The sequence below is a fragment of the Nelumbo lutea genome, chromosome 4 (assembly GCF_056320005.1).
Source record: "Nelumbo lutea isolate HS-2025 chromosome 4, American lotus-T2T, whole genome shotgun sequence".
Lineage (NCBI taxonomy): Eukaryota > Viridiplantae > Streptophyta > Magnoliopsida > Proteales > Nelumbonaceae > Nelumbo > Nelumbo lutea.
Genome location: NC_142687.1, coordinates 12,253,288 through 12,384,088, shown reverse-complemented (window position 1 = coordinate 12,384,088; position 130,801 = coordinate 12,253,288). Strand labels below are relative to the sequence as shown.

The 130,801-nt window shown below is 37.9% G+C and overlaps 8 protein-coding genes and 1 long non-coding RNA gene across 23 annotated transcripts; 5 read left to right on the top strand and 4 right to left on the bottom strand.

Moving 5' to 3' along the window:
* The first annotated feature begins 20,476 nt into the window (after window positions 1–20,476).
* Window positions 20,477–23,987, top strand: LOC148853962 (uncharacterized). 2 transcript variants are annotated; one of them, XR_016094896.1, is made up of 3 exons: window positions 20,568–20,897; window positions 22,709–22,915; window positions 23,555–23,987. It is a non-coding gene; the product is annotated as an uncharacterized LOC148853962 (long non-coding RNA). The 2 variants fall into 2 exon arrangements; XR_016094897.1 differs by lacking the exon at window positions 23,555–23,987 and having other exon boundaries at window positions 20,477–20,897; window positions 22,709–23,153.
* A 6,883-nt stretch (window positions 23,988–30,870) lies between these two features.
* LOC148853961 (putative alpha,alpha-trehalose-phosphate synthase [UDP-forming] 9) lies at window positions 30,871–37,198 on the bottom strand. 3 transcript variants are annotated; one of them, XM_088941943.1, is made up of 5 exons: window positions 36,876–37,198; window positions 36,694–36,757; window positions 32,237–34,345; window positions 31,874–32,147; window positions 30,871–31,766 (listed from the first exon to the last, which is right to left on the bottom strand). In XM_088941943.1, the coding sequence occupies exons 3-5, from the start codon at window positions 34,219–34,221 to the stop codon at window positions 31,443–31,445; spliced, it is 2,583 nt and encodes an 860-aa protein (XP_088798069.1). In that variant the 5' UTR covers window positions 34,222–34,345; window positions 36,694–36,757; window positions 36,876–37,198; the 3' UTR covers window positions 30,871–31,442. The 3 variants fall into 3 exon arrangements, with proteins under 3 accessions (XP_088798069.1, XP_088798070.1, XP_088798071.1); XM_088941944.1 differs by lacking the exon at window positions 36,694–36,757 and having other exon boundaries at window positions 36,876–37,138; XM_088941945.1 differs by lacking the exons at window positions 36,694–36,757; window positions 36,876–37,198 and adding an exon at window positions 36,440–36,546.
* A 17,125-nt stretch (window positions 37,199–54,323) lies between these two features.
* Window positions 54,324–63,294, bottom strand: LOC148853960 (potassium transporter 8-like). Of its 5 annotated transcripts, XM_088983457.1 has the most exons (9): window positions 63,016–63,154; window positions 62,763–62,920; window positions 62,191–62,665; window positions 62,047–62,100; window positions 57,745–58,005; window positions 57,609–57,661; window positions 56,075–56,198; window positions 55,737–55,991; window positions 54,324–55,448 (listed from the first exon to the last, which is right to left on the bottom strand). In XM_088983457.1, the coding sequence occupies exons 2-9, from the start codon at window positions 62,799–62,801 to the stop codon at window positions 54,394–54,396; spliced, it is 2,316 nt and encodes a 771-aa protein (XP_088839583.1). In that variant the 5' UTR covers window positions 62,802–62,920; window positions 63,016–63,154; the 3' UTR covers window positions 54,324–54,393. The 5 variants fall into 5 exon arrangements, with proteins under 5 accessions (XP_088839583.1, XP_088839582.1, XP_088839584.1 ...); XM_088983456.1 differs by having other exon boundaries at window positions 62,763–63,294; XM_088983458.1 differs by having other exon boundaries at window positions 62,191–62,662; window positions 62,763–63,289.
* A 7,965-nt stretch (window positions 63,295–71,259) lies between these two features.
* Window positions 71,260–84,512, bottom strand: LOC148853959 (putative potassium transporter 12). 7 transcript variants are annotated; one of them, XM_088982006.1, is made up of 10 exons: window positions 83,656–84,327; window positions 80,181–80,409; window positions 79,786–80,034; window positions 76,873–76,923; window positions 74,580–74,650; window positions 74,390–74,501; window positions 73,502–73,563; window positions 73,191–73,305; window positions 72,795–73,049; window positions 71,260–72,654 (listed from the first exon to the last, which is right to left on the bottom strand). In XM_088982006.1, the coding sequence occupies exons 1-10, from the start codon at window positions 83,881–83,883 to the stop codon at window positions 71,609–71,611; spliced, it is 2,418 nt and encodes an 805-aa protein (XP_088838132.1). In that variant the 5' UTR covers window positions 83,884–84,327; the 3' UTR covers window positions 71,260–71,608. The 7 variants fall into 7 exon arrangements, with proteins under 7 accessions (XP_088838132.1, XP_088838133.1, XP_088838134.1 ...); XM_088982007.1 differs by having other exon boundaries at window positions 73,502–73,554; XM_088982008.1 differs by having other exon boundaries at window positions 74,390–74,480.
* A 7,573-nt stretch (window positions 84,513–92,085) lies between these two features.
* On the top strand, window positions 92,086–99,121 carry RSZ21 (RS-containing zinc finger protein 21). The gene is made up of 6 exons (XM_088982738.1): window positions 92,086–92,297; window positions 92,476–92,584; window positions 94,990–95,078; window positions 96,467–96,695; window positions 98,109–98,231; window positions 98,753–99,121. The coding sequence occupies exons 2-6, from the start codon at window positions 92,496–92,498 to the stop codon at window positions 98,775–98,777; spliced, it is 555 nt and encodes a 184-aa protein (XP_088838864.1). The 5' UTR covers window positions 92,086–92,297; window positions 92,476–92,495; the 3' UTR covers window positions 98,778–99,121.
* Window positions 99,122–102,265: 3,144 nt separating this feature from the next.
* LOC148853957 (uncharacterized) lies at window positions 102,266–103,621 on the top strand. The gene has a single exon (XM_088940921.1). It carries the CDS (start codon window positions 102,429–102,431, stop codon window positions 103,446–103,448), a length of 1,020 nt encoding a protein of 339 aa, XP_088797047.1. The 5' UTR covers window positions 102,266–102,428; the 3' UTR covers window positions 103,449–103,621.
* A 2,942-nt stretch (window positions 103,622–106,563) lies between these two features.
* On the top strand, window positions 106,564–109,187 carry LOC148853956 (uncharacterized). Of its 2 annotated transcripts, none has more exons than XM_088983600.1 (4): window positions 106,564–107,108; window positions 107,382–107,462; window positions 107,985–108,124; window positions 108,790–109,187. In XM_088983600.1, the coding sequence occupies exons 1-4, from the start codon at window positions 106,626–106,628 to the stop codon at window positions 109,031–109,033; spliced, it is 948 nt and encodes a 315-aa protein (XP_088839726.1). In that variant the 5' UTR covers window positions 106,564–106,625; the 3' UTR covers window positions 109,034–109,187. The 2 variants fall into 2 exon arrangements, with proteins under 2 accessions (XP_088839726.1, XP_088839727.1); XM_088983601.1 differs by lacking the exon at window positions 108,790–109,187 and adding an exon at window positions 108,474–108,730 and having other exon boundaries at window positions 106,611–107,108.
* A 288-nt stretch (window positions 109,188–109,475) lies between these two features.
* Window positions 109,476–115,289, bottom strand: LOC148853955 (spermidine synthase 1-like). The gene is made up of 9 exons (XM_088983599.1): window positions 114,826–115,289; window positions 112,494–112,570; window positions 112,260–112,382; window positions 111,245–111,349; window positions 110,795–110,867; window positions 110,634–110,705; window positions 110,343–110,538; window positions 110,082–110,211; window positions 109,476–109,815 (listed from the first exon to the last, which is right to left on the bottom strand). Exons 1-9 carry the CDS (start codon window positions 115,130–115,132, stop codon window positions 109,750–109,752), a joined length of 1,149 nt encoding a protein of 382 aa, XP_088839725.1. The 5' UTR covers window positions 115,133–115,289; the 3' UTR covers window positions 109,476–109,749.
* A 3,513-nt stretch (window positions 115,290–118,802) lies between these two features.
* Window positions 118,803–130,456, top strand: LOC148853954 (cyclic nucleotide-gated ion channel 18-like). Its single transcript, XM_088985801.1, has 6 exons — window positions 118,803–119,387; window positions 123,222–123,434; window positions 124,074–124,384; window positions 126,334–126,445; window positions 128,685–128,921; window positions 129,381–130,456. The coding sequence occupies exons 1-6, from the start codon at window positions 118,947–118,949 to the stop codon at window positions 130,134–130,136; spliced, it is 2,070 nt and encodes a 689-aa protein (XP_088841927.1). The 5' UTR covers window positions 118,803–118,946; the 3' UTR covers window positions 130,137–130,456.
* Window positions 130,457–130,801: the final 345 nt, after the last annotated feature.

Below are 130,801 nucleotides of genomic sequence, written 5' to 3'. Positions count from 1 at the left end.
GTGGACGTCATAGTGGTAGGTATGTATTTCATCTATGTAAAATTGGAGGGGAGGGACTACACACCTTGTGCTGCTGGACGCTGGTCTTCCGATAGACAACACAACCTATCTGTGGATATTACATGATTATGCGATACAGATACAGCAAGGTTGAGATCACTTAAGTTACCATGCAAATACGACAAGAATTGCTATCCATCTCAAATTTTGAAAATGTTTAGTAATGTGGAAAGCCCTGTATCTTTGCGTCATCTTGGTGGCCCAACGGCTTTTGATGAAGGAAGATTTGGCCCGACCTCTTCATTATGTGACACGTGGCAGAAACGACAGCTCGACAGAAGGGGCCAAGCCTAGGCGGGGACAAGGGGGACACACCGCCGAACTGACCCACCTTGTAACAGCTCGGGATAGACTTCGCCGAACTGACCCACCTTGTAACAGCTCGGGATACACTTCGCCGAACTGACCCACCTTGTAACAGCTCGGATAGACATCGCCGAACTGACCCACCATGTAACAGCTCAGGATAAATATCACCGAATTGACCCACCTTGTAACAGCTCGGGATAGACTTCGCCGAACTGACCCACCTTGTAACAGCTCGGGATAGACTTCGCCGAACTGACCCACCTTGTAACAGCTCGGGATACACTTCGCCGAACTGACCCACCTCGTAATAGTTCGGGATACCTCTGAGCTCAAGACCGCCTCGCTAAGCACTTCGCATCATCTTCCAGGCACCAAAGCCAAACAAGTCATACCATGCCTGACACCAAGGAAGTCCGTGCCCGAGGGCGCCACGCCTGACTGACTTGGGATCTGACGTTTGGCAGCAACACTCTAAACGGCCACCTGCCACCGCCACTGACGCCGCCATCTCTAGTTAGACGGTTAGGCAGTGACGGTTCTGTCTCAGCAGAAGGGACGACGACCGAGTTGACAAGCGCAAGGGTAATCATACCCGATCTGACAAGGGCCTCGGGACGAGTACACGAAGTGACTATAAGAGCCCCCTGCCCCCCGACAACGGAGGTATGCAAACTTTGCGCTATCTGGTATTACCTTGCTTTTGAAAGATTCTAACTTGAGCTTTGGAGCCTCTACACCAGGTTCCCCCCGGAGCTTTCCCATCTCCTCCGTTTCAGGTTCCCTGCTACCTCGTTCAGAAGCAAGGTAGCGGACAGCTAAGACCGGCCGGATCGCGCTCCATATATTATGTTAGTAAAATTTTGCAGGGAGCAGAGGCAAGGTACCCGGAGATAGAAAAACTAGCATACGCCCTAGTAATAGCAACTCGGAAACTCCGCCCGTACTTCCAGGCTCACACTGTCATCATCCTAACTGACAAACCTCTTAGACAAGTTTTACTCAAACCCGAAGTCTTCGGTCGACTGACGAAATGGGCCATCAAACTCAGCGAGTACGACCTCCAGTACAAACCGAGAACCGCTATCAAGGCCCAAGCTTTGGCAGATTTTATCACCGAGTGCACTTTCAGCCACGAATCCCCACAGGTCGAGCCCGAGGTCCCCTTTTGCGGCGAACCCGGAGCTCCTGAGCTCATAGAGTTCGAACCCCGTGAAGTAGCACACAGTGTGGCATCTCTCCTGATCAAGCGAAGAGCGAATTGGGATGAGGAGCCCTAGATCCTTCACGTGGATGGTTCCTCGAACCGGCGGGGCAGCGGAGCTGGAATAGTCTTGTGCGGCCCGAGCGGCACAAAAGTAGAGTACGCACTACGCTTTGAGTTCGCGGCATCCAACAACGAGGCAGAGTACGAAGCACTGATCGCCGGGCTGGACCTAGCGCGAAAGGTTAAGGCAAAACACTTGGTCATCTGCAGCGATTCTCAGCTCGTGGTAAACCAAGTTACCGACGAATACGAAGCACGCGATCTCTCCATGATCGCATTTTTGGCCAAAGTAAAAGAAGCCCTGCTCAACTTCCGGTCACACATCATCAGGCAAATCCCGAGGTCCGAAAACACTGAGGCCGACGCCTTGTCCCGGTTAGCCAGCACGAGTCACAACAATATGAGAACTGTGTACATAGAGGACTTACCTAGGCCTAGTATTCTCGGGGGGACAGAGGAGGTCGCTCCCATCTTAGAAGCAGAGCCGAGCTGGATCGATCCACTCGCGAGCTTCCTGATAGACGGAACCCTCCCTGCAGAACGCAATGCGGCCAAGAGGGTGCAGCGCCAGGCGGCCAAATATGTCATAATAGACGAACGGTTATATCGACGGTCGTACACGCTCCCCTATTTGCGGTGCCTGTGACCTACCGAAGCCGAGTTTGTACTCCGCAACACTCATGAAGGCCTGTGCGGCGGACACTTGGGGGGCAGAGCACTCGCCCAAAAGGCACTTCGACAAGGATACTACTAGCCAACGATGAAGGCAGAAGCTGTTGAGCTCGTCAGAAAATGCGACAAGTGTCAAAAGCACACTAACATCCACCACCAACCTGCCTCCGACCTCAAATACCTCGCCAGCCCGTGGCCCTTTGCACAATGGGGCATCGACCTCCTAGGGCCATTCCCACCAGCAACAGGCGGAAGAAAATTCTTAGTTGTTGCAGTAGATTACTTTACGAAGTGGATAGAAGTCGAACCTCTGGCAACTATTACGGCCCGAAACATACAGAACTTCTTTTGGAAGAACATAGTATGTCGGTTTGGATTACCTCGGGTACTAATCTCCGACAACGACAAACAGTTCGAGGATATCAAGTTCCAAGAGTGGTGCCAGGACATGGGGATTCGGCAAAATTTCACGTCAGTCGCGCACCCATAGGCAAACGGCCAGACGGAAGTGATGAACAAAGCCATCCTGCGCGGACTGAAGGCACATCTGGATCGTGCTAAGGGATTGTGGGCTGAAGAGCTACCAAGTGTCTTATGGGCTCATCGAACGACCGAAAAAGCAGCCACGGGAGAAACCCCCTTCAACCTCACCTACGGCACTGAAGCGGTGATCCCGGCGGAAATCGAAATACCAACGTTGCGATTAGAAACATACGACGATCGGACAAACGGAGACGAGTTACGCACCAACCTCGACCTATTGGACGAGGTAAGGGACCTCGCACACATCCTAACAGCGGCATACCAGCAGCAGGTAGCTCGCTACTACAATAGCAGAGTAAAGCAACGAAGCTTCCGAGTCGGCGACCTGGTCCTCCGTAAGATTATGGTGCCCGAACCCGGCGTCGGCAAGCTTGGACCTAATTGGGAAGGGCCCTATAAAGTAAAAACAGCGCTCGGGGGCGCATACGAACTCGAAACCTTGGAAGGCAAACGAGTACCCCGAACGTGGAACATCACGAACTTGAGGTGATACTACCTATAAACCACCTAGCGAAGTGGACAAAATCAGGCCATGTGCCACAAGGCAAGCCGAGGAACTTCAGCACATTATCACCTCGGCAAAAATCAGTTCGCGGCATAAAAGGCCACAGAAATTTAAAAACCCGGCAAAGAAACTGCTCGGGGAAGATGAGCAAGGGGAAAAAGACACTCCATTGCAAGAAACAATACACTGGAAAAAAAAAAAATTTACATGCCCGGAGCCACTTCTTCGCCATCGGAAGGCACTTCAACAACACCCGAAGGCCCTGCCTCTCCTTCAGAGTCCGGCTCGCCATCGGCAGCATTGGCCATCTCCTGAGTTATACGCGAAGTGGTTATGGCACTTACATCGAGGTCGGGGTATGTATTCTGGATCATCCACCGGTTCAACTTGAACTCCCTCCTGTAAGAGTCCACCATCAGATCGTCAAAACGCGGGGAGGCACTGTAGTCTTCAACTGCCTTCTTCTTGGCGTCTTCAATGCCTTGGGAAAAAATCTGTGTTCTCTCCCTAATGTCCTCCTGAAGATACTCGACTTGATGCTGCAAATCCAACTTCAAGTCCGCCATATGCTTGACAACTACCCCCATGGCCTCGGCGTCACGCTGAGACCTCGCCTGTCTGACCATCGCGACGCGAGCAGCCTTTTCAGCAGCATAAGCAGCCGCCTCAGCAGCCCGGGTATTTGCCTCTGCAGCACGGAAGGCTTCTTCAGTAGCATGAGCGGCAGCCTCAGCAGCTCGCGCCTGTCGCGAGCTCCTCTCCACTTGGGCCGCCGAGGCATGAATCGAAGAATTCACCTACCAAAAGAAACAAGTGAGAAAAATGACAACAGAAGCAACAGAATAAAAAAGGAAGACAGAATCTAACTTACCACCATGGCATGTGTTACGGCGCGACAAGCGACCTGATTGAAGGGAAGATCGGTCCACGCCGCGACCTCCTCGGGGAAAGTAGCGTCCCTACTCTTCTGAAGAGCGTAGTTCGACGTCAACACGCTCCTAAACCCCCCTTGAGCTCCCGAGCCTGAGGGCCCAGCCCGCGTATGAGCAGACCCGGAGTGATCAGGAGCACTTGAGTACGCAGGAGCGCCCGTATGAGTGGTTTCAGCGAAAGGCGCCCCGGCAGTCTCGTGCACCGGTGGAGTCACTTCGGCTCCCTGGGCAGATCCTCTGGCGTATGGTCTGGGGCTTGGGGCTCCTCATCCAGGGGCAGCTCGTTACGAGTTCGCTTGGCGACCCGCTTCCTCCTCTTCATACCTTGGAACAAACGCCCCCCACGAGTTCTCTCCGCATCCATCACACCTACAGAAACGAGTTCGACATCAAAAAAAAAAACCGCATAACCAGAAACCTACCCGAACTCAGGCCGGCTGCAAAAAGCTTAGCCTCCGTTAAGTAGTGGTGGCACTTTAAGCTTTGCCGTGCCCACTGCCGGAGACCCTTCACCGTCTCTTTATCAAGAGTTACGCCCAAATCGGGAGCGGCCTCACCCCACCCGGTCTGAAAGGGCCATCCTTGTGCACTTCGCACACCGAAGTAGTCCCGCTTCCAAGCCGGGACCTTATTAGGAAGATCGTGCAGAAGCTTGAAACCCTGGCGAGGAGTAAGGTAATACGCCCGTCTCCCCCCAGGAAGAGAACCCGCCTGTCTCTTGAGCATCAAGATAGAGGAGAATATCTCTAAGTCTAAGGGAAAGTTTTACTCGCAAAAAAGGGAAATTGTCCCCACCAGGTTCCGGATAGAGTTCGGATGAAGCTGGCCAATGGTGACACCGAAGTGGTTGATGACTTCGACGAGAAGGGGATGGAAAGAAAGTCGCAACCCTGCAGCAAGCTGCTCTCGAAAAATCACGATCTCGTCGGGACCGTGTTCCCAAGGAAAGCTACCCGAAGGAATAAAATATGTGTACCCCCTAGGAAGATTATAAGACAGAAGTATGGATTGAAGCCCCTCAGGCGTCATGGTCGAAGGGCCAAACCGGTCTAGCATCCGACCTCGGCGGGAGGTAGACGTCAAACTGCCCGAAGCGACTCGACCTACTGGTTCGTAGTCCTCAAACTCTACCTCAGGATCACTGAGGCAGTCTGGGGACACGGCTCGGTTGGTGGAACCTACATTGGCCCTACTCGAAGAGTCGTCTGAGCTATCAAAGCTAGACATTGGGGAAAAGACGAATTCAAGAAAGTACTCACCGGAAAGTTTGAAGAAAAACTAAAGAACTGTGAACTGTATAAACAGCCTTGACGCGAGTTGGAAAAGACTTGGACGCGAGCTGAAAGGTTGGACGCGAGCTCAGTAGACAAACCGCAGAAGTGACAAACAACCGGGGTCCCCCACTATTTATAGCTACAATAACCAAGAATCGACCATGCAGACCGAAGACGATCCGACAACCCACGTTCTTACCGGCCGTACAACCCTTAAGGTCGAGACGTGATTGGCGCACGTCTTTCCGAAAAAAGTGAAACATCAGCGCGTCTTTTTGAAACCGACGTCGCTTCGACACGCGTCTTTTCGAAACTGACGCGCTGCACGTGTCCCTGACAGCCGACCGCGCACGTACAGCAGTGGTGTGCCTTTTTGAAATGACCCGCTGTCACGTCCCAACGGCGCGAGTTGGTTTGAAATTTAAAATGCGCGGTCACAACCACCAGCATTCTTGAGTAAGCACGTTCCCAGCCTCCTCGGAAACCGAAAGAACCCTAGCAAAAGCGTCTCGTACAGTGAAGGTTTGAAGGACAGGACAAGTCCACCAGCTACCTCGCGAAAACTCCCCGCACCATGGCAAGACCCTCGGCGCAAAGAGTTGGGGGCAATTGATGAAGGAAGATTTGGCCCGACCTCTTCATTATGTGACACGTGGCAGAAACGACAGCTCGGCAGAAGGGGCCAAGCCTAGGCGGGGACAAGGGGACACACCGCTGAACTGACCCACCTTGTAACAGCTCGGGATAGACTTCGCCAAACTGACCCACCTTGTAACAGCTCGGGATACACTTCGCCGAACTGACCCACTTTGTAACAGCTCGGGATAGACATCGCCAAACTGACCCACCTTGTAACAGCTTGGGATAAACATCGCCGAACTGACCCACCTTGTAACAGCTCGGGATAAACATCGCCGAACTGACCCACCTTGTAACAGCTCGGGATAGACTTCGCCGAATTGACCCACCTTGTAACAGCTCAGGATAGACTTCGCCGAACTGACCCACCTTGTAACAGCTCGGGATAGACTTCGCCGAACTGTCCCACCTTGTAACAGCTCGGGATACACTTCGCCGAACTGACCCACCTCATAACAGTTCGGGATACCTCCGAGCTCAAGACCGCCTCACTCAGCACTTCGCATCATCTTCCAGGCACCAAAGCCAAACAAGTCGTACCATGCCTGACACTAGGGAAGTCTGTGCCCGAGGGCGCCACGCCTGACTGACTTGGGATCTGACGTTTGACAGTAGCACTCTAAACGGCCACCTGCCACCGCCACTGACGCCGCCATCTCCAGTTAGACGGTTAGGCAGTGACGGTTCTGTCTCAGCAGAAGGGACGACGACCGAGTTGACAAGCACAAGGGTAATCATACCCGATCTGACAAGGGCCTCGGGACGAGTACACGAAGTGACTATAAGAGCCCCCTGCCCCCCGACAACGGAGGTATGCAAACTTTGCGCTATCTGGTATTACCTTGCTTTTGAAAGATTCTAACTTGAGCTTCGGAGCCTCTACACCGGGTTCCCCCCGGAGCTTTCCCATCTCCTCCATTTCAGGTTCCCTGCTACCCCGTTCGGAAACAAGGCAGCGGACAGCTAAGACCGGCCGGATCGCGCTCCATCAGCTTTTGATCCCCTCCCTCTCTCTTTCTCATCAAGTTCTTTTCAAAAATCTAATATAGTATGAGATTGGTATTGAATGTAATTACGTTTTCTTTCGATAATCCACAATGCTGCATATATGCATTGGGAGATATATGAGCATTAATTATGTGATTCATGTTTATATATACTTTCCTTACTTTTGAATATATGGTTATGATTAAATAGAAGCATGATTGGAGTCATGTTGATTTGGTAGACACCATATGATATGTCATGCTTACATAGCTGAACCATGTTTTATAGTTGATGCCCCACTCACACTTTTTTCACATCCCTAGAATTTGGATTTGCTTCTCACAAAGCGCATCTTATCCAAACCTCACAGCATGTTGTAGTGCATCAAAAACATCTCCCAATGAATGACAATTTACAATATATGCAGTTGCAAGTGATGTAGGGTTGGTCTGAAGAGTGAAGCAAATTTGGATTCCCCACAAGACATTACCCCATGTATTGGGAACATCTCCCCATGGATGAAAAGTGAGAAATTCCTAATATAGTGTCTTGTGAGTAGGGATGTGGGAAAAGTTTATGGGTAAGAGATCTGAATTCATGAAAAAAGTTGTATTGAATAAAGGCCATTTATGGTTCTAAACCCATTAATTATTTGGTTCCAATATTAAAAATGGCATACAAATGAATGATCTTGTTCACAAACACAACCATGAACAAAACACCCCCTGAATGAGTGCCCACATTTTATCATAAATCCATGCTAGAAAGACATGATACTAAAAAGGCTTTGACCAATCAAACTCCCATGAATTTTAATAAAGTTCACCTGATTGGTTTCAACCTTTATGATACCAATTTTTGGGTATCATAGTCTATCGAATTGAAAAGAAAGTAAAAAATAGCTTGATAAAATGAATTGCATAGTATGCATTTTTTTTGGGAACGTGTCTCAATATTTTAAACCTTGGTTGCATATGGATTTATTATGCATTTGGGTTTAGGTGGATGCGTTGGGTTGGGTAAACACACCCAGTCCCAAAGAGGGGCGATCATGGGCTTGGCCTAAGTTTTGCACCTATAATAAGGGCTTTAGCCTGGCTTGATTCTGGGCTTATGTCTTTTTTTTTTTCTTTTTTTTGAAGGCAAAACATCATATTTCATTCAACTATAAAACTTGTATGAATATAAAGTAGTAGTAACAGTACCAAGCAAGAAAGTCCAGAAACATTGTATGAAAACAGAGAAGTGGTAACAACACCAAGCAAGAATACAAGCATTTAAAAAGAACAAAATATTCATAGTGGACAAAGGAGAAAATGAAGAAACTTCTACAATAGAAAAATGTGAGGCAGAATCACTAACAAAAGAGATAAGTGAGTGCATCTCCAACTATTGAAAGAGAGAGATAAATACAGTAGCGATTCGTCATAATTTTAACCATTTGGAACCATAACCGCCTGCACTTTCACGAAGTAGAACTAACTAGAACTTTAAAAGTCTATAACCACAACCACCAGAACTGTTATCGCCAAAACTAGAACCAATTGGAAGTTTAACAACTCAGAAAAAGTAACTGTTGGAATTGTTATCACTGAAAATAGAACCAACTGGAGCTTTAATCATCCAAAATTGAGACTACCGAAACTACTATCACCAGAAGTGGAATCAATTGGAACTTTAATCACCCCAGAATTGAAACTATCAGAACTGTTGTCGCTAGAACTAGAACCAATGGAAACGTTAACCACCTAGAATTGTAATCAACGTATTTGTTATCATCGAAACTAGATCCAGCTAGAATTATAAGTGCTAGTGAAGGAAAATAAGGAAATAGTCACCAGCGGTGAATCAAAGTAGTGATTAAGGCCACCACCTAACACTCTGCCTCCTATCTAAAATCCTTGCAAAAAGAACAAAAGAAAAAAAAAACAAGGGACAAAGAGAAAAGGAGAAGAAACGAAAGAGAGTGGAGGATTGGACCGAATTAATCAAGAAGAAGAGAGAGGAGTGAGGGAAAGGGACAAGAGAAAAAAGAAATGGAGAGAGTGGGAAGAAAAAGAATGATTGAAATGGAAAGAAGAGAATAATCCAAGAAGAACCCCGAGATAGAGATTCTCTCAAAGAAGAGAGAGAGGGAACCTCTAGAAACGCAAAGATGGAGACTCCCTCAGAGAAGCCTCTCCCCTTGTGTGGCAGAGAGAGAGAGACTCTTTGAGTGCCTGCCAATGCAATCTTACACAGGGCTTTATGAGAGACAAAGACTCTTCGAATGCTTGTCAATGCAATCTGGAATTGGGCCTATGTCATTTATGTATAAAATATTATATCATATGGCATATAATATGCACACAAAATTTATTTTACGTATTATATAATACAAAATGTTGTATAAAATATATAGAATAAGTGTCAGATTAAAATATTTATATAAAAATATATAATGTAACATAAAATAAAATAACTTAATGTAATATGTATATATTATGTATAAAATACATATAATTAAATATATGTGGGCCAGATTAAGCCGATGCCCGGTCCTAAACTTTATTGGTCCGATGCGGTCCAGACCCAGGGCAGGCTGAAAGTTATCACCTGCTCCCCTAATCCCAAACCAATGAATTACCAACCTTACCATCACATTAAAAATACTCGTGTGGATCCCAGAATTACAAAACGGTTGATCATGCAATTCACGATATTACTGATGCTCGTTGGAGTCATGAATCATGATGAGAGCGATCCTGGTGGCGCATGGTTACTGAGCTTAGCTTAACTTTGATGTTTGGATAAGTGAAAGTCAGGCTCTGTTTGATAAGAGTGCAAATAGAAATGTGTTCAGTGCAAATAGAAGGCTTAGATGGATCCATTCTTGATGGGTTATGACACTTTGACTTTGTGCCCATAACTACAGAAGCAGAATGGGCGATTCCGTCTAGCCCAGCTGAAAAAGAGGAATGTCTCACTCGATTCAGAGGAATTTCCTTTTGGTACTTTAGCCTATTATCTTTTGACCATCTAAATGAGTGCCATCGTACTACCAAAGAAAATTTGTGTAGTAACAATAATTTTTTTCTTGCTTTTGTTGGATAAGTTGGGGGCATAGGAGAGAGTCTACAGTGAAGAGATAGACTTGGATCTTATTTTATCAGTTTCTTGTAGATTTTACCTCCGATATGCTAATGCAAGAGACCATCTCTGTAGTTAAGTAGTTTTTTTTTTTAGGGAACGAGGAGAATTGGTTTAGTGGCATAGTGGGTGTCTCCCAAAAAACAAAAGAAGAGAACCATCTCTCCTTTTGGTATGTTGAACTTATTCCTTAAGCACAACTTAGAGTTTTTGCTTTGTGGCTTATAAAAAAAATAACCATAACCTTAGCTTTGGAATGAAAGAATCACATTTGGAATAAGTACTCATTTGTTCAAATAAATCCAATGGTTATGTAAATCTGGTCTCCGGCTAGCCTAGGTTCCTTGGTTTGTCGCCTACTCTATTTGTATTTATAGCGTCAGGTTTCAGGTTTAGTCTCACAAGTACAGATTATATTTGTTAAAGGAAAAAATTACTAAGGATCTGTTTGGTTCGCAGGAATAGGTAGAATTAGAATTAAAATTGGAATGGCTCAATACTATTTCAACCGTATAGTTGAACGGATGCCATTCCCATTCCCATTCCCATTCTAGGTGGAATGGGATTCCTGCATATGCAGGAGTGGCGATGTTATTCTCATTCCAGCATCTTTATTTATTTATTTTTCGACAAAATATCCCTACCAGTTCATGTCCTACTCGACCAAAAGTCCCCAGACCTTCCACTGAAGGTTGTTGGCATTCCATGCTGTCGATGACCACTATCTCCGGCGAGGTAAGACTGATTGTCAGCCGGTCATTCTTTCCCTATCTCTCTCTCTTTTCTTTTTCTTCTTCTTCTCCTTCCTCCCCCTCTTCTTTTATCTTCCTCTTCCTCCTCCCTTATGTCACCATCACTGCTAATACCGCTAGTAGTTGGTATTATTCTCTCTCTCTTCTTCTTCCAAATCTCTACCTTCATCATTAGGGGTGTCAATGGTATTTAAAAATCTGATTTCGAATTTAATGTTTGACATAATTGAATTGAATTTGGATATGACCTTATTCGATTCGTTAAATATCTGAATTTGACCGATTATTTAATTCTTATATATAATATATAAAATATTTAATGTTATATATATAATAATTAAATTATCTAAATAATTTATATACTTTATATAAATAAAATATTAATTTTACATATTTGTTAATTATCTAAAATAATCAATTGGTCAAATTCAAAACAAATCGAATATTTAATCAAATTCAAATTCAAATATTAATTTTCTATATCCATTGGATATCGAATTGAATTCGGATGTTAGATTTTCTAATTGAATTCGAGTTTGAAGATTGCATGCTTTGATTCGAATTTGATTCATTTACACCCCTATTTGTCATTGTGATAGGGGCAAAACTAAAAATTTCATATGATTTTAATTTTAACTTCTAATTGAACCAAATAGCAATAAATTCTGATACTTCCAATTCTAACTCATGGAAATTCCAATTCCATTTCTATTTTTAATCCTAACCACAAACCAAATATACCTCAAATGTCTCCGAGTCCACGTGCGAGCCTGATGTTGTTACGAGTCTTTGACACAATAGAACTTTCCTCATCACAGCTAATTTAGGCCATGTTTGGTTTACTGGGCCTCATTTTCTTAATTCTTGCTCATTCTAGGCAAGAATGGGCAAGAATGAATAACATTAGAGTGTTTGGTTACAAAATTCTTGCCAAGGATTGTTAGACAGTTTTGTATGCCCTTAGCTCCAATTAGTTTTGATGTACTTTTGATATTTAATGTAAATAAATAAAGTACATGCTTGATCCATGTTGTGTGGTATGTTTCTGTGTAATACCCTAAAACTGGACACTTAATGAGACTTGTGTTAGTTTTAAATGTCCACAGCCGTTGGATAAGTCTGGGGAGATTTATTCTACCAATGCTGACACTGGTGTGTTGCCAATTGTCGGGGTGGCTTGTCGCAGCCGCCAGGGTGAGACCCAAGGCACACGCAGTGTAAGATTACTTGAATCCTTGAACCGGGCCGAATTTTCAGTATTACCCTGGACATTGGAGATTGATGGGCAAAATTGGAATGTTAAACCTAACCCCTAGACCCGATTATGGTACTGCATTGGGTGTCGGATTGGACTGTCTTTGATATGCCAATCAGTGAGATCCTTAGCGGGGGTTAAAACCTGGGTATGTTGGGACAGCCTGAGAATTCATCCGAGTGGGTGATCATGGTGATGAGATCAGCCCCTTTGTCGAACAAAGGTAATGATTGGGGATGCACTCTCTCTGATGGAAACCAAACTATCGGTAGTTGATTTCAATCATTAGAATTTTGTTTTGCAAAATTTATACATTTGATATATATTTACGTACGGTTTCAAAATATTTGCAAATGGTTTTAATTCCCGGGATCCATGTGAGTAGAGAGTGCAACACTGTTCCTTGCAGCCGAGGGAGAGGTCCTCTCTTGTCAGGCAGTGCTTGATCATTATGAGCTGAGATGTTAAGTGATAGGCCATTTAGGATAATACCTAATGGGATAATCTTGCATCTGCCCACAGTCCCTGGGTTTTTATAAGATGGCTTGGCACAGGGACCACTTAGTGTAAGTGTTGGGCCCATAGAGTTCATGTGATGGGCTCAAGGGGTTCATTGGGCTTTCCAGTGAATTCAGCTAAGCCTTGTAACAAAGGCTGAGCCAAACCCATGTGGCTGATGTGGAGATCAATGCTTGGGTCCCACGCCATACAAAGAAGCCCAACTGGGCAACAGTTTGGAAACTTATTGAGCACTATTTATTTATTGGGCCTAAAAACCCATTTCGAACTAGGCTGATATGATCACCCACTTAAGGGGGCGAATCTACAAACAGGATTAAAATTAACCTCATGATGAGATCAGGAATGGGCTGATCTAATCTGCAAATAGGATTAAGATTATCCCCTATCCAAATACAGATTTGGATTGGGATAACTCCTAATAGGATTAGGAGATTTCTTAATCACTAAGAAAGGAGAAAACCCTGATAAAGAATTACAAGAATTCAACCTAGGGTTTTGCAGTAACACTCTCTATAATTTGAGATAGGATCTCATCTTCCCTAAGCTAAAAACTGCAGTCACGCCACTTTCAGACTTAGGGATCTCCTCCAGCTGCCGCCACCTTGCTGCATAGTTCGAACCCCATTGAAGGGAAAATCAAGAAATTTGTTCTTGATATCAATCTTTGTTGAAAGACTGATTTGGTTCGGTGCTCTAAGCCTCCAACGAGTTCTTGTGAATAGTTCGGTATGTGAGACGTACACTGTTGGTTCTGCCCCACCATCATTGTGTTATCTTCAGTTGGAGCAGATCTTGGATCTTTCTTTGGGCGTGAACACCGACGTTGGGAGATTTTGATTCTCCGCATCAGGTATAACCCTTCCCCTGATCTTTGGTTCAGATCTGGTCTGGTTTGGTTCGAGTAGATCCTTGAATATTTGATTCTAAAATAAGGAAATGCGATTCCCACTTGGAAGAAAGGTAGGAAATTTTTGAAAGTACTTTAATAAAAACACTTTTACGAAAGTACTTTTATAAATGCACTTTATGGAAGTACTTTTATAAAAGCACTTTTGCGAAAGTACTTTTATAAAATCACTTTTATGGAACACTTTTATAAAATCACTTTTATGAAAACACCTATAAAAATACTTTTACGAAAGCATTTTTATAAAAGCACTTTTATGAAAGCATTTTTATAAAAGCACTTTTATGAAAGTACTTTTACGGAAGCACTTCTATAAAAGAACTTTTACGAAAGTACTTTTATGGAAGTACTTTTATAGAAGTGCTTTTACGAAAACACTTTTACAAAAGTAATTTTATGAAAGTACAAAAACACTTTTATGAAAGTACTTCTAGAAAACATCTATGTCAATTGGTAAACATTAACTATTGGAGACCTAAGCTAGCATTTGTGAATATTGGCAAATATTTTTTTTTTTTAAGAATGAAAATTAGCAACATAAGACACTTGTCAATTTGAAAATAATTCATTTTTAGGAAAAATGTATTTAGTTCATAGTAATATTTCTGATCACTCTGCCTATTTTAACCCATTCTTTTTCATCTTAGAATTTTATCTTAGTAAGAATGAGAAAGAACTAGAATTTAACCAAACATTGTCTGTCTTAATTTCCCACCTTATGGATAAAATATGTAATGTGATGTGATGTAATGCGAGGAGGCACTAGGATCTCTTGGTTCAAAATGAATAAAAATCGCGTGATTTTGTCTTTATTCCTTTACAGCTGTTATAGCTAATTTCCTATTACAAGGGATTGGCAATCTCTGTCCCAACTCATATAATCCAACCGCGGTGATCATTCAAGTCCACTCACCCATGATCCATCAACTCCAGTAACTTACGGGGCTTGTACATGTGTTTACAGTCCATTTGGGTGGTGAATGAGTTGGATTGGGTATTGAGTAGCCATTATATGTATGCGTGGGAGTGGTTGGTGGATGCACTATTAGGCCTTTTGATTCAGGCCCAATTCGATCCATGCCACTCTTCACCATTATTTTAGAATGGCTTAAGTCTTGAGGTGAGGCGAAGAGTACAAAATTTGCCTTTGGGCTTAAGCTTTATTAGCAGAGACCCGTGCGATTTATGGGAAAATCTAAAAAACTTAATAATTTTATTTTTTATTTAATGTTAATTTATAAAAAATAATTATTGTTAATTAAATATGAATAAATATTTTTTAATAAATTTAGTTTTATTAATAATTTATAGTAATTTTAATAAATTTTATTCTTTTTATTATTTTTAAATAAATTTTTGATCAACTTTAAATAATTTATAAAAAATAATTTTTCTTTTTATTAACAATTACATAGGAATGACAATATGTTGGATTAAAGGTAGGGTACCCCATTCCCTTTCCCTGCCCCATAGTGAAGACACTCTACTTCATCCCCGCCCCGTCCCCACTGTCACGTGGGTTCTACTCCATCCCCGCCCTGTCCCCAGTGTCACGCGGGTTCATGACAAGGTAACCACTCCTTAATGTCAGACGAGTTTAGGGGCAAGGCACCCCACTCCTCGTCAATGATGGAGAATCCTCGAATTTTCCTGCCCCGTCCTTAGTATTGGGCAGGTTCAAGTAGAGGTGTAAATTGGGTCGTGCTGGATCAGCATGACATGACCTGCATGTGGCCCACACAAAGTGCGAGTCGTGTCGTACTGGCCCACGAGGCATCCCGGGCCGTGCCTTACTCCTCTAGGATAATTTGGGGGGTCGATTAGGCATGAGCTTGTGCCGTGCTGTCGATTGGGCTGGTCCATGGGTCGGGCTTTGGTTCAAGCCATGCCGCACACCAAGCTAAGCTCAAGGCGAGGCACCCACTCCTTGTCCAAGGTTTTTAAAAATAGATCGAATAGGGAACCGTTTTATGGTCGAACGGTCTGACTGTTCGGTCCAAACGGATGACCCACTCTAACAAAAAAATAACAAATTAGAAAAAGAAAAAAAGGCAAAAAATTGTTGTCTGGGTTGATGGTTCGACCGCCCAGGTCAACAGTTCGCTAATCAAATAAATGGTTTTGGGACAAAAAGCGGTTTTGAGGTGAAACGATATCTTGCTCCCAATTTTTCTGGTCTAACCATCTAGTTTGATTCGGTTTTGAAAACACTGTCCCTATCAACCCAATATTTAGTTTGATGATAGAAATGATCAAAAGGATATATTGAGTATCAACCACATGGTAAATTTCTAAAAGTACACTAAATTGTCTTTAATATTCAAAAATATAATTTTATGAAAATTTTGGAAAATTTATTGTACTTGTGTAATTTTGAAATTTTATTCAAATTTATTTAAATTTTTATTAAATAATTTGTTTTCTTTTTAAATGGTTTATTTACAGAGTTATACTAATTTATCTTATAATTCCTAATATAAACTAACCAATAATTTCCTTTTTCCAATATTATACTAATTTATCTTAATAATTTGTGTAATTATTTGTTCAAATTATAGTTTTCCATTTCCCAGTCATTTATCTTTAATAAATTTCAATAATTTGCAATGAAAATTACATAGTTTTTCAATGGTTTTCCAAAATCTATCTGATGGTGTGCAATCCAATCACTCCTAGCTGGCACTTACGCGGCTCCTAGAAGGTACCTGAGACTAAGAAGAAGAAGAATCCCCGGGGGCTTGCCCGACAGGAACACTTCGATGTTTAAGTTAGTATTCTGTAGGAGAAACAAGGAAAAGATGAAGGCTAAGAGTGCAGATAGTGCGAGTGATAGAAGATCATACCTCTCTTCCTTGAAAATAAGCTCCTTATAACAGAAATCCATTGCATCCGCCCCACTGGGCTCTGACAGGGCAGGTATAACCGCCACTGTCAGCATGCCGCAACCGTTACTGGCAGGGGCTGAGGTGGCACATGCGGGGCCGTCGTCACAGGGTACGTGCCTGTCAGGTGTGAGGCACCCTCTAAAGGTGGCAGGCACGACGCTGTTTGACGAGGGATATGGCTGTTGTCCCCAGATTTGTCAGGTATGGTGGTCAGGTAGGAGGTCTTCTTGTGATATGCCAAGCTACCGTTCCGCGAGTTACCCTGTGCCGGGCTATCTCGTAAGCGGCGAGCTGCCTGTGGCAAGCTAAGCCGAGCTGTCTGCCCTGAGGTGTCTTCACCTCGGGGTATCTATATGCGGATCGGTGTGTTCTTGTTTGGTAGAAGCTTCTTGAGGAGTGCCCATGTAGCTCATTCCCGAGCTACTTGGTGGCAAGCCCGGAATACTTCAGGATTACCTTTAACAGAATTGGTCCTTGGGATGACTTGTTTGCTTGGGAGCTTGGGCAAGCTAGTTCCCCTAGCTCGTGAGCTAAAGTTGCCTCGGAGTATCCCTTCAAAGGTAGCTCGGGGAACCTAGAGCTCGCGTCTTGGCGATCTCCTCTTTTTGTGAGCTACGATGTAACGAGCTGCTTTATGGGCCCGTCACTTGGTCGCACTAGGCTACAATGTTGAGTTGTTGCTCGTGCTGAGTCAGTGCTCACGTGTCACCGTTTCATAGGTCGGGTCAAATCGTCCTCCATCACTATCAAATGTAATAAATTTTCCTAAAATTTCCAAAATATTCTAGTAATCTTCAATAATTATTTAATGCATTTTAAATAAACTTTAAATTTCCAAAATATTTTAATAATTTTCAATAATTATTTAATGCATTTTAAATAAACTTTTAAATACTTTAAATCTTTTAATTTCAAAAATGTTATTTTACTAAAATGTAGTTTTATGAAAATTTTTGAAAATTTTATTACGTTTGTGTAACTATGGGGATTTATTGAAAATCTTTTAAATTGTTATTAGATATTTTTTTATTTGGTAGTTTACTAGCAAAATTACACTAATTTATCTTTTATTTTTCAATATAAATAAATATTATTAATTTCATCTTCTAACATTATAATATTGTGTTCCCCCATTTGTATTTGGTTATTAATTATAATAATAGCAATAACTAAAATTTTATACTTTTTGATATTTGTCAAATATAATTCTCAATTTTATAGAAATTAGTTAAAGTGTATTCAATTTTTGTAAAATATTGTTAATGAGTTAATTAATAAAAATATTTATTAATTTTTGGTAATTTATTATCCGTACTAATAAGAATATTTAATTTTTGATAATTTACTAACCGTATTTATTAACTTTTGGTAATAACACTATTTAATACATTGAATATGGGTGGGATTAACTATTAACCGTATTTAACTATTTATTAATTAATATGAATATTTTAAATGAGGGAGAGTGGATGTAGATTGGGGGGGAAAATCCCCATCTTTGCTAATCTAAAATATTTTATATCATTGATTTAATTTTTATAGTTTATTTTTTAATAATATCATTTTAATTTATGATATTTAAAGTTAAATTTTAAGTTTAAATCTTTTGAACAAACAAAGTAAACTGCAAATAGACCCAAATCGATACAACCCGAGTTGGTGGGCTTTCACTAATGGTTAATTGGTTTAGAGTGGCAAATTGCGGACTTGACCAGATCGATTTAGTTGGCAAAACAACCTACAATTGAACCGAACCAATCATTGAACACTCCTAATTTCACCTAAATTTATTGTCTAATCTCAAATAAATAATAGTTTAATCTCCCATAATTATTAAAAATTTATAGAAAACGTACACAATCATTGAAAATAAGTTTATAATGAAAATATAATAGATATATAATAAAAATACAATAATTGTAAAAATATAATAAATACTGAAAATATACTAGGTTAGTCAATAAATAGTGTAATCTTAAATAATAGTTTAATCTCTAATAAGTATTAATATATAAATTATACAAAATATATAATTATTAAAAAATAAATTTATAAAAAATGCAATAAATATGATAAATTAAACTTCGAAATTTAAATAATAGTTTTTTAATCTCCAATAATTATTGGTAATTTTCTATTAAATAAAAAAATAAAAATACATTTATAAATAATTATTGAAAGCATATTTATAAAAAAACAATAAATAATTACTGAAAATAAAATAATTAGTAAGTATAGTATATATAAATATATAATGAATATACATTATAATTTTAAAATTAGTACTAATAAATATAATTTTTTGATAGTTATTTTCTATAATTATTAATTGATATAAGTGAAATTAGTTATTTACAATATTATTTAGGTATTGAAATAATATTGTTATTTAAATTATTAAAATAGTTATTATTTATTGAATTTAATATCCATAAAGTTATAATTGTACTATTTTTACATAATTTGTTATTAATTTTGTAAAATATTAAATTATTATTAATATGAATATTATGAATTCTACTGTAATTATTTTTCTACTTTTAAGAATTTTTTCTCAAATTTATACATAATTTCGTTATTTTAACTTTTTAAAATTTTGTCATGTTAAGTATTTGGATAATATGTAAAATATTTAAAAATTTTAGTTATTTGAATTTTGTTTATTTTAATTTTATTATGTAATATTAAATATTTTGTTATATTATTTAGCTATTTTTAATGTTTTTATTTAAGATTTTTAGTTGTTGAAATATTTAAATAATGTTTTATATTGTAAAATTATTTGAAAAACACTTAAATTGAATAATTTGTAAAATTATAATTTATATTGTTACTACATAATTTCATTATGAACTTTGTAAAAGTATTGAATTATTAATAATATGAATATTATTAAATATATTAATTTTTTGTGTTTTGAATTAACATTTTAAATTTAGTATATAATTTCGTTATAACATTTAAATAGTTCTGAAATTTTTTTAGTTGTAAATTTCTTTAAATAGATATAGATAAAAAAGTGGGGGAGAGGATAAATAGGAATTAGAGATAGTTTAGGAGAGAATCTCTCCACTAAATTAGAGATAATTTAGAAAATAAAAATATGAATTAAAGACAATTTAGGAGGAAGTGGGGGAAATTGGTGGCACTTGGCTAAACGTTAGAAAAGCAAATCCCTTTTTCTTTATGGTTGTTAGAAATAGTTAAGCATATGTGATTTACTTATTGGTTTGATGGGTAATTATGTAGAATTAAAAAAAAAATAAAAAAAAAACTGAAAATTAGGAAGGGGGGTTTGAAGGAAGGAAAGGTATGGTGACTTAGACAAACCAATTCTAATATATATAGATAGATAAATAGATAACTTTAGTTTTTTATATAAAATAAAATGTGAAATGTTTATAATTGTTTATTGATTAATTATCTTATTTAACGCTTAAATGTAAAAGCTCATTGTTTATAAATTTTTTAGATATATATGCTTTTTATCATTTTAATTTGACATATTATATGCTTTTTTTATTAATTTATCAATTTTAATTATTTTTTTTCTTAAATTTTAAGCCTTACAACGCCACGACCTTCACCTTTTTGGGCCATTATGCCTCAATTAACCTTTTAAAACAAAACCCTGCTATTGCCTACCAGTCCGAGTCTCCTATTAATGATATTCTACTACCCTTTCTATTAACTCGGTGATAGGATGATTACCTGTGGTTAGTAGGAAGGGCAGCTGTCACCATATCATTGGGCTACCTGTGCATCAGAATCACTTTAATTACGTTTCCGACTCGGCCCATTAACAAATAACAACAGAAGATGAATGGCCCAGAGCATCGACGTTATCACTTATCACAGTTGGCAAAACATTTTTCTTCCCGAATATATCTCCTCTGTCCTCATCACGTAACACCACTTGAAAAGAGTTGCACATAATCAGGATTCCCTAAGCCTATGTTTGGTTTGAAGGAAAAAGAAGAAAAAAACACAAAATCCTTTCCCTTCTTTTCCTTACATTTTCCTTTAAACCAAACATAGCGAACATAGCTTAATGATACGTTTGGTTGCTAAGAAATGCATGAAAAGGGAAGCATCTTTGAAGAATATTGAAGCCCCAGGAAAGGAAGAGAAAATACTGGATCGTGAGTTCTCAAAAATCAATAGGTGGGTGGTGAGAGTCCGCTGAGAAAGGCAAAATGCGATTCTTCGTCTCCTTCCTTCCAGCCGGCCAACGATAACATCTTCGGCATTTTCGTCATAAGGTAAGTTTCGATCTAGCATTCTCTCGTCATTTCAGTTCATTTCTATATCATTTTTGACTTGTTCCATTGGATGGGCTCCTCTCCAAATCTCATTGCCATTTCCGTCTATACTTGGTCGTCTAGATCTGGCTTTTGGCATTTGAGTTTGCCAGTTCCTTGCTCATCGCCAGTTCGTTCGCCGGAGCTCAGATATGGCATTTGTTTGTTCCAGATCTGCACATCAACATGAATATGAACTCGGATCTGGCATTTGTTCTATTGATCTCAGATCTACTGTTGTTTTTTGATATTTTTATTTTTTTCTTCAGGTCATTTGTTTTTGTTCTATTGATCTCAGATCTACTATTTTTTTGTTGATATATATATATATATATATATATATATATATATTTTGCTTCAGGTCGTCTCAAACCATTTTTTTTTTGTTCTATTCATGTCGGATCTATTGTTTTTTTATTATATATATATATATATATATATATATATATATATATTGCTTCAGGTTATCTGAAACAACAAAATATTGTATTTTGGCTTGAGGTAACACATTCTCTCTTTCATTTTTCTCTATATTGTTGATCGATGGATGGCTATGTAACACATTCTCTATTTTGGCTTTTCCATGTTCAGTGCTTTACCGCCCCTACTGAAATTATAGACTCAGTACCCTTCTTCTCCATTGCCTCATTTGAACCCTTGAATTTCAACCCCCTTTTCTTATAAACTCTTATATATTTGTTTGTTAGACCAGCCCCGATCAGGCCTTCTTTCAATCTAAATTGACAAATTTCCTTCTCCTACCCAAGTTGCAAAGGGTTTGTTTCTATTTATTTTTTCTCTGTTCTATCTATTTTTGTAATTTTCTTTGTTTCATGCTCCGTGTTTCACATATATTCCACAAATTGTTTTCTGCATTGCATGCAACAAGCAAGGTAGAAAAAAGAGTCTACAGACTGTATAAGTATGCTGAACCTGCTGAACCTGTAAGAACAAGAAAAATGAAATTTGCACTTTTTGTCTCATATGCACACATTGATGTTGTTCTGTTTAATGTTGAAATTGATCAACCAAAGTAGATTTATCATTCCTTTCCATAGTGTGATAATTTAAATGGAACTATTGTTTATAGATCACATTCACTATCAAAAACAAATATACAAACAAACTAAATATAAAAGAAAGCAAGTTAATTTATAAGAAGTAAAGAATGTTTACAGAAATTGCCAACCTAGATTTATGGAAAACTAATATAAGACCATAGGCTTTCATCCTTTCACAATAGTCAAAATAGGTTCTGGTTCAAGCCGAACCAAATCCACCCACCTGAAGTTCTGAGCAGGTTGGTCCTGGTCAATCCATGACCAGAAAAATGTTCTTCTTTTAATCCATTTCAGCCATCAACAAGTAGCACCTAAATATTTGAGTACCACATAAAGTGGTGTGTGGGAGAGGGAGAGAGAGAGAGAGAGAGAGAGAGAGTAGGCCAGATGGGCCATACTACCCATTGAATCTTCAGATTATATTTTTTACTGCTATTATCTCAAATACATTGTGTGATAGTTGATTATTGTTAATTTCCCCCGTTGTTTGATTAAACAGTTCTCTCATTTCAAACATAAATACAAAGCAAGGCTAGATAATTTATTCTATATAAACACAGATGGACAATGAGATGTTGATTGCGATTGCTAGAGCTGCAACTAGTGGAATTGCAGTTGCATTGACCCTTGTACAAGAATGGTTAGACTATGTTGATAGGGAACCTTCTGTCAATCGAGACTTACAAAGACAAGATCTATTGGCTTTTGCAGTTGAGAAGGGAATCGGGTTGCTGAAGAAGGAAAAGATTTATGATGATGTGCTGAGCTTAGGGGATCATAACCCCTCTTTCCTCATAAGGGCCATCAATTATTTGACTGAGTCTGAAAATCGGGCAATAGCATTTTATGCCTTGGCTTCGGAATTGAAGAAGGCATGGTTAGATTTGAAGTTGGGCCCACTTAACTGAAGTTACTTTGGTAACACCCCTTTTTTGGAGACACTAATGAATATGGTTCACTAACACCCCACTTTTTTGTTATGCTTTATGTGTTGTTTCTTGGCTACATATTTATGTTTTGGAAAACTTGAACGTTACTTTGACAAATGACTCAAGCATGTCTTGACTGGCTTTGTCGATAGAAAAAATCATTTTTTGTGGAAGACTTGAACATTACCCAAGTGGATGATTAAATGAAGATACTGATGGTTTATGAATGATGGTTGAATATTTAGTTTGAACATGTGTTAACCAATTTGTTAAATACATTCCAACTTAAGATGAATGTATATTCTGACTCTTTGATTGACAGGTTTTAACTCAATATATGGGATTCAGAGGTTCCTATGTAGATAATTGATTTCGTTGGATTGATGACATTAAACAAGTTTATTACTTGAGTTTATGAACTTAAATAGGTTGCTCGACTATTTGATTGAATGATTACCCAAATAGGTTTTCGTCATTGAAATTAGTATGGATGGATCTCTTGAAATCTGTATAGATGGAACTTAAATATATTTGATTTCATATTGGATTAAGTGGTTGATTTATTTGCAAGCTCAATTATAGGTTAATAATACAGGGTTTGATGGAATATGTGTTTACGTGATTATAGGTATAAAATGGCAAAATATTATGTTGTGTTCAAAGGGCGCTAATCAGGAATTTATTTCACATGGGCAGAGTGCAATGCCCAAGTACATCAATTGCAGCGATACCAATGTAATATGCATCCACCACCCAAGCAACCTACAATTGATAACACCTCTAAGACTTACGTAGAGGATACTGGCATGGAGGTGGAGGCGTTGAAAGAACCCCATTCACAATCAATAATTGTTTTTGTTTTGATAATCAGTTTGGTGGTTATGACAGTTTTATATTTGCTTAAATGATGCCATAGGTATTTGCTTGCTTTGAAATGATCTTGGGAGTTACTTTTTATAGTACGAATATGCTGTATTAAAAATACGCATGTTTTTAATATATCCATGTCAACTTGCCATGTGGCAAGACACAAACAATATTAGGCCATGTCATCCTGTAAATAGGATAGGGCTGTGTTGTGAAATTGGATATCATTTTTACTTAAATCAATCATCCTGCAAAATTTTCACATCAACCAAACACTGGAAAGGAAATTCTATAGGATAATAGGTCTCGACAAACAAACACAGACACCCTAATTGAGAAAATTTTCCTTTCTCATCACATCCCTTCTTGGCAACCAAATGGGCCATAGGATATTGATGGTTCGTTCCATTTCCATAACCATATCCCCATTCCCCGGTAACGTAAGTAACCAAATCCACGAAATCCCCTCCCTTTGTTTGTCCTTATATATTATTAGAGCTTGCAGCTTATTGTGGAGGAAGGACAAGAATAAAAATAAAACAAGTGGGGGGGTAGGTGATGTTGTGGTGGATATCCTGTCATGGCTTCCGGTGAGATCTCTTTTGAGATTCAAATCTGTATGCAAATTATGGCACTCCTTAATTCGCCATCCCTATTTCATTGATATGTTGGCCGTCAAATCGTTCTTATGTCTTTCATATTCGAATATTCGAATTACTGCATGGTAGATTTCTCTCTCTTCTCGGCAGACCACGAACACGAAGGAGGACCAGGACCGGCTGTTCGCAGGTTACGTCATCCTATCGACGGGTATCATTACGTCTGGCAATATTCTCACGGTTTGATCCTTGTATGTAGCGACTATTTTAATTGCGCTCACCTGTGCAATCCAAACACCCATGAAATCGCAGACCTTCCTCACCCAAGTCAACTAAGAAGAGGAGATGTTGATGATGGTGATCTAGGGCGAGAAAGAGAATCATACAGCTTGCTGTTTGGATTTGGATACAATCCCGCTACTAGGGAGTATAAGGTGGTGTGCATTTATTCTCCCAGACTTCCCATGCTTGACGATTTGCCTGAAGAAGATTTGCAGATGGAAGAAGATTTGCAAATGGACGAAGATTTGCAGATGGAATGCGAGGTGCTTACTCTACGACTGATGCCAGAATGCAATTCGAGTTCCAGTTCCAATGCCATGAATTCTTCTTCTTCTTCTTCTTCATGGAGAAGGATCAAAGAACTGTCGCCCTATCCGATCATGGGATTTCCGGTTGAAATCAATGGAGCCATACATTGGCTTAATAGACGTTCTTCAGGGGATCCGATGGTGGACGTCATAGTGGCTTTCGACATTTGTGATGAGAGGTTTAGAGTGATCCCTTTTCCCCGTGGCAAAATCTGCATTTCAAGTACCCTTGATAGGTGCGACCTTTATCTATCAACACCTTGTGCTGCTGGATATTTCTGGTTTATGGACAGACAACGACACAGCCAAGCTATGGATATTACAGGATTATGCCAATGAGGTATGGATCACGGAGACTATTTTCTATGATCACAACCAAAAAATTCAGCAAGGTTGAGATCACTGGGTTAGGGTTACCATACAAATACAAGAAGATTTTGAATTCATCTCTATTTTTTAAATTGTTTAATAATGTGGGAAGCCTTGTATCTTTGCGTCGTCTTGAAATTCAGGGCTAGCTGGTGTACATATTGAACAACCGGCCCCGCCCAACTACAACTAAGGTATAAACCATCATTTTTATTTAATAGTTTTATTGTTCCTGAGCTTTCTTTCTTATTCTCATCTCACGGTATACTCCCCAGTTTTGATACATCTCTGAATCTATCTATCGGTTATTAACTTATTATCCACTCAACATGGTGGGCATCTCTTTACCCTAAAAAGAAAAAGAACATGAACATCTGGGGGCTTAAAAGGATCGAATTGAATCAATATCAAAATTTTAATCCGATTAGAAAATTTATATCCAAATTTCTATTTGATATCTGGTTGATGCAAAAAAATTAATATTTAAGTTCAAATTCGATTAAATATTCCAATATTCAATTCAATTTAAATTCAATGTGTTAACTATTTTGAATTAGTATATGTATAAAATAAATATTTTATTTATTTAAGCATCTCTCTCACACACACTCTCTTTTTCTGAATTTTTTATTTTTTATTCTATGTCATTTTTGAAACGACCAATGAGAAGCATTTTCCCAATCATCTAAATAATTTCTTCTAAAGTTTATCCTAAACCACCTCTCCCACTTTTTCCAGAATTATCTCTAATTTCTATTTATCTTATAAATTATCTCTAATTCCTATTTATCTCCACAATTATCTCTAATTCCTATTTATCCTCTCCCATACTTTTTATCTATATATATCTAAAGAAATTTTGGATTAAAAAATTTAAGAATTATTTAAATATTCTAACAAAATTATATAATAACTTAAAATATTTATTAAAAACATAAAAATTATTTTCTATTTTTACAAAATATATCGTGAAATTATGTACTAACAATTTAAATTATGTTTTTCTGGATTATCAATTTAAATGCTTTTCAAACATTTAATAATATGTAATAGCTTTAAATAAATAAAATTCAAATAACAAAAAAATTAAATATTTTATAGATTATTTAAATATTTATCATAACTATATTTTAAATAGTTAAAATAACGAAATTATCTAATAAATAATTATATATTTTTACAAAATATATCATGAAATTATGTACTAACTTTTTAAGCTATGTTTCTTTGGATTACCAATTTAAATGTTTTTCGAACATTTAATAATATGTAATAGCTTTAAATAAATAAAATTCAAATAACAAAAAATTTTAAATATTTTGTAGATTATTTAAATATTTAAATAATTATATATTTATCATAACTAGATTTTAAATCGTTAAAATAACAAAATTATGTAATAAATTAAAAAAAAATCTTTCAAGTAGAAAAATAATTAGAACATAATATTGAAATTAACAATAAATTAATATATTACAAAATTAATAATGAAATTATGTAATAATAGTATAAATTATGATTTTGTGGATAATTAAATTCCATGAATAACTAATATTTTACATATTATTCAAGTATTTAAATAACTGAGTATTTTAAATAAAAAAATAATTAACATAACTAGATTTTAAATAGTTAGAATAAAGAAATTATGTAATAAACTTAAAAATTTTCTGAGAAGTAGAAAAAATAATTATAACATAATATTGAATTTAATAATAATTTATTATTTTTACATAATATTGTAATTAAATAATTTCACTTATATCAAGTAATAAATCAAGAAAATAACTTTCAAAAAAACTAATATTTATTAATAATAATTTTAAACTCTTAATTTATATTGATTATATAATTATATATATCAAAAATAATATTTATTGTATTTCAATAATTATTTATTGTTTTTGTGATAAATGTATTTTCAATGGTTATGTATAAATTTATTTTGTTTTTTTATTTAATAGGAAACTTTTAATTATTATTGGAGATTAAACTACTATTAGTGAAATTTTTAAATTTAATTTGTTGTACTTATCGTATTTATTGTATTTTTGTTATAATTTATTGATTAATATTTATTAGAGATTAAACTATTGTTTGAGATTACACTATTTATTGACTAAGTTAATATATTTTTAGTAGTTATTGTCTTTTTGTAATTATTATATTTTTTTCATTGTCAATATATTTTCAATAATTGTGTATTTTTGCTATAAAATAATTATTGGAGATTTAAAATATTGTTACTTATCAGAGATGAGACTATTCATTTAGCTGAAATTATGAGTGTTCATGAGTTTATTTAGTTTGGTCATAGGCTATTTGGCCAACCAAATTGACTTGATTAGGTTAGGGAGTTGGTCAACTGAAATCGAATGACCTTTTTTGTGAAAATCGATCCACTCAATTATATCGGTTTGGGTCAATTTTTTGGTTTGGTTAGTCGGTTTAAAAGATTTAAACTTAAAAATTAAATTAAATTTTAAAAATTATAGTGCAATTATTAAAAAATAAATTTAATAATTAGATTTATGATATAAAACATTTTAGACTAAGAAATATGGGAATTTTTCCACTTTTTTATTTTAAAATTTATATTTAAAATATAAAACATTAATATATATCCATGGTTAGGTCATTCAATTTTGGTTGGTTTACAAATGAACAAAGTAAAATTGATCCAAGTTGGTCAAATTGGGAAAATTTTGAACCAAAACCAACCTAAAATACTAGAAAAAATGACCAACTCGGGTTGGTCGATTTCGTCAGTTTGATGAATAAACCGAACTGAAATTAATTATTATTATTTTTGTATTATAAAAAAATTATTAAAAGTAGTATATAAAATATGAATAATTATTAATTATTTAAAAAGTTAAAATATAAAACAATTGTATACTTTTATGTGATTCTATTAGGGTCATTTAATAGAACACATCTTATAGTTTTACATATTTACTTAAACATACCTTATAGTTTTCATTTTATTAAAACATCCCAAATAGCTTACAACTTATTTACTTAATCAACCTTTTGTTAAGGAGTGTTTGTTTTGCCATTAGGCTTATGATTTTTTATTCCAAAAATACCCTTAACACTTTTTTTTGTACAAAAAACAAAATTAAGCAAATATAGCCAATAGAGTGGTTGCTCGTGTCTTATAAAGGGCAAAAATGGTATTTTTATTTTTATTTTCTTTTGATTAAATTAATTTAAATGAACATTATGGTCAACATTGTCATCTAATGGAAGATTTATTGAATCCATCACAAATTATAAGTGGTGTTTTAGTAAAATTTTAACTATATGGTAGATTTTAATAAATCCATGAAACTATAAGGGGTATTTTAGTAAATAACTATTTCTATTATTTAGCTTTGCTTAATAAATCCTGTGCATCACATGGGTCCCTGCTAGTATAAATATATAAGGTGTCGTTTAATAAGTCTTTTTTGAAAGATCTTCTAGAATATCTGACAATTAAAAGATGTAGTGAGCTTTTATATAATGATCTTGGCAGCCCAAAATTGTTTGTTGGAGGCGTGTCTTTCCATGTGAAGCTCGAATTTTAACTTCCTGAAATTAGCTCGAATCAAACTTCTCGCATCTTTTTGGCGCACGATCTTTCAATGGAAAGATCTTCCCCCAACCAAACGGTGAAAGACTGAAATGCCAACTGACGGGCATCTAAAAAATGACAGCCCATGGGGAAAGACATGCCAAATGGGGCCTAAATTATTTATATAATATATATATATATATAAGATACATAAAATGTTTAAACATTTTTATATTATATATAAGAATTATATAATCAATCGAATTTGAATATTTATAAAATCAAATCAGGTATTCTTTTTGCTTTATAAATCAAATCAGATATTTGAATTATCCAAATTCAATTTAATTACGTGAAATATTGAATTTGAAATCAAATTTCCAAATACTGTTGACACACCTGTGGACATCTAGTAGCCGTTGAGTGATGAATTATGGGCCCCCATTTATCTAAGGGCTCAGTGTTCCAACAGCTTTTTTGATTTTTCCTTCTCATCATGTGCTTTCAAAATTCTGATGGTGTTGAAATGTAACTATAATGTTTTTGCTTTTGGTAATTGAAATGGAGATATCTATTCTCCACTATCAGAAAATAATATAATGGAAAGCCACTATCCCTTAATGGGCTTCCTAGTGTTTTGAAAGAATCAGCAGCACAGTAATAATAGATTTTTTTTTTCGGTTTATTGGGCTATACAAAGGAAGAACGGGATAGCCTATGCGCTATGCCAGTGTAGGGATCTACCACCAATAAAATGTCTCCAGCACTGTCTCAACAGGCCACTGCAATCGTATATTGGGAATATCTTGTGGTGGGGAGATGTTCCCAATGTATGGCTTTAGTGGCTTGTTGGGACGTTGTTGGGGCTATGTATTTATAGCTGATCTGAATTCCCTGTGCCCCTCTCCCTACCCATACACCCCCAACCCTGGTGGCAGTGGAATTTGATCCCAAATATCTACGACAATAAGTCAGAGACTCTACCAACTAAGCCACCATGAGTTCACATTCATTGCGACCGTGTTGAAGTACTTGCAGCCATTCAATAAAACATGAATATGCACTATGCCAATTGATTTTTTATTTCAAAGCTGATAGGGACACTTAATCATAGCTTTTTGACATTAATGAAAACTCCTGTATCATGAGACAAAACAAACTCCTAGAGTTCCTTTCCTATTTTTTTTCTGAAGGGATCTAACATCTCCCTATGAATGCATGGCTAGATGCCATTTGCACATAGTTTTTTTACTGCAAGAGATCCGGGCTCTTTTTTCCTTAGAAGGTTAATGAGGCAATTTCATTGATCATGTGCTCCGATTAAAATCTTGAACCATCCAATCATGAAGAAAAGAATGGCGTGTAGACCAGGTCTGCGTACATGAAACGGATGAAACTCCTTTTCTAGACAGGGAGTTCAGCTCCTTTGCTCCTCGTATCCCAAGTCGTAAGGCCAAAATCTTCATATAGACTAACCGTCTCTCATAGTCTCTACTGTCTTAGTGCATATTAAGAAGTAAACTGTATAAAGTTAGATACAGAAGGCAGCCAGATAGGCTGATGATTAAACCTAAAGAAGTCCTCATCAACATGTTTAGAAAATTGAGCAAACCTATGCGCAGAAATATTTACTTGTCTATTTACAAAAACAAAAAGAAGCCATTGAAACTTCTTCAAAGCCTGAATTTCAAAGAAGAAAGAGGTGATTGGCACGCCAGGAAATTGAAGGAGTTGTAGAGTTCATACTAGTAACAACCGAAAGGGAATGGTTGTTGGGACCAGATCGCAGATCCCGATTGAGGCTTTTCTTTTGGAGAGGTCAAATTCAGGGAATGTGAGTGTTTAATATAAAGCTCATTATAAGGATGGAAGCTAAGTAATCATTTTTCCTTGCAAGGATTACATGCTATGTGCTGCATACTAGCACTCAAGAGAGAGAGAGAGAGAGATCAGTAAAGCATTTTGTGAGGATCTAAAACGTTTAACATAGACAGTTTGAATTTCTGTGAATACAGTTAACAATACAAATCAATGGTGCCTCGTGATTGGCAAGAACAGTTACTATTAACATCTAAAACTCCAGATCAAATGGCACCGGATTACAAGATACTTTCAGTGCCACCCAAAATACCTGCTGCTGCCCATCACTTCCCAGTTATTAAATTCTAAAAATTTAACTTTCCCATCATGCTGATACATCCACCATTCATCTATTTGCAAAGCCATAAAAAGATCCAAGTTTAGCAAAACCACCCTCAGGAGCGAAAGATACCTCTAGCCTCCTCACAATGCTGAAACTGCACTCGCGGGATCTCAAATATATATATCACACTACCTCACCAGCTGAATCTTTTATACTGATTCTTTTCTTGGCAGAGAATCTCTCCAGCATCATACTGGCAAACAACGTACTCTGTACAATTTGTAACCAATCAAAAATATGTACATAATTGGTGACCCTGCCAACCCACATTCAAATCATTCCGATTCTGCTCATCTTGATGCACAAAATAATGGGACTCCCTGTTCAACTCAAACTAAACCGTCGAAGGAAACATGAATTTGGTCAATATTTCTTGGCTTTAGATTTGAAGCAGTACCTAGTCCTTGAAGCAACCTCACAACATCCACTGTGTCATCCAGGTAGTACTTAGCTTTGCTAGGCTTTTGCCCCACGGTGCATGCAAAGATTTCTGGAACTGCAGGCAGCAATGGACTAGAAACTGTACTTGATATGCTCTCAAACATGTCCTCATCAGATCTATCATCACCAATGCACATGACAAAGTCTGGTAGCTCACCACTACTGACCATTGTAGATAGGATCTTCTCTGCAACCAACCCTTTACTTGCTCCCTGCAGGTTATGAAGCAAGTTGTCAGGACCTTAGCTACAAAAGACCTACAAGCCAATAGAAGAAGAATAGCAGTTAAATGAGGTGAGGTACATTAGTACATCCATACCTGTGGCTTAACTTCAACAATCTGATACCCTCTCTTAACAGCAACTGGCTCATTTGCAAGTACATTTTCTAGGTGATCCAACAGTTCCAATGCCTGGCAGGATCCAAAGTCAGGGTCTGCATCTTGATGGTGCCAAACCAGTGCACTTTCCTTTGATTCTATATAGGAGCCATCAGTTGTTTCTGTATAAAGTCTCATGACAGGTTCTACAATTTGTTTCCAATCAAAAGAAGAAGCTAATGGACTGGATTCCCAATCAGAGGATGTTTTCCACCTGCAATTAAATGGGTGCAACTATGAGTTTGTATAGATACAGAAAACATTTAAATGCTAAGCTCAAAATTCTGAGGCATAGGTTAATACCTAATGAAATACCCATGTTCAGCAGCTATTCCCAGCATTTCACAAGAGGCAAACCACTCACTCAAAGAACTCCGCCCTCTACCACTAACAATAAACACAGTGTTCTTAGGATCATTGCACAGGTTATTGAGAATTAAGATGACATCAGGGCTTGGAGCTTTGTTAATAGATGCATGAGGCACAATAGTACCATCATAGTCCAGAAATATTGCCCTTCTATTGGTTCTCTTGTATGCAGAGGCAATATGGTCAACAGACAACTTCCTGAAACTTGGAGAAAGAGCAACAACTCTGAAACCCAAGCCAAAACCAATTCCCCAGCACCGTTTATTGTAGTGATCCCTGCATGCTCTCTCCAAATCCTGCATAAAGCTGCGGACCCAATAAGCAATGTCATGAGTGCTAACATAACGATAGTGTTTCTCATGTCGTAATTTCTTCTCAGCATCAGGCATGGTGATGGCCATGTTCAATGCATCAGCTACAGCATCAATATCCCATGGGTTGACCCTGATTGCCCCACTTAGAGATGGTGAGCAACCAATAAACTCAGAGACAACAAGCATACTTATATGAGGCGTTTCCACTGCCACACCCAAAGCTTCGTTCATATGCTGAGTTCCCTGCCTACAAACTACGTAATTGTATGGAACTAGGTTCATTCCATCCCTCACAGAATTTACAATGCAACATTCCGCCACAGCATAAAAGGCAATCTTTTCATAATTTAGAACAGGATGGTCAATTAAGATAACTGGATCATAGCCTGGTGAACCAAAAGTTTCATTGATCCTTCTGGCTATCAAGTATGTTTCTCTTTCTGCTTCCTGGACATCTTTCCCTGTACTCCTTGCAGGATTCACAATTTGAACCAAGATTAGCCTGCCTTGTAATTCCTGGTGCTGTTGAAGAAGCTGCTCCACAGCCAACAATTTCAGGCTGATACCTTTAAATATGTCCATGTCATCTACCCCAAGAATTAATTTTTTCCCTTGAAACTTTTCTTGGATTTCTTTGACTTTGATGGAAGTAGAGTGATGATTTAGCACAGATTCCAGTCTACCCATATGAATACCAACGGGCAGAATTTTAATGTATACCGTGCGACCAAAGTAGTCTAATCCAATGTACCCACGTTTAGATGCATAGTCTATGCCCAACATCCTACTGCAACAAGAAAGAAAGTGCCGAGCATAATCAAAAGTGTGGAAACCGATCAGATCTGAATTTAGCAATCCTCTCAATATTTCATCTCTAACAGGCAGAGTCCGATAGATTTCTGATGAAGGAAATGGACTGTGAAGAAAGAAACCAAGCTTGACTCGGTTTAACCGCTTCCTTAAGAAAGTAGGAAGAACCATAAGGTGATAATCATGAATCCATACATAATCATCTGGATTTATAACTTCCATGACCCTATCTGCAAATATCTTATTTGCAGAAACATATGCCTGCCAAAGTGATCGGTTGAAGCGATCACCATGATCCGGACAAATAGGCAGCATATAATGAAAAAGAGGCCACAGTTGTTGCTTACAGAATCCATGGTAAAACTTCTTCTGAAGGTTAGTTGGAAGAAATGTGGGAACACAACTGAAATCCTCCAGCAACTTGTGGGCAACCTCTTCCTGTTCACTAGCATCTATGTTAACTTTCAGAGAGCCAATATAAATAACCTCAGCTTGAGATGAGAAACCATCCTTTAGTTGCAACAGAATAGAATCCTCATCAAAACTGAAGCACCACTTGCCCGTTTTGGTATCCCTCTGAGAATGTAGTGGGAGCAGGTTTGCAACAATAATTTTTCGTCCATGGCATACAGATGGGGTAACATATGAATCTTCATCTTTATTAACATTATCATCCAAATCAGAGATAATTTCAGGAGCAGTCAACACCCGTGGAAGTGATCTTGGAGTCTGAGGGAGATCCAGAAAGTCCCCAGAAACTAAGTCCAAAAAATTGGCACATGATCTTGATACCATGATTGTAACAGGGAGAGTTATGTTGATAAACAATGGTACAAGCACAGTTAAATTAATGACAAAAAATCCAATTTCTTCAGGAAATATCTTGATAAATATCCCAGAGTATATATGTCATAAGTACCTGCAACACATTGAAGGGAAAAAATGAACATATTGCTAAATGTACATCCACCTCATACCCCAGAATTTATCACCTGACATATTTCACAATCATCTAAAATAGAACTAGTTATAAATAAAATGTAGCTAGCTGCTCTTTGCATCTGTTATATGCAAGGGCAAAGAGCAGCTAGCATCCGTGCAATCTGATGCATTAGGCTAATACACGCATTTAACCCCTTGTTTGCTAGAATCTTAAATCCTTTATTTTTTTTTTTCAAAAATAGATTCTTAAACCTTGGTCACCTCCACTGTATCGACATCAGAAATCTAGTTAAGTTGCTACTGTTTAAACTGCTGCATCATTTTACACACCTCTTGTTCATTACGTATACCACTGCATAGAGGGCAAGGCCTTCTTACAACTAAAATATAGGGTTCAAAGTCAAGGAGGAATGGAATAAGGGAAATATCGAGATGAAACACAAAACATTTCTATGAAGTAAGATAATTGAATTTGAAGGCGATAGCCTAAAAGCATGTTATTAGCATTAGACCTATGATTCTGGATACCCGTACAAGGGTACCATAATATGTTGGATACTTCACTTTTTAGCACAAGTTTTGTATCCAACAGCTTGTCCATCCATGTATGTTAGCATTCTCTACTTATCTCTTCTAATAGTGAGAAAGTTTTAGCAAACAATCACATGTTCAACAAGAAAGTTTTCAATCTAGCAGGGAATATGATGCATCCATCTTTAACTGTAAGATATCATTTACAGCATGTGACATATAAAATGATTGTCGATTGCATATAATTGTATCTTCTAATAGTGAGAAAGTTTTTATAGACTACGGTACCCAGAAACTTATATGAGAGTAATAATATCACGTTGGATACTTCAGTTTTAAGTGTGCTCTATCTGGGTAACACAGTTTACAGATATATGATTTCACAAAGCAATAATATGTAAAGAAAACCATTGTCAGTATATAACTATACATATTTAGTGCCACAGTGAAATAGGCAAGTAGAAAATCCTAAAAACAAACCAAAAGTTTCCTTTGCTACAGAAATAGCCTACCAATAAATGATTGGATCCACTTGCCAACTCTTGGTCTACAATCTAAAACTTACTTTTGATGTTAAAGAAAAACAAATATTAGCTTTGCACAAAAAGAAAAAGATCCACCGATTCACTAACCAAAACCAATTTCTTTTAGTGTTCATACATTTCATCATCGTCCTCCTCCTCATCATCTAGCCTTGTCCCAACTAGATGGCATCAACTACATGAATGCTGCTCTGTCATTCTGTTCAGTGCCATATCTATTGTAAAGTGCTCATAGACCTAACTTTGCAAAACCATTTACTTCATAGAAAGGCAGACACGATTTCAACCCAATACAACTAATGTTACATGTAACGTTAAAAGAATCAGAATAAAATGGATAAAAGAAACATACACAGTACATACATTGATATGCATGTACATTCTCTCAACCAACATCTTACAAATGGTATTGTACTATTGTATGCCTTATCAAAAAGATCTAAAAAAAAAACTAAACAGATGGTGCCAGATTTTTATTTTCTCCTTGATTGTTTTCCTATAATGCAATATCCATTCAAATATTATCACGCATGAAAATATTTTTGAATTAATTCGGGATTATAATACAATTAAAACCCCAAGCAAATAGACGGTATCTATTTTGACGAAGAAGAAAAGATCACAACCAACTTTAACAGGAGGGAAAATCCTCGATTATTACGACCTAACTTTTGGGCAAATGCCTTAATTATCTCCGTATCCGTGTTTCCTATTTATGAACAATGTCACTAGACTCGAATTTCTGCTTTCGCAAGTCATTAATGTTAGTTCAATTAAATATTATGATCCTTCTAGTAATTCCTGAGAGAATAAGAATAATAATCCCCGTCGTTGTCTTTGAATTAACTCTCAATATGCTTCAGAGAGATTAGTTACTCCAAAAATTACTTAACCTCTGATATTTGTTGTGCTTCTGAGATCTGAAGAAAAGAGAAGGAATTTTTTTCTCCACTTTCTGTCAAATTTTCAAGGATGGGGAGCAGGCAAAGAATACTTACACGTCAATAAATTTGAGAACAAAGTACACCCAAATCTTGCAGCAAATTCTCCACGCCAAGAGAAAGAAGAAAAATCGAAAATTTATGTCTAAACTTAAGTCCATAAACTGAGAAAAGCAAAGAACTATAAAAATGCTAACACAATTAAGTTTTGAAAGAAACTGAACTCGAAATTTAAACGGAAGCTCCAAGTAACAGCCAAACTTCTAGATCACAAAATCTCAACCGGAAAAGAAAGGAAGTCCGGCTCTCACCTGAAACAAACATTCAACAAGGAAACCAACCACGGGTCTCGTGATCAAGACACGACGAAGGTTTCTGCGAAACCGTCAAAACTCAACCAAATAAGACGACGAAAATGAAGAACATAGTCAAACCATATAATTTACCATGAAAAGTGATAGAAAGCACTCCAAACAAGACTGAGAGAACCAACCGGGAAAAAGAAGAACGCGGCGACCCGGCAGCGATCGACAACAGGTCACAGAAATGAAGAAGATAAACAAAACAAGACTGAGAGAACCAACCGGGAAAAAGAAGAACGCGGCGACCCGGCAGCGATCGACAACAGGTCACAGAAATGAAGAAGATAAACAAGAGAAACTCAACTGTTAGGTTAGGGACAAAATTCCAGATATCAAGAGCGATAGGTTTATCAGGAATTTGATGAGAATGTCAAGAGTTTCCGTCGTTCATAAACCACCGAGAAAGCACGGTCATTTTAATGCTTCAAATAGCGAAGTAGACATCCTTTCTTCTGCTGGTTTAATCAGACAACTCGAAGTTAAGAAACGAACCCAAGTTAGGTTAGATTTAACCACTGTTTGATTACAACGTTTACGTCTTTCTAACAGGTGGCAGCGTGCGATTCTGATTGGTTAATCCTTTTGAGTTTTAAGGGTATCACACATTTCGGTATTATAAAGATTGATTATCAATTGGATTGGATGATACCGATTGATTGGTTAAGATTATTAGGTATTGCACCTTTTTTTAATATTTTTAATTATTATATTATTTATCCACATATTGAAATTACGAGGAGTCTTCCAAAGGGGGAGGTGGGAATTCAAATCAGCCACCCGTAAACCACATCCCGCGGTGAATTGAAAATATTTACTGATGATAACATCATTATTTTTTATATTATTATTAAGCGATGTTTTTAATATAGAGGACGTTGTGAGGGATAATTTTGTAGGAGATTGATTTGATGTCGGGTGGTGGGTGATGGTATCCATTGTGGAGCTCTTTAACTGGATCCACTGGATCTTCAACTTGAGCTTGATACATTTCATTAGGTAAATGTAATAATTATTTAATATGTTCTTTTTTGTCGGTTGTGAAGATAAAATTAAAGGAAAGAAAAATGAATTATATATGGATAGGATCATGAGATAGTTTGGTTCACCAAAACCCCTAATTGTTTATGTACCAAATCCAAAAGGTTGGATGTCATTATATATATATATTATTTTAGAAATAAAATTTTGAAAATTTTGAAAGAATTTGCCAACGAAAACCTACCATTTAAAACCAATTGGGAGAGGCTAGCCTCTCCAAAGTGCAAAGGGTGAGATGGCCTCAGTCAGTGAAAATCAGTGCTCATACGTTCGAACAACCTCTCCCCATAAAATAAAATATTTAAGTACATACATATGTAAATGGTATTTCAATGGTAACATGATCTGTTCCTCACAAATTAGTTTTCATTAGGAGTATCTCCGATGAATAATAATAATTAATAAGTATGGAAGATGTTCTCAATGCATAATAGGATGTGCCTATGAGCAGATTTGATCTCACTCCAACGGATCTTGCACCGACTAAAACTAAACTCCTAAAGGGTAGAGGCAAGAATTCACTTTTGCTAATACAGTGTCTTAGCGCAGGGGTAAAACAAAAAGATCAAAGCCGTTGATTTATTATTGTGCTCCCTCCAAGATGTCAGTTTATGTATTGTTTCAGTGCAGCGCGATGTAGCTAATGTGATTTGGAGGGGGAAACACGAAACGATGGTATAATGGCCAATCTGAGTGGATTAACAGCCTTGTGTTGAGAATATCTCTGTAATTATATGATTTATTTATTTCCAATCCAAGATTGTAAATGCTACTCGAAGGGTGCAAGCACTGACCTGCCCTGATAGAAGCCGAACTCTTCATTCATAACAGCTTGGTTACACCTTACACTTTGGGCTGATGAACCTTGTTTTATTCATTCTACGAAAAATCCCCCTCAAAAACAGAAGATCCTGTTTTTTTTTTTTTCCAAATTAATACAATTGTGGGGACGGAGAGGGGAGATTGACAACTGGGCGTGCGCGACCCAAACTGCACGTCACCACGCGTTCCTTTCCTTAATCCCTCATGACAAATCACAGATGGATAGGCATGTATGCAGCGATACACGCCTATCATGTCATCCATAAGTCATCACCATCACTCTTTTAAGCTAATTTTACGATATTGCCCCTTATATTTCAAAATACGAATACGAAAACGGAGTTTATTTGTCGTATGTTGCAAACGAGATACGGCCTCACCAACTTCCACAACCAACCAATCGGCTTCGGTGCTCGTAAGACCGAATTCATACCCGGATCTGTTTGAACAGATCCTAATTATATTCCTTCGCACACTCCCTTACAAGTTACAACCTTGGATTGAGAATATCAAGCATACAAGTAAAGAAATATTCCGTGGCTTTAAAAGCTATGCGAACGGTATGAACATGATGTTGTACGCATTCAAGCTGATCTCAATGATGATCCCATTGCCTTCTTTGGATGAATCAAGGGTGGGCCCCTATCAAATATATTTATTGGTTTAGGTTTGCCCATGGCATGGGCCATGAGGTGGGTGGGTAGAAATAGAACGTATCAACGTTGACTAATAAGACCAGACTAGTTTTGATGTTTCGTTTTCAACTGCTGCTGCCTGTTTGTTTCCTTTTCGTCAAGACTCAAGCGGATGTTATTGATCCAGGATCCTCTATACCACCACGTCAGCCTGTACAGGCTAGTGGTTTCATGTCTACGTCCTTACCCCTTAACGAAGTTGACGCAGCTCTGACCCGCCAGAGTATTAATCTATATCTATACGGTTCTTCTTCTTCACACTTGTCTCCTCTGCGGTTGCAATTGAGAATGCCGATGGCACGTCCGTAATTTGGTAGCTGCAACTGTCCATTACGGATTTGCTAATAAAAAACCGTCTGTGCAATTGCAACTGTGCAACGATTTCTTCTTTCTCTTAACTGCAATTTTTAGAGAAAATGTTCGATTAGTACTCTATTTTGGTTTGAGTGATAATTTCGCCCCCCCCCCCAACTTTAAAATGGCATACAAATAATAATTTAATATCTATAATTATTCAGCCATTAAATGATATATGAAAAAACACAAATATCATTTAAATACCATATAATTTTCTTTATCAACCATCCACTAAAATCAAAACCAACCATTCGTTTCTTTTAAAAGCATATGGACCACACCTCACTCCTCAGACTATTTACCACAGACAGCTGATTCCCAGACTCATCTTTTGAAACAATGTTGGCATTCCAGGCATTGAGCTTGGCCATTATATAAGAAAGTTTTTGGAAGTGCTTCTGAAGTTCATGGATAACTTCTAGAGCCTGTAAAAGATAGCCATCAGCATTAAAGATGATGAAGTAGAAAAAGGACAAGTAGTACTTAGATATATAATGATGTCAGAATCTTATGTATGTGGAAATGCAACTGAATAAACCAAAAAAGAGAATTCATGGACATATTTCACATTGACAAGTTAAACTTACAGCTTTTTACAATGAATCATAAGTTGTGCAAATTGGAATAATGCCATGAATCCCCTCAACAGGCAAGAATGATCCGTCGATAACCAACCGTGAACAAGAATGATCTGTTAAGAGAGGGAGGGGGGATCTGTCAGGAACCCATCAAACGATGAACCATTATAAACGTGTCTATTTTTTGGCAAGAACGTCAATGATTCTATCCTCTCGTATCTCCCTTCCCCATCTGCCATGGACACTGAATCCACTACCGCAGTCTCTGTCATGGCTACCATTGTCCCTTCGGGCCACACCTCTTCCGGCGCTATTACAACCAACTGATGAGTAACTTGGTTGTAGTGTGAATTTTTCCTGATTAATTTACTATATTCACACTGCATTTGGGTATTTGTGACGGAGAGCCTGAATTCTGTTCCATATTCTGGAAAAGAAGATGAAGAATAACGTGTTTTATTTTTTTAAGGGTAATTTTAACACTTTTAAAAGTCTAAAATTATATATAAAATTATGTAATATATATAACTAACTACTCCTTAATGATAGGTATTAGATTATTACACTTGGAATGCTAAAATTGTTGCGTTCTAAAATTTGAGGACTAAATTGTCAGGCAGGAGATCTTCTTGCGAAACGTCAAACTATTCTTCTGTATCGAGCTATCCTACAAGTGGCGAGCTGCCCGGGGGAGCTACGCCGAGCTCCTTGGGCTATGCCGAGCTGCTTGTCGCGAGCTCTACCGAGTTGCCTGCCTCCTTGGCGAGCTCTTTGGTGAGCTTTCGAGCTCCTTGGTGAGCTATCGAGCTCGTGGGGTATGCATGCCGAGTTCATCGGTGGGCGTCTTATGGGCAGCTAGGTCGGCCAGGTCAGATCATGTGCCAGGCTGATCCAAGTCGCGTAGGCCACGTGCAGGCCACGCACCAGGCAGCATGTAGGCCGTGTGCAGGTCGCACCAGGCCGGTCAGGCCGGTGCCCGGCTGGGACACCAACTTGGTAAGTTGTTGCCTAGTTGTCATGAGGTGCCACGTGTCGTAATTTCACTGGAGGGCCAAATCTGCCCTAATCATTTGCCCCCCACTCCCGAGTTGAGAGTAACTCAATGAAAGGAGTAGATTTCTTTTGGCCCGTAAGTCGACGAGCTAGTAAATGATGATCCAATTCCTTAGGCTTTGGGAGCTACCTGTATGTGGCAAGCTGCCAGTAAGGTGAGGAGGTCTCCGCTAGTTCAATAGTGTAGCCCTTAGGCTCTGGGGGCAACTTATAGTTACACTTTTGCTGATTTTGCTCATGCTGAGGAAGCGACTGGGTATTTAGCAATAGTGTGGCCCGTAGGCTTTGGGAGTGACTCGTAGTCTACTCTTTTTTTACTTTGCCCGTGCCAGAGAGGTGACCGGGTTTTAAGTAGTAATGTGGCTCGTAGGCTTTTGGGAGTGACTCATAGTCTACTCTTTTTTACTTTGTCCGTGACGGAGAGGCGACCGGGTCTTAAGCAGTAATGTGGCCCGTAGGCTTTGCCTGTGAGGTGCCAAGCTTACCATGTGCTGAGCTACCTGTGAGGTGTTGGGCTGACCAGGTGCCGAGCTACCTATGAGGTTCCGAATTGACCAGGTGTCGAGCTGCATGCGAGGTGCCGAACTGACCAGGTGTCGAGCTACCAGTAAGGTGCCGAGCTACCTACAAGGTGCCGAGCTGATCAGGTCCCGAACTACTAGTGAGGTGCCAAACTGACCAGGTGCTGAGCTACCAGCAAGGTGCCAAGCTGACCAGGTCCCGAGCTACCAGTGAGGTGCCGAACTGACCAGGTGCCGAGCCGACCATGTGGGTGCCTTAGAGCTATGATTGCGCTGCATCAGCTTCGTAATGCCGGTCACTCACTCCTACAAGAAGCTACTAGGAGCTCGATCTTCGGGGGCAGCACTACTAAATTTAGGCCGCCAGCTCACATGGGAGCCTTGGAAGGCTTGACCAGTAAGGGCGCATATGTAGTCTGTTGGCCGCCAACTCCCGCGGAAGCCACGAAGAACTCATCTTTGTAGGCGAGACCTTGCGAAGAGGACTAATGAGGCTTTATCTGAATTGAAAGTAAACTTACTTGGTCTGTTAGCTCTCTACATAGTCTTTGAGTTCATAAAAAATGTAAACTATAAAGCGATAGCTTCAATTTCTAGAAAGTGAGGACTTTGCTTTGGTAAGATGAGAACTTAGCTTTTGTAGGATGAGAACTAAACTTTTTGTAGCGTGTTCCCATAGACGGCACCAATTGATGTAACCGTTTCCGGGCACGCACTGATTTTTGTGGTATATCAATTTTTTTGGCTAAGTACCTCGTCATTTGACTTGGTGGTGAAGTGCCTTGGTGATGAGCTTCTTGGTGGCAAACTCCCTGGTGGAGAACTGCCTGGTGGCGAGCTCCCTGGTGGAGAGCTGCTTGGTGGCAAACTCCCTGGTGGAGAACTGCTTGGCGGCGAACTCCCTGGTGGAGAGCTGCTTGGTGGCGAACTCCCTGGTGGAGAGCTGCCTTGGTGGACTCGTCGTTTGACCTGCTCCCAGGTGGCCTGCAACTCAGAGGATGGTGGAGCTCCCTGGTGTAGTGCAACCCGACTGCTCTCTGCATGAGGTGATCTCCTCTCCTTTGTAGGTGACGGGAGCTGAGGGACCTGCAAGAACTGAATCAGAGGACCCAGGGGTGTTTACCCGACGGGGACTCTCTGATGCCTAAGTTATCATTATGATTACAGAGAGCTTGGAGAGAAATGAGAGAGCTAGAGAGCAGGGGTTACCATCCTTTTTCATCATCTCTCCCCTTTGGAGGTGAGGTCTTTATATACTGGAGTCCTCACGGATTAGGTGGGTGGAAAGCCTTCAAACGGTAAGACTCGTCACATCCCGTCAGAACCGGGGCACGGTGGTGAACTCCTCAAGGTTGTCAAGCTGGCGCTTGTGTGAGGCGGCCAGGTCGGCGCCTGGGCCAGGTTGTCAAGTCGGCGCCTATGTCAGTTGGCGGGTCGGTGTCTGGGCCAGGTTTTTAGGCAGGAGATCTTCCTACGATACGCCAAACTACTCTTCTGTACCGAGCTACCCTACGAGTGGCGAGCTCTTTGGTGAGCTTTTGAGCTCCTTGGTGAGCTACCGAGTTCGTGGGCTACGCATGCCGAGTTTATTAATGGGCATTTTATGGGCGGATAGGTCGGCCAGGTCGGATCATGTGCCAGGCTAATCCAGGTCACGCAGGCCGTGCCAGGCTTAGTAGGTCGCACGCAGGCCACGCCAGGCAACGCACAGGCCTCGTGCAGGCTGCGCGCCAGGCAGCATGTAGGCCACCTATAGGCCACGTGCAGGTCACGCTAGGCCCGCCAAGCCGATGCTCGGGTGGGACACCAAATTGATAAGTTGTTGCCTGGGTATTGCCTAGTTGTCACGAGGTGCCACATATCAGAATTTCACTGAAGGGCCAAATATGCAATCATCACTAACTATTCATTAACGATAGGTATTAGATTATTACACTTGGAATGCTAAAATTGTTGCATTCTAAAATTTGAGGACTAAATTGTCACTCAAGCCAAAATATAGTTATTGATCAGGGATTTTTCCTTTCTTTATTCATTTATAACCTCTGTGCCGTATATGTCAGTACAGACGGGCATCCAGTGCTTACACAAATAGTGTTGGGACGGTTTTTTTCCTTGGCGGAGACCCCAATTCAATTTGATTGATATAAATCCACATTCTGATTCGTCGCTTGAAGCCACGTGGTACACGAGTCAGAAGAGGACGAAAGACACGTTTCGCTTTTTGATGCGGGAAAGGGAAGTGGATCAGTGCCCAGTGGTGGATTCGATGTAGAAAAGAGTATGAGAGAGAGAGAGAGAGAAATGTAGGCGTGTGGATCCCGTTTGATCTGGTCGCCGCGTTTCGCTGCAGTTTTCATGATGGCGTGTGAAGAGATAAAATTAGAAAAAATAAAATAAAACGGTTGAGATCGGTCGATCGAGAGAGACGTCAGACGTCCACGTCCTATGATCCTATCCAAAAACGTTACTGTGGGACCCGCACCCACAGAATGTTCTAACTTCTAAATGTATCCCATTCTCACGCTGCAAGAGCGAGAATTTATGTTTTTATTGTTATTAAAAAAATTGTGGTGTCAAATGTCAACAATATCTTGAATGTCATGTTTTGCAGTTAATTAATCAAAAAGGTTTAATTAATAATAGTAACTGATCAGTTGAATGCGTCGTACATGGCGCATATATGTGATCCGATGTCCAGCTAATCTGCCTAATCAGCTATCCCTGACCTGTAACTCGCATGGTATCGCCGCGTGGACCGAGTCCGAGTTCCAGCTATCATTCAGGTCATAATGCAGATCTCTTCCAATTTTTCCACTCTCCAAATGAATGAATGGGGTTCGACTATCATATAGAAAAGATATGATATCGGGAAAATGTCTGATCAATCAACTTAAATCATAAACGCTTAATCAGGTGTTATTTATCAAAATTTATGGATGGATTTTAATTGGTCAAAACTTTTTTCATATCATATCTTTTTCTCATAATTATCATATGATCTCACACCGCACATCTCATACATAGCGGATCCCACTTTTATAGTGGGTCTCAGTTTTATGGTAAGATATGCATGTTAGACTAAATTGGTAGAAGGTTGGAACATGTCTTGTGGGCAGAGCACAAATCAACCGTTAGAGGTAAGCAAGAAAAATGGAAAAACTGACCAAAACCAAATAAAAACTTTTGTTAACCAAACAGGTCGGTTCAATTTCGGTTTGGTATTTAAAAAAAATTGAAGATACCAGTTTGGTTTTAGTTAACAAATTTATAAAACTAGCGGCTAACCAAATTGACCGATATTCATATATTTTTATATATTTTATGTATATTATATATACTTCTAATATATAATATATTATTTATTATTTAAAATATAATATTTTATAAATATTTATATTTTTATAATATATTGTAAATATAAAAAAACAACAGTTAACTGATTGATTTTGATTCAGTTTTAGTTACTAGTTTTCTAGAAATCAATAATACCAGTTCAATTTCAAAAGTAGGCCCATGATTCAATTAACCAAACCGTAAACACCCTTAAGGCCCTAAGGACCATATTTCAAGTTCCCCTTTCCTTATCAGATGATTGAGGATTAGGGTGTTCATTGGATTCTGTTTGGTTCAGTTAGAAAATGAAACATAGCCTATATTTTTCACTTAGACCATTTTAATAAATTGAACCAAACAAAACTAAGCATTAGAATCGAGCTAAATCGAATTCAATCACTATATAATACTGATTGTGAGCATCCGAATTTCTTGATTCGGTTGATAAGTTTTGTTAAATTGAACAAAACATCGAAAAAGTGAAATTAAAAAAAAAAAAAAAACAAACAAACAAACAAACCGAACAAAGCAAAGCGAATTAACTTATTTGATTAGGCTTGGTTTGATTATCAACTCTATAACCAAATATGAACACCCCTATGAAGGTGTAGGACTGTGAATGGATTTCAAAAGTTCAGACTCCAAATTTGATTATCCCATATTTGAATGTTACAATTTACATTCAATTAATAATCAGATCAGATGTGAATTTAATCCCATTAGATCCGATTAAAATTTGAACCCAATAAAAATTTAATAATTGATAAACTTAACATTCTATACATTTATTATACATGTATCAGTTAAAAATAAGTAATTTTTTTATATATTTTTAATTTCTTTATCGTTTTAAACACAATAAATGGGATGCAAATTGAATCCGAATCTGATCTAAATCCAACTTTGGATCCAAAGATTTGGTAATCAGATTAAATGTGGATGTAGTTGAATAATCACATCTGGTTACAGCTCTAATCTCATGCATCATCGTCATCACTTAGGGGATGTTTAGAACCGTGGTCATTTTTCAAAAAAATGGTGCCACGTCGGATCCACATAGGCGTTTCAACAAATGCCCATGTATCTCGTTGTTTGGTTCAGCTGATTATTAAAAAATCGGGCATGCCTCGAAAATTGGGACCCCACTGATGCATGAAACGCTAATGAGCCGTTTCCTCCAACGGTTGACTGATGTGTATCCTATATAGTGCTTACATATCAGCACATACATGAAAAATGGTGATGAAAATCACCTTACTGAACAACATAGTATTACTCACTGCCTACGTGATAGAAGCATTTTTTTTGTGGAAAATTGGTCTTGAAAATTGACACAGCGTGGGAAGCAATAAACCGGGCTGGCCATGCAAAACCGGGCGAACACAAGCTTCTAGTGAAGCAAGAAAGAAAATCTCTAGAGGAGAGAGAAAAGGTGGCGAAAATTGAAGAGTAAATTTGAAGTGTGTATTAACTGAAAACAATAACAGTATTTATAATACATCTCAAAATCATAGAATAATTAGGAAAGAACAACTAAGATAGATATCAAAACATCTAATCTGGATAGGATCGAATTCTTCTTGATCTTGATCTTGATAGGATCGGATTCTTTGCCATGATCTTCACTGTCCAATCTCTATGCATGAATCTTGGAAGTCTTGGATTATCCTGATCTCTGAAATTCTTGATTTTCTTGAATTCTTGATGGATCTTGAATCCTTTTTTGACTTATCTCTTTCTTGGATCTTGACTTATCCTTATCCTAGAAGCTGCCGCCCCTAAGGTGATGTGGGCTTTGGGATGGGCCTCCATCATTCTCCCCCACTTGGAAAGAACTCGACCTTGAGTAGTGACTAGGATATGCAAGGGTCATCTCTGGTAGGAAGCGATGAAGGTCTGCAACATTAAAGGTCTTAGAGATACCCATATGGTCTGGTAGGTCCACGACATAGGCATTGTCGTTGATTTTCTTCACAATCTTGTATGGACCGTACTTCCGAGGCTGCAACTCGTTGTATTTTCCCACAGGAATCCTCTCATTCCTTAAGAATACCATAACTTTGTCACCGACGTCAAATACTTGGGGCCGGTGATGCTTGTCTACTGCCAACTTGTACTTGGCGTTAGTTTGCTCTAGTTTCTGCTTCACGGCTTCTTGGACGGATTGAATCTGGTCCGCCATCTGTTCTGTGGAGGCACTGACACCGGGTACTCTGGGTAATTTTACTAGGTCCAATGCATGATTTGGAACCTTCATGTAGACAATGGAGAATGGAGATCTGCCTGTAGAACTCAGCCTGTGTGATGGCGAAATCCCATTGTTTTGGTCTCTCCCGACATATATTGCGAATTAAGTTACCAAGGGTCTGGTTCACCACCTTGGTTTGTTCGTCTGCCTGCGGGTGGACTGTGCTGCTGAAATTTAGTGAAGAATCAAATAACCTTCATAGGGTCATCCAAAAGTGGCTTAGGAACCTTGTGTCTCGATCTGATGTAATAGTCTTGGGTACCCCATATAGACGGACAATCTCCCTGAAAAATAATTTTGTTGTTGCTGATGCATCTGTCGTTTTCTTGCATGGGAGGAAGTGAGCTATTCTAGAGAACCTGTCAACTACCACGAAGATGGAGTCCATGTTCCTTTGGGTCTTTGGTAGGCCTAACACAAAATCCATGGACAAGTCTTCCCAAATAGCAGTAGGAACGGATAGGGTCATGTAGAGACCAGTATTTTGGGTTTGCCCCTTAGCTGTCTAGCAAATATAGCATCTACTTACAATGGTGGATACATCCCTCCTTAATTTCGGCCAGTAATAACGCCCTTTAACTGCTTCAACTGTCTTATCCCTTCCCACGTGTCCTGTTAGCCCACCCCCATGCAGATCCCTAATGATCTTCTCACGGAGGGAGGTGCAAGGGATGCACAGTTGTTCCCCTTTCATAAGGAACCCATCATGAATGTAGAAATCATTTGCTGGCTGTCAATTCACACATTTCTCCCACACCTGTTGGAAGTCCTCATCCTGGGCATATAGGTCTTTTAGGCATTCAAAACCCACAATCTCAATACTGAGGGTCTTGATGAGGGCTACTCTTCTGCTAAGGGCATCGGCCACTTTATTCTGTTGTCCAGCCTTGTACACAATTTTGTATGGGAATTTGTCAAGGAAAGCAGACCATCTAGCATGCAAATCACTCCTTAATTGTTTTTGCCCACTGAGATATTTTAGTGCCTGGTGGCCAGTGTAAAGAACAAATTCCTTTGCAATTAAATAGTGTTCCCATATTTTCAAGGCTCTTACCACAACATAGAACTCTTTGTCATAAGTGGACCACTTTCTCCTGGCTTCACATAAATTTTCACTGAAGAAAGCAATGGGTCTCTTTTCTTGGGACAATACAGCTCCTAGGCCAACTCTACTGGCATCACATTCAACTTCAAACAGTTTATCAAAATTTGGTAAAGTAATAACAAGAGCAGTATATAACTTTTCTTTTATTAGAGCAAAACTTTTCTCTTGTTCTTCCCCCCATTGAAATTTTCCCTTTTTCAAACATTCAGTGATGTGAGCTACAATATTGCTAAAATGTTTAATAAATCGCTTGTAGAAAGTTGCTAACCCATGGAAGCATCTCACATCTGTGACATTTGATGGGGTCAGCCACTCCCTAATGGCTTTCACTTTTTCTTCATCTACTTTAATTCCTTCCTTGCTCACAATGAATCTCATAATAATAAATTATCACTCATAAAAGTGCATTTCTTCAGATTAGCATATAATTTATTTTCCCTCAATGCTTTTAGGACCTCCCTAATATATCCCATATGCTCAGTGATAGATTTGTTGTAAATTAAAATATCATCAAAATATACCACAACAAATTTACTAGTAAAGGGACGTAGTACCTAGTTCATCAGCCTCATGAATGTGTTGGGTGTGTTGGTTAGTCCAAAAGGCATGACTAACCATTCGAACAGGCCATCTCTAGTCTTGAAGGCTGTCTTCCACTCATCTCTGGGGCGGATCCTGATCTGATGGTATCCACTCCTGAGATCGATTTTTTAGAAAACCATAGCCCCATTAAGTTGATCTAGCATGTCGTCCAACCTAGGATTGGGGAATTTGTAGTCAATAGTGATTTTGTTGATAGCCCTGCTATCGACACACATTCTCCAACTACCATCCTTCTTGGGTGTTAGCAAAGCTGGTACTGCACAAGGACTCATACTAACTTGAATGTGTCCCTTTTTCAACAGTTCTTTTACCTTCTCCCGTAAAATTTCATTCTCCTTGGGACTCATCCTATAATGTGAGAGGTTAGGTAGACTAGCACCTGGAGCAAAGTCAATATGGTGATGTACATCTCTCATGGGAGGGAGTTCATTTGGTAATTCATTTGGAACTACATTATGGAATTCATCCAGTAGTCCCTGCACTTCCACTGGAATTTTATTTTCCTCTAGGGTCTCATTCATATGTTCTCCCTTTACTACTAACAAATGTACCTCATGGGTATCTTTGCATTCTTTCATAAATTTAGCATGATGATGGGTAATATTAAGAAAGTTTTTCTCATTTGCTTTTGGGGCCTTAGGAATATTCTTTTCAGCCATGGGTAACAAGGTGTAGCGTATACCTTCCTTTTCAAGTTGGTAGGTATTCTTCCTACCCATGTGCCTTGCATCTGTATCAAATTGCCAAGGCCTACCCAACAAAATATGCCAAGCATCCATGTCTACAATATCACAATATACTTCATCATTGTACTTATCAATAGAAAATGGTACCTTGCAACAGCGTTCCTCCACTCGTACGCCGCCTCCTTCCTTAATCCACCCAATTGTGTATGGGTTTGGATGTTTTTCAGTTGTATGACATCCCTACAAATAATATTTTCTTGGCTACCACTATCAATAATTAAATCAAATAATTTACCATTGACAGTACATCTAGTACGGAACAATCTATGCCTTTGAGAGGTATCTTGATTTTTTTGGGACAGCATTAATTTTCTCACAACACAAGTATACTCTTCATGTCCGTATGGACCCTCTTCATCTTCCCCATCAGGTCCATAGTATACTTCCTCCTCCACATCTTCTTCCTTCTCCCTTTCTATCATATTAGCTGCCTTCCTTCTGGGACAGTCACTGGATCTATGTCCAACCTCATTACATTTAAAGCATTTAAAAGGAGCAGGCTTTGCATAGGGATTACTGGGTTTAGGAGGGTTGGAAGGGTTACCTCAAGTATGTCCTCCTGTGATAACCTTATCGGCGTTAGCTGTACCTGTCGGGTGAGAAGGTTGTACTGCCGGTACTGATTTGTTCCTGTCAACAGTTGCCGGTCTGTTGTCGCTCCCGTTGTACCGGCGATAATTATCACTACGTGCCTTTTCTTGGAACATCAACTCTGCTTTCAAGGCTAGGTTCCTTGCTTCCTACATACTAAGAACCATCTGTACACCAATTTTATCTCTGATGGACAGTCTCAAACCGCTCAGGTAACGGGCTGCCTGCTAGTTGTCACTTTCAGATAATTGATTTCTTTCAGCTAATATCAAAAAGTCATATGTATATTCATTAACACTACGGGAACCCTACGCACACTGTTGGTAAGATTCGAACATGTATTATTCATAATCTGGAGGTAAAAATCTACCTCTTATAAGCTATTTCATGCACCTCCAGGTTCGAACAGGACCCCTTCCTTCTCTGATCCGGGTCTCTCTCATGCGTTCCCACCAAACAGATGCGCCTCCCTTTAATCGGAAAGATACCAATTTTACCCTTCGTTCCTCTGGTATCTCCATGTACTCAAAGAAACGATCGACTTCTGTTATCTAATTTAGAAGTCCCTCTATGCCAACATCTCCACTAAAAGTAGGAATATCTACCTTGATATTAAATTCATCATTATTCCTATGGGGATTGAAATTACCTTGATTGTGCCAATTTCTGTCATTTCTGTTGTTGCCGGGAAGAACTGGAGCACCACCGAATTCTAACTCATCATCATTGTCGTCGTCAAAGAACTGGACGTCGAAACGCAACATTGACGGGTGGTCTGTCGTGGTCGTCTCCTTCGATTGAATGTGGATTCTCCCAGTTCCGTGGAACAACCTCCCATAACAAGGTTCGCAGTTGTTCAGCCATCTCTACCAACTGCTGTTCAATGTTATGTGTGGTCGTGCGCTACTCTTCGATTGCTCTCCAAACAGCTGGGAACCCCTGATCTCCGTCACGGGGTGGGTTGCGACTACTATCGTCTTGGTTGGCCATCTGACTGGGCGAACTCCCTGCTCTGATACCACCTAACATAGCATGGGAAACAATAAACCGGTCTGGCTAGACAAGCACCAGGCGAGCACAAGCTTCTAGCGAAGCAAGAAAGAAAATCTCTAGAGGAGAGAGAAAAGGTGGTGAAAATTAAAGAGTAAATCTGAAGTGTGTATTAACTAAAAACAATAGTAGTATTTATAATACATCTGGAAATCATAGAATAACTAGGAAATATTAACTAAGATAGTTATCAAAACATCTAATCTGGATAGGATCGAATTCTTCTTGATCTTGATCTTGATAGGATCAGATTCTTTTTCATGATCTTCACCGTTCAATCTCCATGCATGAATCTTGGAAGTCTTGAATTATCCTGATCTCTAGAATTCTTGATTTTCTTGAATTCTTGAATTCTTGATGGATCTTGAATCCTTTCTTGACTTATCTCTTTCTTGGATCTTGACTTATCCTTATCCTAGGAGCTGCCGCCCTTAAGGTGATGTGGGCCTTGGGATGGGCCTCCATCAAAAGCATAGACATTTTTTCTTGAAAATCAGTCTCAAAAAGCGTCCACCACATGTTAAAAGGACAAACATTTTACATGGTGTTTAGAAAGATATAAATGGTTGGTGGCATTTAGCTGTTTTCACTATGTTGCTATGGGGATGCCACTAAAAGAGAAGCTTGATGGGAAAATCGTTTTTTAGGCTTTTAAGACAGTTATTTTGGGCTTTTAGGGATTTTCAATAAACATGGTTTACAGACTGTCTGTCTGGATGGGGCCCATTTGTAAAGCCAGAAGCCAAAACCCTCATATGGACCTTGTAACTAAATCCAATAAATATACTTTTCTATTTTTTTTTCTTATTTTCACCGATATTTTCCCATTGAAGTTATTCTTCTTCTTTAGAGAGAGTATATGTGTGTTTTCATAGCACACAGGCTACTCAAATTATTCATGACAACATGGAGCTCGGATCTACTAAATTACTGCCCACAAGAAATACCCACACCCTACCTACTTCATGTAAAAGAGAGGCCCGTGTAGGGGGAAGGGAGAAAGGAGAGAGAGTTGAATGAAAAAAGTAAGGAAATGGTTGTGATAGAGTTATGGGGGTTCAAATTCAGCTACCAGACAGAATAAGCAGATTTGGTTTGATTTATATGATTTTCAGTCAATTTGGTTTTAATCTTTACAAAAATTCGATTTTCAATTTACTGTTTTCTTTGAAAAAATCAAGCAAATCGAACCAATAACCGAATAGACTGATATATTTATTAACTTGTCGGTCTTGTTAATGGGTTGATTGGTTAGAATGCCTAAACCAAAATGTCGATTAGGTTTTTGGTTCTAACAGTCCGAACTGAACCGAATCGATTGAATGAACACCCCTAAACAGGGTAGGATGCACGTGAGGTCTCTTATTGTGAGAGTCTGCAGTTACACGGGTTTGATCCTGTTCCTCCATATTCAGACTTTGGAGGGACACCATGTGACCATGTGACTCTCAGCTACTAGGTTATTGACTTTTGACTTCCAAACTAGGAGTGTATTACGTGAAATTTCATACACAAACACGCATGCATACACTAATCGGTTCAGTTCAATTTTTCGATTTTGATGAACACCCAAAGTTACAACAAAAAATGAATGTATCCTAACAATTTAGCTTATTAGGGCATCCAATCTTGGAAGTAGTAAGTTCATGAGTTGAGCATGCCATGTGTAGTTTGGGCCTTTGGGGTCGTTCCCATTTAACTCAAGATCCTTTGAGATTTGATAGGATCCCACAAAAGCACCTCATTTGTGTAGACAAGCTTTTAAGTCAAAAAAGAACGGTGGTAAGCACATAAGCTTCTTGTGTTTGTGTAATTGTGTTTATATTTGTTTGTTTTTCTTATGAACTCCTAATCAGCTAGTAGCATATTATTAACCAATTCCTATATGGGATGTCTCTCATCCAATAAACTGTTCTCCTACACCCATAACTTTTATGGTATAAACGCTACAAATAACAAGTTTTAACCTTCGGTCTTCGGGTTAAATTGCAACTGATCCACCATCACACCTTGCTTCAATTACTACAAGGAGTGAGTCTTTTTCCCTTTTCCATGTCAGTGTCTTGGTTTGAACAATTTCATTTAGCCAGACAGTAGAAGACTCTTTCCCAATTAGATCGTAGAGGATTCACTACTAAGAGGAAATCCAGGATCTCCAGAATTATTTGACCACGGAGCTGCTGCAACTTGTGCAGGCATGACCTAGCTTGACCCAAGTTTTGCACAAATTGGGCTTAAATTCTCATGCTCTAAATGGACCCGGGCCTGTTGGGTTATGTCAGGTTTAGTTCGAGTTGGGCTTGGCTTGGCATATTCGGGCTTTGACCTAGAATTCACATCTCCACCCCACAGCATATTCCCGCTGTGTATTGAGAACATCTCCCGATGATAATACCATACACGGCAGTGATGTGCTGTGGGGCATTGTGAGGTGGCTCCTTGTGGGGCGGAGATGTGATCTCAAGGTCTAGGTCTTAAGGTGAACCCCGCATAACCCTAAGCCCGACCAACTGCACAGGTTGCGTTGCACCCCAACGGCCCTACCTGACCATTACGTTGGCCCAATGGCTACTTCAATAAACTTGGATCTTAATGACTCGACTTGAGGGCTGGTTTTAATGGAGTAACCTTGAAACTTGGCAGGTGAAGGCGGGCTAATACATGATAACCGGTATAGAAAGTGTGCAGTTCTTTCTATGGACATAATGTGCAATTATGTAGACCAGGAAAAAGATCTGAGATTTGACTGTGTTAGCCGAATATCAGAGTGGACAAGCCAATGGATAAACCAGAACAACGGAGAGAGAGAGAGAGAGAGAGAGAGAGAGAGATATTCTTCCCCTGAAAAGATTTGATCTATGATCTATCATATACAGATACATGGGTAACAAAGAAAAACAAAACAACTAAACACGGTATATCATCCCCACCTCAAGAGTTGAGACATGGGGAATGTTAAGTGCATAAGTAGGACCCCTGCAGTTTCTCCTAAGGAAATCATAACCAACATCTATGACCAGCTTTTTTATTAGACTTGACCCCCGCTTTGCCCTCACGTAGGAATGTCCAAGGATGAATGCCATTCCTGCCTCTCTCGCTTCCATCAGTTCTCGCAGCTCTTCTCGCGTGCTCGTGTCAATCTTTGGGCTCTCAGGCACCACAAATCTCACTCTTTTCTTTGGCCTCACCGGCGATTGTATCTCCCTCAGCTCTGATGGGCCTGCAATTTCAGCAAAATCCCCATCATCTTCACACATCCGCACCCCTTCTAAATGCGTTGAAGACGTGCCAACAACTGTCATTTTTTCATCATCCTTCTCCAAATCTACTGGTCCTCCATTGGGTTCTGCTTTCTCTGAACGGATAAACTCTGCTATACTACAAACAAGATCCTTCTCGAACTCCAAGTCATCCTTCTGCACGTCACGATACCCATAACGTACAATACACCTATAAAGTCTGTACTCTTTTGGGCCAATACGTCCAACAAGGAAACGTTCCTCAGGTCGAACATATGGCACAGGGACAGACTTGATGCAGAGGAAGACTAGTACCTGGTGGAAGGCTGGGAGGTTAGTGACAAAGTGAGAGAAAATGGCTGGGATCCCAGAGACAAGACCAGTGTTAATGAGCCCAATGCCTCGTACGCGCACAATTCCCAAGCTGGGACCCAAGCTCAGGAGCCAATTTATAGAAACCTTGTTTTGGACATCATACTCGTACTTCTTGATTGTGCCATAGTGCCAGACATACATGACAATCAAAAAGATGAAGGCAAGAGCAACGGGGACCCATGCCCCTTCCAGGAATTTTATGAGGGAGGCTGAGAAGTAGAGAGCCTCGATTGTGCCAAAGAAGAATATGAAGGAAACAGCTAGGAACACACTTCGATGCCAGCAGAGAACTATAACTAGGGACATCAAGCAGGTGGTGACCAGCATGACTGTTATGACTGCCAAACCTGTTCAAGAGGCAACAGTAAGGAGTACATCAGCAATAAACACTAGTACAGTAGTAAGCGAATCAAGAAAAACTTGGACCTTCCTTATGTAGATTGTAGATTGTAGACTACCCCTATTGTTCCTTGTATTGCATACACCTTTAGTTGTCAAATGGACTCCAAAAAGGAAGTTACTGCTTGAGATTGATCATCCAAAGAACAACTTTGTCTTCCTATTGAAACCCGCATCAGGGGAAATGATTGGGGATAAAGACTAATACCACTAAACCATCCAAATGATGGGCATACCTGCTGCGTTTCCCATTCGCTTTGTGTCTCTGAATCCAACTGTAACTGCCAAACATAGCAGCATTAAAATCCAGTTGATCTCGGGGATGTAAATCTGGCCATGCATTTTAGATGATGTGTGAACTATTTTCACTCTTGGGAAGCAGCTCAAAGCGGAGCATTGTTTAATTATTGAGAAAGTCCCAGTGATGACGGCTTGGCTTCCCACAACTGCTGCAAGTATGGCTATCACAAGGACTGGCCATCTTATTTCCTCTGATCCATCAAAACTTTCTCTCAGCCACAACTAGGAGGTTCATTTGAATTTTTATTACTAAAATACATGGCATGGAAATTACCTGGTACTGATACATAGAATCCAATATGGTAGTCATTTTCAATAATGTGATGCTTGGACAGATAAGCAGCTTGTCCCATATATGCCAATATCAAGGATGGATAAACCACAGAGGTGAAAGCAATCTGCAGATAGGCCAGAATCAATTAGAGAGAGAGCTTCAATATCTCATATCAAAGCAAAAGATAATTGAGTTGTTCAGAGATTACCAAGAGGTCCAGAACCCAGCCAGCCTGGGCCCATGTAAACCTGTATGTTTCTGGCATGGGGTGCAAGCCAGGTTGGGCCCAGTTTAGCACCTTATCATAAAGTTTACAGACTGAGTGGGTGGCTGGGATTCCGGGCCTATTTGCCTATATTAAATATGGCACTAAGCAGAACAGTTCAAGCCCATAAATTTGTGGGGCTGGGGGGAGGGGGGGGGGGTGATCACACCTAAGACTCAGTTGGAAATAGGCAAGTGGAGAGAGGTGAATTTCCCCAGGTTTATTTTTACCCTGTTAATTTGTATTATTGAAATAAAAATTGTTTAAAGTGCTCTACAACTTCCAGTCTCCCACTTGTAATAAGTTGGCAAATTCCCAGGTCACACATGGGTCTTGAACATGTGTTTCTATTGTACGTGCAGGTTGTGCACAGCAAGTGTGTATAGCAGATCCAGACTCCCAAAAGGATTCCATGTCTATACCCTTTCGACCTATTTAAAGGAAAAGTTATAGGCAAAAAGACCTAGCCACAGGTCTAAAACAACCCTTTCATCCGGGAAGTTTTAAATTAAAAAGGACTGCATACACTCTCCTGATGCACATGGACAATCCACAGGGTTCCCCTATTGGATGCATGGTTTAAGTTGGTCACAAAATCTTTACTTGACCTTATTAGGAAACCTTGTATGGTGAGTGAGTTTTCTAGCTGGGTTATGGGGCAAAAGAACAGTGTTCTGATTACCAATAATAAGAAGAAACAAAAGAGGAGTGCTCTGATTACCAATTTGGCCTAAAAGATCTTACTTAAGTTACTATCTGTATTATACACAGCTTCTAAATAAAAAATAAAAAATAAAAAGAAAGCACATGCTAAATTTCATATTTTGTCCTGGCATAGTAACGTCTTTAAAAAAAAGCACTTGTAATAGGATAACCCCCACCCACCCTTTTGTTGAACGGGTAAGGGGGGGGAGAGAGAGAGAGGTCAAATAGGAAATGTAGATAGACCCTATAGATTTAGATGGAAGTACATGAAGTTGAAATTCAATCAAGATTGATGGTCCAAACAAAGTTTTTAATACATTCATCAGCACAGAACAAAAAGAAATGGAAAAGAATGTTTGAAAAGTTTTTCCAGTAAAAAAATTCAAATGTCAATATCAAATGAACGGAGAGAAAGTTAAATGAGAGGAGCATAAAAATGTCATGACAAGAAATAACACAAAGGTGAGCAGACCATCCAAAATAATAATAGAAGATTGACAACAACCAATCACCAAATTACTATACCAAGGACAGTTTCCATTAATACATATAGACACCATTTACCTTGATTGACAACTGGGAAAAGTGTCCAAGATCAGCAAACATAGCTTCTGAACCTGCAAGAAGTGAAATGAGCATTAGAAAAATGCATTCTCCTGGGTGGCATGAAAAATGTATAGTCAATAGCATACTAATATACCTGTAATACATAACAGGATTCCACCTAAGGACATCCAACCCCTCCTTTGGGTTTTCTTCAAAAACTTGTACATGTAATAAGGAGATAGTGCTTGATACACGTAAGGATTCCAGTGGAAGATATTATATACACCAATCACACTGATGCATAAGAGCCATGTTATAATGATTGGTGCAAACAGGAACCCTACCCTGTGAGTGCCATAATGTTGGAGGGCAAACAAACACACCAGTATGACACAGGCAACTGGAACCTCTACATCTGAAAATTTGCAGAAATTGAAAATTAGAAAAATTGAAATCAAACCATGAAATACACTATTTGGTCATATGCACTAACATAGTATGGAATGAACAGGGTAATAGATATATGATTAAATTACAATAACGATCTTGGCATGTCATGAAATAGGTAAAAGGATTATATAGGGACATTTCGATTTAACCTTAACTGCTTTCAAAAGGCAGAATAGTGCTTGTTTGCAGTATTAATCATGGCAGGTTCCAAATTTTGATGAAGTTAAGACACCTAGGTGATTGCCTAATGAATTAGGTGAATAAGAATAGGTGTAATATTCATCATATCCAATAAATACAGTATACATCTTCGATTATGATTTTTTTTGATAAATATGCTTATTTCTTCAAATTTTTTGTGAAGTATGTTTATTCTTCAATTATTATATTAACTAGTCATCAAGTTGGCTACACTAACAGCTTTCTAATGTACCCAATATGAGGACCATAGTGAAGTGCTGGTAAACTGAAATTACACAAATAGAAATGGTCAACGAGCTGGCAGATTAGTGCAGACCAACCTAAAGTTGGTTAGGTAATGATACTGCTTTCCTGACACACATGCTCAGATAAGTATATATATGAAAAGGAGCCATTACTTGGCATGATGGTAAAACTCAGGCTGACAAGTGTGGGAACGCAGGTTCAAGTCAGAGATCAGACACTCTGTGCACAAAATACCAATGGTTAGGTCTATGTCCAGTCCACCCCTCCAAATGCCCCAGATAGTTCGGACAATTGTGTAATGACCACATAATATAAAAGTAGACACTCAAAACATAGTTTTAATTGAGTTATCTTGCTAATGAAAAAACAGTTAGTCTCTTATAAGGTGTTCAACTCCTAGTATTTGAGAATCTCTAAACCTTATCACTGTCATTGAGGATCTTTTCACTACCTGACAAACCAGAGCATATGCATTATCAAAGACAATAGCTGTTTTTTCCCCTTCCATAAGTTCCAAAAAACAATAAAACTGGCATTTCCAGTAAGATAATCCACCATTCTAATTTTGCAGTTCTTAATGGATTAGTTTTGTGAGGCAAAGTTTCAAAATAAACCATCCTAAATGACATAAAGGATGTTATGTGCATCAAAATAAAATTATTAGCAAGGTTTAAACCCTTAAACAACCACCCTGCAAGTTACCAGATGATATGACACTGTTTTCAAATTGGAATAGGCTTGTAATCAAATGAAAGCTGACCCCTAAGAAAAGAAAAAAAAATAACAGTAACAAAGATACTGGTTATATTCTAAGACGGTTGAAAAAGAATGGAAGAACAAAGGGTGATTCTTAAATAGAAATTAACACTTGAGCAAAGGCCATACTTTGCAAGGATATGGAAGCACATCAGACTTTAGGTGCATGTATGTAACTCATTGGCACTTCCACATTAGATGCATATTACTAAACAATACACAATGCAAATTACTAAACATGGTGGTGTCTCAAGTGAACCTGAGAATGCTAAATGTCTGAAGTTTGTTATTTTGGAATGCAGTCACAATTAAACAGGTGGGTGGAATTTTACATAGTGTTGTTACAAGGAAAGAAAAGAAAAAGAAAGTGCTACAGCAAAGAGATCCAGAAGGAGAGGCAATCGCTATGGTCATTCTCTGCATTTGTTAGTTTGATGACTTTACTCTGGAGTGGGCTGTCTAATCATAGAAGAGTTGTTGAAGAGGCTTTGAAACGAAGTGTGGCATTGGTGACTCATCCTAAGACAAGTGGCTTCAGAAGGTTGAGAAAAAACAAGAATTTTGCACAGTAGAAAATGTAAAAGTAACAGCAACTAAAGAAGATATTGAAAGTAATGCCCCCCAAAAAAAGAAGATATTGACAAAAATCCAAATGATGTAAGTATCCATCACCACCTCTTCATGATAAAGGGTATACATATTATGGTTTTTAATTTTCCATGTATGACTTTTTTATCAGACAAATTGTTACATATTGGTTTTCCAGATGTTTAGAGAGTGGTTCTTGAACCCTTTGCAAGAATTAGTTAAGTCACACAACCCAAGCCAGAGAGTGCAGTTGAGACAGGTACCAATCAATATGATGGCAATGCATACAAAACCTATGAAAGAATTACCTACCAAAATGTCAGTAATACTCTTAAAGGGCCATTATCCAATATGCCCACTCTCAGACTCAAAAAACCCCTCCTCACACTTGTCAGGTAAAGATTTTATGGCTGCACTAATAAATGGCCCTTGTAACTTGCACAATACATATATAATGTATGTAATAAAGCATGTTCTTACTTCTTAATATCATGATAGTGGGGATACCATACTATTACTGAAAATGTAACATATATGCAGGAATAAGCATCTGGGTGAAATGGATCAACTTTACACTTAGTAACCTAGAAAAGTTTGCAATTATAATGTTGAAACCATAATGCATTCAGATGCACACAAAAGGAAAAAAGTAAATTTGTGCTGTATGATGCTGGACAGCTCATGCTTGTCTACCACAAGTTTGAGGCCAGAACAAAAACAAAACAGGAAAAAAAAAAAAAAAAAAAGAACTTATCATCAAAAGACGACCGAGAAATCCAAGTCCTATGGGCCACATTTTGTTGAACTATAATGGAATGGTTAGAATTGCATCATCAAATGGTGTCTTCCTATAGAAATAAGCCAACATGAAAATGATCCAGGACATGAACGTACAGGAAAATATACAAAGGTAGCGAAAGGGATGGCAGCTATGACAAATATGTCAACTGTAAATATGACAGGAGTGCCTAATGATGATCACAAGGAAATGAATGACATTCTCAAGGAGATAATGCATCGGCTTCAACCATGACATTACGTAGGCAGAGATCAATCATGATCAGTAATATAAGATTTAGTGATCATGACAGTATGTAGGCAGGGGCTAATTGGTATATAAAATCTGTAGTAAAAGGCATACATCAATAATCTATCAAGAAAAAAATATATATTTATCAAAAAAAATCCATCAAAAAATACGCATACACTAATATTGACCACCCCAGGGTTATGGCATCTACCATGTGGCTTAACTTGGACCAGATTATTTCCCTTTGAAGGGAACCAGAGGAACCGCTTTTTTCAACCTAATATTTTCCATTCCTCAGCTAATCAAACAGCACAGGAGAATGGGCATGCTATATTGGAATCTATAAAGTCACTTCTCTTTGCTGTTATTAATAAATGAAAAAAAAAAAGAGGAACAGAGAGTTTTAACTCCGAGAAATTAGCTCTACATGCTTCAAGCAATCAATCAAGGATTGTTACAAATTTTTATTTATGCAATGTCAATAAGCTAAGACCTCTTTATCTAAGCTATCTCCATCCTCCATTGTTCCCACCGGTGGAATGGTTGCTGTGGAATGAATCTTTTTAATTATAGTACAACAGATTTTGGAATGAAAAATGACTAGGAGGGTGAAGACAGTAATAGCACTTCAAGTAAGCTGCAAATGATCTTTTTTTTTTTTTTGATAATTAAGCTGCAAACGATCATTAACCCAACTAAACTAGAGGACCTAACGGATTGGAGGATATTTTATGCTACGTTACAGACAAATTTTACAGTTTCTGATCTATGTAAATTCTGTATCAATTCCATCAAAACTCGACCGAGTAATAGAGTGGTAATTTTTCAAAACAATAGCTTTTGTACTTTCCGACAACTAAACCTGTCCAACTGAGGACAGACAAGACTTTTGGAGTGTTCTTGGTTTCTGGAATAGTGCATTTCTGTATATGTTGCCTCTCTAGCTGCTAATTGATGGCTGCCTAAGTTACCGTCTTCCCAGTTAAGCATTAACCATTAGAAGGGGAAGTTGTCATCTTCTTCAAAGATAAAACCTGACTTAGTTCCTTGCACTAGAAAAGAAGCTCTATTGCCTACGCCAACACTAAAATCTACTTGAGCCAAGAAAGGGCTGCCACCTTCCCTTCTCAAAGAGTCAAAGGTGATTGCAGTAACAGAAAATCCAAGAAAGTTCCATGATCTTACATTTATGCTGCTCCTTGGACATGGAAAGCTCAAGACCCGACACCGCAGAAAAGACTGCAAAGACCACAATCAGATATCCCTCAGGTGAGTTCTCGATTTCAAAACTTAGACGAAATCAACCCACAATAAAGGAATTGTAGGTACCAGAAATTGCAGGAGTGAGGACCCCATCACCAATGACCATGCATGTTCCAATCAAAGCCAGGAAAAGCAGCACTCTCTTCCACACCCTATGCTTCTCTAAGATGGGTTTTAACCTGCCGGGGGTATCAATGTCATCCTTCTTGTACGTCGATAGCTCCTCATCTGCAACCTGGCAATTGGGCAGGAAGCTCACCCTGGCGTGCCGGCACAGCAACGAATACAGCGCAAAAGTTCCGCCTTCGCCATTATCGTCTGCTCGAAGCACGATGAATACATATTTGAGCAGCGGTACCAGCGTTAGCGTCCAGAACACAAAGGACAACACCCCATAAATCTCCGTGTTGGTCTCTGAGTGTTGAATATCCTCTGCAAATGTACTCTTGTAAACGTAAAGAGGAGAAGTACTCAAATCCCCATATACAACGCCCAAGCTCTGATAAGCCAGAGTGAAAACCGTCGCCCATGATTGCTTCTGCTGCAACCACAACAAACAACAACAACAATACGTCCATCAAAAACACGCTCTACAGCACCTCATCTCAGTAGCGCGTATTAGCAAATACCCATCTCACCTTGACAGGACTCCCGTAAATACCACCTTCCAAATCCATGACGGGCTAACTCAAACTCCAAGAAAACCCATTTTCTCCATAACTTGAAGAGACTCCAGAAAAAAAAATCCGGATAAATAAACGACCTTCTCAAGAAGAAATTAAGAACTTTGCAGTAACTGGAGAGAAAAACAAATTTTAAAAATGATATAGGGAACTCAGATTATAATTTTAGGAGTACAATAGGCAGATGAACAACCATCAATGGCGACACCTGAAGAACAAAGACGAGACTCCAGAAGCAAACACAGAAGAGAGTTTTGAAGCGTGGAGACTGGAGAGGGTGGTTGGAATTGAAGCAGACGATTATATGTTTCCCAATTCTCGCTTCACTCCTCAGTCTTCACTTGTTCAGTTCCGCTTTTCTTTTTTCTTTGCTTCTGTTAAATTTGTTCTCCTTCTCCCACTGGTCTCTTTATTTGGGTTACCTTTAATCTGCGCCACTCCACTTGGCTCCCTGAGAAAGTGGAGCAGAGAAAAAGGAAATGGAAGCAGGCAAAACGGGAACTTTTCCTTTTTTAACTTTTAACACAGTATTACGCCGGCTTTTTACTCTTGAATAAAACATGTTGAATTGTTGACTGGATTCTTTACTTTGTTTGTGGCTTGTGGCTTGTGGCTTGTGGCTTGTGGTTGTGGGTGGGGAATACAAATATACAATACAAAGGCCTACGTCACCTTCACCTATCCAATCAACACCGTTGATTTGGAACACTATCGTTATCATTAGTTACTGACTACACATCCAATCCACACCGTCCCCTCAGTCAGAATTCGGAAAGGTTGCCAAAACCAATTAGACATTTCAGGTAGAGCCTCCACCACTGGTCCCGCAAGGCCGACTCTTTAAAAAATGGTTAACTGATTGCCAGTATCCATCAAAACCTAATTTCTGCAGACGTAACCTTCTGGGCTCCGTCTGAAATTGACTCCTAATGTTAGAATGAATGAATGAATGAATGAATGAATACGGGGGATATAATGCCGAAAACTTGGCTCGGAGTCCCATCTCATGCCAGTTTAGATGCAAAGACGGACCCACCTGTACCCCAATTGCCGGACTTGTGGTAGGTTGATCACTAAGTGCTCTCAGGCTCAGCAGAAGGAGAAAACAAGAACTGGAGTCAAAGGTTTATAAGTGCATTTCGTGAAACAAAGAATTAAAGAGAGTAGTTGAGGCATGAATTGGATGTTTTAATGGGCAGAGTCGCAGAGTCAATGTTTGTCAGTGCATCTCCTCGCTTGATTCGAATTCTGTGTAGGGTCCAAACTCCAAACAGGGGAGAAGTTTAACAGCTCACAATCCATTTCCTGATTAGTAGTGCATTGAAGCTCAAAACCATTCAAAATTCCAATTATGACAAGCTGAATCTCTTTGTGTTCGTTCATTTCTTTTCATATAATTGTTTCAAGTTTCAATAATATAGTATAATTGTTTGTTCATTCCATGGACCCCGTTAAATCCACGAAGGAACCAAAATCAAAAGAGACAAGAAGGTCGGCTGCTAGGCAAAGTCACCTTTATAAAGTTTACTTAAAAAAGAAGGGCAACCAATTACCTACTAATCGGTATCGATTCATGGTCATAAATGCCTGAATCAGTGATGATTTATAAAAAAAAAAAAAAGTAACTCTGTGACCGAATTAATCGAGTTTCGTGGACTCAACTCATTCCTACCTTATATTAACATGATTACAATATTATAATCATTGATGTTGATGATGAGAATTAAAGTCGCTTTCGCTGTTTGTTCTTTCAGATTCAGAAACTCGTTTGGGTTAATGGAGAGAACAGAATCGTGATTGAAAGAAACATATGAAGAACAAAAACTTAATTAAAATAATAAAAAAACATAGCAAAGTCTTTTCTCTGAATTTGCACTAAACAATGAATCATCCCTTCGCCATCTTTGTTATGTGAGAGAGAGAGAGAGAGAGCGCGCAAAACCGAGAAGGTTCCAGGAAGCTTACGAATTAAGTTGAGAGGAGAGGACACGTTGCTTTAACTAAGTGGGATTCCCACTGGCGAGTGATCGATCAGTCGCGCCCACGTCTCTATTTTCTGCCATGGTTCTCAATCATACTCTTTACCTGTGCTTTGGCTCTCAGCGAGATATGAGAATGAATCATTCGGCAATAAAATCCAGGTATCTGATCTGGATCCGATATTTTTGCGAGTGAAATATAATAAAGTAAAGAAACAGACAACTTATGTGACGACTCAATCATCCTTTTACGTCTGGCCTGGTGCATTTGCATTGGAAGATATATATAAAATTTAAAAAGAAAGAAGAAAAACAAAGTCAAGAAAATAAAAGATTCCAGATTTGCTTATACTTCTCTAACAGGTTTTCAGGTTTTGGGTATTGATGGTCGAACAGAACAGAATCAGAATGAGTGGTAGATAAAAAAAAAGTACTAGTGAAGAAACCTAGCTGAGTTTTCAGTCAATTAAATTAAATTTGAACGTCAAAGGAACGCTCGGTAACATCAAAATCAATAGAACAACTGGAGTAGTTTGAAATTCCAGCACGATAGCGCATGGAAAAGAAGCTTATAAGCTATCTTAAAATAATCTGTCTAGAAAATGAAGCTCGACGTTCAAAGTAACACTCAATTTCATCCGTTAGGGCCTCAACTTTCAATGACATATCACGCATATATCCTCAACTTTCAAAAACCAACATTCAATTCCATCCGTTACGGGACGGCTGAGCCTGTTCGCCAGTTGTTAAATATTAGAAGTCGGCTCAAAGTAATTTAGGTCCCATTTGGTTCGTGGGAATAGGAGTTTAGGATCAGAATCGGAATGAATCATTCTGATTCCAACAATTTGGTTAGGCGGAATTAAAATCCCATTTTCATTTATGATGAAATGGTCATTACCTCCTCTTTCCTTGGTAATGAAATCAATTATACAATGGAAATCCCCCAAGGCACAAAGAGGTCCATCCTAATCCTAGCTACTAACAGCAGAAGAAATATAATCAAAAAACTGTTGGCACCCTTCAGAGCTAGGGTGCACATAGAAACAACACAAACCATTCAGCAAAGCATGGATAATTAAGAACTTTAGCACAAATATAGTAAGTGTTATCAAATGGATGAAGCTCGGGCTTTGTTGGAAGCTCTATCTCTAGCAACTCAGTTGTTGTTATCAAATGTGATATTTGAAGGTGATGCTGAAACCATATATAAACTCTTGTTGGTTGATCATATCGATCCAACTGTGGCAGTTTATTCATGTTTTAGCCGCTTGTAGGAGTTCTCTTCGACACCTTTCTAATTGCTTGGTGAATTGTGTTTGTCGCTCAGCCAATAAGCCTGCCCACACTGTAGCACAGAAGGGACTATCTCTGGGTCGGCCTTGTATTTAGGTTTGCTTCTCCAGATTTTCTCATTCCTATTCTTGTAGGCGATTCTTCATCAAGCTAAAGTAATGAAACAGCCTACTGGCTTCTTCTCAGAAAAAAAAAAAGGTAATTGGTTTATTCGGCCAAAAACCAAAGTTTTAAATAAACAACTGAACCAAAACTAAAATTTTCGGTTCAGTTTCAATTACAACCAAATTTTCTTAATATATATATATAATACATTTATATTATATTGGTAATGCAAAATTTTCATCCAGAAACTGTTTCTGATGCAAATTTTGTACCACCCTTCTATGTCAATTCTCTCTTATATTAAGTGAGTATCAAATCATCTTTCATTTATTTCCTATTTTACTTCACACAAATAAATAAGACAACCTCAAACTCAAATCTAAACCAAAAACAAACCGCATTTACACCACTGCAAAACAAACAATAGCCCTGAAAACTTCCTCTGAACTTTCAGTTTAACAGTGTAAAGATATTGCAAGATTCGTGATAATCAGATCTCAACTCTCTAACTCTAAAGTGACAAAACCGAACAAATCCAAATTCTGTATTAAGGATATGTCCCCATCCCGCTATCTGCTACTTGCTTGGACCTGGGTCATGGTTCATGTCTTTCTATGAAAACTTCTCTTCACCTTTTTTTTTCTTCTCTTTTATACTGCAACCGCACTTTATAAGAGCGTGGTTCATCTTAGCCCTTGGAAAGCAAAGCTTTATTTAAAGTGAAAATTTTGCTCAAACTTTTATTATATTCAACCATTGGTAATTACTCTATATTTTTGAATAATTGAAAAGACATTAGTACTCTTTGGTCAGTTAAACAAAACCCAATTTGTCATTTTTAATGATACCCCTTCACTAAAGAAAGGAGCTGGTACTGCTGAAGAATAGATAAGAAATAGGCTGATTCCTTTTCTTTGAATATGTCCAGAAATCCAAAATCCTAAGCCATAAATAAGCTCTCAAAGTTTGATTGCAAGAGAAGGGTTTGACTGGACACTTGACACTTTTCTGAACCTGAAATTGTTCCTTAGATCACAAGTAAGAAAATAAATAGATTTTTTTTAGATAATAGCGAAGATGTTTTTGTCCCTTTAATTTTATATCAATTCAGTGAATTGACTGAAGAATAATTTTGTTTTTTCTCAATTATTCTTTACAATTGAGATTAGGTGGTGGATGTATGAGAGAACAAATTATTTAACAAAAAACAAAACAAAAAGGTGGTTGTATTTTCTATTTTGTAATGCTAGAGTAAGGAAAAAATGGGTTTAGTAAATATTAAGAAAACAGGAAATTATTTCCAATGCAAGGTTATAAAGACTGTTTAAAGGGCTTTGCATCGACTAAATCCAGTTTCATTTGTGAGATCTAACAATCAGACACCATTGACGGTTCTGCGTGTGAGACGCCAGTTGTAAGGAGCAAATCCGGTCTCCAGTTCTGCCATTAAATTGAGCCTATACGGCCAATTCAGTGAGTCCCCTATTTCGGGAATAATCCACATCACCCACAAAAATCCTCCAAATAAAAGAAAAAAGTGGGTCAATGTGGGGAACCTAACTACTTTAGAGATGAGAATGGGACTTGACCAGCAAGTTTTCATATTTTTGCTTATTTTTCTAGGAGAAAAGGGTAAGGTGGTTTCTTATTTAGGTTCCCCATCGTTCGGAAAACGATATCTAAACGACCCCAAGAATCTATTACGTGGCAAACAGTGACGGGTTAGACAAACCCACCTATTGATCTCATCGCCCCATATGCTTTTGACACGTGTCCTATAGCTTCCTACGGCTTACATCATCGCACGTTTTATGGATGGATTGGATAGCTATGCGGCACTGGCATTAAATACACAATCCTTTTTGCAGAGGCGTGTTTGAAAAGCAGTAACCAAACCTAAAAAAGAGCTTTCTCTACGATGTAGTGGTAGCCTACTAGGTGGATTGCCAACTTGCCATTTGGAATTAGCCGGTCAGACTCAAACACACGTGGTATCCCAATTGGGTGGGCCTTAAAACCCGGCCCACGGTCCATATTGGGGAATTGGGGATGGGGATCCCTTTCACTTTTCCCTTTCAGGCTTATTTATGTCGTAAGATATTCATTATCAACACATTCCCATGACCCATCCATGCCTAAAGAAGTAAAGAGGCTTGGGTAGTGTTTGAGAACATTTTTAATAAATACTTCTTTTAAGAAGTAATTCTTTTAAGACATGGGACCATTGGTTTTTAAGTACTTATAGGTGTTTGGTAAAAAAGTGGGGTAAAAGTACTTTTTTTTAAAGAACTACTTCTTCGAAAAAGTGATTTTAAGTTGGTTTTTTTTTAAGTATTTCTTCAAAATAATAGGACGAACCAGTCCCTGACAAATTTGTATAATAACCAAAATACCCCCATTAGATTATACCTCCCCTTTCTCCACTCATTCAACCCTCAAACCCTAGCAACAGCAGCGCACCAATTGCAGGTCCACTAGCGATGATTGGCGATGAGGACCCGTGGTCGGTGGACCTACCATTTGGCTTATTTCCTCTATGTTTTGAAGTTTTTCTTTCATTTAATCATTCCTTTTTTGTTTTTCTCTAACATGAACTCTATTCTTTGTAGATCTACTATGAAATCTACTGTTCGAACAATGACCGACAACAATAGGTTAGTTCTCTATACATAGATCTATTATCATGAAATCTATTGTTGGTTGTGTGAAATCAGAAATCCGAAACAAAGCTCAATCTCAGATCTCTGAAACATAGCTCGTAACTCGATCTTAGATCTCTGAAACAGAGCTCGATCTCAGATCTAAAATAGTATAGGCACTCAACTCGCTGATATATTTTTTATATTCGTGATATGGATTGACTGATATGTAGTGCAAATGTTTTGCTTGATCTCAGATCTCTGAAACTTCTTTTGGGGTGCATGGGTTTTCTGATTTCATCAGATGAAATGAATTTGTCAAACCTTTATGGGAAAGGATTTATTTTACCTTGTTTAATGATCAAAATACTGCAATATTTAGATGGTTGGATAGATTTTTGGTGTGAAACCTGTTTCCAGACGTCACACAGAAGTTTAATCAATAAGCTATTTGATCTCAAATCTATCATTTTGAGACCATGCCTTGTTACAGATCAAAAGTGTATGGATGCTGGATGTGGATTTTATGCCTAGTAAGTAGATATGCAGAACTAATTCTCTCGGTCTAGATTCAGGTTTTAAGGTGAACGAGGCAGGGACGAATGGATGATCAATCATCTTTATGTTTACATCTTGATTTATTATTATTTATAATTATTATTTTTTTATTGTGATAAATTATTATTATTATTATTATTATTATTATTTGGATTCACATGACAGCCCATGTGAGGGTCCATGTAGACTCTCAGTTGAATGTATAGTATAACATGTGAAAAATATTGTATATATATATATAAGTGGAGTGAAGGTTAAAATTGTCATTTGCATAAATATAAGCACTTATGAGAAAATAGCTTACCAAACATTCCCACCCCAATAAATACTTAAAACATAATAAGTGATTTGAAAAGGTGGGTTATCAAACAGCCTAAAGGGTTGTTAAAATAAATACTTCTGACAAATAATTAATCATCAAACAGGGCCTTAGATATTTATTTTGATTTGCGTCTGGGGCTATATGATGCATAATTATGGGATCAGGTCCCCAATAGTGTGCATCACACCATCCGTCCACCAGCTGTCATATAAACAAAATGAAGGGGAGTGGGGGCCCATAGCCCATTTAAAACCCTTTGGTCCCAGGAGAGACGTGTCAGTTCTTATTTCTTCCCAACCACTTCAAAAATCCTGCAGCCATGGAGACATAGAGGGATGGAGATGGATTCCACCTAAGTATAGCTTATCCTCCTTGGATTAAAACCATCTAATTCCAAATTATGTATATATTTAGGTATTGACAAGGTAGTTTGAGGCTGGAAGGCCTCTTTACTTTTTATGGTCATCCATCTTCAATCCCAACAATTTCTTCTTCTTTTTTTTAATTGAGAAAACTCTACTTTTCCAGCTTTGTCTTTTGCTTAGGATCTTGGGGCATATACAGTCACACACGCAAGCAAACAAAAAAAGAAAAAATCTTGAGATTTGACCAGAGACTCCATTATTCATTTGAAGATTCTAGTTGGTACTGCTAATAAGGATCCATTGGGAGATGGATGTTCCAGTTTGCTTATTGACTTACCCCAATTTGCTTATTGTCATTATCCAAGTCTTGTATGCCTGAAGCTCAGCCAACCTTTGATACCCAAAACAAAATCGTCATCGTTTTCTGATTTGGAAACCTGGAACTCTTGGTACCCATGATTTTAGTGCTATCAGTCTTCCTAATCTGCAACCACTGACATGAGTGCTTGTGTTAATGGGGTTGCTTGGGTACATGATGGTAATTGGGTGTGGACTTCCATTTCAGAGCTGGGACCAGTCTCCATAATTTGGGACCATTATGTAAGCACCACTGAAGACCAGACAAATTCAAGAGCTTGACTATGGATCTTGTATGAGTGATCAGAATTCAGATAAGCCAATCCCAGATGGACCTTATTAATGGAGCTAGTAATAATAATCCAGAGGTAAAGAAAGTATTTTTAGGCTAGAACTAGAACAGGATGGGGCTGACGATCATGATGAACATTTGTTAACCTTTTACCTCACCATGAGAAAATTAACACTAGGAAACACCAATCAGCAGCTTGGAGCCATGACAAGCACAAGCAATTAGTTGTACAGTACCTTGGTAAATGAAGAGCAAAATCTGGTTACCATAACACATGGATGATAGATGGACCTATTTGGTTTGGTCCCTCCACCTCAACTGCCACATATTAAAAATGCTGATCACAACAACAATTAAAAATCGTATTCAAGCAAAGGTTGAAGCCTGTGGTAATCATGGTAAATAATAAATTATTCATCAAACTTGACTATGAGTGCAGAAAACAACAGAATGAATGAATTCAACAATAAGTTTCTTCAATAGAAACCGGATTTTCAGGCTACAAGATAATCTATCTATTATACACAAAACAACACATGAAAATCGCATGGACAGAGAAAGTTACGTGTTTCATGGTATAATTTAGCTGTCTTGCACTCACTATAACTAAATGAGAGCTCTCCATGCGTGTAACCATAAAGCAAAAGCATTTCCCATATAATGTGGGTTCAGGGAAACATGCCAAAGAAAGGTCCTTGTAACAATTACATACTTCTCAGAGAGAGAGAGAGAGAGAGAGAGAGAGAGAGAACAATGACTGTTAAAATTATCAAAATTGACAATAAAGGAGATGCAGCTAACAACATATGTTACAGTGTTCCTAAAACTACAACTACCAAGTCGCCTTTTCAATTACTTGTGTTATTGTCAGGTAAACCCAGACTTCGGCTATACCATATATGTCATCCCAACTCGCATTATATTCATGTGGGGAAGACTCATATTTGCAGCCCCCACTCTACAGTTCCTCCTTAGGAAGGCATAGAAATAATTTACAATCAGCTTCTTAAGGAACCAAGAATCCTTCCTTGCCCTCACATCCCCATGAGAAAGAAGATACGTAAATCCTGAATTCATGGCCTCTCGAAGGGCTGAAAGTTCATATTCAAGACTTGGGTCTTCATTAAATGACATGACACTAGATGGAAACAAGGATACGGGTTCCTCTGAGCTTGAAGTGTCGGTGTCCTCCATTCTTTGATCATGCATCAATGGAATCTGAAGTTCCTCGGCACCATTGACTGAGAATTCAGAGTCCCTTGACCTCAATAAAACACTGTCAAGCTCCTCATCTATGCCGTTCTCCAATGCAAGCTCCTGAGACTCTATTCTCAAAAACTTCTCAAGGCTCTCAACCAAAAGCTGTTCAAAGGCATGATGGTCTTCCTTTCTTACATCTTTATATCCATAACGGGCAATGCAGCGGAACATGTGGTAGTCCTTAGGACAGACCCTTCTGAACAGAAACCTTTCTTCTTGAGGCACGACCGGCACAGGAACATACTTTATGCATACAAACACGATTGTTGAATGAATTGCTGGAAGGCCGACTAGAAACTGGCCAAAGATTGAAGGAATACCTTGGACCAGCTCATTATACAATAAACCAATCCCTGGGACTCTGACAGTCCCTAGAGTGGAGCCCAATTCAAGTAGAAAGTCCATGGAGATCTTCTCCCTGACCTCACTCTGGTACTTCAGTACACTCCCATAATTCCAGGTATACATCACACAAAGAAAACAAGAAGCAAAAGCGAGTGGAAGCCACCCTCCCTCCCTGATCTTTGTCAGGACTGCAGACAAGTAGATAAGCTCTACCATCCCAAAGACAAGTGGGAAACACAAAGCTAGGAACAAGTTGATCTGCCATATTAGAAGCATTACAAGTGTCACCAAGGCAGTGCTCACAATCATGACACCTACCTCTGCGATGCCTACAAGAAAAGCTTGTTTTGCATCAGTACACATCATTTTTTTGACAGTAACAAACACCCCATCTTTCCTGACTGAATAAAAAGGGATAACAAGGAACTTCAATGGAGAATTTATGTCACAGCCCATCATTAGAAAATACCGTATGCATTGGCTATATCCGTGGTGCTCCCAAAAGTAGCAACAACTAAAATGCACGTGATCATCAGGAACCAATTGATGATGGGGATGTAGATCTGACCCATGAGTCTCCTAGAGGTGTGAACTATCTTCAGCCTTGGGAAGCATCCAAGAGCCATTGATTGTTTGATACACGAAAATGTAGCAGAAATCATAGATTGACTGGCAATCATGGCAGCAAGTGTGGCTATCACAAATACAGGCCAGAATAGACCATCTGTCCATCCACAACATATAGACATCAGAAAGGTTAAAATAAATGATCACCGCAGATACATTTCCCAAGAAGTTCATCTTAAAGAGTTTATAGCCAAGCTGGGCAAACATGGGTGTGCTAACAGTTCCTTGCAGTGCATACCAGGGACAGAATCATAGAATATTCGTTCTGCAGAAGATGGATATCTCATTAGATATGCAGCTTGGCCCATGTATGCCAACATAAGGCAGGGAAACACCACAAAGGAGAAGGCAATCTGTGAACACCATAGAGATTTGAAAATAAGAGCTGGAACTTCCATGGAACTTGGTGGTTCACATGAAAGTGATCATCATAAACAGGTCAATTAGTGATACTCACACATAGAATGTGGTTGGTGGGGGGATAGAAAGAGAGAGAGAGAGAGAGAGAGAGAGAGAGAGAGAAAGAGAGTTGAGGGATTGAAAATATACTTGTATAGATAAAACGGAGAAATGGCCTACATCAGCAAACATTGCTTCAGCTCCTGCAGCAACTATCAAAATAAAAATTGTGTATCGGGAAGAGAGGAGTATTTCGTAATGATATCAATTGTCTATTCTGATTCTGATATCTACAACTGTTTACATGATTGCATAGATGGTATATACTACAGGCTACACGCAATGGAATTGATAGCTTGGACCAATCTATGCATATGGTATTAAAACACATGAAGCAACATAGCTAGCTATCCAAGAATAAAGTCATGTATGTTTCTTTAAGGAAATGGAATAAGAGATGTGTGTTCCTGGCTTGCTTCACTGAGGAAAATTCTAAAATGCCTCAGGACAGGTTTGACACTACTGAGTCTTTAAGAAATTTGTCAAAAAGAAAATGATATACCAGCTGAAGTGTTACACACTCTACATCTGCAAGCATGGGAAAGTCAGAACCATCATTTAATAGGTCTTCAAAAGGAGATAATTTTACCAGAAGCCAACTCAACTGGAACTACGAAGATCTAACCATCTTACATTCCTTCAATATAGCCAGAAATAGTGATTGAACAGTTAACAAAAGCAGTACTGCATCAAGATGGTTATAATCATCAAAGGTTTTATTAGAGAAGATGAAAGAGGAAGCTATGGAAGAAAGCTTTGTGGTACAACTGGATGTATTTAAAATTAAGAGCAGGGAATGGGTAAACGCGGAAATATAAAACAATAAAAAACATTATTTAGATTGTTGAGCATGCAAAATAGGCAAACCCCTAGGAGATTCATGGATCAGATCTAGATCCCCATAACCAAATCATGTAAAGAGTTCTTCCAACAAAACAAGCACATAAAGCATTTGAGCAGTCCAAAAGTTTGGCATACCAGTAATGCACAAAACACAGCCACCTAGTGCTGACCATGCTTCTGCAGTGTTCCTCTTGAAGAAGTAATATATATAAGCTGGATTGAATGCCTTGAGAACCGTAACATCATGCTTAAATAGGTTGTACATTCCAATAGATCCCAGAAAAAAGAACCAAAGTGCCAGTATAGGCGCAAACATGAAACTCACTTTGCTAGTCCCAAACCTCTGTATGCTGAATAATCCCACAAGGATTACAATGGATAGGATAACCACAGCATCTGTAAGCAACATGAATCAAATTAGTCAAATTACAGGTGCATATATACTACCCACAGGTCCCTAACTCTTGGCCTCTTGCACTCATCATGTTAATGAGAGCAATCGAATTGATGTTCCATAGCCAAAATTTTTATATCAATTGGACAGTGTTAACCTCCTAATTGTAAAAGTTCTCTTAGAAAGCTGCACTCCTGTAGTCCCTCCAAGAGAAAGTGATTGATCAGATAACTGGGATAGTACAATTTAGAGGGTGATCATTTTCAGCCTGACCCACACATTTATAAATTTTATATTTGTACAATTCATATATTCTATTTGTACATATGCATATATATAAATATTATAATATGACACCTATAATACATACGAGCTAATAAGTGTTTACATGCTTTGCACATGGCAATTTATGATAATGATGATAGTAAATAATGTGTTTCCAAAATTTCTACATTTTTTATATTTCTGTCTATAAAATACAATTCTTATTTGCCACGCTTAATTTTGTTTATGATGAGATGTGTCCAAATGTTTCCAATTTTTTTTTGTATTTTTATACTTTTGTGTGTTTTTATCATTTTGAATTTTTATATCCCAGCTTGACACATTTGACTAGAAAGGTTGAATTTTTTATCTACCACCAAAAAGTAAAACAATTTCACTTTTGGGTTAGCTTTAAATTTTGTATTTTATTTCCATATATTTTCTATAGAGTTTCTATATTTTTTTCATATTTTTTGTATTTTTACATTTTTATTATTTAATTATGAGATAAAGGGTTGGTACATATGACCTAAAAGATTAAACTATTGACCTGCCACCAAGAAAACAATTACATTTTTTAGTCAGTTTTTAATTATATATCTTATATCCAACATTAATAAAAAACAACTATTATTTATCACACTTATTTTTCTTTAATATGATTAATATAAAATATTAGCTAAGTGCCTAAATGCTTTTTTACAAAATTTCTGATTATTACATAATGTTTTTGTATTTTGTATTTTTTTTTACTTTAATTATGATATCAAGGGTTGTCACATTTGACTCAAAAGGTTGAATTGTTGATTCGCCACAACAACAATAATTTTTATTTTTGAACTGGTTTTAAATTTATATTTCATTCCAAAATCAGTAAAATTATTATTATTTATCACACTTACTTTTCTTTAATATGATTAATATAAAACATTAGCGGTGTGCCCAATTTCCTATATTTTGTATTTATTTTTATTTGAAAACGTCTTTTTATTTACTTATGACAACATGAATTGACCCATTTGACCCAGATTGTTGAATTGCTCACTTGACACTAGGATGGAACAACAGTTCCATTTCAGGTCAATTTTGAAAAGCATGTATTTTATTTCTTTAAAAGTATTAAATATAAATCTAATTGATAGAACTAAATAGTGAAAAATAGCTTAAATATAGGATACAATGAGAGAATGGGAGTTAATACCCTAAATATTAGATTGAGGCCAAGTTTGGGAGTGGCTTATTTGAAAAATAAGTGCTTAAAAACAAGTGCTTATTTTAATAAGAACTTATGAGCATTTGGTGAAAAGACATTTATTTTAAACAGGGATAGTATGGGTATTTTAAAATGAAGTGGCAGGCCAAGATAGGCCAGAAAAGAAATAAGCTCTTAAAAATAAGCCCCAAAAATTGGGATTCTCAAATGAGTGAATAAGCACTCATTTTGAGATTATTTCCTAAACGCAAATAAGTACTTATTGGTGTGGTCCCAGCCCAAAATAAGTGCTTATTTGAATAAGTACTCCCAAACTTAGCCTTAATGAGAGGAAATTGAATGAGGAGAAATATAGTAATTCAAATTACATTTTGTGCCCTCACAATTAGAGAGGAACCAAATTCAAATATTGGGGTATTTTAGTCAAACAAAAGTTCCACACTCTCATTCACACTATTAATAATATATATAAATATATATTATGAAATTTAGTATAAAATAATATATAATTCACATTTTATAAATAAAAGTCATAGGCCCAGAACCCAGCACGAGCGCAGCCCATGATCACCCCTAGTATAATTGCTTTAATCCTTTACAACAAGTATTTATCAAAAGCAATATACCAACATATTGCAGTAGATAGGAAATAGATAAAATTCCAATAACAACTACAACTTCAATTTCCACAAAAGTATACTCTAAGAAAGAGAATTATTTCTCGAAGAAAGCAATAGATTTACCTACTTGTATCAAACCCAGGAATTTGACCTTGTAGGCCACTCACTGAGGACATTACTGCAACATAAAAAGATGCACTAGTAAGATTCTAAGCAACTTGCATGGAAATAGCATTTACGTTCTTACATAATTGGTAAACATAATCATAGTATCACCCTCTTATGTCAATATTATTCTGAAAAGCAATACAAATTTGTAAGGGCCAATTTGTTTGGTGTTTTGATTCAATCACCCTCTACCAGTTCAGTGGTTCAACAATAACAATCTTTGGTCTGATTTGGTGATGCAATTCACCACGGTCTAGGGAAGCACAGGAGAAAAAGATATTTTTTTGGGGGGTTTCTTTCTCATCCTATGGACAGTATTTTGTCCACTATTACTTCTTTTAAATCAGCAATAGATCAAAATAGCTTACTAATACAAAAGCTAAGAAAATATAAACATCTAGTGTCCAAGAGAAGAAAAATAAACCTTATACTTTTCACATTAATGTAAGCCAAACGGGAAATTTTTTTTTTTGAGAAAAAAAGTTTCACAGATACATTCCATTAGTTGTACAGGGGCTTTTCTTCTTTTAATGAAATCATACTTTATCTATTCTAAAAAACCGAATGTATTTTTTTCAATTTGCTTCTATATTTAATAATAAATGAAGAAATAATACCTCTATTTGATTATATATCATTATCAAATCCATGATTTTGTAGAGAAAACAGCCTTTAAGGCTAATTTCAACCACAAATTCAATTGGATGTTGCTTTCTTTCTCTTTCAGTTTTGTTTTTTGCTATTATTTTGTTCAATTTCTTCAGGCATAAAATGTATTCAGATCCAATACATAAAAAACTAATTATCTTGGTAAAACCATTCAGATCCAATACACAAAATGTATTGAGATCTAATTATTGAAAAAACCATTATTGACAAATAATAGTTTCCATCACTTTATATGATTAAAAGTAATACAAAACTGAAGCATGAAAAAAAAATATGAAAGAAATATGAAATCTTATTAAATTCCTCTCAAAAAAATGAAGAAATATGCTCACCAGTAACATGAAACATACAAAGGCAAGCCACTTTACAATCAAAATAATAGTTTACTATAAAAACTAGACTAACTTGGAATAAGATATAAGATAGAATATGCAGTTTGGCAAATCTAAATGCATACAGATACATTGTTAAGGCTGTATTTTAACAGTAAATATATTGCAGTCCTTAAAATTAATTCTACACAACCATCCCTTACAGATCAGACTACGAAGATTAATACCTCCCAAAGAAAACCAACCAAGCAAGTTCTTTTTTATTCAAGGATAATGGCATAAAATAATTATTTTCTTGTTATATGTAAGTTTTTTTAATGTTTCTTAGGTTCTGGATCTGTAGTTTTATGTTATTAACCACCCTGAAGTTATATGCTTTTCCAATCTCTCCTTGATCTCTCAAAACTTCCCTAATATAGATATTTTTGAAGTACACCATTTTCACAGGATGGTATTTCCAACAATATCTTAATTCTGGACCTTGCTGACATGCACATATGCACCGCTGTGCTGGAAATCCCTTCTCTTTGTTGTATAGATGTGCATGTTCTCTGCACCCCTTCCAAGACCCTGGATAGCTGGGGCCAACATTGGGTAATGACCCCTTATGATCTCTTCACCCACAAGATACAAATATCTAGGACAGAGTGGATTACATATAGGTCAAGTATAAGAGAATAGTTTTGGTTGCATCAGAAATTTTCACTTCTCAGAGAATAGTTTTGGTTGGACTCGTGGAGAATCCTATACATTAGATTTTAATAAAAATGTATTGATTTTTTTTTCAGCATTAGGATAAGAAGTAAGAATAAATAAAAAATAAACTTGGCTATAGGTTTGAAGGAATTTAGCTGCATGCAGAGAAGACCATCTACAGCACCTGTAAGAAGAAGTGATCTGTTGCATGTTGAAGGAACTTTGTGTTCATTTCAGGACTCCAAAATTGACTTAAAATTCATGCATTAAAGTTCTTAAATGTAATAATTAATAATTAACTGTAGAATAGCAAAAATCATATTATAATAGCACTATATTAGTCAAAGAAAACAATAATCAAAATTAAGATTAAAAACTCAAGAAAAAATTGTAGGAAAGACAAATGAAGTCTGAAAAGAATTTTGGATAAAGAGGGTAAAACATCAAACTTCTGCTTTTGATCAAGAATTTAACAACGATCTGACAAATCGCCTTGATGGGACTAGGACCACCAATAAACTAGCAAGTAGCAAGTCAGCACTTGACCATGAATTGAGTCAGCAGCACAAAAGAAAACTGCAAACTAAAAAATAAAAGGCTGTAATTTTAAATTCCATCTACCACGTTCCACATGTTATAACTACTACACAGAGAATGGTGGTCACACAAGCCATTACAGGATAGATTTATCTTTCAAATTTAGAAAGACATCAGAACCACATTATGGTAAGTTTCATTTGTAATAAAACCTAAAAGCAGATGAAAAAAAAAACAAAGTTCTAATCAAAAAGAGAAACCTATTAAACAAAGGCCTCCTAGCTTTTATATTCATGCACTCTGAATGTTGACAGAGCAAAACCCAAGAATATTTTGGTAAAGCACATAGAGCATGTAATTTACAGATATGGTTAATGCCAGGAAAAGCATGCGCATTTAGCATCTCAATTTTTACTTGGGCCTGGCATTCCAATATGTGAATTTAAACGCACAACAGGTAAGAATTACTTTTCCTTGGTCCATGAAGTTGGCAACAAGGAGCTTGTTTGCCACCAAAGCAAGCGTTTAGACTAGTATCAAAATTATTAAGAAGGAATGCCTAATATCAGAGTTATCAATAAAAGAATATCCAATATCAGCATTGCATAACAAGCAAAAAAAAGGAAACAGCAATATACCTGACATCGCTGGGGTTAGAATGCCATCCCCTATAATCATGGAAGTCCCCATCAGAACCAATAGCAGTAGAAGGGTCTTCAAGGAAGATCTTCTTTCCAAACCCTCCTTTATATTTAGTGCCCTTTCTAACTCGGGAGTTGGCAATTTGAGCTTAAAACTAGAGATATGTTCATCAGTCTGCTGCCTATTGGGAAGTAAACTAATATTTGCATACCTGCAAATCAATGAATATAATGCAAAAGTGCCTCCTGCAGTAGCAATCATCATTTGGTTAACAAACATGTGGTCAGACAGTTTTTTTTTCCTTTTAATTCCTTGCATGGTTCATAGAATCATAATTCATAAAAATGACAAAAACAAGGCTAAGATATAACTCAGGTTTAAAAAATCATACCTTCCCCATTATCATTAGCCTTGAGAACTATGAAAACATATTTTGCAAGAGGAAGGAGAGCAATCGTGTACATCACTAGTGATAAAGCTCCCAAGACATCAACATCTGACTTTATTGGCACCTTGCTGAAAACATCACTGAAGACATATAAAGGACTTGTGCCCAAGTCACCATAGACCACACCGAGTGTTTGGAATGCCAGTGCAAGTGTGCGCCAAATGGATAGATCCTGAGCCATAAAATGTACATTTTTCATAAAAGAGTAGTAATAAATGCTCCTAACATGGCTAAACTTTTTATTACACAATCAAGCGAGAAGCAATTGTCAAAATTATTTGTTTTAACATGTGAAAGACCAAATATGACAGATATACTTGAGATGGACTTTTACTAAAATAGAAGGTTTTCATTACAATATTAATTTCATGTTGTAGTATTTTCAGATTTATGTTGCTTCCAGATCTATGTAGTTAGACCAAAAAGGGAAAAAAGATGTTGCATTTTTCGTGTCACTCAAATCAACTTGACAAAATCTCATTTCAACCATCTGGGGCTTCTTTTTCTTATTCTTGAATGTCGTACTACCATTACATATCAAAATAAAATGTAGCAATGTCATATCCAGGAAAGAGGCTAGACATTTATTACCTGGGCAAACCTGCTACACCAAAATGCCCTTTATTTTAGGTATTAAATACCATTATTGATTTACTTATATAAACATTAATCCATGCAAGCATTGAACATAAAAAAAAGGTAAGTGAATAAATAGATTGACTGGTAATTCGCATAAATTATAAATTATTAACACCTGAAAACAAGATAAATTACAAATTGGAATTTTATCCTAATAAGCAGCTGAATGTGTTCAATATGTGTCAATGCATGTCCAACATAATGAAACTTGGACAAATATAAACAAGGGCTTGCTTTTAGACAATGGTATCCTTCCTAGAAGACACATTTCCAATACATCATATAAATGGTCATAACAAAAATGTAATTGGTTCACAACTGTTTAATTTGTAAAAAGACTTAACACAAGCCCTGAGATCAAAATTCATGTTGACCAATTTACATGGCTACAAGTAGGTATATTTAGGCTTTAGAGTATCTACCATGGCAAGAATTTTCTTTAAGTGGAGGTATCAATTGATAGTTCAAAATTATCCATGTCTCCATTATCCATGTATTCACTGTCATTTTTTTCTAATGTTAACTACTAATTTGCATTAAGAGATAGAAAAGTAATATGCAATGCCCAACAGCTCTAAAAAAGTGAGATTGGGGAAGGAAGAGACCAAGTAAATAACAAGCAAAAAACATACAAATATATATAATAAACAATTCCTATGCTGGTAAAGAAGACCCCAAATACTGGGCACTTCGTTACATCCCCTCCAGCAAGGCCTGGTAGGAGAAAATGGCATTTAATCCTTGTCAGATCACCACTTCTTAACAGGCCAGAGAAAGCTAGGATCACAACAGCTATAGCTATACATGAAATTCTTATAAATGTAGGAGCAGGACAAAGAGGTGGTTTATGGGATGCCTTCAAATCAGAGTCCGGATCTCCTGCCCATGTTAATCGCAGTCACACATGGAGAACATCTCATCCTCCATATAGTATTATGCAGGGGGAGATGTTCCCAAATGGGGGAGGGGGGGGGGGTAGTGTATTGTGGGTAGGCGTGGGCAGAGTTCTCGTGGGCAGGAGATCCGGAGTCTTCAAATCAAAGGATATAATCTTTGGCACTACAGGAGCAATCCACAAGACCTTCTATTGGAGGAAGGGGAAAAAGAATGGCCCAACCACCAAGAGAAAGGGATGAAAACAAAAGGGAAGGAGATAAATCACCACTGGACACAGAAATTCAAACTTAACCATCAAATCCCTCAGAGGAAGTGGAAACATATTTTGATATGCTCGAGAAGGAGAATAATGCTATTACCTCAAAAGCCCCCCAGACCCATCGTAAAAACCCAGGTTCTGAGAAAGACTAGATAAACAAATAGAATAACACCCACTGATTGACCCAGAAAATTGGATATACAATACGTCCTTGGAAACATTTGACAAAGAGGCAACTGGCAAGATACCCCATCAAAGTCATCCCCAATCCCAGGATCCAGCCTTATCCTCCAAGAGCATATCATACCAGACAAGTTGTAATAAAGTAAGAAGGATCAAACGGAAGGCTTTTCTTGGGGGGGATGCAATAGAAACCCTTCCCTTCCATGATACACAAAGCCGGTATCTTTTCAAGTAATCCAAATATATGCCAAATATAAGTCATCCCAGAACAATTCAGACTAAGCAAAAAACTAGCACACTTTCAAGTAATCCAATGGCTTTCATAATGTTCAAAGGTAAAGTCATCTGGAGAGCACAGAGAGGATATGCATTATCGGCATATTTTTAATAAAGTTAGATTATTCATGTTTAGGGGGGCAAGTATTGGATTGGTTGGAGAAATAGTTCTTTATGAAGGATAATGCAGAGAACCTTGTCAAAGACCCATCTCATTATCGTGCTCCACTTTTCAGATTATTCTTGAGAAGTTGAGATATCAATTTCACAGAAAGGTCTTGCTCCTTTTCTACAATGTGCAGAGGAAAAAGGATTTGAATATTTAATGTTGGAAAGAAATTGTATCTAATTAGATTTCTTCATATTGTTAAGCACGTTTTCAGGAAGATCACCATAACTCGTTAGTCTCGGAGGATGAATTTAGATCCTAGGTCATAGACCAATGTCTGAAGCATATGCATATAAAGATGCATTTCCAAATTGTCTCAACTAGGACTTCTTATTTTCAAATAAATTCCACGATTTCCATTATCATGCTTTCGAATAACTTGCTAAACTACTTATCAAAAAAATAACTTGCTAAACTAATATGCCATGCAAGAAAGAGTCAAACAATGTGAGAATAACCTCCAAAGAATAAAGGAGTTGTCGTAATTCTTGAAACAGCTCAAACCCTCTTCTCATTGATGGTGAAACACTTATCTCCAGAGTCATTGGATGGTATAGGCCATTTTATCGGAAGCATACGTTTTTTCTTTGTCATTTTTGACCTTCCTTACTCATTTCATGACACTTTCCACATTCAAAATGAATATGTTGCAAAAAGAAGAAGAAACAATAGTAAAGAACGTGGAAAGCGAAAACACCATCGGTACTTCAATCAGCATATGCTCTCGGATTTCTCCTTTTGTTCTCTGTTCTATATTGTTTCATGGGTTTCCTGTTCCAACACCGAATTAAAAATAAAAGAAAAGAAAGAGTTGCTGTGACACTGAATTCAACTGAACTCAACTAAGATTTGTCCCGACTATATGGGTCGGAAACATGAATCCTGTTCCACCACTATACTTCGTTGAGTTCGTCCAGTGCCAACACCAATAGGGGAGGGCGATAAAAGAGAAAAGAAAAATAATATATGTATGAAGTATGAACCAAGTATGCTACCTTATGGTGATCACGAAAATTAGATACGTCCATTGCTTCAACGTCAAGAGAATCTATTCTATCGGGTTTCCTCAAAAGTCTTCTTCTAATATGTCCATGTCTTTCCCTGTTCGCCACCTCTTCGAGCAAGGACCATGGAAGTGACTCTGAATCCAATTCGCTTCCGTCAACCCATCTGGACTCTGAACCCAGCAACCTAACGCTCTCCTCAATTTCTCCTTCTTCCATTTTGTTTTTTTTTTTTTCCGCAATCTCAACAAGAATGGACCAACAATCTCGTGTGGTCTCAATAGTTTATTGCATTAACAGCCGATTAAAGATGATTGAAAGGGGATGTTGCTGCCAAGAAAACCAACAAGCACCACCGATGCTTATTATTCTTCCTGCATTTCCAGTAGCGACGCATCAAAAAAGCTTCAATATTTTTGATGCCTCTATACACTTAACCGGCAACCAAAACCCAGTTGCAGAAAAACATCAAAGTCCCTCTTTTTTCTTCTATTTTCTTCGGATTAAAAGAACCAAAAGTTAGAGATTTTCTGGAGGTTCTTCCAGCTCGTTTTCTCAGACAAGCATCAAAACCCAGTAATCGTTAAAGGAGTGGGTTCGTTCTTCTTCCTGCGTTAATCGAGGTTTGGAAAACTCTGTCGAGCTCTTGCAGAACCAAAATGCAAATTGCAGCTATAGTATTTGGTGTTATTTATTTACCAGAACACCCTCCTTGCCAATCCGAATTCTTCAAATCAACGATCGAATGCTATACGGACAGCGATACCCTTTAAAACGTTACGGGGACTTTGGACCCACTCTGTTGTCGGATTGTGGCCTGTCATCTCGCATCGAATTTATACTACAACAGTTAAAACGTCATATCCCCGCCCTCGATGTCTTGTTGATGCCAAACAGACGTAACGCCCTCCCACGCGGCACTATGGAAATGTGGTTTTACGTGTGGTGTGACAAAGGAAACCACGCAAGGCGCAAGTTATCGGACGACGGACGAGAGTCATGGCCCCTGAATTGCTTCTTCGTCACCGAACGACCTTCCACGAGAGTTGTCGTGTCACGTATGTGTCGTCAACTGACAACTGTATAGATTTGATCGCCGGGTCATCGTTCTTCCACCTGCCGTTCTTCACCTACTGTTCTTCGTCTCTAACACTCTAACTGCAATTGGTGGAGGCCAGATCAACTAACATGGCGGATTCCCTTTTTATAGTGGGTGTCAAAGATGATGTTGGTAGAGAATTGGAACGGAACGGGATCTGCTTATCATATGGGGGCGCGCCTCACATACACATCCATCGTGCTTTGGGAATAAAAGAGACCATGTAATGTGGAGTAGTGGAAAGTAATAAAGTAATAATCATTCATGTCTTATCCCAATTATATAATTCAGCAATATAATATTGTTTATCAATTTATTCTATTTAAATTCATATCGCTATTAAATTATTAATGATATACGAAAATGCAATATATTAAAAGTAAATTGATGAAAGAAGATTTGGCCCGAACTCGTAATTACGCAACACGTGGTAAGGGCAACAGCTCGACACAACAGCGTGCCTAAGGTGCGAGCACCAAAGGGAGGAACCAGCGGTCCGAACTCCCTACCAACGGTCCAAACTCCTTACTAGCAGTCCGAACTCCCTACAAGGAACCCGAACTCTCCCTTAGGCCCCGAGCCAAACACAAAGGGCAATAACCCGAACTGGCCTGTCCCATGGCAGTTCGGAACACACCTCTATCCGAACTCAAGACCACCACGCTCACCACTCCAATGCTTCGCCTCCAAGACGCCGAACTAAACAGTCGTACCATACCTGACACCAAAGAAGTTCGTATCCAGGGGCGACGCACCTGACTGACTTGGGATCTGATGCTTGACAGCCGCACTTCAAACGGCCACCTGCCACCGCCACTTGCCACTGCCATCTCCAGTTATAGAGACGGCTCCAACAAGGAGCAGTGGTGGTTCTGTCCCAGCAAAGGAGATGACACCCAGACTGGCAGAGCACAGAAGTAATCATACCCGACCTGACAGAAGCCTCGGAGTGAGTGTACAAAGTGGCTATAAAAGGCTCCCTACCCCCCAAGAACAATGTATGTGAACTTTGTGCCATCTGGTTTTATCTTGCCTTTGAGAGAATACTAACTTGAGCTTCGGAGCAATCTCACCGGGTTCCCCCCGGAGTTCCCTTATCTTCTCCGTTTCAGGTTCCCTATAGCTCCATTCAGAGGCAAAGCCGTTGACAGCTAGGACCAGCCGAATTGTGCACCATCAATTGGCGTCGTCTATGGCAATGCTTCTAAAAGCCTCCCTCCAAAACTCTCATAACCTCCTCTTCTTCCAAAAAAACTCCAACACCCATGGCTTCTTCCAGTAATGTCGGACGTGGCACAGAAACGAACACCACCGGGGAACAACTCCAAGTCCCCGTGGTGTGCATCGGACAGTTCACCATCCCCCTTTCGGTGGATGGGATCCCTAGCTTGAATGTGCCACAAGCAGTGGCGCCCCTAAACCTTCCTACCCTGAACATCCCTCTTCCACTCCCTATCGAAACAACTTTTGTTGAACCAACTATTGTCCCCTTGGCGACCCGCCAGAACCAGTTCGACGACCTAATCCAATGCATGCGGGCAATGTAAGCCCAAATGCAACAGTTCCAGCAGCACCAAGTACTACACCATCTCTCTCAACATCACTATCAGCAGCAGTTCCCTCAACTACCCCTGAACCAGTCACTACTTCCACCTCGACACCCTGCTCTGAAGCCGGTTAAGGCCTCCCCTCAGGGTGGACGCCCTCACCGAGGAGGAGCCTCCCAACTCCAGAACCCCTCTAATAGCCAGGCCTCATCCCCAGGCCAAAGGGAAAGGAAAATCACCCCCGCCTCGCAGCTCGTAGGCGGATCGGGAACCTGGCCCGTAAAGTCAGCACTTCGGTGCTCCAAGCCTGAGTTCCCACTCACAGAGAACCGATTCAGCGCCCTAGAAACAGAATACCAAGATTCTGGGCCCATTGAGCTCGGCAATACAGAGGCCAGCAGCGCTAGTACCAGGCCCACTCAACAACAAAGGCGCCAGCGAAGTTGTCGAACTGCCACCCGTGTCCTGCCCGAGCTCAGAGGTAGAGAAGAGACAAGCTCAGACAAGGTAAAAGTCACCCCAATCCTCTCAGTTCCTTCCCCCCTCGCATCAGAACTCCTGGCAGTCCCCATGCCCAGAGACTTCAAGCTCCCACCTTTGGACAAGTATGATGGGTCCTTTGACCCCAACGACCACGTCGATGCTTTCCAGTCCCAGCTGCACCTTGCTAGGGCCAGTGAATCATGCATGTGCGTGGCCTTCACCACCACTTTTAGGGGGGTGGCCCGCACCTGGTACAGGAACCTAGCCCCTGGGTCAATAAGAAGCTGGACCCAATTCGTGCAGGTCTTCACCACACACTTTGTCACCAGCAAGCGGTGCCCTAAAACCGAGGAAAGCAGCTTCGGAGTAGTCCAGAGGGAAGGAGAATCCATCTGGGGCTACATCAAGCGGTTCAATGAAGCATGCTTGCAGATACCGCGATTAGACCCCGCAGTACAGCTCGCGGTGGCCAAGAAAGGAGTAACGCACGAGGAGTTCAAATGGCACATGGTAGCCAGCCAGCCAGTAACTGTGGCCGAATTTCTCAAGCTCGCAAACAAGTTCATGAGAACAGAGGAAGAAATCAACCAAAGAACCAAGGGTGGGGTCGAGAAAAGGAAAAGAGAAGGTGAGCCCTCCAACCCAGGAGACAGAAGAAACCCGGCCCGGGAGGCAAAGCCAAGCCAGCCATCCCGAGCTCCCTTAGCAATTTGGATGGATTACACGCCATTAAACACAAGGCGGACCGAGATCCTGATGACGATCAAAGACGCCCCATACGTAAAGTGGCCACCTCGCCTAAAGAGTAATCCAAATGAGAGAAATAAAAATCTATACTGTAGTTTTCAGAGAGATCACGGTCATAGTACCGAACAGTGTAATAATCTCTAGGACGAGATAAAGGGACTCATCCGTTGCGGATACTTGAGAAATTTTGTACAACATAATGATAATAATAATAAGGCAGGTCGGCAAGGGGAGCACGGAAAGGATGCCCTTGATCTAGCAGCAGACCGGCCGAAGCGTTGCAGCGACAGCCTCCAGAAGAGAGGCCAGTTCAGGGAACCATCCATGTGATAGTGGGAGTGCGGTGGTAGCAGGGTGTACTTCGGCAGCAGCCCGGACGTCAGTTCGCGAGGCAGCCCGAGAAGAATAGAACCCTTCAAAGAGGCCGAAGATAGAAGAACCGATCTTCTTCATGGAAGACGATGCACGAGGTGTCCACTACCCCCATAATGGCGCGCTTGTCATAAAACTAAGGATCAACGACTTCGAAGTCAGGTGCGTACTCGTGGATTTAGGTAGTTCGGCGGACATCCTCTTCCAGTCGGCATTTAACCAGCTACAGTTGCAGAGAAGCGAGCTGAAGCCCGCAAATACTCCTCTGGTGGGCTTCAATTGAGAAGAAGTCAGGCCCCTCGGGAAGATAACAGTACCTATGGAAGTCGTCACATGGCCTTGCGCGGTCAGACTCAACCACGATTTCCTGGTGGTCGCGACCCCCTCCCCATACAATGCCATAATAGGACGGCCAATTATGTATATTCAGCGGGCAGTAGTCTCCACCTACTATCTGGCAATGAAGTTCCTCACAGACTTCGATGTGGGGGTAGCGCAGGGTGACCAGCTTGAGTCTCGCAAGTGTTATGTTGCCGCCCTAAAGGGAAAAACCATGGCAGCCGACGACCTCGAATTGGAGCGGCCTACGGAGCAGGGCGAGGAACGAGCTTCGCCCACAGAGGAAATGGTCGCAATCCCGACATCGGCTACAGATCCGACTCGAATGCTACAGATCGGTGCTTCCGGCTTGAGCTTGGTTGGTTACTATGCATCTTCAAGCTCAATTTGAATTAGAGTTAATGCCCTAAGTTTCGAGGCGTATTGATATCCACTCTAGATTTTGGAGTCAACCTATTTTGGTCCATATCTTTCTTCATAGTTTTACTATTATTGGCCTAGATGGGCATTTCTTCTGGTGATCAAGAATTACAATCATTATCATTATTAACCAAGTCTTATCCCAATTATATGAAGTCGGTTAGGAGTGCCAATGAATCAAAATTGGATTTGGATTGAAACTTGTTCCAATAAAAATCAATTTGAACAGATTGAACATACTAATGAGACATATTACATTGGACCAGGCCAGACTTATCACCTTATCGGTCCAAGTATTTATTATATTGGATTGGATGTCATCCATTTATAATGGATTTATATTGGACTATGTCTAATCAAACTAATATCTAGTCCATTGACATAAGATAAGAGTAAGGGTGTCAATGGACCAGGTTTGGGTTGGGCTCAATCTAAATTAAAATTAAATTGAACTGTTTGAACGGCCCAAAATTCCAAATGATCTATAATGATCTAAAGTATTCATCCGGTTAAACTATATCCAATTCATTGACAATCCATTATTAAATTATTGATGCTTAAATCATTTCTTACAACTTCTATTTATGTCCACCCTTAATCCTTTTTAACTTGCAAAACTAAATGATAATGGTTTTTTTTTCCAGCTTCAAATGAACACTCGTGCATGCAACCGTGGGAAAAGGTATTATTCTTTTTGTCTAAAAATTTGAAAAAATGGAATATCACCTAGCCAAACGGCCCAAACCCTAGCCTTTGACTTTGTCCTCGCATATTCCCTTCCATAATCTATCTTCCCTACTCTTGTGCATAAGCAACTTCAAGATTATTTGTATGTGGACTTTTATGGTGGATGGTCATATTTAGACACTAAGAAGCAAAAATAATTTACTGATCACAATAACCATTGATTCTAACTTCTAGTATTTTTAATAAGAAGGGGAATATTATATTAAAGCTCCTGAGGATGAAAATCAGTTGATACATCATCAATAACTGCACTTAAGAGTCATCTAGGCCCAGTGCCTATTCTTTTTTTGTTTTTTGAAAATGATCGAAGGCTGATCCATTCAACAATTATTCAGTTATATTAGATTCCAAATAAGGAATAAAAAAAGTAGGTGCTACAGACCAAGTGTAGATCTAGGAACAAATTGTCCAACAGCCATGAGCTCTTCACAAAGGAGTTGAAACCCACTTGTCAATCTCATTCACTACCTCCACTTCATTTGTTTTTAAAATAAAATTTGTTGTTCCCCATCTCTTCGCTTGAAGGATGCCCGGTCTCACCACTCTGCTTTTAATCCCACTTTTAGGCTCCCCATTGGTTTATCGATAAATAAGTTTGGAAAAGTTGGTCAATGACTATCCTTTTCCCATTGACAAACTTTACAATGCTATTTATGCATTGGGAATTTATCTAAAACTCATTATGTCTTTTCATGAATTCTCTTAAATTCACCAAGGTAACATTAACCTGACTAATTGATGTTACTAATTTACTATTTTACCCTTTCTTATGCTCAACCCATTTTACAATATCCCGAAATTATCCCATCATTTTTAAACCCAAAACCCTAATAGTTTGAATGGAAGAGAACACCATTACCGCTGCTTCTTCCACCGCTTGAGAAAATGAAAACCACTGCCATTTGCCAATGCTTCTTTTCCAGTATGAGAAAAAGAAAACGACTGTCGTTGATTCTTCCACCGTCTAATAACGTGAAAACAATTGTCGCTGCTTTTTCCACCATTTGAGAAAGGGAAAATCAAATCATTGCCGTTGATACCTCCGGCAACGATTGTCTAATTGGTGTTTGGGTATGAATGAAACTAATTAAAGACAGTTTTCAGCAGAAGTGATTGATTAAAGAGACACGAACATACCAATCTTAGTTCCTTTGTTTAATACTGTTAGAGAAGGTGATAAAAGAATTATCTAGGAACTTTAAGTTTCTTTTCTAGAAAACTTTCCCTACTTCATCTACATGGAATGATGATGTGGCCAAACCAATATATGTCAGAAGAAGGGCACTCTTTATTTACCTGTTAATTTTAGATCATATTTTTTCAGCATATTAGACCCAACTTCTTCAGATTTTATAGTTAATTTACATCTTATTATATTATTTATATTAAATTATATTTAAAAAATTACTTATAATTTAAATTTTTTATTTATTTTAAGTAAATTTATTTTTCAATAAAATACTGTTATATAAAATTTTTTTGGGAATTCGGGTCCCCGCAGGACAAATTTTATCCCTGACGATAATCGGGGATGGGGTTTAATTTCATAATCGGGGTCGGGGACAGGGAATATGATCCCTGCCCCATTGCCATTCCTAGATGCAAAGCATATGCAAACATCACTGCTTATCCTTCACCCTCCCCACAACACCACCACCACCATCACTACCTGTACTACTTCAAAGCTTCTTTGGCTTACTTTCGCTTGATTTGTGGCCGTCGGTGGCGGGGGGTGCAACGTGTTTGGAGACGTGGCATACTTGTGTGGGGGCCGCTTATATCATTGCCAAAGAAAGGGAGTGTTGTCAATGTACACCTGGACCGAAAAGGATTGCTACATGGTAATTGCAAATGTTTCTCTCCTCCCCTTTCTTCAAAATCTAGATTTAGCCGAGTGTGGGGAGAGAGAGAGAGAGAAACTATGTACTATATTATAAAATACAAAAGTGGCTTTGTGCGCTTGTCGGGTGAGCATATAGACAATGAGATTTGGCAACTATGGCCAAGAGGAACAGAAAACAAAGGAAAGCGGGAAGAAGAAAGTGGAAGAAGATAGATCGGGAGGAGAGAAAGAAATGTGAAGGGTTATGATGTAAAAGGGATTACCAACGTTGCTGTTCATGTGTCGTGAGGTCGGGGAAGGTGAACAGTAAGGCTATTCATGGATCGGGTTAGGTCAGTTTATTGAGGTTTTTCCAACCGACCCAAACCATCAGTTTATGAATTTGTACAACCTGAAACCGATCGGTGCTGATGAAAATCTGGCCGACTCGGATTGGATCGGTCCAGATTGATCGGGTTGGGCCTTCTTATGAACAACCCTAGTCAACTGTATTTTTATTCGTCCAAATAATTATTACAAAAGTAATATGGGATTAAAAAATATTGCAACGGAGATTTAAGTGGAAAGCTAATAGAAGATTTTTGTCTCATGTTATATTACAGGGGGTCAGTACAGGGGCCTTTTTCAGACCATAGCATGGGAGGTTTGTAGTTTACCCTTTTATTTATCAAAGCGGACTGAACGGTCGGACCATTTGACTTCAGAACCATACCTCTAATTATGCAGCAGTTATGTGTTCAGAACCGGAAACGAACTCATCTAATTTTCGCACAACCGGAATATCCGATAAATCACTTAAACGGGTAGCCACGTGTTAAAAAAGTGGTGTACACTGCGCACCGAGCGTATTGTGATAATGATCAGAGTCAAAGTTATCGTACAAATATACAATCGTGTATAAGGAGTGCGTAGAGCTCTCCCCCAACTCCGCATTCTTAGGGTTTTAGAATTCTGCGGTGCGTGGTTCTCCAAAGTCGTCTCTCGCTGTCTTGATCAGATCTCGAGGGTTTCTGCAAACCCTATATTTTCTTTCACGGTAAGCTCAGAATTCATTATTTTTTTCTTTTTTCATTCAAATTGAAACTCTGCGTTGTTCGGGGCTGCATGAAATAAATCAGGGAACCCTAGCCCTTTCATCTTCATCAGAAGGGGATTACGGTTTTCTTGTGCAGGGCTGGGTAAAGTTAATGTCCTTTTTTTTCTTTGGTCATTAGGTTGTAAGTGGCCTGGCATAATGTCTCGAGTCTATGTTGGGAACTTAGATCCCAGAGTTACCGAAAGAGAACTCGAAGATGAATTTCGAGTTTATGGTGTTCTTCGGAGGTATGATTTTTGTTTTTAAAGGTTTAATGTGCTATTTCGGTAAAGATAATTTTTTTTCTTACTTATTTATCTCGTTGATTTATTTATTTGTTTTAGGTATCTAACACGCGTAGAATATGATTCATCCGTATTGGAACATAGATAAATTCTATTTTTTTTTAATTTTTGTTTTATGTTCTTATATATTTGATGGGGATAATTTATTTCTTTGGTATGGTTCTGATAATTGTATCACGAATTTGAAGAAAACGAGAAAATAATTTAATGCGGTTCTTATCTTTTAACCACATGAGGTTATTGTACTTACCAACCTTGCCCCCTATTTGAGAATATTAGCATAATTATACACCGAGCAATTTATCAAAAAAAAAAAGGAAAACGATTTGTTTTTGAGATATAGGATCGTCGAATATGTAAAACAATACCGAATGATCTGTTTATTCCTATTGATGTGAAGGGTGAATTGTAACTCGGTCTTTGAAGCCGTTTTGATTGTGTTGGGTAGTCCTGTTTCACTGTTAAGGATAAAAGAATTGAAGGTCGCAACCCTCTTTATAGTGCCAGCATGGCATCCTCTCTCTCTGTCAACGAGGCCTTTAGGAAGAAATTATTGAAGTTCCTAAAGTCATTGGGACTTCAATACAAGGTTCAAAATATCGATATGTATTGGGCCATATCCGCCAATACGTATCATATCGGGGCTTCCCGATACGCCCCTACAGGGGGGGTATTTTGGGGTCTCGACCAGTTCAGAGGGTAGACGAGCCTTAAACCGGCCCCTCTGAACCAAATTCGAAAAAACTAAAAAAAAAAACTATTGATACTGCCCGATACGACACTACCGGAGTATCAATATTTTGAACCTTGCTTCAATAGACTCCTTTGCTAAACCCCAAATTGCTGACCACTCTTTAAGTTCATCCGTTGTAAGGGGCCATCTTACTTATCCTAAAGATGAACCATTTGCTTGGGAGGCTGCTCATTATAAGGTTTATATGCTTTGTGCCCAAGTTGTTTTGTCTCCTTTTTTTTCTGGTTCTTTTGCTAAAATTCTGTGCACCTATTTGTGAGATTCTCTTTTGTTCTGATAAGAGGAACCATTTGTTTGTTTATTTTGGACAACACTTTCTGTTGGACATTTGGGTGGAAATATGTAGGGGAAGTTTGAAAGATTGTTACAACCACTTCCTAATATTGTACAATATTTTGAGTTATTACTACTTGTTAGGGTTCCATGTGTAAGATATTTAAAGGGGCTAACATGGTGTGGTCACGAGAATTTGGTTTTCTATGTTGGGTTTCTTGGCTCTTACCCATGCCTAAACTGAGGCAATGTTCCCTTTCTGTCGTGGAGTTTATAAAGTTGAGATTTGATCAATAAAACTACTATTTACAAGGAAGGAGAGATTGGGGAAGATGTTATTCTAAAGAATTAGAGTGATGTTGATGAGTGTATACATTCTCAGATATTGTATCATTATTATATACTGTTCAAATTGATCAATTTCTTCTCTTAAGATTGTTTAAAGACCAAGTATGCTTAATGGGAAAAGAAGATCAGTCACATCGATCTAATAACTAGGAGGGAAAATATTATGGGTGGATGCATTTGTGCAAAGCATGGGTTTTTCCAATTAGTAACAAGATACATGGTTGGCTAAGATACTTTTGTTCTGTGGATTGGGGAAAATTTCTTTAAATATCTATAAGACCACTCTTTCTTTTTGGGAGATAACATTGTTCATAGATGAATGGATCAAATAATTTGTAAATCATGGATGAATGCAATTGGGTGATGCTTAGGATGTTCTTAGTAACATGGAGAATGAATGCCAGTGGAGCTGCTCTTCCCAACTAAGGTTGCCATAAAGAAAAAGCAGTCCCTAGAGGTGTAAATTGGGCTGTGTGGGCCCGTACTGTGCCATGCCGTGTTGTGCACCGGGCTGGTCCGTGGGCCGAGCCTTGCGTGCCCGGAACGGCCTGCGTATTGTTGGTAGCAGTCCCTTGTTGTAAGAGTAAGGGTCTAAAAGACAATGGGAAGGTTAAAGGACCTGAAAGGAAGATGTAAGTTCTTGAGTTTAATAGAAATTATGTACTTGTAGAGGGTGGAATTGTGGTTTTGCAAATTTTGCATATGGCATGTTCGATAATGTTGTTTGATGACAAATAGAAGGATTTTAAGAATATTTAAAATTTATTATGTTTTGCTTCTTTAGTCATGGTTGTGTTTCATGTGTTGATGTGTTCTATAAAGCTCAAATTGAAACACACGAATGAATGTTAGGTGCTTTTCTAATTTGTGTTTGCTGTGGTATACTTTTCTAATTGTCTTTTATTCATTTTGATATCAAAGGGTTCTTCATTTTCTTTTCCTTTGTTTATCCCGTTTTCTGAAATTAATGCAGTGTCTGGGTAGCTCGAAAGCCACCAGGTTATGCATTTGTTGAGTTTGATGATCGCAGAGATGCTTTAGATGCAATTCGTGGATTGGATGGTAAGTATTTCTTTTTTTCTCTTTAGGAACAGTCAGGTAATTTTTGTCTAGATGCTTTTACCAATTAAGGTTTTTTTACTGTTCCATGCTTCATTTTTATTTTCTTAATGTGCAGCTATGTTTTGCCATCTAATTGTCTTGTTTGATACTGTTCCTAACTTTTATTGTTAATCTTTTATTTTTATTTTCTTCTTATGCTTTTTATTTTTATTATTAATATGATGGTAATTACCTTTGAAGGCCACTTCTCACCAGAAAAAAAATGTTTGGTATCAGTATTCATGGGCAAAATGCAAACTTAAGGCTTATCTTCTTGCAGTGGCAATGAAATTGATCATGCACTTTAAACCAAGACCAAATACTTTTTTTATACAAGACGAAAAAAGAAACCTAACCAGTTTGGACTTAGTAATAATATAATCAAGACTAACACACATGTTAGCTCCCTTACCTTAATGATGGCTGAAAATGGATGAAACAACTGAGTAAAATAAATGGAGCTGATAGAGGAACAGTTGAAGGTCCAGCTGGTCCAAGAAAACTTTAAAGAATCCAAGAGGAATTGGTCTATAGCAATTACCTCCTTTAGATGCTGTAGGGCTGCTGATTGGGGGGGGGGGTCCATGAAAGACCCAGTAGGACTTCAATTGTGCCTATTGATCTGATAGAGGAACAGTTGAAGGTCCAGCTGGTCCAAGAAAACTTTAAAGAATCCAAGAGGAATTGGTCTATGGCAATTACCTCCTTGAGAATGCTGTAGGGCTACTGATTGGGGGGGGGGTCCATGAAAGACCCAGTAGGACTTCAATTGTGCCTATTGATCTACATCTTATAACTTTTGGATTCTTCTTGACTTGCCAGGTTGATTCCTTAAAGGAGCTCTTATTTTTAATTTTCTAGAACAAGAAAGGTTTTCTTCTGTCATGAAGTGGCATCTTGCCTCATTGTTGAATTGGTAGTTGGGGAAGCTGTTCATATTTCTCTCCTAATTAGTCATGGAGGATGATGTATTTTTTTCAAATAAGTTCATATCGAACAGTAATACATTATGCAATGTGAGCTTTGAAACTTAATTGTAACTTTTACAGTTACCAACCTTTGGAATTTGACTGAACTGCTAGGAGTTGTTTCTTAATTTGTTATTTACCCTTCTGACATTTATTTATATGCTTACATATGTATACAAGGTATTCCCTCTTATCAGTTTAATCTCCTCTTACAAGTTGAACTGATTTTGGGAACTTTAGCTACACATAAATTCCACTTAACGGAGCCTTTTAATGGTTCAGACTTCCCTGTGTTAAGTCTTTTGTTGGGATTGGATGTTTCACAACTATTGTTTTATAGGCTTTTGGAGATTTCTATTTATTGATACATTTCTTTAACAGGGAAAAATGGGTGGCGTGTGGAGCTTTCTCATAATTCAAAGGGTGGCGGTGGAGGTCGTGGTGGTGGACGTGGTCGTGGTGGGGGTGAGGATTTGAAGTGCTATGAGTGTGGTGAACCAGGTCACTTTGCTCGGGAATGTCGCTTACGGATTGGGTCACGAGGCCTTGGAAGTGGACGGCGCCGAAGCCCTAGTCCCCGATACCGTAGGAGTCCAAGTTATGGTCGCAGGTGTGTTTTAAGTTTTCTTCACAACAAATGTTGTGTGATGATTTTTACACTTTTAATTGCTTGTTATGTATATATTATTTTTAATTCATAAAGGGAATATTGTCATGTGAAACAAGGTGAGTTGACCATAAAATTTTTGGTTAGCTTACTGGTTTAGCTAGTTTAAAAAGCTTTAGCTTTGCAGACTTTTTAAATATTTGAGAAATTCTTATCTTAGCAAGCTTTTCGTAAATTATTAACCTGCCATTCTATGATGTCCAGATATGGAGACTAGTACGGGATACGTGGATTCAGCTCTTCATTTTTCAAAACATAGTACTGGGATATGGATACGAGTATCCTGTCCAATGTGCTGACAACCATGCTTTTGTTTTTGACCTACCCATATTTTACTGCATTTAACTTTATCAAATTGAATAAAACATCTAATATTTATTTATGCTAAAAAATTTTATATGAATTGTATCATATGTGTTTATATTCACAAAATAACTACTTTAATGATCAGGAGTTACAAAAACAGTATTTGGAAAGCTCTTGGTGTCAGTACTGGTAGTTCGTGCTGTCTTTGTTGTATGCTAGTGACATTTAGGTTTTCCCCCTTTCACCTATCTTGGTATTGTAGCTTTTTGCTTATTTTACAACAAGTGTTCTTTGGAACGTTATTTTCTATGTGCTGTTAAAGAATCTTTTGGGTTAATAATTGATTCATCATCTTAAATGAATATTTTAACCTTCTTTTTCTCTGTCATTTTTTTTATCTGGTTTTGGTTTGATATGATCTGGTCAATATTTGTGCTATCACAATTGGCCCATATCAGTATCTCATTAGTCAATTCATTTTTGCTACTGTAGGAGTTTTACATTTTGCCTGGTTTCAAAGAAAATGAGAAGAAAACACAAAATGCTGCCTTTTTTTGTCATAACATTCGTTTTTGGGTTTATATTGTCCACTACACCAACTAAAATTACTTTGTTTTGGTTTTTTCTTTTCCTTCCATTGATTTGGCAACCGAACACAGTGCTAATTTTATATAGATTCCCGATGCTTTGGTATTTCTTTTTCAAGGGAAAAGAATTTTGATCCTATTTAGTTGAAATAGGATGGATATCAAGGAATTAGGAATACAGAAAAATTAGGAAGAGAAATTTGAAAAGGATTTAGGATTTCTATGTATAAAGCTAGTTGTAAACTTGTGATTTAAAATGTATGACCTTGGTGAGCAATAATTTATGGGGCTTGACTCCCAGTCTCTTTACAGGTTACTGAAGGACCCATCTTGGCCATGAAGTTAACCTGCAAATTATTACTGATTGCAGGCAAAAAAAGAAGCAAATTTTTCTTCTCTAGTGTGGTAATGCTAATGCATCAAAATCTTGATTTATGGATTTTTTACTACATTTATGGCACAGGAGTTACAGCCCCCGAGGAAGAAGATCTCCACGAAAGCGCAGCATAACACCTCGCCGCGGCCGCAGCTACAGCAGGTCTCCACCTTATCGTCATGCTCGTCATGAGTCACCTTATGCTAATGGGTATGTCATTGTTCCGTTCATATGGAATTTCCCTTTTATGCATGAAAATCTCTTATTACTGATATTTATTTGCCCAGAGGCTGAGGACCATATATGAGCAATTTTGTAAATTGCCTGACTAGTGGTTTCCCATCCTGGTATTGGAATTGTTCATCTGTACTGTTCATATATTCTCATAACATTGGTTCGTGTGCCATCCCCATTTGCATGCATCAACGTATCTACTTTATTATTGCTTATTTATCTTTGTCCAGAGGTGAAGACAAAGTCGTTATCTATCCTACTGGTATGGGAATTGTTCGCCCAGGCTCTCTCTATTCATATAGTACTTACTATAACATTGACCACACATCAAAATTCCAGATAGATTGGATGATCTGATACGGACTGCCTGGTCTTTCACTTAAAATTGAATCATCGTTAGACTATGGGAACTGCATGATCTATCACTCCAAACCATGTAGTGATTACTAGTGGCCAAAGTGTTCAACGTTATTCTAATTCTTGGTTACTGTTTCCAGAGATCAACGCCGGAGCCGAAGTTGAAGCAGGCTGTCACATCACCCAAGAGATGATTTATTGGCAATACTGTAGTACTAATAGGATTGATCGACCAACAGCAAACTTGTCATTTCTGTTCGATGCATGACCCTTGGGTTTGTTAGGAATTGGATTTGGTTGAGTAAATGGCTTCTACAATGTTCTTAGCTGCAAAAAAGGGGTGCTTTTGACTCCTCGCTTTTGCTCCGACAATACTCTTCCGCTTATTGAAACCTGGAGAGGTTACTTTCCTACTTTATATTTGCCACCATGATACTGCTATTTATATGCTTTTATACCATGACTTTTGAACTCTTATTAAATGGTTTGGAGTAGAAGTTTTTGTAAAATCTTACACAGTACGTGTGCCTTTGTGTTTGTGTTGAGGTGCGGTTTCTGCTAAAACGGCACCGTCGCCACTTACTGCTCCCTACAGCACACGGGTTTCTCTGCATCACTGCATCTCTGCTTGTCTGCTTCACACCATCTACTTGTTGGTCTTTGTGCTTAACCATCCAGCTTGGCCGTGTGTGACATTTTTGATGTGCACCCTTCTGCAACAAAACCCTAATGAGGTTTCTGCTATAACGACGTCGTTGCTCCTTACTACTACTACTACTGCACACGGGTTTATCTGCTTATTCGCTCCTTGTGCCCAACCAGCTTGAGTCACATGTTTGAAACCGCCAAAGCTCAGAAGCTTCCCTCCTGCAACAAAACCCTAGACCCATTCCTATAGAATTTTCTGCTAGTTGGTTGGTTCAAGATGATGGAGCTGTTTATCTTCAGGTACACCATGTGTTTCTGCATTGTGGTAACGAATTATTTATCGGAATTTGCCTCGCACCTTTTACCAGGCTTTGTGTTTGTTTTCTTTTAAGAAACAAACAACTTTGAGGCAAATGAAAAACGAGTTTAAAGGGCATTTGGTTAAGTGCTGACTGTCATTACTGTTTCCGCCATTTCTTCAGTGAGCTTGTAATCCTGTGTTCTCGCGATTTCTCCATGTATTGATGTTCACGCTTTTATTTCCCCAGAAGAGGAAAAGAAATATTTGTGTTTGGCCTGGTAACCACAATCTGATAGTTTGGGGACTATTAGGTATACTCCAACTTAGGCTTTGCTTGTGGTGTACCTGGTGGTTCGTCACTCTCACTACGTTCCTATTTAGGAGGGGTTATCTTTAGCTTCCAAGTAGCTCTGCTTAGAGAAGCAACTGGAAGATGCATAAATGGAGAGCTCCGTTAACGGTTGTGCATTGACCGGTCTTGGCTCTGGATTTTCTTGTCAAACGTCACTGTGTTCTACCTCACAAAGCCAGTGGTCACATCGTGAAACGGTGAAAGTCTTTCATATCACCACTGCATACTGGCACGCATGGAACAATCGACAGACTGTAGGCATTGTTGTTGTTTACTGGATCTAATCGCACCATTCACCGGGGGCCTGTGCCTGTGGTGGGAGCGCATTACACACCCTATTAAATACCGTTTTGCCTATCAACGATTGCTAGTGTTGTTATATCTACTCCATTTTCATAGCATGGTTGAGAATTGCAGTATTCATGAATTTTAATTATCCTATGTTAAAGGGGGAGGTTGAGGAGCCTTACCTTAGAACACGGTGTATGACTACCAAAATATCAAATTCCCAATTCTCTCTTTATATCGTGCATATTTCACATTAGCTTGCTACAGAGCATTGTTCACTCCTTGAGCAAATGAGCCTAAGTTTGCTTGTATCAAGGCATAGTAGTATCTATACGTATTGGATTTTTAGGTTATTTGCTGATACACTCATTCTTGGCCAGTTTGAATGATCCATGCTTGCTAGGGGTTTGAAACTGAGTCATGATTACTTGCATCAAGGCAACAGTTCCTGGGGAATGTCTTAGAAAACATGGGTTTTAACTTTATAAGTTTTAACCCGTCTTTTATATAAATTAAACGATGTCTTAAATAATAATAACATTTATATTGGTTTCCAAAGTGCATGCATGTTTTAGTTTGTCTATTATTTTCCGTTGTTTCCTGACTTTTCTGGTAATTTCCATTTCATTTGTCGAATTTGAAGTAGGGTGTCCAAAATGGTGGGAAAAAATCATGTAGCTTGCTTTGGCTTAATTAGACAAGGCAACATTCAAACTGGCTGGTTCTAGCCGAGACCTTGTATCAAATCTTACTGTCATTAGGGTTTGGGGAGTAGTTAGTGAAGCCTCATTGGGTTCATGCCTGAAAAGTATAATGGGCTGAACTCGATTGGTTTTTGCCAAAATTTGAATGGGCATGACCCGGAAGCCAAGCACCATATAGTGTAAAGTCAGACCCATAGTTTGGCTTATGAACAAGTTAACTTAAAATCTATGTTTTTGAACTGCCATTGACTTGAATGGTTGGACCAGTTGACTTGGGAACTGTTTAGGCAACTTGTTCTGTTTTACCCCAAATCCAGTCCCTGACCAAAAGTGTTGCATTGGTCAATGACCCATTGACTTGGGTGGTCGAACCATTGATTCGTTTGACCCGTTCAATGGTTTTTGGCCATTTTTTATTTTTATTATTTAATTTAATTTAATTTAATTTTCAGAATGAACTGTCTATTTGAAAAGTGAAAATTTAGGCTTAATAAAAATGCAAAATCACGGGTCAAGCTTAAATCAACATCAAGTAGCCTGATCCCAACCCAAATCTTATCAGATGTAGCTTTATTCGTGTTACATGCAAAAAATATTGATATATAAATCATAAATATATTGTAAAAATACTTATCTGAAAAAATATATTGTAAAAATACTTACCTGAAAATATAACACTTTGAACTTCATCTAGAGTGAGCAACCCTTCAACTTTTAGGCCAAATTTGACTCATGAAGTTATAGACGGCGAGAACTGAGAAACGGGAAAGAACCTTCCGAAGACTTGGGTTTAGTCAAGAGTCAAGTCTTCCTCTTAAGCTTGGCTTAGCTGTGTTTGAATGTGGTGGAAAAAATTCAGCATGTAAAAGTTAGTCCATAGAAAAATCCTGTGTAAAAATTCATCGGTTTTAAAGTGAGAATTGCTATAAATATACATTGATAAAAATTGATAAAATCGATGTAAGATAAAAAAGTCCAACGAAAATTTGTTGTAAACTTTACAGCTGAAAAAGTGAATTAGGTTTAGGTATGGAATTTTACACCGATCCGCGATCGCTTTTACATATGTCGATTTGCATTTACAGTGAGAGAAACGGACGCCTTGTACATACAACATCAGTCCTTTAACCTCCATAAACCATCCGAAGACTTGACCATTGGCGCCATAACAGCTGCAGGGAGGGCCTACTTGTCACATCCCTACGTCTCAAATTTCAGTCCAATTCAACATTCCACTTCAATAATTTAGACATGACTGTAGTTAATGTGTGAAGAAGACTTTGACTTGTTCATATAGTCAAGCCCAGACTGTAGTTAATCAAGCTATTACCCATTAATTGCATGGTGGTTTCATAAAGCCCTTTGAACCACAGAATCGCTTTCCCAGTCACACAAAGAATTGAAGACTTTTAGGTGGTCTCTTTTCAGGGCTTTATCTAATTATCTTCTTAAAGAACCAACCCTGAAGTCATGACCCTCATCCGTAGATTTGTGGAGTTTGGACAGCTCATTAGAGAAGAAAAATGCAACAAGGAGTGGAGATGATGAAGGTCGACAATCAGGCCACGATGACGTTGACGTTGGGATTACCTGGCCTTCTCAGAGAATCGCTGAAAATCTTTCAGAAAAATCCCAAGTTCATCTTCTTCACTTTCCTTACCTCCATCCCTCTGTTCTGCACCATGCTACCCCACGAAATGTTGTTCCAACGAGCCCTGATGGAAGCGGCAGCAACTCTAACAGTGCGTACCGAATCCACTGATTCCATCGACGGCCCAACTTACTACGCCGACGAACAGTTTCGGGCCATAGAAGGTTTGGTCTGGTCCATGTCACACAAATTCCTCAAGCTGGCTCTTCTTTATTTGTTTCCTCTCCATGTCTGCGACCTCCTCAGCATTCTCGCAACTGTTGATTCGGCATCGGCAATTTATGCAGGAGAGGAAGGGACGGATGGTGTGAAGGAGATGGTTCAGAGACTCATCACCAGAACAAGATGGAAAGGGCCTTTCATCACCTCCATCTTTGTTCTCACCATGTCTGCTGTAATTCTATTCGAAATCATCTTCATTGTGGCATTAAGCTACTATGCACCAGGGATCAATCTGTCTGAATTGTTGTATGGGCTGTTGAATGCGGCGTTGTACGCTGCATGCTTTTTAGTGCTATTCAAGAAATGGTTGGAATGGAGTGCTGTATGGAACATGGGCGTTGTTTTCTCGATCCTGGGGAAGAGACATGGGATCGAAGCCTTGGAGTTATCGGCGTATTTTAGCAATGGTAGCTGCAGGCAGCTTGGGTTTCTTCTGATGCTTGGTTTGTTCGTGTGGAACCTGGGGTTAAGGCTGAGCTGCCTCCTCCTCCTCCATTTGGTGGGACGCCAGGGGAATCAATGGACTGAAATTCTGGCCACGTCTGCGCAGGTTAGCTTGATGTGCTTGGGAAATGTCTTCAAGTGGGTGACCTTCATGGTTTACTATTACGATTGCAAGAACCGCTTCTCCGAAAAGAAAATCCATGTGGAGGAAGCATCAAGTGTTTAAAAGTCGTCCATCACACTGTCATACGGCCTGTTCCCCCCCCCCCCCCCCCCCCCCCCCCCTTTTTTTTTTTAAGTTTCGTGATATTTAATTATCTACCGTTTGATCGCACGCGACTTGTATAACAAGCCAATTTTAGTTGATTAATCAGATCAGATCCAGATGGCCTAAGATCACATGACCCTCAACTGAGTGGATCCCACCGAAATATATTAGACAGAGGATGAAAAAAAAAAAGATCAAAACCGGGTCCATAATCCTACCAGTGGTAGATTGGTAGGAGCAAGGTTTTAAAAACCGGACCGGACATTGGCAACCGGTTCCCGGGTCAAAGGGCCTGACCATCAGGCTCGAACAGATGGATCATTCTGATTTAAAATAATAAAATAAAAGCGGCTAAAAACTGCTGTTCGGGTTCATGGTTCGACCACCCGAGTCAGTGGGTTGCTGATCAAGTCAACAGTATTTGGCTCATAAAACGGTTCTAGGGTGAAATAAAATCGATTGCCTGATTGGTTCTTGGGTCAATTGATTTGACCATTTGGTTCGATTCGATTTCCAAGACCATGGGTAGGAGTGCAATATTGCTCGATCTGAACCCTAATCAACTCTACTCTTAAATTGGGCAATAAAGCCCAATAGAAGATGATTATGAAAAAAATATACATAAATTTTTCAAAACACGATCAACCCGCTCAAGCTCAATTAACCCAATCCATCCCAAGTCCAAGCCCATCCCATGTTGTGTTGGGTTAAGCTCAGCGTGGTTGATAAATTTGGGCTTAACCCTGGGTTAGGCACTTAGGCTAGGCCTGTGCCTACGACTGTTAATGGGTTGGCTCTGGTTTGGGATAGAGTAAATCCATCCTAAATCGAAAAGAAATTAGGCTATACCGATTCTGAATCAACCCTATCGGGATTATCGAGTCTGGCCTAGTAGGACCGATTATGTTCTACACCTATAACAATGGCGTCTCTTCCCTCTTCCAAGGTTTTAAAAGCCAAAGCAGAAAAATACAAAAAATTGATAAATACAATGTTCTTGATTCATAGATTAAAAAGAGGAAAAGCAATAACAAAATAAAACACTATAACACTAATTATTAGAACACAATATATTAAAACAATGAATACAATGCATTGAAGAACGAATAATCAAGCTCAAACATTAAAAAAAAAGAACAAAAATAAAACACAAATTAAAAACATTGTGCAGATCGACTGTAGGAATAAAATAAAAAACATGGAGACAAACACAGTACAGATCGACTGTATAGGATTAAAATCAACAACTTTTTCTATACCTCGAGTTTGGTGAATGGAGTTGAAGGAAAAAAAAAAAAAAAAAAGAAAGAAACATAAACGACTATATGGACGATTTTTCTTGGAGTCTTCATTCTTCTTAGTTTTTGTCTCTTATATCTGTTTTGGTTCATTTGGTGATTGGATGGACGGAAAATAGGGATGTAAATGAAATGGGTCGGATTCGAATTCAATCGACATTGTTCATGTCAGATTTGATCTGAAGATCTAGGATTCGATTTGAATTCGAATCCTATCGGTAAGTTGGATTTTTAGATCTGATCTGATCTGACTTGCTTTTTTTTTTAATTAATAAATTATTAAAAAAAATAAAATATATTAATTTAAATAAAATAAAAAATACAAATGTTTTTTAATTATTTTTATCATATATATATTTTATAAAAAAAATAATATAACAATATATATTGAATGGGAGGAGAGGATCTGAATCCTATTATCCTATCCGATTCAAAGATCTGGGTGATCCAAACTCGATCAAATGGAATCAGATCTCAGATCGGATTGGATCATATATGCACCCCTAAAGAAAACGAAAGGATATACGATGTATGTTAGATGGCCATAGGTCAGAGTTGCCAATGACTTGGGTGTGCCGCTGTGACATTCTTAATCTAAAACAAAAGATGTAAAGATTAGGGTTGGGGTATTCATCGATTTAGGTAAGTTTTTATTATGCTTATTGTATTTGAAATTTTAACCCCCAATTATATCTAATATTACATGAAAAACTATCATATATATATATCACAACACTTATCGGTTCGGGATAATCAAAAACCGGTCCCAACCCATTAATAATTGGGACAAATCTTGAAATCAAAACCGCCCCAACGATACAAATTATAGAACCAGATGTGATATAAATGATTCGGTTTGATTTGGTTAATCGCGTAGAACCGACCCATTAACAGTCATACCCGTGCCTAAGATTTACACCTTTAGGGTTGCGCATGGGTTGACCTTTAATCCAACCCAACCCGCCCAAATTGCATCTATACCAATTGGTTTTGAAAATATGGATGTAATAATTAAGGCTTAACTTGGAAGGAGTACAAATACAAAATATCATGGTTTTTAAAATCGGATTGGAAAAATTGGAAATCGATCACTTGATTGGTTCCGTTTTCCCCTAATTTTTTTTTTCTCAAAACCGTTGATTTTGGTTAGAAAATCGCTGAATCGGTTAGTTAATCATTTGAACGGTTTTAATCATTTTTTAATTTTTTAATTTTTTTGTCAAAATGGACCAGCCGTTTGGATTGAACAGTCAGACCATTCGAACCGATAACGGACCTTTGACCGATTCAATCACCGATTTACTTTTAAAAACTATGCAAAATATAAATATGTAGAATACAAAACCTTATATTTTGTATTATTTTATATGTATTTACACTATACAAATTTGTATTTATACTCCTTTGAATCGAGTATTACGTTATTTGAGCTCGAGCTCGATTAAAAAATTAGAGCTTGAAGCTTAATTCAAGTGGATATTACTTGAGTCGATTATAAATAAATCAAAAGAAAAATATATTAGGAAACTTGTGTATGTATTAAAAAATTATAAATATCTAAATAAAAAATATACTATGAAGATCGATTATAAATTTATTTATTTAATTGACGCATAAAATTAACTTCTATATATTTATAATATAAATATATTAAAAAGATAGTATTTTATTATAAATTCATTAGGACACTCGAACCGGATCGGTTCGAAAACTCTTTACTCAACCCATTAACAGCCCTAAAAGGCATCCGTGATACACTCATACGCACCAACGCCATTGGAGCCGTGCACTGGGAACATCTCCTTGTTCTACCATAGCGACTGGCGAGATATTCCCGATGTACAGCTGCAATGGTAATTGGGACCCTGTGTTGGATCGACTGAAACTCGCAGCAACTCGTCGTTTAATAGAAAGAAAAAAATCTCCCTTATTATGGTCATCTGTGGTCTCTGCCGACTGCCGGAGATCCAGAGGGAGGGGAAGGGGATACAGTGCGCACGGGAAAATGCCAGGCCCCGGTCCTCACTTGATGTACACGCTGGGTTCGGGAGTGGGACTGATGAGCGTATCCAATGGACGGTTCAGCCCTCACCACTGCATCGTTTACGCCATTAATGCGTTCTTGGGTCCGGACCTGGGTTCGTTCTCCGAGTGGATCACTTCAACCCTCGGTGTAGGCCAGAAATTGGGCTGTCTGATTATGGACGCAATCCACCACCCCTTCTACTACATCTTAATCCTAGGTCTTCCCTTGTCTTTGTTGTACAGTTGGCTCTCCAGGGTTTTTCTCCAGAAGGGCTTCCTCGATTCTTTTTCAGGAGTGAGTGTCTGGAACTGATTCTGAGAAACCCAAATTGATCCTAAAAATTACTATTTCTTCACCTGGACTGCAAATTTATTATGTTATCAATCTGCTGCTAGCTCTTGAATTCTGGAATTTAGTTTTTCTAAACAGTAATTGTTCAATTGAGTTGACTTGGAGGGTGGGTGTCCATGAATATCGAATTGGCATCTGCTATGATTGGTTTTAGTTCCATGAATACTGCTGAATTTTTAACTTGTTTTTGTCTTTTTGGGTTGTTGCTCTGCGCAGGTTCCTCTTAATAAAAGGCAATGTTTGCTGTTACTCTCTGCAGGTTCTTTATCGCACTTTTTCTTAGATCACTTGTTTGAGGTGAGAATTTCTTCACTCTTTTAATTCTTTCACCGATTACAGTTACAGTGCTTTGGTAGAGCATTGATGTAACTGAACTGATTGAGACCTTGATCTATGTGATTACAAGTCCAGATACTGTTGTGCTGCATGGCCTGATCTTTTGTTCCAAGTGTTCTCATATCGGAACAAAGGATTCAACAATTTTCGGTTTCCATGAGTGCTTATTGCTTTATATGGCATGCCGATAAGTCATCAGTTTTGATTGTTCAAGCAGTAGAAATGAATGTGGTTCAGGAGCTTAAACTGACTGCAAAATCTTTGTTTTCTCTTCAGCTTTAAAAATTTTCTCTCGACTGGTATGAGAGCTTAAGTCCTTTTAATTGGATTAGTTTTTTAGGCCCAACCAATGAGGCTTGACTCACCAGGATGATGTTCTGTAGCCTGCAGTTATCAGCTTTGCCTGTTGCCTTTATCCCTATATTAAAAAGTTAAATTTGATAAGCCAGAAATTGTGACTTACTGTCAGATATATATTGACAGGAAAATGGTCATTCTTCAACATATTCTTGGATATTGAGCACCGGTTGGTGGAAAAGCCGAGCTGCTGTCAATCCTGATGCTGTTATTGTGGTGGGGTTCTTGTGCACTTTCCTGATTGGGGGATTCATTTACATAAACAGGTACTCTTTTTTTTTTTTTCATTAAAACATCATTACTTGTTTTCTTCTATTAGTTCTTTTTTTTTTTTCACACAGAGTTCAACAATTGTCCTAAGTTCGTATGTATTTACGGTACAATGCCATATTTATAGGGTGGTATATTTAGGGGTGTAACTTGGGCGGAATTGATTTGAAATTTTGTTAAAATTTGAATGGACCCAGCCTGAAAACCTGGTCCTGATGCAATGAAAAATCTTCAAATTGAGTACCCAAGCTTGCACCTCTAGGTGTATTGGGTTGTCGCATGAGCCTATTTCCATTTAGGTGGCATATTAATATTTTGTGAGTTTCTGAGTAGGGTTTTTGCCAGGCATTCATTATGGATTTTGTCAAGTGAGTTGTTTTAAGGCGATTGGTTATTTTGGGCTGTGAAGGTGTTGACTGTTGAAAACCCGCGCCTCTTTTGCATGCCAAGCTTATTATATGCCAGTATGCCACCTCTTGGGGCTTTTATTCTTTAATTTTTCTTTATTCACTCCTGCCCCAACCTCTTTTCCTCTCTACACTTATTATGCCTATTATTTCTTCTTAACATGGCAATGGTTACTGATGGAAAAATGTTAGTTTTATATGGCCTCTTGCATCATCCTAGATATGAGCAGATTGTATTGTTTCTCTTCATGCAGAGTAAAGCCAACAAAGCCCATTAGAGCGCAGTCTAGTTCTAGTGGATCAGTTAAACTTCTTCTAACCATAGCTAGCCTATACTGCCTCTGGTGTGCAAGTCAGATATACTGGAGAAATCCTCCTCAACCAGCAGTTGGTGAAGAATCTGACCTCGGGGTTCTTGTGTTCCTTGCTATTTATTTCTTTCTACCGCACAGTCTCTGTATCATGTCGATGAACGCAATAGAACATCTCCCTGTTTAACATTTTTAGCAGTCTAGGATGAGGAATGAAACTTCCCTCCGATGACAGTCTGAAATAAACATTTATTAGATCTTTTTCAGATCCCAGCCTCCGCTGGAGGCATCTCCCATGTAAACAGCAATTTTGATATGCAAGAGATCCAACATTTCTACAACAAGTAATTTAAACATCAGTGGAGAAAATGTATGGTTGCATTATCTATTCAACTGTCTGTAAGATTTCCATGTACATAGAAGGGTAGGATTTTTTTGTGTGGCTAAATTTCTTGTGAAGAGTAGAATTTAAACCTTAGGTTGGAAGGTTGGATTGAGAGAACTGACGTAAGGTAATAAAATCACCACAGTTCTCCGGTTCTTCCCCGCTATACAGGTTACGTGACCAGAAACACGTTTCATGCAGCTGTCATATAAGATAATGTCAATGGTAGCAATAATCCATTACATTTCAACAAAGAAATGAGGGTGATTTCAACACCGGTAATTCATGTTAGGAACTTTATGTGCTTAACAAAATGTGCCATCCGGATACGAGAAATCATTATATGAGGGATAAAAATAATTCTTTAAATTTCCCAAAACTCCTATTACATCTCTCTTTGATTCAATGCGTTCTACTACCAAGGGGTGCTAATTCCAAAGCGGCAAGATGCATTCAATGAGGATGGTTGCAGAGCTGAACTGCATAGCTAAATCTGATTGTCAATATTTAGCAATTCTCTAACTTGATCTTGGACCGATCACCTTTTTCGCGAAAGATGGCAAACAGAATGCCGCAGAATGGATCTGAAAGCAAAACAAGAACAAGAATGCCTCCGGTGAGTAGCAACAAAACGTGTTAGATCAGTGTTTTTTCTCTTTTTTTTTTTTTTGGGGGGGGGGTGGTAGTAAATGCAGGAGGAATTGATCCAAGCTAGTAGGAACTACATCAATTAATCTTACCAGTTGAGCCATTAGGATAATTGTGCACCTTGGGCAGGCTAGGGTTAAGCATTTATTAAAATTTGAACAGGTGTAAACTAGTGAACTAAAGGTTAGGAATGAAGGATTACCTCCGAGTTGTAAAACTTCAAGGGTCCTTTAGTTCCTACATTCTCCCCGTTCACATCTATGGGGTTCACTGGATGCTTGAAGTCAACTGGTGGCCCCTCGGTGGAGCAAAGCATGAAACCTATCACACCACTGATGAAATTGACCAATAACATGAATAACAGTCGCCATCGTAACTAACAGTAATATAATTATAATGTTATATGCATACATGGGGAAGGGAGGGGGGGGGGGGGTAGTGATAGGTTCCAGATAACACATGCCTTGGATATGTAGGAACTGTTGTCCATGCATAATTAACAGAGCCTTTGAATATTTGACGGCAGTTAGCAACAATGTCTTCAATAATGTGCATATGAAGCCATATGCTTTCTGCCTGGGTGCACACAACCCCCCCTGGGCGGAGAGCCCTTGCTACTGACTCAAAGAATGGCTTCTCAAAAAGCTCTTTTGCAGGTCCTGGTTATGTCAAAATGTAATTATCTAAGCATCCAAAATAATAAAACTCAAATCCTCCTTTAAGCTTTAAGTGATGGATTGCAAAAAGCATTTACCAATTGGGTCGGAAGAATCCACTATAATCGCATCATAAGCACCTTCTTGAGCAGTCTTCAAAAATGCCACTCCTGCACGAAAGCCAAAAAGAAATTGTATCAACAATGGAAAAAGGAAAATAGAAGAAATGCAACAATACATTTCACAAAGGGAAACATACCATCACCAATATGCAGGGTTACACGAGGATCATCATAACCAACCGCTAAGTTTGGGAAAAATTGCTTGGAAACCTAATAGACAAGAAATACATTCCAAAATTGTAACTACTACTGATAACAAAATCAGTTAAGTTCTTGGACCAAAAGCATGGGGTGGTTGTTCTCCCTTGTAGTGTGAGAATAAATTTGAAGAAAAAAGTATAGCTTCAGAATCCAGAGATAAATGGTGAATAATGAAGCTTTCTTTGTCTGAAAATATAAAAAGATGAAACATAAGGAAGCTTCTTGCACATGAGTTCATCATCTAGAGCCCGTCTGGGAGGGCCTCTGGTGATTGAGAAACTTCTTGCACATGGGCACCTAGTCATATGCTGGAAGCATTATAATTCCCTATGACCCTATCCATGAAAAGGCAATAAAAAACATTATAGAAATTATGATTTACTCACATCCACAACCATTTTATCAATTTCGCATATATCTATCTGTTCAACTGAAGAATGTCGAGATACTTCTCGCAGAACACCACCATCTCCTCCTCCAATCACCAAGACCTGAAGAAACAAAAGGTTGACTCAATAGTTAAAAAAAAAAGGTACGATGTGCCAGTTGTTCTATGTAAAGTTGCTGCATAATTTTAACAGCCAACAATGATTCCAGCTGCCCCTGCCCAACAAATTTTTGTAAAATCGTGAGTTTGTGTAGTTTAATACAACCTAGCCCCCTTAAATATATCATGGTTTTTTAAGCTAAACGTACATATGGTTTTTTAAATATACCATATGCTCCTGCATGTGCCAATAAAGAAAACAAACTCGCTTTAGTGACTGCCAACAAATTGATTTCCAATTTACTATTCCATGAAATACCTTCCTACAAACAAATGTTATACATTTACTTTCTCTGAAAAATAGTTTATTGTCAGTAAAGTTTTAAACATGGCTCTTTATAGAGCATAGTGGCAGGACAGGTTTTGTGTGGCTGATCCCAAATAATTGGGATTAAGGCTGAGTTGATTCTACTCAATCCTGTATTGGTTGTGCCATAACTGTATTACATTGATTATTGATACATAAAGTACCATAGCCATGTTTAATAAAAACATTTTTTTCTGAGAAATTTAATTTTATAAATTGCTTCATTTCTTGTGTTGAAAGTTATCAGTGTTGGTATGTCCACACTTGAGCTGAATCCTGCAGATACAAGTGCTTTAACCATGTTGAATTCATCATGGCATCATTGTTCCCTTGGGTTCATTGCCTATAACTCAATTTTTGCTCTAGTGTCCCCTCCGAAAAAGGAAAACAAAATCTTCATTCTAAGGAACATTTATATTTAATTTTTAATTCTTAAGTGAATAAGTGAATTGCTAAATATGCATCAGGAAAATCTAATTAGTAAAAGCATTTTATAAATTATATATGTGGATCTATGAATTTTCCTTACTGTGGATGATGAAACTACCTTCTTGGGGTTTGGAATTGAGCAAAGAGGAAGGTGTGCAATCATTTCTTGGTATGCACATTCATCCCTCTCTGTGAGTTGAATCACTCCATCCAACACAAGAACCTTTCCATAGGTTGATGACTAAAACAAGAAACAACAAAGTAGTATAATGTAATTAGCATAAAAATAATATGTGCAATATGATGTTTAGGCCAAAATATTTACATCAATCAAGAAAGCCTTGAACAATACCTGGAATACCATAACATTTTGATACTCGGATTTTCCTTGAAATAAGATCTTCTCCACCTTCAAGGAGTGTGCCTCTCCTGTAGAAGACAAAATAATCTCTTTATGCATGCCATTTTCTCCATCCTTTCATTCATGATAGTGACAAATACTAATCAAAATTTGTGCAATGTACATATGAAAAAATGGAGAATCAATGTCGTAAGACTCAGAAGCCAAACCAGACTAAAAACTGGAATACTCAACAGGTCACGGTTTTACTGGACAGTTACAATCCAATTCTTGCAACATTTAGTGAACATTTCCAAAAACCAACTTCTAAAAGGAAGGGGATGAAATTATCAGATAAGACGACCTGCAATTATGATGTCATTTAGAGTTCCAACTTCAAAATTTTATATAACATTTGCATTAGAAATACAAAAATGTAACATATATAGATACACAAGCAGAGAGAGATTGGGGGGTAAAAGTGGAACTTTTGGACTAGTAAATAGAATCACATGCTCGTTGCTGCCATAAGTAGTAAAAGTGAGCATTTTGTACAAATGGGAATGAGTTGCATACAAAAAAGAAAAACAAAAAAACATAGGCCCAACCGAAAGTGCATCTAATGAAGAGAAAAAAACACATCGCAACTGTCTGCAAAATTCAATTGGAGTTCTGATTCAACGTTCTAGAATCAACATATCCAAATTATGTGTTTTATGCTTCAACATTGTTTACAAATATTTTTTGGCAGAATTGGTGGAATTTCCACAATATTTCATCAACATTTGGATAATTGTACATTATGAACTGGAAATTGTGCTGTTATATCAGAATTCTCAAAATATCAGGAAAATATCAAGGGAAGTTAGGCTTTTTTTTCTTAATTCCAGGAGGTCCCATCCTCCTTAGACTTAGAGAGCAAATTATGCAAATTTTCAAGGAAATTACAAACCATGGCTGTAATCAGTGTAATGTAAAATAGGTACCACTAAGTCCATACATTAGACATAAAATATCTCCATAAATTTCTGAAAGGGGAGCAGAGAAATGCATATCATAGTAAATAAAATATAACTAGTTTTGTTTGGATCACAGGAGTGGATATTGCAAACAGCTTTTGTCCACATTTCTCTAAACTCCCCAACACTGAAAAGAAGTCATGAAACAGTAGAATCTGGAGATTCATTGAATTGAAAAATCTAACTGTCCCCAATTCCAAATCCACTCTAATCTAAACATAACCTTATAGTGTGATTGGTAGATAACAAGATTTATTAGAAGAAACAATAAAATAGAAGCCACTAGTGAGAGGTTGGGTCAAACAGCTCCATCAATAACACATGGCTTGTTTTAGAGGGTTGCACAAATTGATACAAAATTGTTAATTAGAAAGACAAAAGAAAGGACAAGGGCCTTAAATGATGTGCAGAATGAGGGGGGAAGGTGTTAAAGATTTGTGTGTGAATAAGACACATAGGGATTCTCCTGGGGGAAGGGAAGGGTGGGTACACTTAAGGGGGTAAAGTGGTCAATAAAGTTGGGAGTGAAGGAGGTTCAATGGTTTTCGGGAAGTGCCAGGAATGTAAAAAGCGGGTAGGTTAGGAAAGCAATAAGAGAATGAACAATCAGCCCAGATCAGAATTTTATAGCCCCAAAGTACAGGGAGAATGCATCCTGACCGTAAATTGATGCCAGATTTACGGGAAGGATGTGGTTTATAGGGGGAGGGCTAATAGTAGGGGGCTGGAATTTAGAATTCTAAATCGTGTGTATCATTACTTGTCCGAAAATTGTTTATGGGTATCTGAATAAAGAGTTAAAGACGCACAGCTACAATGATAGCCTGGAAAGCCAAAATCTGACATTCGTGACTAGACACAAAAGGAGACATGTCCACAAAACATTGGACAGGACGAGATGCAATAACTTCAGTTTGAACTCGCAAGCAAAAACAAACGAGAAAAAGAAGATTAAGCGCAAAATGAAGGAAAAGGCAGATATTCTTAATGGCAAGACGGAGATGCTAAGAAAACTAGTCAGTAGCCAAAATAAAACTAAAATCAAAAGAATCTATAAACCCAAACGAATGATGAACAAACAAAACCAATCAATAGTCACAAACACCCATGTTTTTCAACTGAGACTATATAGAGGATGCATTGAAGAGCTAATAAGATAAGCGAGATAGATAATTAACATTCGAGGAGAAAATAAAAAACAATAACCATAGCATATCCGAAAAAACAGAATCCACTATCATAATCCGAGCACACCCATCAAATGCCCAAACCAAAAAACAAGCATTATAACACAAACATAAACTCAGAATTTGAGAGAAACCCACCTGGCCACATTGGGCTAATCTCAGAAAACCAGCCGGGAATGACAGAGGAGATGCAGCGGGGCTCTTTCCCGTTCTCCATCTCGACAGAAACGCCATTCCCGTTGTTTGCGACCGCAGCCTCATCTCCTCTCGGCCTCTTAGCAGGTAAATCAGCAGAAGACGCAGCAGAATGAGCTACACCCTCCATGGATTCTCGTCCCTCCTTTGTGCGTAGAACTCCAATCAACCCGGCAACAAGTGAAACTTTCTGTTGTAGGGAGTGCCACAACCTGAGCGAGCTATTGACAGTCGGAAGAGAAGATATCATGCACAGTGCAAGCTGTCAAGGATAATAACAGAGACCCGGGAAGACGCCTCCTCCTCTCACGCTCCGTCTTACACTTGCTGGCTCTCTCTGCAACTTTTAAACCTTTTTAGTAAGGAAATAGAAGGTAATCCCGAAACGGAACCGCATAATTACATTCAAGTACACCATATGATGGACTATTCGGTTAGGGTTGTGACTTGCTGGAATTTGGGCATAACTAACAAAAAAAGCCTAAGATTTTTAGATATTTTACGCAATTGCCACTAGTTGGGAAATTGCCTATAAGCCTCAGCGTCTGTTTGGGAGGGAGGGCTTTCAAGCCTTTCATGCAACTACAACAGCATCTCGTATTGCAAGGTAGGCCCCACGTAGAAAGCTAGAAAGCCCTATTTCGTGAAATCCCCATAAAGCCCAAAAACAATGTTGTTGAGCTGAGAAATTGAATTTCTATTGAAACTAGTTTTGGTATCTTCTTGATGTTGAAGGCTGTTCAGCTCAATTGCCCCTCCCAAATGGGCTCTAGCTTTACCAGTAAGCCGATTTCTTGGTTGGATTTTTCGTTTTTTAGGTTTATTTATTTATCATTAAAATATAACTAAATAAATAAATAAATAAATAAATAAATATATATATATATATATATATATATATATATATATATATAAAATGTGTACGTGTTTTTTATATAATAGTTCTAGATGATGATAATGATAGTAATAATTAGGAGTGGATTCGAGCCGAACCGAATAGTACTAGGCTCAAGTTTGGCTCGCCAAAGTACTACAAGGCTCAATCTCGAGCACGATCTCGATTTGAGAAAAAATGTTTTATAAAAATAAAAAAATATATATATAAAATATTTTTTATTTAATATTTTAAAAAATAATAAATATGATATTTTTATTATATATGTATTATTTTCTAGAATATATATATTCGAGCTTGACTCGCAAACCTCACGAGTTGAGCTCGATTTGAAGCTCAGTTGAAACTGAGCCGAACTCGAGTGGCTCATGATGAGCTCGACTTGTGGCCAGTAATAATGTATCCAAATTTTCCTATAAACTTTATGTATTTTTTATTTTTTGTTTTTTATTATTTATCATATGCAGATTGAAAATCCAAATATGATTACATAAATACCTCATCTAAATATGTGATAGTTAGATCGATTTGTAAAGTTTAAAGTATCATTGATAGGCTTACTTTTTGGCTAAATTATTCTATGTGTAATATTTAATCTTTTTGGTGTATCATTTTTTGTTTATTTATAAAAAAAAATGTAAGATTTAAATAGAGGGAATTGAATGGGGTGAAAAGTAGTAGTTTAATTTATAATTTAAACCTCATAATTAAATAAGGATTAAATTCAAAATTGAGTATTTTAGTCAAAATAAAGTTCCATAATCTTATCCATATTTTTAATAGTAGTATAAATATAGAATTATAGATGTGTTCAATTTTTTCTATAATTTTTTTTTAATATTTTTGTGTGTAAAATAATTCTAATGTCACACTTACTTTTTGTTTAATATGATAAATATATGATATTATACATGCACCTAAATGCTTTCTTTTTGCAAAATTTATGTATTTTTATATTTGATTAACTTTTATTATTTATTTATTTATTTATGACATTAAAGGTTAATATGGTTGACCCAAAATTTGAACTATTGATCTTTGCCAAATAATAAAATAATTTCATTTTGGTTAGTTATAAATTATGTATTTCATTTTCATTATCAATAAAAATAATTCTTTTTTATTAAACCGTTTTTTAATTTGATTAATAAATATATCATAAATGTGTCAATTTTTTTTACATTTTTTGTAAGTTTCTATATTTATTTCCATTTAATTTTTTTTTTACCTAACTATGACTTTGTAGGTTGATCAATTTGATTCGGATTGTTGAATTGCTTAGCCACCACTTGGATTAAAAATGATTTTGCTTTTTAGTAAGTTTTAAAATATGTGAATTTATATTATTAAAAATGTTGGCACATATATAATTTAATAAGAGAATATGAGAATTAATAATTTAAGTATAAGACTTAATGAGAGGGGATTAAATGATGTAGGAAGTAATAATTGAAGTTATATTTTCAAACTTACCATTAGAGATGGATTAAATATATAATTATGGGCATTTTAGTAGCCATTAAAACTGTAATAAAATGGCTTTTATACCATTTCTAGTCCAAAAAAAAGTTTTACATTGCATTCACACTTTTATATTTAGATTTATATTTTATTTGTGATTATTTGACCTTAAATTTAGTTTTATTAACGTATTTATGGAATTTTTATGTATTTTCCTAGTGTATTCAAGTGTTTTTATATCTTTCATTTGTACAAATGCGTTTTCAAAGCATATCCATACTTACATTTCTACCTAAATTATTTAGTATGATACCCAATATCGATACTTTGATCATTGGTTAAAAATATGAATGTTAATTTGTTAGGTGGGCACCCTCTATGTATTGGGAAAATCTCCCACGGACAACTATGGGAGATGTTCCCAATGCACACTGAGATGTGCATGTGGGGCGTAAATTTGATCTCACCTAGATATCGGGCTTGTGGAGAGGGGTGTATTTGCTTGGGGATGCAACTCACGTTTTCTTTATAGGTATAAGTTCGTGTTTGGAAGTGTTTATTTTGAAGCATTTTTTGTACTTTTTTACATTGGATAAAGCCAAAAGCCAATAAAAAAAATTCCGTTTGGTGAAAAAACAAATACCAAGCAGGCTTTTTACCTGAAAAATCCCAATTTAAGTAATAGAAAAAATCTTGTTTAGCTTTGCAAGAAGTTTTTCTTTTTTTTCTAAAAAAAAAAAAAAAACTGGTAACCAGCCAAGCAGGCCATGATATATAATTCGGCATGAGATTGTCACGTTTAGGGCTATTCATGGGTTGGGTTGGATCGGTTTACTGATATTTTTTCAACTGAACCGACCTGATCGAGTTACCTGAAATTGAAACCGAAACCAACCCTATGTTAAGCAAAACCGACCTGATCGGTTTGGGTCAGTTTTGGCTCTACTTGGTGAGTTAGTTGTTGTTCAAGTGTTTATTTCTGTCTCTACATTCTCAAAGGAAACCAACATTTCCTTAATGTTTTGTGGCCCATCCATGGATCCAGTTGTGGAGGGAGCAGAGTTTGAGAGATAAATTAGTTAAGTAGGTTGTAACTAGGATAGAGACAACTTAGTTAAGTAGGAAATAAGTAGGTTGTAACTACTAACTAGGAACTAACTACTATTTCGATTCGGTTTGAGTCGACCAAAATCAAACTGAATCATCAGTTTATAATTTTTTATAACCGGAAACCGACTGGTGCTAAAAAAACCTGATGGATTCGGATTGATTGGGTTGGGTCTTATTATGAACAACCCTAGTCACGTTTTTCAATTTAGCGCCTGTATTTTCAATAATTGATTGGAAGTCATATTTGCCCCTGTCGAGTGTCGACTGTCGTTTTCTTAAAATTATACACTCTTATTTATTTTAATTTCAAAAATATAAAAATCTGAAACGCATACGAATTTAGCAGCGCGCTCTTCCCGCTCAGGCAGAGCGGCCATGACGACTCCGACATATCTGCATCTTCTCTGGTTTCCCGCGAATCTCACGACATATGAAACCCCAATCCTAACCCTAGTTCTCTTCGTCCCTATTGTCAGCTGCAACTATCTTGTCTTTTGTTTTCTTCTTCTCTTCTTCCTGTTTTTCTTTTCCACTGCATGGTATCATCCGCTCTCCAAGGTTTCCGCGGGTTTAAAAAATTCGGTCTACGGCATGGAAGATGAATAGCACCGATCCATCTCCGGAGTCAAGATTTCGCCCCCGGCGATCTCCTGCGCCGATCCCTGAGGAACAGAAGCCATGGCAGTATCAAATTCTCGATCCAGGTGGCCACATTATTGCTCTATGGAATCATATATTACTTATGACTTGTCTGATCGCGCTCTTCCTCGATCCTCTGTACTTCTATCTTCCTTCAGTTGGAGGTCCGGGTTGCATGACATTGGACTTGCATCTGGGTATCGTTGTTACGTTCTTCCGGTCCGTGACCGATCTTTTCTACTTGATGCATATGGTTATAAAGTTTCGGACAGCATTCGTTGCGCCTAATTCTAGGGTTTTTGGGAGGGGCGAGCTTGTCATGGACGAGCGACAGATCGCAATGCGGTACTTGAAATCTGATTTCGTGATTGATCTCGCGGCAACGCTCCCACTTCCGCAGGTAAGCTTTATTTCCCAACCAGGCTCTCTTTTTCTTGTAACGTTTTTCTTTTATTTCCCTTTCCCCCCTAATAGCCTGGAATTCTCAACTTACTAAGGAAAACAAATAATTAATACAAAAATGATAATTTACCATCTTCAATTACACAAAGAATGGTTGTCCAAACTCGAAAATGACTGTTTTCGAAAAAGTGAATTTTCATTGTAGGAATATGGCGCTCCTTAATCCTTATTTTTAACAAAGGCTGTCCCTCTAGATTCCATATCTCATAACTTTCTTCTATACGCCTATACGGTATGCTATCCGACCGTTAGTTTGTTTTCCACGTTCAATGTAACATATGATTCGTTTTTTAATGAATGTCCTTTCCAAGGAAGGAGTTCGGATTTACTCACAAAATTGGTTCCCACACCCACTTCACAGCCTTTACCGCTGCGCATCTTGATGCTTGTATATTTATATGCAAGGCTACAAGGGTTGTGAGGACTAATTTTGTGTGAGATGAAATCCGAATTGCCATTCAGTTGGGATCCGTTTGATAACAGTTGTATTTACAATTTTATTGTAGTCTTTAGTGAATAAAAAAATTATTGGGAAATTTATGATTTGTTGTTTTTAAGTTTTTATTTATTTTTCTGAATGTATACTACTACAGTACTCCTAGATTTCCTCATTTATCACTTTTTTCCAACTATTATATACAAACTCAAAAATTTCTGAGACTGAAGAGTCAATAAAAATCCCCAAGTTTTTAAGGAGGTGGGCTAATTCAGATGAGCTCCCTTAGGAAGTGTGCTCCACAATCCATTCTCTGGTTGGAACATTTCCTTTGTGCTTGTTCTGCAGGGAGCCCATTGGAACTAGTTGTAGGCTACTTAAAGGCTGAAACTAAATTTGGGTTCACTATAATCTTTAAATTTTAATATTAAATTATTTTAACAACTAAGGCTCAGTGGAAAGAGTAAAAATACAAAGTTTGACAATGCAAAATATAAAGTTTTACGCTATACATATTTGTTTTTGTACTCTTCGCAAATTAAACTTAAAATACAAATCAATAAAGTTTTTCAGTTTAGCAACTCCAACTATTATCAAACTGCCCCTTAATTGTTTCTTCATTTTATGGCCAACTAAATAAATATTTAACTTTTCTTTTGAATGTAATGACATTCTTGTTTCACATATAGATGTACTTGCTTTCCAAGATCCAGTGCAATGACGTTTTTCTTTACTATTGACATGGGACTCTTCTTTTATTAAATACGAACTTAATTACTAGATCCAAAGATCCAAAGGAAGAAAACCCCTTAAGAGTTGGAATACATGGCTTCAATCACTACAAACAACACGATAAACATTTGGAAAAGAATACAATATCTTACTATTGTTTTAAATACATGGTTACTATTTGTCGCCAAAGGTTGAAAGTATCAATATCTATTGGTGGTGTATAATACCGCTGTTCACGGTCATCGATATTAGATGTGTTCAGTTCTAAGAATTAAATGATTATATTTGTTTTAAATTTTAATACATGATAAGATACATCCACGGACAAAGTATCAGACCAAAGAAAACAAAAAATAAAAGAGGTATCTTGAGTTTAGTCCATTTCAGAATTGTCAAGGGAGGATGCTGTTTATTGGGGGTGGGGATAAATATATTTGGAGAATTAATTTATGAATTTTGAGGTGGAGTGGACTGTTAAAAGACTATAAAAAATGAATAGTTTTGGTTGAATGAAACTCTTGATACACAAATTTTGCATATTCAGATTATCTGGTACTTTGAACCATGTTAATTGCCACAAAGGATAATATTGGGTAACGACTTTCTTTTGTTATGCATAGGCATAATTAGGCACCACATATAATCAAACAGTAATTTCCCCAAGATTGTGCCCACTATGTGCAAAACTACATACAAAATGTGGTCTTCTTGATTCAAGTTGAATCTGTTCTACCAAATATATAGGAATAATTTGCCCAAGATTGTGCCCACTATGTGCAAAACTTCATACAAAACGTGGTCATCCTGATTCAAGTTGAATCTGTTCTACCAAATACATTTTTTGAATGTTAAAACTTAAAATTGAGTTTGCATTGATGTGACAGCATTTCGACTTGAAACGGGAAGGCCACCAAACAAGCTCTTGCATATTGGCCCGGGCAACGCCTTGGGCACCTGGGTGATAAAAATGTAAAGGTAAGTTCTTAATCGCCATAAGTTGGTCTCTTCAAAGTCAATGGCGTGCTGCTGTGACCTTCTTTTCCTTTACTCTCTTTGCATGAGGGGTTTCATATAACATTGTTATTCTAGGTAATAAAAAACATTGTCCTTTAAGAAACAAAGATTTTTTTCCTTAGGTCAGTGGAAACTGCATCTACTCATTGCTTAATCTTCAATTTATTTAGTTTTTTATTTTAAATTTAAAATGATTACTTTATGTATTGTAGAGATTGGTTTTGTTTATGTAGCAACTTATTTGGGTTAGACCTCTCTTGTTTTTCTTTTCACCCTTTGTTCATGGAGTAAGTTTTAGCGTGATGAACTTTTCCAGGTGTTTAAATAAACCTTTCTCTATAATAACTTTTACTTAAAAAAATGAATTCGAAACTGCGGAACTATCACCTAGGCAGAATTCCATGTAGGCTACAGGATTAACATGGGTATCAGGCAGGGCTAGTAAGGAGGTACCGTGTCTAATGGATGCTATGGATTTGGCATAAGATTCCTCCATCTGACAGAAATAGGTAGTGTTATCTAGCAATTTTCCTTGTTGACCCCAATTAGAAAAAAAAAGTCTTTCCCTTTTTTCGTTTATACTTTACATTTCATATATCGTGTGGCTTAGTTTCTTAAGCTCTTCGTATGTCTATTTCCTCTTAATCTATTTGTCTCACAGTTTTAGAATGTCAATTTATTTCTCTTTCCTTTTTTTATGTTTCTAGAGTTATGTTTTGCTGCTAGAATTTTTTTTTTTTTTTTTTATCACTTTTGCTCATTTTGTCATCTTTCTTAGTTATATTGTGCGTATTTCTCCCATGCCTCCAATAATAAGCAATCATTGTGTGACTAGTGCCTAGGATGTAAAAATTAGTTACTATTATATGCACGCATCTTGCGTGCTTGTAAATTTGGATTCCTAGAAACTTGAATGTTGCAGCCCATGGTTTGATCAAAGTCGGTTAGTTTGTTTAATTTCTTATTTGAGGAAGCTATATATCCTCGTTTAATTCTGGTCATTTTTTCTATTAATAAATAATTAATTGATTTCTTTTGTTTCGGTCATTCCTTTATGGTATTTCATCTCGTACTCAGGTACTCTTGTAAGCACACATCCTGCATGCCTGTAAACTTGGAAATCTGAAATGGAACTCTTTTTGGTCTCAGAGAATACAATAAGAAGCCCTAGTGCCAAGTCTAGCTTCTTTGTATTGCCACCTTGACAACTACCATAGTGCCAAATGTAACCCTTTTGTGTTGCAACCTTGACAACTGTAGGACTGCATTTTGATAATTATTATTCCTAGTGAGAGAGGAACCTGCAATATTGCATGGCAAGTTGATTTTGGCTTAACCTTGTTGCCTGGTATATAGCTTAACAAGTTAAGAACAGTGACAAATTGCAGTATCTTAAGTTGATTTTTACTGTCACTCACCTTTAGATATTGTGCCGCAGCTAGAACCTAAATTGTAATGTTGTTAACGAGAACTGTTATTATTATTGAAACTCCAGACTGCTGTGGTACGAAAATTTTGAAGGTCCTAGATTTGCAGTTTCTGGCTACCTCTTGCAGAATTTAATTTTTTTTGCAATGTTTCGTGTCGCAGATTGTCATATGGTTTGTAATGCCGGCGGTGCGAAGTTCCACTGCTGATCACACAAACAACACACTTTCTCTGATTGTTCTCATTCAGTATGTTCCTAGGTTGTTTCTTATGTTTCCCATAAATCGTCGGATCGTTAAAACTACTGGAGTTATTGCCAAGACTGCTTGGGCAGGAGCTGCATACAATCTCCTTCTATATATGCTCGCCAGTCATGTATGTTTGAATTCCCTAACTTTTGTCTGTACTAATTTTCTAAAGGAAATTAGCCAAAAACCATTCTTTGGCATTTATAAAAAAAAAAACCATTCTTTGGCGGTCGGGGGAAAATCATTCATTGGCCGGCCCTGGGTATCTTAGGTCTTAGCCCATGTATGATACACAGTGGGCCTAAGAAAGTCTTAGGTTATGGTTGGTTTGAAGGAAAAGGAATGAAAAGTAAGGGAAAGATAGGGAAATCTTTACAAGGTTTGTACAGGTTTCATTATCTTCCCTACTTTTTCATATATCCTTACTGTTTGTCTTAAATAAAATTCATAAATTTAAAGGGACACTGGACCGAGAAAAATCTGCTGCCACCATGGTCACTTGCGACCCCAATGAATAATAAAGACACCGACTTTTCAAATATATTGAAGGCATCATATCAACTAATTTTTTTTTATTTTAAAATGCTGGTGTTTTCGCCATTCATTGGGGTATGGTCACAGCAGATTTTTTCTCCACTGGACCCCCGGACCAAAAATGAAGTAATTAAAATGATTTAAGGGAGAAAATAATAAAAGAAGTGAGGATATTTGTGAGAATATTGTAAGTGAATGCCATTGTCTTTTTTCTACTTTGCTTTTGCTGCAGGTTCTAGGAGCTTGCTGGTATCTGTTGGCTGTTGAGCGTCAGCACCACTGCTGGATAACAGAGTGTATGAAGGAGACTAATGTGCTTTTTCCAGCTTGCAGTCGTCTTTTTCTGGATTGTAGTAGTTTGGAAACAGCTGAACGGAAAGCATGGCTCAATTTCACTAGTGTGCTTACTCATTGTGATCCCAACAATAACGATTTCAGATTTCCGTACGGAATGTTTGCAGATGCTTTTACTAATGAAGTAGCTTCAGCAAAGTTTTTGGACAAGTACTTATATTGCCTTTGGTGGGGTTTAAAACATTTGAGGTATATATATATATATTCTGTTCAAGCTGTCCATTTTCTGAATGCAGCTGATACAACGATCGTTTTGCTTCTACCAATTGGAATTAAAATAACATGTGCTTTCCCTTTTCTTTAACATAAACGGCTGAAAACGGATGCGATTGTAGAAGATAAATCTAGATCCAAATTTGAGTTGTTTGTATTTATATTTGAATTGAATGTTATTCATTGAATTTAGATTAGATCTTCATTGACATAGGATATTGAATACTATTGACCAAATAAACTAAAAATGATCAAAATATTATATATTATTAATAGAATGAACTTAATATGACTTTGATATTGTATTATTATGAATAAAATGAATTGAATAACTTCTATGAGACTTAAACAATGATCTTTAGCAAATGTACAAAATCTCAAACAACTTTTCTGATAAATCTAACATAAATTCAGTCCAATTATAAACGAATTGAATTCACATATCCCTTAAGTGAATCATATTTGAATTTGAATTCAGACAAAATGTATTCCTTTTGCAGCCTTATTTACATACTACCATTTTGATGCTTGAGGATTTAATTGTTCATTCATCTACCAACTATAAGCTATTTTCTCTGCAGTTTTACCCTTTATTTTTATGGCTGTTCATTTCTTGCAGCTATATTATGGATAACTTTTTATTATTTTTGCCATGCATCTTCATCCTTGCATTCTTTACTGAAGCAAATGAATGGATATTCTTCTTCTTTAAGGAACAGAACAGTTCGATTTTTTCAGATTAAACTGAAAAGTTTAATTCTCTTTGTTACTTTTATTAGATGACAAAATAGGTTTGGGTAAAATATAGTTAAAGTTGAACATGTCCACTTCTATGGTTTTGCCCGCAGTCATGGTTTTAGAATGCCAGGAAAATCAGGTTTATTTAAGAAACTTTTGAATAGAACAATGAAATAGCAGTTGCAAGAAAATAATGGCATATTAAGAGAGGATTTTGAAGTGAAAAGTGATAGACAAAAATAACGACATAAAACATGTAGTATCGCACTACTAGATACATGTGATGAACTGTACCAGTTAAGCACCATAATGGTATTTGAATTTTGACAGGCATACTATTTATTGGACATTGTATTCTTACAGATACATGTAGCAGCAAACATGGCTTGATGTTTAATTTCAAATTATGAAATAAAATAATGCATTTTTCCATGGAACTATGATGTACATTCCGATCACTTTTCAGTTTTATTTTATGAAATAAAATAGTGCATTTTTTATATACTTTTTTTTCATATAATTGACTCTGTCTAATGCTTACATGATTCGAATTAGAATAGGCTAAAAGAAAAGTATTTTCTGGAAGATCAAGGGAAAGCTATATGTGGCTTTGACCTAACTGTTGATTCTGCAATGGTCCTGTACCTAGTTTACATTCTGAAGATAAATCTTGTATACGTTTGTAATCTTGTTCTTGGAGGTTCATTGAATGTACTAGTTCCAATCAAAGATGCTAATTTTTTTTGTCAGGTAAATAGTATGACATAAAATAAGGTGATTAGATTGGGCTACGCTTTTATGTTTTTAATAGAACTTTTGTTTATCGAACTTACCATCTATAGGAGTTCGGTACTCCTGCTAATCACCAACTTAAGGTTATACACAACCTTCTTTACTATTAAACACGTGATATACATTCTTGGCTCTGATGAAATGACTTAAAGTTGATTTTGTTTTTCTGTTTTCATCTTTGTTTATCTAACTTCCCATCTATAGGAGTTCTGCACTCCTTCTGTACTATTAAACATGTGATACATATTCTTTGCTCTAATAAAATTCCTAAAGATAAAGTTGATTTTGTTTTTTCTGTTTTCTTCCTTAATTTTATCTTGTACTTACTAATTCATATTCTTGGAAAGCTTCTTTGATTGTTTGTACTGATGCATCTTTCATTTGTAACTATGTAGTTCATATGGACAGAACTTGACAACTACCACTGCAGTTGGTGATACATCATTTTGCATTCTTATAAGCATCGTGGGTCTAGTTCTATTCTCCCATCTGATCGGGAACATGCAGGTAACATCTGGTATAGGATTTCTTGGTTATATATACTTGCACAGATATACACACACACACAATAACAACATCAAAAGAATCTTGTACTTAATTGTATGGGCTTTTGGGTTGAACAACCTTTGCTTTTGTTAACTCATAAAAATAATAAGGGTTAATTGCTTAAATATACCCTGCAGTTTCATCAAACATAATCTTGTTAAAAAGCATTTAACCGTTAAGATTGACAGGAAAATTAAAGGACAAAAAAGCCCTTTTAACTGTTCTTTAATTTTTCAAAATATGTATTTGAGGAATCAAATTTTCTGGGTTTTTCTTTTTCTCGTATCGGTTTGAAGGAAAACAAGAGAGGGCAGAAAAGCAATAGAATCTAAGATCAAGAATAATAAAACAAAGCCAACAAGCAAAGACACGTTTTTGGTTTTGCTTCGTCAGGAGGTGAAGTGCTTTCCTGATCCTCTACACCATCATAGTGGCAACTCTAAGAAGCTAGACTTCATGATCTCTCTCTCTCTCTCTCTCTCTTGTTGTGGCTGTGTTCTAGTTTGGTTTATCTCCTCGGCTCGGTGGCTACAGAACAGGAGAGAGAAGAAGAGAGTGGGGGTAAAACTAGAACTTTAATATAATATAAGACATGTGATATGTGGCCCAAAATGTTTCACTGACAGAGGGGGCCTATTTGTGTTAAATGGGACCAATACACAGTATATATTTAAGTAGTTTTTGAAACCACCGATATTTAAATGATTTAATAAAACCACATAGTATATGTAACTAATAAGCCCAAATAATAAAGAATAAAAATATTTAAGAATTTTCTATTGGTAACTAATTAACATAGAATTTCCTTCTAGTTGTAAGCTAGAACGTGGTTGAAATTGATGCTCATTTTATGCGCTTGTATTATAACGAGTTAACCTTTGCTTTAGGGACACTGCAGGTTCTCCTGCCATGTTTTGGTTGGCCCATGGCAGCTGAATTTGCAGCGAAAGTGCATCCCTTGGATTTTGGTTGGTGCAACGCCTGTTCAAAGAGCCTCTACAGTCTTCAGATTAGAAATATACTTTATTTGATAGGAAGATATTCCTAATGCAAACTTGCAAGAGGCTGTTTAAACAATGTGACACTAATTTACATTGACCGAAACCAAACTCATTTTATGAACAGGCATACTCAAATAACAATAACTATCTCTGTTTAGGTTGTTGTCTTGTGATTTAATGTTATGGATTAATTGACTACCATAGTATTTATCATGCTATCTCTATGTTTTTCATCTGTTCTCCTTTTAATATTTTTTGTCCTGGTGGCGGCGATAATTTCTAGCTCAGCCCGCAATGCATTTATATAATATATATTATGTGTCATATAATAGAAAATACTATATGTACTAAATAATGTGTTAAATGAAATAGGGCCAAAGACTGGCCAGATTGGGCCATGATCACCCCTAGTGCAAGTCATACCCTCAATGCTTCTTGGATTCTTATAAATGACAGAATATCTTCAGGTATTATACCAAACGCCTTATAGCATTCGTCTGGGTACATCCACTACATTGCTTTGCTTGAACCTCCATATATCTTAGTCATTTGGCCCCTCCTCTTATTCCCACGTGATTATTAATTTATTGTTTTTAGGTTAAGTTTGGGAGTGCTTATTATAAATGGTTATTTTAATAAGCATTTATAAATGTTTGGTGAAAAATCATTTATTTTAAACTCGAATAGTATAGGTATTGTCAAAATTATGCGACGGGCCAAGATACGTGAGAAAGGAAATAAACAATTATTGAATAAACACTTAAAAATAAACTCAAAATTTAGACTTTTCAAATAAGTTTTTATTCTCGGGTTTATTTCTCAAATGCAAATAAGTGTTTATTGGTGTTGTTTCTGTCCAAAATAAGTGATTATTTAAATAAGCACCCGCAAACTTTGCCTTTCAGTTAGTGATATACTGATATCATTAAGTTTGCATCCGGTCTACCGTTCCCAGGACCCCATTGGGTAAAGACCTTTACCATCTTGTAGCAAATTCCACTTTCATTTAGGCAGACTTGAATGCCATTTTTTCCTAATTGTTTTGAATGGTGCGTTGATTGGTTTTAAATACTTGACAATATTTAAATCCAAAGTTTCTAGGCATGATAAATGCTCAGATTTTATGACATTGAAATTATTTATGGGCTTTTAGATACAACTTCTAGTGTTTTAAAATTTCTGTTTTTGGGCTCCTGAAGACCTATCTTGCATCTATGACGGTGAGGATTGAAGAGTGGAGAGTTAAGCGAAGGGATACCGAAGAATGGATGAGGCATCGGCAGCTACCATTAGAACTGCAAGAACGTGTTCGCCGGTTTGATCAGTATAAGTGGCTAGCCACAAGAGGAGTAGATGAAGAGTCCATTTTGCATTCCTTACCTCTGGACCTTCGTCGTGAAATCCAGAGGCATTTGTGTCTTGCTCTTGTTCGTCGTGTAAGTATTTTCATGTTTCTATTTGTGAACATCCCACTTTTTGTACTGCAGATTGATATACTATTTGTTAGCCTTAGCCATTCTCTCTCTCTCTCTGAGAGGGCTTTAGCCGCTACTAAGGTAATCTAGTGCCCATTTGAGAGGGTTTTCGGGATGCGGCTTTGGTGTTCTGAGTTGGGCCCAGCTGTGTTGGTAAAAATCGGGAAAGTCAACATGAGCTTTCCCAATGCCCAGACCAGTGAGACCACTGCTCAAATATGAAATTACTGAGTAGCTTCTCTGGAGCACCGGTATTCAACCACCGCAGCTCAATTAACACAACGCACCCTAAACGCAGAACCTTTCCCAATTGGGCTCCTAGCTTAACTTCATTTTCATTCAGTCAAAGTGCTCATGGACTAATGACTTCAACACTGCACATGATGAACCCACTGGTTGAACTCCTATTCCATTTAACAGGTTCCTTTCTTCTCACAAATGGACGGCCAGCTTTTGGATGCCATTTGTGAGCGCCTCGTCTCATCCTTAAGTACTCAGGATACCTATATTGTCTGCGAGGGTGATCCGGTGAATGAAATGCTCTTTGTTATCAGAGGAACACTAGAGAGCTCCACGACCAATGGGGGAAGATCAGGATTTTTCAATTCTATCACCCTCAGACCTGGTGACTTCTGTGGTGAAGAGTTGCTTACATGGGCTCTAATGCCCAACTCAAGCCTGAACTTGCCATGCTCAACGCGTACAGTCCGAGCCCTTAGTGAAGTTGAGGCATTTACACTTCGAGCCGAAGACCTCAAGTTTGTAGCAAGTCAGTTCAAACGTCTTCACAGCAAGAAGCTTCAGCATGCTTTCAGGTACTACTCCCACCAATGGAGGACTTGGGGAGCTTGTTATATACAAGCTGCATGGAGACGGTTCAAGAAGAGAAAGTTGGCAAAGGAGCTGGTGATGCATGAGAGCTTCTACTACATGCCATTTTCAGACCAAGATGGTAACTACAATGATGAAGCCCCAGAAGAGGATGGTGGGGCAGAGAGCTCATCAGTGGACAATTCAAATAATGTTCAGCATCTTGGGGCCACAATACTGGCTTCCCGGTTTGCTAAAAATACAAGAAAAGGGGCTAATCATAAGGTCAAGATGGATCCTTCTGCTGCCAGCTTAAAGATGCCAAAGCTTTTCAAGCCAGATGAACCTGACTTCTCTGCAGATTGAGAGGATGGTTAACTAGTTGGAACGTTAACACATCGAGGATAAAATTGCAGATGGAGGGAAGTGATCGAAGGTTAGATAGATCTTTGTAACATGTGTGTATATTTCAAGAATAGCGATGATACATCCTTTCGTTGATAGAAAATAGTAAAAACACAGATTACTTACTGATCTTGGTGTTGTAGCTTGTAGATTACATGTAAATGCATGTGGGAAAAGTTGTTGATCGGAGTTGTTTTGTACCATAATTTATATGTAGATTATTGTCTACTTTACTTTTTGGTTGCTTGGAGATTCTCTTGAGTATTTTCTGGGCTTCTTTTTGACTTTCGAGGTTGTATAGAACATGTTTTGAATTTTTTAAAGGGGCCGGGCATTATTGCTGCAAGCTTGGAAGTTTAGAATTTTGTATCAACAAATCTTTGTTAAAACACGTAGCAGTTGATGACACCCTAAACGAGTGTCTCTCCTGTCACATGGCAAAGGCGTGAATATTCATGTTCATGCCTGAGAAAACAAGCGGGGTGTATTAGTTATGGCCATGGGGATGGAGCGTGGATCGATCTACTAGTAAATGTGTACGTTCTCTTCACATGACAATTTTAGTAGATGATATAATAATAGATGCTTAATTTTTTTATAATTTTTTTAGATTTTTATGTGTATAA

Excerpts from the sequence above, each read along its gene's own strand:
- LOC148853957 (XM_088940921.1), top strand. The coding sequence starts at position 102,429 with ATGCAACAAGGAGTGGAGATGATGAAGGTCGACAATCAGGCCACGATG.
- LOC148853960 (XM_088983456.1), bottom strand. The coding sequence starts at position 62,801 with ATGGATTTGGAAGGTGGTATTTACGGGAGTCCTGTCAAG. Across the intron at positions 58,006-62,046 it reads GTCCAAGGAGCAGCATAAAT|ATGTAGAGGTTCCAGTTGCC; the intron begins GTAAGATCATGG and ends GCAAATTTTCAG. Across the intron at positions 57,662-57,744 it reads AATCCTGTTATGTATTACAG|GTTCAGAAGCTATGTTTGCT; the intron begins GTATATTAGTAT and ends CACTTCTTGCAG.
- LOC148853955 (XM_088983599.1), bottom strand. The coding sequence starts at position 115,132 with ATGATATCTTCTCTTCCGACTGTCAATAGCTCGCTCAGGTTGTGGCAC. Across the intron at positions 111,350-112,259 it reads CAATTCCAAACCCCAAGAAG|GTCTTGGTGATTGGAGGAGG; the intron begins GTAGTTTCATCA and ends TTGTTTCTTCAG. Across the intron at positions 110,868-111,244 it reads TTGATAAAATGGTTGTGGAT|GTTTCCAAGCAATTTTTCCC; the intron begins GTGAGTAAATCA and ends CTTGTCTATTAG.
- LOC148853956 (XM_088983600.1), top strand. The coding sequence starts at position 106,626 with ATGTACAGCTGCAATGGTAATTGGGACCCTGTGTTGGATCGACTGAAA. Across the intron at positions 107,109-107,381 it reads TCCTCGATTCTTTTTCAGGA|GTTCCTCTTAATAAAAGGCA; the intron begins GTGAGTGTCTGG and ends TGCTCTGCGCAG. Across the intron at positions 108,125-108,789 it reads GGATTCATTTACATAAACAG|AGTAAAGCCAACAAAGCCCA; the intron begins GTACTCTTTTTT and ends CTCTTCATGCAG.
- LOC148853959 (XM_088982004.1), bottom strand. The coding sequence starts at position 83,883 with ATGGAAGAAGGAGAAATTGAGGAGAGCGTTAGGTTGCTGGGTTCAGAG. Across the intron at positions 80,035-80,180 it reads GGCTAATGATAATGGGGAAG|GAGGCACTTTTGCATTATAT; the intron begins GTATGATTTTTT and ends TTGCTACTGCAG. Across the intron at positions 74,651-76,872 it reads AATTCCTGGGTTTGATACAA|ATGCTGTGGTTATCCTATCC; the intron begins GTAGGTAAATCT and ends TGTTGCTTACAG.
- LOC148853961 (XM_088941943.1), bottom strand. The coding sequence starts at position 34,221 with ATGGTATCAAGATCATGTGCCAATTTTTTGGACTTAGTTTCTGGGGAC. Across the intron at positions 32,148-32,236 it reads GAACATGGGTATTTCATTAG|GTGGAAAACATCCTCTGATT; the intron begins GTATTAACCTAT and ends ATTTAATTGCAG. Across the intron at positions 31,767-31,873 it reads TTGTTGAAGTTAAGCCACAG|GGAGCAAGTAAAGGGTTGGT; the intron begins GTATGGATGTAC and ends CATAACCTGCAG.
- RSZ21 (XM_088982738.1), top strand. The coding sequence starts at position 92,496 with ATGTCTCGAGTCTATGTTGGGAACTTAGATCCCAGAGTTACCGAAAGA. Across the intron at positions 95,079-96,466 it reads TGCAATTCGTGGATTGGATG|GGAAAAATGGGTGGCGTGTG; the intron begins GTAAGTATTTCT and ends TTTCTTTAACAG. Across the intron at positions 98,232-98,752 it reads GAGTCACCTTATGCTAATGG|AGATCAACGCCGGAGCCGAA; the intron begins GTATGTCATTGT and ends TACTGTTTCCAG.
- LOC148853954 (XM_088985801.1), top strand. The coding sequence starts at position 118,947 with ATGAATAGCACCGATCCATCTCCGGAGTCAAGATTTCGCCCCCGGCGA. Across the intron at positions 119,388-123,221 it reads CAACGCTCCCACTTCCGCAG|ATTGTCATATGGTTTGTAAT; the intron begins GTAAGCTTTATT and ends TTCGTGTCGCAG. Across the intron at positions 124,385-126,333 it reads TGGGGTTTAAAACATTTGAG|TTCATATGGACAGAACTTGA; the intron begins GTATATATATAT and ends GTAACTATGTAG.